General features: G+C 53.2%; 5 protein-coding genes across 30 annotated transcripts; 3 read left to right on the forward strand and 2 right to left on the reverse strand.

The window, feature by feature from the left end:
• The first annotated feature begins 226 nt into the window (after window positions 1-226).
• On the forward strand, window positions 227-45,192 carry MGRN1 (mahogunin ring finger 1). 7 transcript variants are annotated; one of them, XM_032461092.1, is made up of 18 exons: window positions 228-500; window positions 16,658-16,776; window positions 18,296-18,384; window positions 18,844-18,918; window positions 19,043-19,189; window positions 20,452-20,569; window positions 25,647-25,713; window positions 26,497-26,546; window positions 28,215-28,262; window positions 29,400-29,468; window positions 30,612-30,771; window positions 33,441-33,550; window positions 35,744-35,809; window positions 37,313-37,539; window positions 38,117-38,216; window positions 38,534-38,579; window positions 39,886-39,984; window positions 43,616-45,192. In XM_032461092.1, exons 1-18 carry the CDS (start codon window positions 413-415, stop codon window positions 43,726-43,728), a joined length of 1,791 nt encoding a protein of 596 aa, XP_032316983.1. In that variant the 5' UTR covers window positions 228-412; the 3' UTR covers window positions 43,729-45,192. The 7 variants fall into 7 exon arrangements, with proteins under 7 accessions (XP_032316990.1, XP_032316983.1, XP_032316988.1 ...); XM_032461098.1 differs by lacking the exon at window positions 18,844-18,918 and adding an exon at window positions 42,185-42,229 and having other exon boundaries at window positions 232-500; XM_032461099.1 differs by lacking the exons at window positions 18,844-18,918; window positions 35,744-35,809 and adding an exon at window positions 42,185-42,229 and having other exon boundaries at window positions 227-500.
• Window positions 45,193-47,248: 2,056 nt separating this feature from the next.
• Window positions 47,249-54,362, forward strand: NUDT16L1 (nudix hydrolase 16 like 1). 14 transcript variants are annotated; one of them, XR_004312851.1, is made up of 10 exons: window positions 47,253-47,455; window positions 47,534-47,794; window positions 48,537-48,767; window positions 49,634-49,806; window positions 50,169-51,228; window positions 51,616-51,946; window positions 52,196-52,299; window positions 52,996-53,058; window positions 53,564-53,703; window positions 53,804-54,362. XR_004312851.1 is itself a non-coding variant. In XM_032461147.1 (4 exons), exons 1-3 carry the CDS (start codon window positions 47,258-47,260, stop codon window positions 48,756-48,758), a joined length of 561 nt encoding a protein of 186 aa, XP_032317038.1. In that variant the 5' UTR covers window positions 47,249-47,257; the 3' UTR covers window position 48,759; window positions 49,634-49,934. The 14 variants fall into 14 exon arrangements, 4 of the variants coding, with proteins under 4 accessions (XP_032317038.1, XP_032317037.1, XP_032317036.1 ...); XR_004312854.1 differs by lacking the exon at window positions 53,564-53,703 and having other exon boundaries at window positions 52,701-53,058; XR_004312853.1 differs by lacking the exon at window positions 53,564-53,703.
• Window positions 50,138-76,537, reverse strand: ANKS3 (ankyrin repeat and sterile alpha motif domain containing 3). Of its 3 annotated transcripts, XM_032461085.1 has the most exons (18): window positions 76,399-76,537; window positions 73,416-73,806; window positions 71,037-71,235; window positions 70,719-70,840; window positions 69,575-69,656; window positions 60,775-60,910; window positions 57,479-57,637; window positions 56,222-56,368; window positions 55,541-55,678; window positions 54,929-55,038; window positions 54,416-54,583; window positions 52,976-53,100; window positions 52,364-52,505; window positions 51,753-51,925; window positions 51,368-51,453; window positions 50,844-50,927; window positions 50,589-50,680; window positions 50,138-50,494 (listed from the first exon to the last, which is right to left on the reverse strand). In XM_032461085.1, the coding sequence occupies exons 2-17, from the start codon at window positions 73,583-73,585 to the stop codon at window positions 50,601-50,603; spliced, it is 2,121 nt and encodes a 706-aa protein (XP_032316976.1). In that variant the 5' UTR covers window positions 73,586-73,806; window positions 76,399-76,537; the 3' UTR covers window positions 50,138-50,494; window positions 50,589-50,600. The 3 variants fall into 3 exon arrangements, with proteins under 3 accessions (XP_032316976.1, XP_032316978.1, XP_032316977.1); XM_032461087.1 differs by lacking the exon at window positions 56,222-56,368; XM_032461086.1 differs by lacking the exon at window positions 50,844-50,927.
• A 415-nt stretch (window positions 76,538-76,952) lies between these two features.
• Window positions 76,953-91,025, forward strand: C18H16orf71 (chromosome 18 C16orf71 homolog). Of its 5 annotated transcripts, XM_032461102.1 has the most exons (11): window positions 76,953-77,593; window positions 78,410-78,567; window positions 79,043-79,171; window positions 81,488-81,904; window positions 83,584-83,701; window positions 85,245-85,386; window positions 86,268-86,411; window positions 86,841-86,957; window positions 87,773-87,852; window positions 88,924-89,101; window positions 90,792-90,921. In XM_032461102.1, exons 1-10 carry the CDS (start codon window positions 77,548-77,550, stop codon window positions 89,067-89,069), a joined length of 1,497 nt encoding a protein of 498 aa, XP_032316993.1. In that variant the 5' UTR covers window positions 76,953-77,547; the 3' UTR covers window positions 89,070-89,101; window positions 90,792-90,921. The 5 variants fall into 5 exon arrangements, with proteins under 5 accessions (XP_032316993.1, XP_032316994.1, XP_032316991.1 ...); XM_032461103.1 differs by lacking the exon at window positions 87,773-87,852 and having other exon boundaries at window positions 76,954-77,593; XM_032461100.1 differs by lacking the exon at window positions 88,924-89,101 and having other exon boundaries at window positions 76,957-77,593; window positions 90,792-91,025.
• ZNF500 (zinc finger protein 500) lies at window positions 89,994-98,794 on the reverse strand. Its single transcript, XM_032461060.1, is given in 8 exon segments — window positions 89,994-92,106; window positions 92,830-92,901; window positions 94,195-94,386; window positions 94,388-94,414; window positions 95,414-95,481; window positions 95,682-95,865; window positions 97,445-97,942; window positions 98,597-98,794. Coding segments are annotated over 7 exon segments (1,767 nt in total). The 5' UTR covers window positions 97,847-97,942; window positions 98,597-98,794; the 3' UTR covers window positions 89,994-91,284.
• Between the last annotated feature and the right edge of the window lie 11,478 nt (window positions 98,795-110,272).

Consider the following 110,272-nt stretch of genomic DNA (forward strand, 5'->3'; position numbering starts at 1 on the left):
GAAGAGTTATGATGTTAGTCTTGTGCTTGGAATGCATAAGGGAAGGATAATTTGCGGTGCGGTTGATGGTTCCTCCCCTCTGGATTCAGGTCCAGTTGGTTTGTCCCGGAGCGTTTGTCAACAACTTCAGCGAGCCTGGGCGAGCAGCATCCTGGGAAATGTAGTACTTGGCGGGATTCGTGAGCCTCTGTCCGGCACCCTCGGCGGCGAGGGGACTCCATTTCCCGAGGTGCCTAGGACTCGGGGGGCGGAGAGCCGCCGTGGCGTCGGGCCGGGAGCCGAACCGGCGGTGGGGGCTCGGGGGCCGAGCGCTCGCGGCCGTGGGCGAGTGTCGGCGCTGCCTGGTCCGGGCCATGTCCTGGTGAGGACGCCGCCGCCCCCTTCCTAGCCTCGGCCCGGCTCGCTGCGCACCATGGGCTCCATCCTAAGCCGCCGCATCGCGGGCGTGGAGGATATCGACATCCAGGCAAACTCGGCCTATCGCTATCCCCCGAAATCTGGTGAGTGGCCGCCCTGGCGCCGGTCCTAGCTTCCGGCGCGGACAGCGAGGCGCGGGCTGGAGCGCTGGGCGGGCGGCGGGGCTGGGGCGCCGGCCTCTAGGCGGAGGGTGGGCTGGGGGCCCTGCTCTGCCCGCGGCCCTTCCTGCAGCTTCCCTACCCGGAGCTCTGCGCGCCCTCCACCCGGACCCCGGGGCGTGGGTCGGGCAGAGGGCTGACTGCTTTGTCCCGGCTGGGTGACCTTGGGTCAGTTCGAGTCGCCCCTGCGTGCCTCGGCTTTCTTGGCTGCACAATGGGGAAAACTCCATGGGAAACCCCCAGGGCCAGGGTGAGGTTCTGGGGCGCGACGCTGGCGAGGGCATAGCACGGTGCCTGCGCTTCTCTTGTGCTTACAAAGTGGTCGTTGTTATAAGGATTGTCATCACGCCATGGCCGGTTTTCGCTTTCTTTGGTGGCTTCGTTTGAAGACCCAGCTGGTGGTCCCATCTGGTCAGAGGCTTAGCTCTCCTGTGACCTGGCGCGCGTGTTTGGTGGGTGGGTTGGGGGAATGAGGCTGGGCCCAAGGAGGCATTACAGTCGTTGGGAGAGAAGCAGGGAGTTTTTGCTGGAGAACAGAAGAATGGTTGGAGGGGACCTACCAGGTTCTCTGGTCTTCTTTTCTGTGACTGAGAGGCCTGGGCCACCAGGAAGGAAGTGACTTTCCCAAGGTCTGAGAGGTGGATGGAAGCACACATGGGAGCAGGACCAGGAGTCAGACTCCCATACGCGTTGTACCCAGTTTCTACTGCCACTAATGATGAGGGTGGCCTGACCTGGAACTTTAGTTTGGGTTCCTCACTCTCCATCTCCTCCTCTGGTCATTTGCTGGGAAAAGAGAGAAGAAACAGGACAGGGGATTTGGACATAATGGAGACTTTCAGACTGGGGCCTCTGATCCTGGCTTCTGAAACATCTGATCTGCTGTGGTGGTCTTCTAGGCTTCACAGTTGACCTGTGGGCAGCCCCCAGGCCAGGTTTCCTGGGAGTGTGGTCCAGGACCACCTGCTCTCCCCCTTGGAGAAGGTTGTTTAACATGTGTTTCCCAGGCCATGCCTCAGACCTGCTGTGGCCTACGAACCTGCATTTAAAACATTCTCCAGGTGAGTCTGATGTCCACTCAAGTTAACTGCTCTGCCCTCATTTTGGAAAGTGAAGGAAGGCAAGTGTCTGGGACCACTGGCAATAAAGAGGGTGGAGACCAGCACAGTTTGGGGCAGTCGGAAGGTAATGCTAGACAGAGGGCACTCTTTCCTATCTAGCATGGGAGATGTCTGTGTCTGGTGTGGGGACCCCCTGGAGGCTCTGTGGGCTGACATCCCCAGATCTGATGAAGCAGTTGTTTGAAGTCATCCTCTTCCATCTCTGGTGTTCTTCCAGCCTGGTGATCTTAGGCAAGCTGCTTAGCTCCCAGGTCACGGTTTACTCATCTGTAAAGTGGGTTGATCCCTCTCCAGTGCCCAGAACAGTGCTTGGCACCTAAGAAGTCCTTGAAAAATGTTAGCTGCTGTAATGGCTTAAGAAGGAAATTAGGTGATCAACTCAGACTCTAATAGCAGTTAGTGGTGGGTTGGCAGAGGTATCAAAAAGTTTAAAAGGTGGTATCTCCTGTCACCTGGGATTAGAGCAACTTGGTGTCCCTTCACTTGGGCATTTGGACAAAATCACAAGTACAAGGCACTTACGGCATGGTTTTTGGACTCTGCATGGCAGACCTTGTCAATCAGTCAGGACCCCGTTTTCTGCCAAGCCTAGACACCCCAGTCAGCCACAACTGATCGACTGGGTGGGTGCCATGGGCCCCCTTGGTTCTGCTGTCAGCAACAGCAGTGCTCTCCTAGGCCTGTCTAGTCCAAAGGCTGTCCTTTCTGCTTCCTTGTCTCTTGGGCCACCTTGTTCCGGGAGGCAGTTGGGGACCTAAGCAGTGTTCTGAGAGGTAATGGGGGCCTAAGTATGTTTCCCCAAGGGTGCATTGGGGACTGAAGGAGGGTTTGAGATGATTTTAGGGGAGTCCCCCATGAACTGTTCAGTTGATTGTTAATCTTTCCAGGTCTCTGTCAATTTGTTGATTATGTTAAGGAGAAAGAATGATTGAGTGCTAGTGTTTTCTTTAACACCTCTGTAACACTGTCCATTTTTTCCCCAGCTTTTTTGCAATACAATTGACATACACATTGTGTGAGTAAAGGAGTAGAGTGTAATGATTTGGTATTTATGTATATCGGGAAATGATGACCACAAGTAAGGTTACTTAACACATCCATCACCTCACCATTACCTGTGTGTGTGGGGAGGATTTTTAAAATCTCCTGCCCATATTTTACTTTGAAACTTCCAGCAGGCACCACAGCAGCTTTAATAACGTTTGCTTTGTATTCATTGTATTTATTTATTTTACTCTTAACAGCTTTGTTGAGGTATAGTTTTTTTTTAAATTTATTTATTTTTTGGGGGGGTAACTAGGTTTGTTTATTTTTTTACTGGAGGTACTGGGGATTGAACCCAGGACTTTGTGCATGCCAAACACATGCTCTACCACTGAGCTGTACCCTCTCCCTGGGTCTTTATTGAAGTGTAAATTATGTGTGATACAGCTCATTCTTTGTAAACCTACGATCTGGCGATTTTTAGTAAACTTAGACAATTGTGCAGCCATCACCACCATCAGTTTTAGACACTTCTGTCACCCCTCAAAGTTTCCTGCCTTGTGCCCATTTGCAGGCAGTCTCTGTCCTCACCACCACTCCTACCTCATCACTGATCTGCTTTCTGTCTTTAAAATTTGTCCTTTCTGGACATTTCACATAAATGGACTCATTCAGCATGTAGTCTTCTTTGTGTCTAGCTTCTTGCACTTAGCAAATTTTTAAAAAATATATTTTCATTGAAGTACAGTTTACAATGTTGTGTCAATTTCTAGTGTACAGCACAATACTTTAGTCATACAGGAACATACAGACATTCGTTCTCATATTCCTCTTCTCCATAGGTTACTACAAGATATTGAATATGGTTCCCTGTGCTACCCAGTATAAACTTGCTGTTTATCTATTTTATATGTATTAGTCAGTATCTGCAAATCTCAAACTGCCAGTTTATCCCTTCCCACCCTCTTCCCGTCACCGGTAACCATAAGTTTGTTTTCTATGTCTGTGAGTCTGTTTCTGTTTTGTAAATAAGTTCGTTTCTCTCTTTCTCTTCTGTTTTTTGGATTCCACGTGTAAGTGATATCACGTGGTATTTTTCTTTCTCTTTCTGGCTTACTTTACTGAGGATGACAGTCTCCAGGTTAGCAAATGTTCTTGAGGTTCATCCGTGTTGTACTTTATTGTAGGGATCTAGTACATTTTGTTTATCTGTTCACCAGTTAATGAACATTTGGGGCGTTTCCACTTTGGGGCTGTTATGAATAATGCTGCTGTGAGCATTTGTGTGGTGTGTTCGGTTCTCTTTGGTGTATACCTACGAGTGGAATTGTTGGGTCACGTGGTAACCCTGTGTTTAACGTTTTGAGGGACTGCCAGGCTGTTTTCCATAACGGCTGCTCCATTTTGCATTTATTCCCATCGGCAGTGTGTAAGGGTTCCAGATTCTTGTCAACACTTATCATTGCCTACCTTTTTAATTATGGTTGTCCTGGTGGATGTGAAGTGGTATCTCACTGTGGTTTTGATTTACATTTCCCTGATGACTGGTAATGTTGAGCGGCTTTCTTGTGCTTATTGGCCATTGCATATGGTGTGTGTGTGTGTGTGTGTGTGTGAACGCGAGGAGGGGAGGGGAGGGGAGGGAGGGGATGGCTGTTTTAGTCTTGTTCATTTTTTAAAAATTGGATTGTTTTCTCATTGAATTGTAAGAGTTCTTTATGGATCCTGGATGCAGCGATGCAGTTCATTTATCAACTCTGTGATTTGCGGATATTTTCTCCCAGTCTGTGGTTTGTCTTTTCAGTTTCTTAGTGCTGTCTTTTGAGGAGCACAAGTTTTTTTTTTTTAAACATTTTTAATTTTTATTTTTTAATTTTTTTTAAACATTTTTTATTGAGCACAAGTTTTAAATTTTGGTGAATTCATTTATCGATTTTTTTAAATGGTTAATGCTTCTGGATTTATATCCATAAAATCTTTGCCTAGCTCAAAGTCATAAAGATTTTCTCCTATTGTTTTTCTTGAAGTTTTATAGTTTTAGCTCATACATTTAGGTTTGTGAGCTGTTTTGAATTAACTTTTTTCTTTTTTTTTTAAATTTTTGGGTTTTGGGGGGTAAATAGGTTTACTTATGTATTTTAAAAAATTATTATTATTATTATTTTAGTGGGGTTACTGGGGATTGAACCCAGGACCTTGTGCATGCTAAGCACACACTCTACCACTGAACTATATTCTCCCCGAAGTTAATTTTTTTCCATGTATGGTTTGGAGTGAAGATCTAAGATTTGAGGGGGAAGGTTTTGTAAATGGATTTTCACTTATTTCAACATCATTTGTTGCCAAGGCCATTCTTTTCTCATCCGTTGCCTTTGCACCTTCATCAGAAATCAGTTGACTGTAAATGTGAGGGTTTATTTCTGCAGTCACTTTTCCTGCAGTCACTTGCCCCTGTTACACAGCTGGCTGGTCCCCCAGCCGAGGGTCAAAGCGGGTGTTAGGACACTATGGCTGAGCTCTTTAACAGAAGGCTGGAGAGGAGAGCCCAGAGTGCAGCAGGGACCCACAGGAGTGCCTGGTCGTGGGCGGCTTCTGCCGTGGTTTGGTTATTCCTCCTCCCACATTATTATTGTTACTTGTGTGTCTCAAAGCGACGTGGGCTGCCTGCCCTGATGTTTGGGGACAGGTCACTCAACAGAAGTGTCAGGAGGGGTGATCAGCCCTGTGACCCACCAACCCTGGGAGTGGGGGTGAAATACTCCTCACACCTAAACCTCGTGTGTATCAGATGTGTGTACTTTCAGAGTGTTTTCGCCTCCTTTATCTCATTGGAGCTTTGCCATGTCCTTGTAACATTAGACTTTTGTCCTGTTTGGCAGAAGAACTAGAAATCAGACTGAGCCCTTTATCTCTCAGCACTTGAGCCTGCACACAGTAGGTGTTTAATTAAATGCTTGTGCCCCAGGCCTTACAGAAAGCGAACCCCCTCTCCCTAGTGTCCAAGCTGCTCAGACTGAGCGGCATCTTATACCCTGGAGCGTCAGGTGCGGTCCAAGGACTCCTGGGCCTGCCGCCACGTGATGGGGGACCTGAAGCATGTGCGGGAGACTTTGGGTGTGTCTTTTGTGTTGGTGGCCGTCTAGAAACGTCCTCTCGTGAACACTGCTGCCAGTGTTGGGTTTACCTTTTCTACAGTGAGGCCTTGCCGACTCTTGGTTTGTTTGGCATCTGGAGGGAAGAACCATGGCAGGCATTCTAGACGAGGGAGAACTTTTTGTGTCACCCAGGATATCCTTTGTCACTGGGGATGTTCTGGGCCCCTGGGTCCCATCGCTGTCCCGAGGCAGTGAGCTTGTGCTTTGAGCCCCATGGTCAGTGGCAGTGGGGCAGGGGATGGGGAGAAGGGGCTCCACCTGCACACGGGGGTTTCACCTTCCTGCTCGGATCCTGGCACCATCGTCACTGGGAGCCTGCCACCTGTGCTTCTGCTCATGTGAGCTCAGTTTGGATCCTGTCAGTGTGAGAGCTGTATAAAAAAGCTGTGTTTTCAGAGGTTCACGTGTTAGATTTTAGGTAAAAACAACAACGAAACAACACAAACAAAACCCCTGTCAGGTGGCCATGGAGGTGGGCATCTGGGGACCTGTTTCCCTGAAGGAGAAGCCATAGGTTGCTTGGGTTTAGAAGCCTGCCTGCCGGCACTTGGGCCCTGTGGCCACTGGGGCTGAGGTTTGCCCTCTCACCTGCCCTCAGGGTTTTGAGTGGCCTGGAGGTCCCCACATCCTTCACCCAGCTCCTGGGCTGAGATGCGCTCTCCTGTTGGCCAGCTGGCTGGTGGGCCTTTCCTCCTGTGCTGGGATGTTGGCCATGGCGCCGAGGGCCTGGCTGCCCAGGATCAAAGGGTTACATTTGTGCGTGTGTTTTCTTCCTTACAGTTGGGGTGGCTGTTACTGTGCTTACAGCATGCCCTTCCACAGACAGGTGCGCACAGCCGGAGCTCAGTTTAGCACCAGGAGAGCGAGCTCACCATGTGGGGTCCTTTGCCACCACCCTGCCTGGAGAGCTGCAGTGAGAGGAGCACCGGATTCTGAGTCCAGAGGCCCTATATTAGCGACTTGCCCTGTGGCCTTGAGCCGGTCATTTGCTTTCTGGCCCCAGTTTCCCGACTCCCTGAGGTTAAGTTAACCTGTGGTCCCCTGGCATCTTTCAGTTTTGATTCTGCGAGCCCATGGGAGCTGGGCAGGGGGCGGGGCCAAGCCCCCACCCAGCCGAGCCCCATGTTTTTCAGTTCCCTGGAAGTTTCCTGGGAACGTCCTGCTCTTCCTGGATGGCCCTGTGGGCGGTGACCACTGCTGCCTGCCTCACCTCCCAAACCCAGTGTGGGCGGGCAGGCTCTGGCATGGGGCCACATCCAGTGGGCACTTCCCATGTGTGCTTCCATCAAGGCCTCACATTTTCATGTTGTCCTGTAAAACGAAGTGCAGCCCCCGCCACCCCTGCAGTGTTGGAGTCAGGTTCAGTGAATAAGGGTGGGTTGTTCAGTTCTGCCAACTGCCCCTAGTCTGCCTGGCTCCCTGGAGCTGGGGAGCCAGGCTCAGTCCCTTCCTGTGCCCTGGGGCCCGCACCCCTGGTGTGGTCATCGGCCTGCAGCTCATAGCTGGGAGGGAGGTGAAGGCTTGGGAATGACTGACACGGGAGCATCTGTCACCCTGTGTCTGCAGTGGTTGGAAAGAACCCATTTCTCACCCTTTCATCCCACTCGGTGTTGACTCGGCCGGCCTCCTGAGAGGGGTGCTGGCTCTGTCCTGTCAGCCCTGGTGTCCACTGTTTTGATAACTGCCACTTTGTGTTACCTGGATCTCCTGCCCCTGTGGTAGCCCTGAGTGACCAGGCTCCGGCGGTGCCTTTAGGGGGAATCGAATGAAGGAACGGTACTCAGTTCAGTGCTTTAGAAAAGGTATGTACTATACACACGTGTATATTTACAATCAGAGCGTGCCATACTGAGGAAACGTACAGATAGTTAGCATTCTGCTTGATGAGCTGTCGCCAAGTGGGTGGGTTGGAGTAGAAAGTGGCAGCCCCTGGTGCCCCTGCCCAGTTTCTGTCCCCTCCACCCTGGGGAGCCCCCTCCTGACTCCACTGGAGGGGAGTTTTGCCTGTTTCTGAGCTTGGTGTGAATGGAACTGGACGGTCCTGGCTCCAGGCTGGGTGATGAGAGGCCCTGGTGCTGTTAGTGGGGCAGTGGGCGATTTCCTGTCGCTGCTGCCTGACACTCTAGTGTCTGCTGATGCACCGCGTGTTCATCCGCGAATTTGCGTGTAGGACACTGGGGGCGTTCCTGGTTTGGACTCTCATGAATGGTGCTGCCACGGACACTCCTGTACCCAGCTTTGGTGCCCACGACTCTGATTTCTTTGGGTGCATTTTTTTTCACTTTTAAAAAAAACTGTGGTAAAATACATATAACAGTTACCACCTTACCTGTTTTAAGTGTGCAGTTCAGAGGCATTAAGTACACTTAAACTGCTGTGTAGCTGTCACCACCATCATCTCTGTCATCCCCGTAACTCTTCGTCTTGTGAAAATGAAACTGTCCCCACTGAACACTAATTCCCTATCCCCTCCCTGGCAGCCACCACTCTGCTTTCTGTGTCTGGGTCTTGACAACTCTCAATGCCGGGCAGTGGGTGCTGGCCCCCTCGTGCACGTGGGCGGGGTCAGCAGCTTTTCCGGTTTTGTGGCGGGGCTGGGCCCCTCCCCCTGCCCCCCTGCGCAGAGTTGGGTCCCATGGCCGCTGTGTTCTTGCCAGCACCGGCTAGTGTCCTGTGTGCGTGTTCTGTTTTGCTGTTTCTTTTCCTTATTAGCCATGAATATCTTGCGGTAGTTTAAGTTTATTTTTCCCTGATGACCAATGAGGCTGGACACCTTTTTGTATGTAAATTGCCATTCATTTCTCTTCCACTTTTTGTGAGATCTTTTGTCTACTTAAAATTTTTATATTGGGTTGTCTCTCTTTTCTCACTTATTTGCAGGAATGCTTTTCCCAAGTGCCTTTTATTACATTTTGAGTTCTTTGGAGGTTGACTCTGTGGCATTTACACCAACTCGCTTAGGCAGGGATGGAATGCACTGGAGGCCTAGGGGTGGGGTCTCTGGGACCCAGGGAGGGGAACCAAGCATTGGAAATCGTGATAACCAGAACGCAGAGTCCTCTCTGGCCTCAACGTCTTGCTGCTGTGACAGGCATGAAGCCGACTTCACCCACTGGGGGCCCTCAAGGACCAAGTCCTGTGGTTCTGGGTCCAGTTCCATGGGGGGCAAGAATCTAGGGATGGCCCAGTACGGTCAGGTGTCCACTGAAGCCAACCAGCTGTGTCCAGGTGCTGGGAGCTGTGTGCTCTGGTGGAAGCTGGGGCCCAGCCCTATGGATTGTGAAGGCTATGTCCAGAAAAGAGATGAAAGCTGGGGAAGACCCCTCACCCCAAGATAGATGGCTACCACACCTTACAGGAACTCAGCAGACCAGAGTCTTTGCTTAGTCACAGCTGTTCTCAGCTCAGGTTCTTGCCTCCGTGCAGGGGCGAGCCTTTTATTTGCTATGTCTGCTGTGGTAAGGCTTTCACACTGCGGGGAGGTTGGGAAACACGTTTATCACATGTCTTTTCACCTGTGCAAAGCTCTTTCGAATATTCAGCTTCTGTAGCCTCTGGGCATCCCCAGCTGTCCTCTATCTGCAGTTTGCAGCCAGGGTGGTTCACTGAGGCCTCGTGTTACAGATGGGGATGCTGAGGCCCAGGGAAGTGGGGCTATTCTGTAGTCTCCCGCCCGAGTGTGGGGGGCAGAGACGCTATTCTGTGCGCACGCGTGACCTCGGCCGAGCGGGAGTGGCTGAGCAGGGACCAGGCTCACAGGCTAAGGGGCTGTCCCCCCCGGCAGGGTTGTCTCAGGGACCTGGAGATGCTTTCTGAGATCAGCACTCTGTGGACGGTGACATTCTGATCTCTGCTGGGCGGTGGGGCTTAGCAGCAGTGGACGTCAGGAAGCTGGTCATTGGGAATATCTGTCCTGATACAGAATGAGAATAATTTTAAGCGAGTGGAATCACTGAACTGTTTCCAGCCTTCTTGCCTTCCCGCTCGCCCTCCATCGAGTGGGAATGGCACTGGGGGTAGCTGAGCGAAATCCACGCCCAGTGTCCCAGGTCCCAGGGCCAGCTGTGTTTCTTAGGGGGCCCTAGGGTATCCTTATTCATGTCATGGTTTACCCGGCAGGATTATCGTGATTTATAATGAGAAATACATAATTTGGTCTTCATCCATTTCTGGCACAGAACTCCACAAACCCTTGGAATTTCCTCAGCAATGAGTGATAAAGTGAAATGGGTGTCTTCCTGATATTCTTAAGAAACCCCTTTCAACCACACCTGAGTTTGTATTAACGCGATGACTTTTGGAAGCACCTGAGGCGGGGGGCTGGTTGCCAGTGGAGCCAGCCATGAGCTTGGAGGGCTGGAGACTGAGGTGCTTACCTGTGGCCAGTGATTTAATGTCTTGCCTCCATAAAGACGCAGAGTGGCCAGGTTTGGAGAGTGTCTAGGTGGGTGAACACATGGAGATGCTGGGAGGGGGCACGCTCAGGGAGCTGGGGGTTTCTGCAGCCCTTCCCACACGCCGTGTCCTTTGCATCTCTTCCGTCTGATTGTCCCTGAGCCGTAGCCTTTTTAATAAGCTGGTCATCTAGTAAGTGAATTGTTTTCTTGAATTCTGTGAGTCACTCTAGCAAATTAATTGACCCTGAGGAGGGGGTCCTGGGAACCTCCTATTTATAGCTGGTGCGTCAGAAGCTCAGGTGGCCACCTGGAGTTGTGATTGGCATCTGAAGTGGAGGAGGGTGCAGTCATGTGGGACTGAGCCCTTCACCTGTGGGATCTGACTGCCGTCTCCAGGTAGTGTCAGGACTGAGCTAAATTTGTAGCCTCCCTTCCCCGGCAGTGTGCACTGAGAGCTGGACAGCTGCTTGGTGGTGTTGAAAACGCACATCAGGCTGGCGTAGTTGAGGACGCAGCTCTGGGTCAGCACAGCTTTTCAGTGAGGACGCCACCTTTTTCTGATAGTGTGGCCCCAAGCGATTACTTGACCTCTGTGTGAGAACGTGGGCATGGTGTCAGCCCCTCGGAGACCTGGGGGCCAGAGGCACAGCTGTATTGGATGGACGTGGAGGGAAGGTGGGCGGCTGCTGAAGGTTGAGGTAGGAGGCGAGGGGCGGCAGGCCTGGGAGCCACGCGCAGTATGGGTGGTGGTATGGGTGGGACTCTAGGGGGTCTGGGGATTGAGTGCAAACATCCCCCTTGCGTTTTAATTAGATCCTTCCAGGGACCACCCTGGCTGGCAGTCTGGTCTGAGGATTCTGAGGGTTTCCTGCCACAGGGGCTCTGCCTCTGGAGATGTCTCTTCACTCAGCTCTTGGGCGAAACTAGGAGTGAATGAAGCCATGAAGCTGCCCTGTGGCCCCGGTGGTAGCAGTGGCAGTGGCTGTCCCCTCAGGGATGCTGGGTGGCACCTGGCCTGCCTAGCTCCTTTCCATTGTGGGTGTTTCGGAGGTTGGCGGATTTGGGTGCGGATGCTTCTCCGGGGTTCAGATTTGGACTCTCTGACCCAGTGGGTCTGTCTTAGTCCATCTGGGCAGCTGTAACAGAACACCACACTCTGGGTGGCTTGTAAACAATAGACATTTATTTCTCATGGTTCTGGGGGCTGGGAAGTCCATGACAGGGTGCTGGCAGATTCTGTGTCTGGTGAGGGCCCTCTTCCTTGTCTGCAGACCACTGTCTTCTCTCTGTCCTCACACGGCGGAAGGGGTGAGGGGGCTCTGTGGGCACTAATCCCTTTCATCAGAGCCCATCCTCATGACCTGATCATCCCCCAGAGAGGCCCCCCTCCCAACACCATCACACTGGGGCTTAGGTTTCCACGTGTGAACGCTGGCAGGAACACAATCATTCACTCTATAGCAGGGTCCCAGACTCTGGTCTGCTGATAAACTTGGGTTTTAATAAAATTCTGGGTGCGTGCGTAGCTGATGTTTTGGTGGAGAACAGGTTTGAGCCATGGCCTTCATCACTAGCTTTGTGACCTCTGAGCTCAGTTTCTCGCATGGAAAGTGGGGCCGGATCTGTCCCCCCTCAGTGGGTTCAGTGGGGAAATTGGGCTGGGGCGCTGACTCGGGGGCGTGGAGGAAGACCCCTGGGGGCTGTGGGCTTGGTGTCTCCTCTCTTTCTGTCTCCTATCTTACTTTTTTGTCGTTGCCCCCCCCCCGCCGCCCCATTGTCTTGTCTTTCTGTTTCCCTTTTCTTTGTAGCCCGTCTTGGTCCAAGATTGTTCACACATATAGATGCACATATATGAGCACACACACCACCCACGTGCAAGACACACGTGCACACACAAGCACACGTGTGTGCAACACACCTACGGACACACCACACACACAGACCACACAGACGTACACATGCATACGCGTACTCATACACGTATACAGGCACACACCTGCGAGCTGCTCCAGTTCCTTGGATGCATGTGTTCTTCCTTTAGAAAAAACATACCAGGAGGCACAGAGAGTAATACAGGGAACGCCCTCCACCCAGCGTCCACGGTTAGCATTTTTCATATTGTGGATGTGGGCACATCCTTCCGCGTTTGTTTCTTCCTTCCCCACATGTGGGTGTCCCACCATCTGCGCTGCGGGGCTGCCTTGTGCTAAGTTCTCATGTCCTCCACGTCGGAGTCGTGTTCCTTCTGCGTCTGCTCCGCGCTGATGTGCAGAGACCCGGCCCACTCCTTTAACTGGCGTGTGGTCCCGTCTCGTCACTGCCACACTCTGTTTGTCCCTTTTCATCGAGGAGCATGTGAGGTGTTTCCATCTTTCTATGCTGGAAAGTCTTGTATTGATCCCCATATTGTGTGTCTGCAACCAAAATATATACATAAATTAAAATTAGAATCTTAAGAGTGAGAATTTTTCTTCTGGTTTGCGTGGCCATTACAAATACCCAGTTGGTCAAAACATCACAAATATTACAGTTTTCATAAGTGACAAACATAAATACTGAAAAACACTGAACGTATTATCTGACGTGAGTGGATGGGCTGCTTTCCCCGCAGTTAATTCATGTAGTCACAGCTGAATAGAGCCTGTTGCTGGAATGAGACAGGTCAGCATCTATTCTGGTTCCGTTTTTCATTTTAACTTGAGAAACTTTTTCACATGAATCAAGTAGATGAGAATTAACGTGTTTGATTTAGCAATAGCATCCAATTCCAAATTATTTGCCAAAAAAAAAATCACATAAAGATCTAATACCAGAAAAATATTATTGATGATTTACCAGCTAACAACTTACGTCCTTCCAGCTCCTAACAGCAGCTTTATTGAGACATAATTCACATACTGTAAAGTTTATCCTTTTAAAATGTACAATTCAGTGTTTTTTTTCCAAGAACATGGTTCCAGTTTTGTGATTACACAACCACTGCCCTAACACATTCTTGTCCCATGTGTTCAATCTTTTAAAAACAATTTTTCTTGTTTTAAAGTAATACACATTAATTTAGAAAATGTATAAAATACAGTTAAAGACAAAACAAATGAGAACATCTCATCCATTGCCTGTTAATCTAGAGGTTTTAGTTTGTAGCCTTTGTACCTCTGAAGTTATTAACGCTTCAGACTGCACTGAGACGTGGGGGCCTCCCGTGTATAGTTCACCGTCAGGTCGTGGAAGAGCTGTGGAGGAGAAGAAAGCAGAGAAGGGGGTCAGGGGAAGTTGGGGGAGGTTGCCAGTTTTAAAAAGTATGATCAGAAAAGGGATTGTTGAGATAGAAACGTGAGGTCAAAGGATCCAGGCAGACTTGGGGAAGAACTTCATTAAACAGACGAAACGGCATGTTAAAAGACCCTGGGGGCAAACAGGGTCTGCACTGTCTAGGGCCTCACAGGCCAGGGAGGAGTTTGGGACTCATTCTAGTGTGACTAGGAAGCCACCAGGAAACTGTGAGAATGGGATGTGGGAAACAGACTTTGGGGCTATGTTAGTGGGGAGACCCGGGGAGTGGATTGCAGTAATCCAGGCAGGAGATGGTGGTGGCATTGACTAGGGTGGTGGCCAGGAAAAAGTATTAGAATCAGGAGCCCTCGGAGGGTCACCCAGACTGGATTTCAAAGCCCATGGTGATAGTTACCTCTTGCCGAGTAACAAATTCAAAGTGTAGCCATTTATATTTGATGTTCATTATCTCATTGTTTCTGTGGCCCAGGAGCTTGTGAGTGGCTTAGTTGTGGGACTGCAGTCAGCTGGGGTCTGCTTCCCAGGTGGTTCCCTCATGGGGCCAGCAGGTCAGTGCTGGGTGGTGGCGAGGGGCCCCCGCTGGTCACTGCATGGACCCCTCCCTAGGGCTGCTTGAGCGTCCTCACCACATGGCAGCTGGCTTCCCCCAGTGCCTTGGAAGTCTCACTCCATCATTTCCAGAGTATCCTGCTGGTGACACCGGTTACTCCTATTCAGTGTGGGAAGTCTGCCGAGAGACACAAGTACCAGGAGGTGAGAATATGGGGGCCTTCTTGGAGGAGAGCTACCTCACCTACTTTCTACTGGTGGAGAAAACCCTGGGGATTTGTTGGCCTTAAAGGTCCCCCAGGAGGAGGTTAGGTCAGGATTTTCCAGGTCAAGGGCCTGTCTCCACACGGAAGGCCCTGCAGGGTCGGCCAAGCTGCCATGCCTGGTGCTGCCCTCTCCCGAGCCCTCCCTCCAGACCAGGGCCACAGCCTTTGGATCCACCTCAGAGTCTTGGAGCAGCGTGGAGGGCCTATCAGGGCTGAGGACCAGGCCCCACCACGAATGCTCAACATTTGGGACCTCACTGGCCAGTCTGAGCAGTCACTGGGCTTGCACGCACCCTCTCTCATGTGCCACTGCGGTCCGACTTGTTACCCAGTGCCTGGTGCGTGGGGCTTTCCCTGTCTGCCCTGCTGTATGTGCCGTGGTAACGATCTAGTCAATCTCGGCAGACAAGGTGGCTCTGAGCTGGGTTCCCCTTAAAGCTTCCTGCCGAGGCATCTCTCACCTACCTTGTGATTTGGGCTCGAGGTTGGGTGGACCAAGGGCCAACCAAGACTGCAGCTGGAGTCCAGAGACCACCAGTGCCCCAGGCCTGGTGCCTTGCTCCCACCCGCCTTCCAGGGCCAGTGTGGGAACGATCATCATATTAAAATGCACTGATGCTTTCAGTGTGGGCACTGGGACCATGGCAAATCTCAGGTGATTTTGGAAGAGTCCCAGAGCGTCCCTGTATCTCAGTCTTTTCATTAAGAGCACCACGATGGTTCCTGTTCAGTGAAAAGGTGTAACACGAACAGAACGTCTGGGCTCTGTCCCTGCCGCACCCGCTCCCGCTGGACTTCCTGGCAGCTTTCTGGGCGTGTCCTTTTGACCTGTTCTGTGTGTGCTCACAACTCGAGTTATGCGGTTAAGCGTGTGCTGTTGCCTTTCAAAAGAGGTTTTGGAATGCGCTCAACGATTGTTCTGTGATACTGGCTTTCAGGTCTGTTGACACTCTTTAGCAGCTATTGTGTGATGTTCCATGAAATCGGGTGTTATATTTACTTAACTAGTCACCACTTTATTCTCTTTTCTCTCACTGTGGTTGGCTGTGTCTGGTTCCTGGTCCACATGTGGGTTGGGGTTACGCCTAGCCTATTAGGTGCTGGCTGTGTTCCCTGCAGGCAGAGCCATCAGGCTGGACTCCTGGTTCTGGGCCTCCCAGCTTAGGCAGCCATGGCTGTGTCCTCCGTCACCAGAGCTGTGGTTCTCAGGAAGGACACACAGATCCATGCAGGGCACCCACTGTAGCTATAAGGGCCCAGAATTCCCTGTGGTCCACAAAATTCACAGGGTCCTGGTCCTGTGGACACCTGGCCTTTTTCTGGGTCCTCTGTGCCAGAGAGAAAGGGCGGACCGTGGGCAGGTGTCAGATCAGGAAGCTTGGGAGAGGTGGTCCTTCCACCGTTTCCCCAGCAAGGCTGTGAGCTCAGTTCTTTGAAGCTGAGCTGTGTCTGACGCCTTGTATCCATTTATTTCTATGAGAAGTGAGAATTCAGTACCTAAGTGTGCCGTGGACATACATCTTCAGTCTTCATGGAGGAGGGGATCAGATGTGAATGAAGTAAAAACTCATCCACATAGTTTTAAACTGTGGCATTGCTTGGGGCTCGGATGCGGGGGCTGATTTAGTCTGTGGGTCAGAGGAAGTGTATTCGTTTTCTGTGCTGTCATAACGGAGTGCCACAGACTGGATGATTTAAAATGGCAGAGTTTATTCTCACAGTTCTAGAGGCCAGAAGTCCAGAATCAAGGTATCGACAGAGTTGGTTCCCTCCAAAGCTTCTGTGGGGGTGGTTCTCTGCCTCTCCTTGCTTCTGGTGGCTCCAGGCGTTCCTGCCTTGGAGCTGTGTCCCTCCCGGCTCTGCCTCTGCCGGCACACGGCTTCCTTCCCTGTCTGTCTGTGTCCAAATCTCCCTCTTTTTCCTTGGAGACACTGGTCCCTGGATTTAGCACCCCCCCCAATCCAACCTGACCTCCTATTACCTTGATTACATCTCCGAAGACCCTGTTTCCAAATAAGGTCATGTGCACAGGTACCAGGGGTTAGGATGGGGCCATGTCCTTGTAGGGAGGCACAGTTCAACCTGCTGCAGATGGAGGTGATGTTGAAGGGGGGTGCTGGATGTGTCCAGCAGGAGGGAGGAGTGGCCCAGTAGAGGGGAGGTGGGGATGGGTGCAGAGGTGGGGTGGGCTGGGTGGAAAGGCTGAGGCTGGTGCCTGGAGCCGGCCTTTCTCAGGGCTGAGCTTCTCGGCTGTGAGACGCTCCCACTGGGCTGTGTTGAGCCCCGTCATCTACAGCTGTGTTTCCTTTTAACCAGGAAACTACTTCGCCTCGCACTTTTTCATGGGAGGTGAGAAATTTGACACTCCCCACCCTGAAGGTTATCTCTTTGGCGAGAACATGGATCTGAACTTCCTGGGCAGTCGCCCGGTCCAGGTGGGTCTCTGCGGGGCTGGGCATGTGGGCAGTAGTGACGAGGCCCCTGGCGGTGGTGACGAGGCCCCTGGCGGCGAGCAGGCCCCGAGAAACCCCAAATGAGGCAGAGGTGCCAGCCAGACGTGTGTGTGGGACGTGTGCCTGAGGTGTGCCCCTCTGAGAGGCCTGCCCCTGGCGCTGCCCCCCCTGGGAGGCTGGATGGCTGAGATGTGCACTTCGTACACTGCTGTCCATTCGTTCAGCACACATTTGGCACCTGCTGTGTGCCTAGGACTCTTTCAGGGACTGGGGACAGAGGACAGACTCTGCCCTGTTTAGTGTGAGGGGTTGCAGACAATAAAGAAGAGAACGGTAAATTAAAAAAAGCCATGGATGCCCCCCAAAATTAAATAAAAGTTTAAAAAAAAAGAAGGAAATGTTTGATGGATGGAGACTAGGGAAGGAGAGAAGTGAGGGCCCATCGGGGTTGCTGAGCAGGGATTGGGTTTTGTATCTTGAGGTGACGAGTGTGAGGTGTGATGAGGTGATGAGGTCCTCAGTGTGAGCAGGGGGCCAGGTGGGAGGCCCTCTCAGGAGACACTGGGCCCTGTCTGCTGAGGCTGCCGAGTCCTGGGGAGTCCCTGGGCCTGGTGGGGGATGGGTGGTCTCTAGGCTGTTTTAGCCATGGAGCAGCTGGTTGACATGAAGTTCTGATCCTTTAACCGATGGGAGGCGAGGGGCCCAGGGCCGAGTGCTGGCCGCTCCCACCCTTGGGGTCAGTGGGGCCTCCTCGTTGTGCTGAGCTGCCCACCCTCCCGAGTCCATGAGAGCAAGAGCAGAGCCTCGCCTTCCACGTCTTCGTAACCTCAGCTCCGGCCCAGTGCCTGGCTTGTGCAGGTCTCCTGTAAACCTGTCGTCTTGTGTAACTTTCACCTTGAGACCATCATAGAGTCTCCTGAAGTTGTAAGAAGTGATGCAGAGAGACTCCATGTGTGTGCCCTTTACCCGACTTCCCAGCGACAGCGGCTCGTGAGACTCAGTGTCTCAGTGCGTTGTCACAAGCAGGGGACTGACAATGCGCACATGCTTCGCACGTGCCACCAGCTTTACAGCACCTGTGTGTGTGCGTGTGCATGCTTGTGTCCCTTCCAGAATCTGTGCTGACCATCTTCCTTGTGTGGAGGGTCCACCTTGTTCAGAGCAGCAGTGGGACGGCAGGAACGCGGCCTGAGAGCCCGAACCCTAACCACTGCCGCCAGGGACCCTTGAGCCAGAGGACACTAGCGAGGGGTCCTTCCTGGAATTGGGGGACTGTGGCCACATGGCCGGAACCCTTTAGGGCACTTCTGGTCCCGGCTCCCCCACGTGCTGGCCGGGTTGCCTGTGGCTTCTTTGAGGTAGATGAGGATAGTGCCGTCCTGTGGTCAGTGTGAGGGCCCAGCAGTACCAGGCAGGGTTGTGACCGTTGTTCTGATTACGCCATGTGTTCTCTCCCCCGCCATGCCCTGGGGGTTACCTGGAGTTGCTGTTTATCTCCTAGTTTCCTTATGTCACCCCCGCCCCCCACGAGCCGGTGAAGACGCTGAGGAGCCTGGTGAACGTGCGCAAAGACTCCGTCCGGCTCGTCAGGTAACCCTTCACCCCACCCTGTGGGGCGCTATGCCCCAGGGCCGTGATGCTTGGGAGGAGAGGTGCTGAGTGGCCCCCACCCCCACCCCCTGTGTGTAGAGTCAGGACTCACCTCCCAGAGCTGCCCCTGCGTGAGGGTGGGAAAGGGAGGGGCCAGCAGGATTCGCCTGTGGAGGTCCAGCCCTTAAGCCAGGGTCTCAGCCAGGCACCTGTGCCCCAGGGCCATGGGCTGTATCTGGAGACAGTCTTGGTTTTCCCAGCTGGGGACTTGTGCCACTGGCATCTGGGGAGCAGAGACCAGGGGTGCTGCTGAGCACCCTGTACGGCACAGGACACCCCCACAGCCAAGAATGGTCCAGCCCTGAATGTCGGTGGGTTGGGAACTACTTTAAACTTGGAAGACGTGCAGCATCTGGGGCTGCCTCTAAACCGAGGACTCATCTCCTTTCCTGTGGGCAGGAGGCAAGGGAGGGAGGACCCTGCGTTGCTGAGCCTTATTGTCCAAACAGGAAACAGCCCTGCATTCCTAGAAAGGTGGGACACAGCCAGGAGTTGACTCTGGGGGCCCCTCGGCGGGGGTGGTGTGTGCGGTGCAGGATGGGGATGCCCTCGCAGGCGTGGCCCCTGACCTGCCCCTGTCCCTGTGCGTCCTCGGCAGGTACAAAGATGGTGCTGACAGCCCCACTGACGACAGCGAGAAGCCCCGAGTTCTCTACAGCCTGGAGTTCACCTTCGATGCCGATGCCCGGGTGGCCATCACCATCTACTGCCAGGCGGTGGAGGAGTTCCTGAATGGGACAGCTGTGTGAGTCCCCTGGGGCCTGGCAGAGTAGGGGTGGCAGGCTGGCCCAGCAGTTCTGCTTCTGTCTGTACATTGTGTTTGAGCTTTCAGGGATTTTATTTGAAATGAAGGCCCTGCTGGCCCCCAAAGTTGGAAGTCTGCAACTTCAGGAGGACTACAACAGGGCTGCCTCCAGGCTGCAAGGCCAGACCTGGGCAGGATGAGCAGAAATGTGCCCGCTTCCGTCCTGTTGGAGAAAACCCTTTGGAGGCCAGATTTGGTCTGGAGAGTGGGGCGGTGGCTGAGAACTTGGGCTTTTGAGTTCGTGTGCCAGCAGCCCCTCCCTTAGTGCCAGTCTCAGGCCAGACATGCCAGGGCCCTCGAGAGCATCCTTTGTCCCAGAGACTGAGGGAGGCCCCAAGGGTAGCAGGTGTGTGTAGGGTGGAGGGGGGCGGGTAAGGGTCATGTGTTGGATTCCGGCATAGGGAGATGCCAGAGTTTATCAGGATTAAACATTTGGGCGCTGCTGGACCCAGCCCTTCCTTTCCTGGGGATTTACCTTGGGGATATGCTTGCATGTGCGGACTAAGATGTGTGGAAGAGGGTTCTGGAAGCTTTGTTTGGAATAGCAAGATGTCGGGGACCACCAGGTGTCCACTGTTGGGGGCCTGACTGAATCACTCAGAGTAAAGCTGTGGGAGTCCACACAGTGTCCTAGAACATGGCACCTCATCTGCGGTGATTCTGGGACGGCTCTGGGTGCCGCGTAGTGAAGGGCAGAGTGTAGGTGGACTGCTGTTTGAATATTAAAGAAGAGACACCGGCGCACACAGGCATGGTTAGCCTTGGCTTCCCCGGCAGTGATGTGTGAGTTGCGGACAGCGCAGAGAAGCAGGTGGCTTGGAGCAGGCCTGAGGGCAGGGAGCGGGGGTCCCTTTACACTGTGTGCATTTTAGTGTCATATTTATTCAAAAAAGTCAACAAACCATAAAGACCAAAGGGAAAAGTGTAGCCAAATCTGGAAAGATAATAGCTGTTGGGCGGGTGTGGGCTCTGGAAGGCCCCGCTGGGTCAGAGCCGGTGCTGTGAGGGACACGTGGCCGTGCAGGCTGGCCTCTGCCCCACCAGAGAGGGGCTGGGGCTTGCGTGGTGGGGACCTGCCAGTCAGGTTTCTCCTGGGTCCCCAAGAGGCTAGTGGCTGCCAGCCAGTCTCAGTTCCTGTGCGCTGGGGGGGACGGGGTGAGACAGAGTGTTTGTCTCACTGTCCTTTCTTGCTGCTTCTTCAGCTACAGCACCAAGAGCCCAGCCCTGCAGTCCGAGACTGTCCACTACAAGCGGGGCGTGAGCCAACAGTTCTCCCTGCCCTCCTTCAAGATCGACTTCTCGGAATGGAAGGACGACGAGGTAGTGTCCTTGCTGGGCCCCATTCCCCCGGGCCCCCTGCCTGAATTCCTTCCCTTCAAGCGGGCGACACAGCGGGGCTTGTGCGCTCAGACCCCTCTCGTGGTTGGTGAGCGTCAGGGGCGGCTGCTGACCAGGGGTCTGCGTGCTCAGCCCAGCCGGGCGTGCCAGGATCGTGGAGCATGGTTTGGTCCAGGCCTTGGCTGGACTGGACGATTGCGGATGGCTGGAGCAGCGGCAGTTAGAGGCTCCTTACTGGGCTTTGGTGCAGTTGTCGGGGCCACGGGACTGCAGCGTGGCAGGATGCCTTCCATCTAGTGGTTCCGCATAGTTAAGGACGTGGAGGATGCTCATTGCAGCTCTGTCTGTAATACTAAAATTGGAAGCCAGCTACGTGTCCACCACGGGGGGGTTGGTTGGTTTACCGATGTTATGGGAACCACCTGTGTGCATAACACGGGCACCATAGCTCTTCCGTTCTGGGATGAAATGCAGCCCTAAAGCAGCTGATGGAGCTGTGTCTCCTGGGCTTGGAGCAGATCATGATGCAGACAAATACCACGAAATCTCATGTATGTGACGGCCACAGACACACACAAGCCGTCTCCGCAGGTACACATGTGTGTATGTAATCCTTGAGGAAAAGCCAGAGAAGATTCCCATCAAGCTGAAGACTGGCTGCCTCTGCAGAGGGTCGTGGTGTGAGGAGGAAACACACACACACACACACGCACGCACGCACGCACACACACAATACGTCTACAATGTGAGTGTTCATACTGTGTACACCTCTGACTTATAAAAAAAAAACCCAGATTATTAAAGTATAATTTATATACCATAAAACTCACCCATTTTCAGTGTGCAATTCAGTGATTTTTAGTAAACCTGTGATCACAGCCATCACCACAATCCAGTTATAGGACATTTCTCTCCTCCCTGCAGGATCGCTTGTGCCCAGTGATAGTTAATCCCTGCTCCCACCCCCGGCTCCTGGTTCTAGTCTGCTTTCTGTCACCATAGTTTTGACTGTTCCGGACGTTTCACGTGGATGGAATCAGGCAGTATGTGACCTTTCGTGTCTGGCTTCTTTCACCTGGCTGAATTCTCTCTTTTTTTTTTTTTTTAGTAAAAGGTAGTCGCGTATTATGTTACTAAAATACGCGAGGGGGAAGGATTGGAGGTAGCGGGGCATGGTGTAGTGTGGAAGGTTCTGGGTCACGGGGACATCAGCCGTGAAGGCCTCACCCTGGTGGTTGCTCCCGGCCGTGTGTGCTTGCTGGTTGAGCAACAGAAGCCACCTCTGTGTTACTTCGGTGAGAATGCTGGGTCTTAAGGGAGGGTGTGCGGTCGTTGGAGTCAGAGGCAGAGCTGTCGTTGGAGTCATTGCAGCTCTGTGCAGCAGCCTTGTGCCGTCAGGATGGTCCCATCCCTGTGGGCACCACCAGTTCAGATGCCCTGCAGGTGTATCTGGTCCCGCCCACCCTCCTGTGAATGGGGAGGGAGATGGGGGCTGGGAGGGCAGGGAAGTGAATGCTCCTGCCCCTGGTGATCTGTGGGGTGGCCGGGCTGAGGCTGCACCTCAGCTTGGTGACCTCTGTATAGTCCAGTCTCTTGGCATTTTGGCCCCGAAACAGACCCCCTGTACATTTGCAGAAGTACTGAGTCAAGCCAATGGTTTGGGTCCCTTGTCCTGGGGGCCTACCTGACTCGTAAGCCCATCTTGAGTGCTGCATAGGGGCACCCCCTTTCCTCCCTCAGTGCGTCAGGGAGCCCGCATCCCTGACTTGTCAGTGTGTGGTGCAGTGGGGCTGGCGGGCCGCCACCCTGGGCCTGTCCAGCCTTGTTATCCCAGGACCCTGTCCTCGTCTTTGCCCTCTCTGAGTATCACCTCAGCTAATGTGTTCTTGAAACCAGCTCAGTTTCTGTTACATGTGTCTTTTTACTGCAGTGGAACCACAGTGACATGCAGTGCACTCACAGTGTGTGACCACTGTGCCGTTCTAGCACATTCTCATCACCCAGAAGGAAGCCCTGCACCCACCCATTAAGCAGTCACTCCCCTTCCTCCCTCTATTGCGGGTATTTTTAAACGGAAACTTCATTAGTCATTCCTATAGCTGGGAAACTGCTAAGCTTTGCCATAAATAGAAGGTTCCAGAAATTAAGCTTACGGAGAGCAGACCGGTGCTGTTACGTCCTGGCATGACGTCATTGCCTGCTGAGGGCGTTGAAGAGGGTGTTGGCAGGTGGTTGAGACCTGGTGGACACTCTGGCTTCAAACCCAGGTTTCTCTTTATCCCAGGGTTTCTCAGGCTCGGTGCTCCTTTGGGTCCTGGTCATTCTTTGGTGGGGACCGTCCTGATGTCCGGGGAGAGCTGGGGTCATGGTGCCCCTGTCATCTCCACCTCTGTCTCTTGGCCCAGCACTGGGTCTACCAGTGTAGTCATCCACTGGGTTTGCAGAGTCAGCTGAACGAATGCCATGTGTAGGGTGCTGCCCTGGGCTCTGGGATGACACGTGGTCCACACTGTTCACGGGAGGCTCCTGGAAGGCTGCTGCAATAGAGCCTTCAAAGCAGCGTCTGTGTCAGGACCTTTCTGATTGCAAGTGACAGAAACACCTCAGTCTGGCTTAAGAAAACCAGGAATTTATTGGCATAGGTTCTGAAAAAGCTGGACGGCTTGTGGTTTCCTCCAGGGGCCTGTGTCTTCAGGACAGGTGTACTGCTTCTGAGCTGACCGCACGCTACTGCTGCCCTGCAGACCAGTGGAGTGATGGGTGTGGTCCTGGCCCGGGTCCCAGAGTGCTCAGGTGGACGGTCCCAGGCCCCGCTCAAGACAAGGCATACTGTCCCCCTGGCCAGGCCACATAGATCCAGGGTGGGAGAGGAGTTGTTCCCAAATTTCCCCAAGGAAAGTTGGGGTGCTGCCACCTAAGAAGGGCACTCGAATGCTGGGCAGGCAGACAACAGCCATTTGCGCTTTTTCAGTAGGGTTTGGACGGATCACGGCAGGAGGCCCGTGTTGGGTCAGGCTTGATGAGAACAGTCTGGAGGACTGAAGTACCAGGTGGCCTTTCCCAGGAGCTGAGAGAGCACAGGTGGGCGAGGCCTGGAGGCGACTCTGACTCTCACTGTGCATGAAGCATCGGGCAAGTTATGCCACCTCCTCGAGCCTGGCTTTCCCATCTGTCATCTGGAGGTGGAAACAGCCCCTTCTCTAGGCTGGCTGTCCAGGTCCACACGGCAGGGGTGTAGAGGGCTCAGCCCAGGCTCCCCGCTGTGAACCCTGCTGCCCAGGGGGCCGGAGAAGAGAGGCCGGGGTCACCACCTGCTGGTGGAGCCCCCATCACTCCTCCCCAGACCCACGTCTGTTACTCCCCCTGTCAGCTGGCGCTGAGGCCACACTCAGCGAACCCGGGAGAAAGAAAAGGCAAAGCACACGGCAGCTCTTCGGAGCAGGAGGCCGCCCACGTCCATGCTGATGGCCACGTTCCAGCAACCGGTGGAAGCGCAGGCGGCGGGGCTGCACAGCACGGGTCGCTGCTCCCCTTCCAGCTCTGTCACCCGGAAGGCCGCTCCTGGCCTCAGTTACAGCCTCTCAGGGCAGCGCCTGAGCGCTGCACCGGGTGTCACTGTCATTGTTACCATTGGGTGATGTTGGATTGGTCGTCGGCAGGATCACTCCATGTGCGCTGACGCAGGGTGGGGAGGGCAGAAACAGCGTGCAGGGGGCCCTGTCCCCAGGATAGTTCGTAGATGACATGTGACTCCTGTCTCAGGTGATTTCCCACAACCCTGTGGGTCACTGAAGAGCAAGGCAGGAGCACAGAAAGGGGGTCCCTTCCTCTCCCAAGCCCAGGCTTGTGTGGTGCTTGGATAGGCCTGAGCACGTCCCCTACCTCCCCGCATGCAACTGTATGCACACATGTCCCCACCAGGTCAAGGGCGCTGGAGGCCCTACCCTGAGTGGTCCTGCGAGGCCCTCCCCGGCCACCTCCCTCCTTGGCCACCCACCTCCTTGGCTGTCGCTGTCTGAACACACGCAGCATCGAGTGGCTGGTGCTCACTGCGTGCTCTCCCAGGCACCACACTCAGGGCCTTTGTGTAGGCATGACTTCTGTCCCTTTTATGTGGATTGGGTAACTGAGGCTCGAGTTGTAGAGCCAGACCCGAACCCAGCCGGCAGTGCTGAGTCTGCCCTGTCCCAGCACCTGGCCTCTCCAGGCCCTGCTGCCCGCTGACAGCTGGGGACCTACCTGGCACCTTCTCCACGGCGGGTGTGTTCGGCTGAGCACCTCTCCCCATGGGCTCTGTGTGACCTGCCCGTGGGCCCCGTGGTGAGCAGACGTGGAGGCTGTGCCCGAGGGGACACGTGGGTTGGGGAGGGGCCTGCAGCCGGCAGGGATCCCCGAGGGTTTTAAGCTGGAGGAGAAGGAAGAGGGAGAGGAGGTTTCTGGGTGAGCTCGGACGAACCATGTGGCCTTTTTCACTTTCCTTTCGTCATTGTTTGGGGTCGAGCCAGGTACCTTTCTTCACAAGGTTGAACACGGCATCTCTGTGGTACCCAGTACACCCATGCCCAGGGTACACCCAGCAGAGTCAAAAACGGGCTCAGGCCCAGGCAGCAACCCTCACCAGAGCCCAGGGGCAGCCCAGTGTCCGTGGGCGGGTGAATGGACGTGGTCAGGCCGGGCAGGGATGCTGCTCTGCCTGGAGGAGGACGCGGCTGTGACCTGGTGATGCTGAGTGAGAGAAGCCGGGCACAGATGATAGTACCGTGTGATCCCATTTCTCTGAACATCCCGTAGGGGCCAGTCCACACAGGAAGCAGGGTGGAGGCTCTGGGACTGGATGCTGGCTCCTGCTAGGGCTGCCGGAGATGTTCTGGGAACCGTGGTGCTGACGGTCACGTGACCTTAATGGATGTACCTCATGACACTGAATCTCAGATCACAGATGTGCCGTTTTCATCTGTTTTACCACAGAGAAGAAAAACGGCATCTGTCTCTCCTCAGCACTTTGTTACCACGACGCCTCCTGCTCACTTTGATCATTCTTGCCTGCTTTTCTCCTCAGTTGAACTTTGACCTGGACCGGGGCGTGTTTCCAGTGGTCATCCAGGCCGTGGTGGATGAGGGGGACGGTGAGTTGCCTTCCCCTCCGTTCTCCCTTCCAGGCACATGGACCCACGTGGAGGGGCCACTTCCCAAGTCCACTCTCACATCAGTCGGCCGGGGGCAGTTCACTCCAGAGACAGTGGAAGATGGCTCAGCCCGACAAGCAGGTGTGGGGCTGTGGGGCTAAGGCACCGAGCGCTCCATCCCCTCTGGGCAACGCTGCCCCTGAGCCCTCTCGGCTCCCCTTCCAGCTCCTCCTCCTGACTCAGGCACTCCCAGCCAGCCTGTCTCCTCCCGCTGTGGCAGAGCCACGCTGACAGCAGCTAGACAGGCCTCCGGTTCTGGGGTCCACCCCGCAGGGAAGTGATGAAGACAGTTAGCAGGGAGTGGCCGGGCCCTGTGCTCTGCTGCTGGCCTGTTGGATCCCTCCCCGCCCCTCCTCCTCCTGCCAGTCCTGCTGATCTCTCCCTTGCCACCACCACGGGCTTTGGGGGTCCCAGGCCAGGGCACAGATGCTGGAGCCCTGCCAGGCCCAGGCTTGTCCCCCAGCTCCTTGGCACCGCCAAGAAGTCCCTCCGTTTGCTGAGTGAGAGCTGGCCGTGGGCAGTCAGCAGTGGCAGCTCTGGGGGACAGTGAGGTGTGGGTCGGAGGGAGCCATAGGGCCCCCCAGGCAGAGGAAGGCGAGATGAGGATGAGCCCTCCAGCGGGTCTGGACTCTGCCTGCAGGGGAAGGAGAGATGCTGGAGAGAAGCAGCCCAGGGCGGGGGGCCAGGGGCCAGCTCTGACCCCTCTCCCCTCTCTCCTGGCAGTTGTGGAAGTGACTGGCCACGCCCACGTGCTCTTGGCCGCCTTTGAAAAGGTAAGTCCCCCCTGCCCCTTACTGTCCTGGTGATCCCTCATTTGTCATTGTATCCTGCATGCAGTAGGTGCCCCATGAATGCTGGTGGGGTGGACGAGTGTCTGCCATCTGCCTAGCACGGCCCTAGACATGCAGGCTCTCCTGAGGTCCCCAAGCTGGGGATGCCCTGCATGTAAAGAGGCCATTTACATCGAAGGCTTCACTTACAACTACCTTTATGGTTATGTGTGTTTGAACTTAGGATTTGCCCCTTTTTTCCACGTAGACGTGCATCCCCAGGCCCTTGGCTATTGACGTTTTGTGGCCATGTTTATGATGTGTGGTGGGGATGTTGTTGGTGAGGACGGTTAGCCTCACCGCTGGCTCTGCATTAGGGCACCTTGAGTTCTAGGGACAGCCCTTTCACTGACACTGTTGTTCCTGGGGGCCAGCCAGTTCCCTGTGTCTGTCCACACAGCGAGCGAGTGCCTGGCTGTATTGGGACAGGATCTCTGCTCGTCGAGAGCCCTGCTGGCCACAGTTGGGCGTGGCCCCTCTCTGAAAGTGCCACCCCCAGCCCCGCAGTGGTCCTTGACATTGGCCGGCGCTCTGCAGTTGTGAAGTATTTTCAGCACCAGCCTGTAGCCCAGGTGGACAAGGAGCAAGGACTCTGTGAGGAGACCAGGCTCAGACTTGTTCTGAACGTCCTGCCGACCCCTGGTCTCCTCGGCCTGGTGTGTATCTGCAGTCCTGAGAGCCTGAAGTACAGAGCCCAGCTCCTCCCTGTGATCCAGGTCTTTCTGGATCCCCCAGGGTATCAGTAGAGCCGGGCCTGGGCCCCCTCAGGTGAGGCTAGGTCTGTGCGCCCCCTGGTCTCCCAGGGCCGTGGTGACGCCAGTGCCCGGGTGGAGGTGGCCCTCTCCCTCTCTGGGCTAGCCAGCTGCAGGCGCCCCAGTTCGGCCTCGTCGGAGGCGACAGTCACTGTTTCCCCATCATTGTGTTCTGGCGAGGCATTGGACCATCACTGGCGGACGTTCCATTCTGTGCCTCTGGTATAGAGCTCAGTGAGAAACTGCCTTGTTTTTGGAGTGCAGCGCACTAGAAACTTCCGTCGGAACCATCAGCCTCACAGGAAACTCTGAGTGTTGTTCTTGATCAACTCAGAAGGGGTAGCTGGTGAGCGAGAGTGCAGATCTGGTGCCTTGGCTAACTGCGTGGCCTCGGAGCCGGGTGCCTCCCCAGATGCCCCCGGACCGGTCTGCTCTGTCGTGTCCCCGTGGCTCTTGGAGCCTCGGGCCTTCCTCTGTGCGTGGATGTGCGGCGTCCTTGTGCCGTGTTCACGTTAGCCCGGGGAGTTCTTGGAGGGCTAGAACTGTTGGCTTGCTCTGCTTCTTGCCTCTGGGGGAGCATCTGTCCATTGCCAGATTTTGGCTGATGGTGGTGAACTTGAGTGTACTTGGGAACTGCCTGGGAGAGCTGGATTTTTTAGGTCTGGGTAGGACCTAGGAGACGGTATCTTGGAAAGACTCTGGGTGGTTTTGAAGCCAGGTCGGGGCCACACCTTGAGAAACCCCGGCCTTGCTCTGAGTCTTCTTGTAGTCCCTCCTTTTTTTCAGCTGTGGGTGTGGGTTGACTGAGAAAAGGACGTCAGCACAGCCGAGTTAACCTCTGTGTCTTTCTCCCCTGCAGCACGTTGATGGAAGCTTCTCCGTGAAGCCTTTAAAGCAGAAGCAAATTGTAAGTCCTTCAGAAGAAACATTGTGAGCCCTTTTGATGTGAAAGGCACGCATGCACACATGACCCAGTAGTCTCTGTGGATTATTCTCCCTGGGCCACCTTGGCCGCTGTGGGCCCTGGGCTCCAAGAGTCAGGGTCAGGGTCACCTGCATACCCGCCATGTACCTGCATTGACTGTTGTGGCCCTGAGTCTTGTCCGCCTTGAACTTAGTGAGAGTTCAGTAAATGTTTGCTGAATGAACAAATGCCGGATGGAGGGAGGAAACAAGAAACAAACGCTGCAGCCTCCCCTCTTCCTATTCACAAGTTGCTGACGATACCTCCGTGTGGGGCAGACTTGGATTGACTTAGTCCATATTTGAGAGGAAGGATGGGATATCTTGGAAGCAACGGGAGCTGTAGACCAGTACAGCCTTTTTCTGGGGTCGGTGATCCCCACGGTCCAACACCAGGAAGAATTATCCCTAGTGGGCTCCCACTTACGTACCGTGAGGGCTTAGAGGATGGGGTCCCCTGAGCTGTACCTGTGGCCACAGTGGGGTCTGTGTCAAAAGCCGTGATTATTAGGTTGTCCTTGTGTGAAGCTGCTCAGGTGCGTTGGTGAGTTTTTTAAAAGAGGGGTCAAGAGAACTCTGGCAGATCCAGCCCTTGGGGGTGACAGGAGGGCCAGAGACCCCCGTGATAGCCAGGACCCTGGTGTCGGGAGAGCTGACCTGCAGGGCTGTGGCTGTCAGGACAGATGTCTGTGGTCTGTGAACTGTAAGAAATACAGTAGCTCAGACCACTTCTGAACACAGTCAGTGTGAGGCCCGGCTCTGGTCACTCTCGTGGGGCTGGTGACAGGTCCAAGGTGGTTTTCCTCTAGGCTTAGGCTGGGTAAGGTGGGTACGTAGGCTCCAGGCCCTCTGGGGTGCGCAGACGCCTGGCCCAGACCAGTGCCCGTGCTGCCTGTGGGCGGGGCAGGTGGCTCTTTTCCCCTCCTGTCGCCAGTGATACCTGCTCCCTGGGTTGCCAACCACGCCTGCCCCAGGACCTGAACCCGGCACCCAGGAGAGGTTGTCGGGCCAGGTGGGTGCATAGGAGCCTTTGGTGGGGGTAGGGGGTGGGCAAATGCCCAGACACCCCTCTGCTCTCCAGGTGGACCGGGTCAGCTACCTGCTGCAGGAGATCTATGGCATTGAGAATAAGAACAACCAGGAGACGAAGGTACGCACTCGTGGGGCTGCTGGATGCCGGGCTGAGCTCGCTCCCCAGTGCTCCTCCCACCTGTGAGGAAGCGCGCCCACGGAGTGACCTGTCCGGGGCCCGCAGATAAGCAGATGAACTGGTTTCCTGCCAAGCCTTCCCCTGGAGGCCCCAGACTCCAGCACTTTCCCTTAAGCGTTAAGAAGTTAAACCGAGTCTATGGGCCATTTTGTCCTTTTCCCAGCAAATTCACCGGCTTGTTACCCTCACTGGGTTGCTGGCTGTTAGGTGGGTCAGGGCGGCCTAGGAACGTGGGGCCCTCCTGCCTCAGGCATAGCCGGTGCCGCCTTGGCCTTTCCCTCCCTTTTCATTCACTGCACCCGCCAGCCGGCTCGACCTCTGACTCCTGTGACAGGAACCTGGTGGCCCACAGAGCCAGGGAGTCAACCTGTGCCTTTGTCATCATCTTAAGGCACGAGTGAAACTTCCGCCTCTTCTTAAGAATCTCTGGAGTCTCATGCCAGCTTCCACGACGGCTGGAACTGGCTGGAAGCCGGTGCTCTCTGCCCGGTTCGTGTGTCTGCACCAGAGGTCGGCCGACTTCCTAGAGGGCCGGGTCTTTGTCGTCCTCAGCCTCAGGCCCCGCAGCGTCTGTCACTCCTGCTCATCCACCCGGCACCACGGGTGTCACAAAGAAGCAGCCACAGACATACAGGAACCCGGGGGCAAGGCCGTGTTCCAGCAAAACTTTGTTTCAGAAACAGGTGGCAGGCTGGACTTGGCCAGTTCATTTTTAGGCTGTTGCTGTGTCTTGATCCAGAAGCTACTACTTTTATTTTCCAGAAACTGCCGTTATTTAAGGAAAACATTTCAACAACTTACACTTGCCTGATTTTTTTGTTTGTTTGTTTTGACCAAGTAAACGCGCCTCCTCGGAGGATTTCTGTCCAGTACCGTCCTCCCACGTTGCCTCCTTGGTTCAGAGTGACAGGAGACCTGGGTTCTCCCAATTTGGGGGCATGTTAGGGGAGGGGCTGCCCTGCTCCTCGGCCACCTTCTCTGCCCCATGGGCCTCCCTGTGCCACCACATCCCCCCCCGCACCCATCTGGCCCCTGCCTCTGGCCTCGGGAGCCACAGACCCTGGGGCTGGGGTGTTCCCACAGCCCTCGGACGAGGAGAACGGCGACAACAGCAGTGAGTGTGTGGTGTGCCTGTCGGACCTGCGGGACACGCTCATCCTGCCCTGCCGCCACCTGTGCCTGTGCAACTCGTGTGCCGACACGCTGCGCTACCAGGCCAGCAGCTGCCCCATCTGCCGGCTGCGTGAGTGGGGCTGCGGGTGCGGGGCGGCGGCAGGGAGCGCGAGGCACGGCGGTTGGCATGGGCGGGTGACACCCATGGCCACGGCGGTGGCACGTTCTGCCTCCCGGAAAGTTAGGCTCAGGCTGAGCGTCCAGGAGGGGCTCCTGGGCAGCGTGTGCCGTGAGCCGCACAGTCAATTAGTGAGTCAGATCTTTATTTTAAAGAGTTCGGTGAGAAATTACAGTGAAATGAAAAGTGTGCTGCGTGTAAATGATCAAGGAATTAAATTTGGTTTCCTCGAGCATCCAGACCCTCTCAGTCAAAAAGTCATCACGTCGGGACTAATTCAGATTAAATATTCCCTGATAGAGAGGATGTAATGGTTCTCCAGGTGTAAATCCTGCTGGTGAGGGGTTGGGTGTTGGGGGGAGAGCGCCCTCCTGTGGGATCTGAGGGACATTTTCTTTCCCGAGGCAAATGATGGCTTTTTTTTAAAGCAGAGATAAAGACTATCAGATTTAAGTCACTTTCAGAAATAATGGATTGGTAGATATGAAACTCTTAAATATAAAGTTATCTCTTTATGGCTACATTTAGTTCTTGGATTCATGACTGTTGACTATAAAACTTCTTTTTTAAAAACAGTTTACAGCTACAATAAAATACTTCAAAGCAATTAATCAGCAGACATGGCCTTAGGAAGCCCTGGAGGGAAAAAGGAAAGTGTTTTAAAAATAACAAAGCTTAGGTTGATTTTTTTTAATGCAAATTTGATCTTTATAACAAAGTGTTCTTTGCCCTATGAATATGTTTAGCATACTCAAAAACCTAACTTGGACTCAATAATTCTATATTGGTAACATATCATTTTACTTTGTCTCCCAATTTGATTTACTTTAGTTGTTTTTAGTGAATTACATTCCAGATTAAAGGTATTCTGTTGTTAGTATACACAGAGTAGACAAATGGAGGGCATTTTAAAGGCATTTGTTAAATCATATATATTTCATTAAAATTTTTTTTCTTCTAGTTTTATTGAGATATAATTGACTTACAGAACTGTATAAGTTTAAGATGTACAATGTAATGATTTGATTTACATACATCATGACATGATTATCAGTTTAATAAACATCTATCTTCTCATATAGATACAAAATTAAAGAAATAAAAAACCATTTTTTGTGATGAGAACTTTTAGGGTTTACTCCCTTAGCAGCTTTCATACGTACCATGCAGCAGGGATTGTACTTAGCATGTTGTACTGTTAGATCTCTGGTACTTATTTATCTTATAGCTGGATGTCTGTGCCTTTTGACCATCTTCGTCCAGTTCCCCCTCCCCGCACACCCACCTCTGGTAACCACAGATCTGACCTCTTTCTGTGTGGTTGGCTGGTTGGTTGGTTTTGGATTATAACCGACCTACAACACTGTTTAGTTCCTGTTAAACAACATAGTGATTTTTTTTCTTGTGCATTTGGAAACAATCACAATGAAGTCTAGTTACACTCTGTCACCATACAAAGATATTACATAGTTATGGATACATATTTACATATGACTGTATTTCCCACACTGTGTGGTTCAAACCTGTGACTCATTTATTTTGCAACTGGAAGTCTGCACCTCTTCATCTTACTCACCTATGTCTTTCCTCTCCCCACCTCTGTCTCACCTGGTAACCACGTGCTTGTTCTCAGTATCTGTAACTGCTTCTGTTTTGTTATGTTTGTTCATTTATTTTGTTTTTTAGATTCCACATGTAAGTGAAATCACAGAGTATTTGTCATTCTGCATCTGTCCTATGTCATTTAGCATAATAGCTTCTAGGTCCTTCCGTGTTGTTGCAAATGGCAAGATTGTATCTTTTTCTGGCTGAGTAATAGTCTATTACATGTAAATATGCCACATCTTCTTTATTCATTCATCTGTTGACAGGCTCTTAGGTTGCTTTCATATCTTGGCAATTGTGAATAGTGCTGCAAAGAACATGGGGTGCATGTATCTTTTCTAATTAGTATTTTTGTTTCTTTTGATAAATACCCAGGGGTGGAATTGCTGGGTCATATGGTAGTTCTGTTTTTTAACTTTTTAAGGAACCTCCATCCTGTTTTCTGTAGTGGCTGCCCCACCAACATGACATGAGGGCTCCCTTTTCTCCACTTCCTCCTCAGCACTTGTTACTTGTTATTTTTCTGACAGTAGTCATTCTGACAGGTGTGAGGTGTGGTTTTGATTTGCATTTCCCTGATGGTTAGTGATGCTGAACGTCTTTTCATGTGCCATATGGAAAAATGTCTATTCAGATCCTCTGTGCATTTTTTAATCGGGTTGTTTGTTTTGACGTTGAGTTGCCAGTGTCTGGGTCAGACTGTGTGCTTTTAGTTGGCTGACAGGTGTAACTTGCAGCTACATTCACTGTCTGGTGTACAGTCCAGGGTTTGGCAGGTGAGAGGCCGGCTGTGCCCTGCCTGCCACCCCTAGAAGCTCTACTGGAGCGGAAGCCACGCTGTCTGGGCCTCGCCTTTCTCCCTCCCTCCCTCCCGGGGCTGTTCTGCCTCTGCCTCGGAAATGTGGCTTGTCCTGGGAATGCTGGGGGGTGGGTGGGTGGGGGTCAGTGTCCCTGAAACTTGCGGGTCTCGGTGGTGCTGTCCCGTGCTTGACGTGAACCCCGTCATTCTGCCGCAGCTTTCCGGGCCCTTCTGCAGATCCGAGCGGTTAGGAAGAAGCCTGGAGCCCTGTCCCCCATCTCCTTCAGCCCTGTTCTGGCCCAGAACATGGACCACGACGAGCATTCTGTAAGTGCCTCTTCCTTCCCGCCTTGGAAGGTGTTGGGGTGGAGAGAAGAGGGGTCTGGAGGAAGCCCCTGGCCATCATGCAGGCCCCGCTTTCGTGTTAGGACAGTGTCTGGCTCCTGGTGGGGTGGGTTGGTCAGGAGGCCCTGGTGGTGTGGCCAGGATGGGGCTGTCCAGGCTGTGCCCTCAGGGCTGTGCCATGCCAGGACCCAGACTGTCTGGCCAGCTCCCCCGCTTGCCAGCTCTCTGGGCCTCTGGCTCATTTGTCCAGCAGGCCAGGTGTGGTCCCAGCAGGCAGCTGTCAGAGTGTTGGGGTGATGCAGGTCGGCCCAATGAGCCCTGGCTTCCGGGATGCTGCTGCTTCTGCCAGTAGCAGATCATGTGATGCAGGGGGCCTTCCTTGAGTTAGAGCCATGCTGTCTGTCACCTTCACTCCACCAAGCCGGGCAGCCAGGGAGACTCTGTGCTCTTGGGGAGTGAGGTGTCCTCCAAAGGGTGACTGTGACATCCTCTGCCCACTCCTGGCCCACCTGTCTCCTGCCTGGGTGCACAGGAGGGCACCCGGCAGCCATCCACTTGGCTTGCTTCCCAAGAAGCTGTGTGTTAGACCTCACTGCAGCAGCCGAGGAAGTCAGACTTGGGCCTCAGAGACCTCGAGAGCAAAATGGGCAGGGACACAGAGACAGGGAGGGAGAGAGACACAAATGCAGAGAGACATGGAGAGAGGACAGGAGACAGATGGGGGCGAGGTTAGGAAGGGAGAGCAGAGAGATGGTCCAACAGGGAGAAAGGAATGGAAAGAGACACACACAGACGGGCATGGGGGCTGCAAGGGTGGACACATGGGGGCAGAAGGACTGAGGACGGACGTGGGGCCGGCCCGGCTCGAGCTCCCGGGTCCCAGCTGGCTTTGAGCGTTGTCAGCCAGCAAGCCCGTTTTCTTGGCTCTTGATTGAGGTTGTTTGGATCTCGTGATTCTTAAAGGCCCTGCCAGCTGCCTGAAAAGGGAAGAGAAGCAAAGCCCTTGGGTTGGCACAGCCACAGACAGGCTCCTGCACTCGGCCAGCGGGGGTGGTGTGCTTGGCCCAGCGGTTCTGAACATGAGGTCTTTTAAAAGTCTGGGAATTTTGTCTAAGACAGATTTCTGGCTTTTCTCTCAAATCTGAAGGTGTGGTCTTGCCACTGGATGGGGCAAAGTTGCCCCTTGGGGTTGGGGTGCCCATTACCTCACTTCCCCCCTCCCCTGGGCCAGCCACACTGTTTAGCCTCCTGGGCCCCTGTTGACACCAGGCCCTCCAGCCATTTAACATTAGACTTGGTTTCGGAACAGAGCAGACTTTCTACAACAACACGTTTTTGGGGGAGAGGGGACTGGCACTGAGGTGTGATCTGCCCCTGAGGGAGGAGTCTCACTCTAGTTTGGAGGAATGGGCCTGGGTGGTGGGGTTTTATTGTTGCCTGTGTGCTCCTCTCCCGGTTTCTGCCCTGGCGTCTGAGGGTCAGGCAGGACCCTCCTGTGTCTGTCCCTCTTGTCCTGAAAGCCGAGGTGCCTCCCACAGTGCAGGGCAGCCTGGGGCGTGGATGGTAACCTCACACATGCCAGAGGGCCAGCGCCCCCTCTCTGGAGTCTACGATTCCAAGTAAATGGCCCTGTTCTCTGCCATGCTCCCTGCACGAGCAGCCTCCCCGAGGTCCCAGGGAGCCCAAAGGAAATGTTTTCTCTAGTGAGTCTGTTACGATCACTACAGGGTGGGGGTGATTGGGGGGTTTAGCTCCACTTTTAGGAGTTAGACTTGGTGATAAGTAGATGAGACTGTGCTGAGCCTCAAAGAGGTGTCCAGGGCCTCAGGGTCCCTTCTCTGTGTCCAGTGGAGCCCACATGTGGGGAGGACCTGGCCACTTCCATGCCCAGCCTGTCCAGGACCTGCTGCTTGGGGTGACCCAGACCAGGGTGGCCCCCAGGGATGGAGACCAACTCTTTTAAGAGCTGCTTGGATGTGCAGGCCCAGCCCACCCAGGCCCTGAGGCAGAACCAGTGCTTGGCCAGGTCCCCGTGATTCAATGTGTTGAATTTGCAAAGCGCTGGCTCACGGCATGCCCAGAGGCCAGCGACCAGGGAGACCCCATCCAGCCAGCACCAGCTCCAGCGCCGCAATGGGGTGGCAGCGGTAAAACCTATGATTTTTATCTTGACAGTGTCCCTTTAAAAAATCAAAGTCGCACCCTGCCTCACTGGCCAGCAAGAAACCTAAAAGGGAAACAGTAAGTGTGTTCGGCCCCATGGCTCCGTCTTTGCCCCGCGCCCTCATCACTGCACCAGTGACCAGTACGGGAAGTCACTCTCACCCCCAGCTCACGTGTTTGGTTAATTTAATCTGTCAAATCCACTCTCCCCATTCCCAGTGTCTCTGCCCAGGAAGGGAGTTTTGTGGAACAAGAAAAGCTCAAGGTCTGTCGGCAAAAAGCCAGTCTCGCAGCCCCGCCGGGCAGCAGCGCCGGCCCCGGGCACCCCTGCTCGCCAGCTCTGCTTCTGCCCATGGTCTCCTGAGCACCCTTGTTTCCCTTTTTCTTCTTGCTGGCAGTGGGGTGACGGTGGAGGTGGAACTCAGGCCGCCGCTCTTGTGCCCACAGCATCCCCGTGCTTCTTGTCCTGCATCCCTGCTCTGCGGGCCACACTCTTGGTTCTCTCCCACTTGCCCTCCATCCCAGGGAGCAGGCTGGGGCCAGGCAGGCCTCTGCCGAGCCCCAAGCCCCCTTGGTAGAACACAGAGGGTCAGGGTCACCGAGGGTCAGCTGAGAGAGGGGTCTTCTCCTTGTTTCGAGGGGCGGGAGCGGCTTTAGAGTAATTATTTGCCTTTAAACTGAAGGCCTTTGGGAGTGAATGCAGGGGACCCAGGGGGCGCTTGCTGGGGGCAGGAAGCTGCCCCCCACAGCCTCCCTGTTCCCCAGGGTCACTCTGTCACCTCCCCAAAAGGCCAGCTGGGCAGGTAGGAGCCCATGTAGAGAGCTGCCCTTCACCTTGTTAATGAAGAGTGAGGGCAGGTGGCCACCCTGCCCAGTCCCATGGTGCCCGAGGCCTGACTGACGTCTCCCTGATGTCTCCACTCCCCCTTTGCTTTAACCCTAAAGCAAGGCTCAGCCTATTGACTTGATCCACTCCCAGAGCGGGCAGAACTAGTTCTGAGCAGGGTGTCCATTAGATTCACCCGGAGTACGTGTCAGCCCTGCGGCTGCTTGTCCCAGGCCACGGGGCTCACAGCCCGGCCGGGCCCCTGTGCCAGGCAGGGCTCCGCAGGCAGGTCCTCTCCGGCCTGGATCACGCATTCCTACTGGTTTCTCCCACCTCTGCCATGGCTTCGCTCCCCTCCTGCTCCTGCCACTCCTCCCACTAACCCTCTCTCACTCTCTGCCCCAACCAGGCAGGAGCAGAAAGCCAGGTAGGGGCTGGGGTGGCCTTCTGAGTGCTCTCTTTCCTTCCGTCCTGGGCACCGACTGGGGCACTTGGGCGTCCAGGGCTGCATGCTGCAGCTGATGGCCGAGGGAGCCCTGAGCAGGGGTGTCTGATGCTGCTCTGGACTTCTTGGCACCCCTTGAGGGAGGGGGGTATGAGTCCCTAGAAGGCAGAGTGGACAGGAAGTGATCAGAGAGTAGTTCTGGGGAGTAGACCCTCCCTGGAACACAAGGTCAGTGTCTGGGGCTTTGTCACTGTGGGCAGTGGGCAGGGAGCCTGATCGGCCAGTCCCTCACCTGCGCTTGTCCCTGCAGAGCTCTGACAGCATCCCGCCCGGCTACGAGCCCATCTCCCTGCTCGAGGCGCTCAACGGCCTTCGGGCCGTCTCCCCGGCTATCCCCTCGGCCCCCCTTTATGAAGAGATCACCTACTCGGGCGTCTCGGATGGCCTGTCTCAGGCCAGTTGTCCACTCACTGGGATCGATCGGATCATGGAAAGCAGCCACCAGAAGGGCAAGCCCCGGAGCAAGTCCCCTGACAGGTGAGGCCAGGCCAGCATGCCCCCCAGGAAAGGTGTGTGGGACCCTCCAGGTACATATCACCCTTGTTTGTGACCCTGAGGTTGGGCCCACCTCGCTCGGTGATTACAGGGTCCTCATCACTGATCAGTGACCTTCAGGGCCACACAGTAAGGGTCAGTTGTGGTCCCTTGGACACTTGGAGGTACCTGTGACCAGCCCTGCTGTTTAGTCTTTCCTCACATGCGTGCTGGTTTTCTAGAAAAGTGTAAAGGAAGTACAGGTTCTATAAAACCAGCCACCGGCCCTGAGCCTTATACGTGTGGCAGAGACTCCGAAGATACAAAGGGAAACAGGAGGAAACATGGGGACCTCTCCTGCTGCTTCCCCAGCGCCCCCACCCCCAAGGCTCTACCCTTTCTCTGGAAACAGTGCCAGGTGCGGCCTGTGGGTGCAGGTGGCGGGCCTCCTGTTAACACACACACGGGGCAGGGGGTGCTGTTCCTCAGGACTGGCACACTTCCCTGGCTCCCCCAGGGCCTTGGCTTGGGTGGGGTTGGCGTGGCTCATCCACTTGTCCTCCGCTCTCTCTGTCCCCAGCACCCTGCGGTCCCCATCGTCCCCCATCCAGGAAGAGGACAACGCGGAGGCTCCGCCCCCGCCGAGTGGGGCTGGGCTGGCGCTGAGCAGCTCCCCCGAGGTGAGGCCCCCACCCACGCTCCTCCGTCCTGCCCTTGTTTCTTCTGTCCCCACTGCCCGCCTGCTGTCCTCCGGACCCTGGGCCCCGCCCTGCCACTCCCTCGCGAGTCTGCGCTGGCTGCTGTGACTTCTGCCAGCATCGGTGTCCTCGTCTGTGGGGCGGAGCCCTGCGGAGGCTGCAGGGGGCGCCGCGGGAAGCATAGGTGGTTGGTCCTGGCCAGCGTGTCCGGGACTGGACTCACCCTGCAGCCTTCCCCGGAAGCCCGATGCTGGGCTGTCAGCTCTGGGGCTCCAGGCACGTTCTCCTTTGTTTCCTAGAGCTTCACCACAGAGGAGGTTGACGAGACTTCGTCCCTAAAGCAAGGTAAGCCCTCTCCTCCTGGGGCTCTCGTGCCCCGGCCGGGGAAGAGGCGGGGCCTCCGGGGCTCTCTGCAGGCTCCTTCGAGCTGTGCTGGCCACCCTCCTGGGGTCACACACTTCAGTTCCTACACGATCTCACAGAGAACAGCCCCTGGCCACTCCTGGTTTTCCTTCCCTACCTGTCTGTTTAGTGGTAGCAGCTCTTCTGTTTCCCGCCAGGGGTGTCCTGCCCGTGCCCACACCCCACGCCCCGTGCACGTCCTCCTGGCTCGGCCGCCCAGCCTGGCACAGCCAGTGGCCAGGGCGAAGGGGTGCGGCTTAGCCGGGCCCCTCTCCTGCCCGTCCCCTGTGCAGAGGGCCTTGAGCCTCTCTCCTCAGCAGAGGGCTTAGCACATGACGGCCCCCCGGGGTCCAGTCCCAGCTGCTGCTGCTGTGCACTGGCTCTGAGGGGGGATGACCCCACCTCTGCATAGTGGGGCATGAGGTGCCTCCCAAGCCTTCCTCTGCCAGTTGGGGAGATACTGTTTCTCTGCTGTCACGGTCCCTCCTCCCTGTGCTGGGCTGTTGAGGAGGCTGAGGCTCAGGGTTGGTGTCAGCAGAAGCCGAAGGCCCCTTCCCTGAGAGTCAGAGCCAGGAGGTGGCCACAGTGTGGTCAAGGCCCCCAGAGCAACCTGCAGCTGCTCTGTGGCTGTGACCTTCTCCCTGCCAGTGGCCCCTGCGCTGCCTGCAGGTGTGGGCAGGACCTTGGGCCTGGGTGTGAGTGTGGGCACCCGGGGCAGGGTGCCCACCCAGGTTGGGGTCTGCTCTGGGAACACAGTGCTGTTGCTTCCTGCCCAGCATGCAGGGCAGGTCGCTCTGCCTCTCAAGCCTCAGCTCCTTCACCTGCAGCCAAAGCTCCTTCCCTCCTGCACGTAGTGCATACTGGGACCGAGGGTCTGGGCCCCTCTTCTGCCCAAGGGGATGCCCCACGAAGACAGTGCAGGTCCCGGCTGAGAACTGATGTGTGAGGGAGAGCAGCCGCACATGTCAGGCCCCCTGCTGCAGGCGTGGGGGCCAGAGGGCTGTGCACCCCACCTGCTCATCCAGGGAGAAGACAGTTAAATCTGTAACCGTTCCGTGTTGTCTTTTAAACGAGGGTATGTGACCTTTTTTTGTATAATAAAAACAAAACAGCCCCATGCTGAGAGGCAAGAGAGAAAGGAAAGAAGAAGAAAACAGAACATCTGTCTCTGGGTCCTGGGAGAGCAGAGGGGTGAAGGTGCAGTCCGGGCCCCAGTGGCTCAGGTCCCTGACTGCCCCCTCCTCTGCAGGGAGCCGAGTGCCGTCCATTGAGAACGTCCTGCAGGATGGCAGCCCTGAGCCCTGCAGCCGTGGCCAGCCGGGCGCACCTGCCGACATCTACCTGCCAGGTGACAGCATTGGCCCATGGTGTCGGGGGGGACGTGCGGTGGCTCAGCTGTCCCCATGGCATGGGGACCTGCTGTCTGCTTAGGGAGGGGCTGGCCCATGGGGAGCCCCCTCCGTCTCCCTGTCTCTGATCCTATGCTCCTTCTGTTGACCTGCAAAGCACGGCCAGGCCGGGGTTCCATAGTCACCTTGCAGCCCCTGACTCTTGGGGGCAGCACTGTTGGCTGAGACCCCTTTTCACCCCGAAACCAGCTCAGCCTTGGGAAGGCGGAAGAGGCTTCTTGTTTAAAGCCAGGCAGGCAGATCTGGTCCCACTGCATCGCTACCTTTCTTCACCTGTGGGCTGTGCCCGGTACCCCAGCAGCAGGGCCCCTGCCACAGGCAGCTGCAGACAGAAACCTGCCTGCCCGCCCCAGGTTTGACAAGGGCCACTATCCTCCACCACTGGCTGGGGGAGCTGACAGGCTTCATGGTCCCCGGGGAAGGCAGCACGTCCGGGCCAGGGTGCAGGACACAGGCCAGGGCACGAGGTGTGAGCAAGGCTCAGGGGCATGCAGGGCCCGCTCTTCCAAGGCCTCTGCTCAGGGCCCTGTGGCCTCAGCTCTGCTCTCTGTTCCTCTGGGTCAAGATCCTCAGTTTCAGGGCCTGGGCCCCAAAGACGGGGGACAGGCACTGGGGGCTCTCAGACATTTGTGCCCGGCACCTGCTGTAACATCCCATGAGGTTCTGTAATCAAGATAAAAAGCCACGTTGCCCTCAGAGAGCCTGGCTCCTGCCTTGTGACTGGGAGACCCCTTCTCACCCCTGATCGGCCCCAGGAGCCACCATTGCCTGGTCCCCTGGTCTGGGCTTGAGAGGCTGTGACATGCTTTGGTCTGAAAGGGCCTCTTGTCCCTGGGCTTCTGGATGAGCAGTGGCCTGTGCAGACAGAGGGTCCAGTCAGAGGACAGGGGGTTACCAGGTGTGAGAAGGGAGGGCAGAGATTGGGTCACTGACATACAAGAGCCTATCCAAAGGAACCTATGGTGAAAGCTGTGTCTGGGACCTTAGATAAACACAGAATTCCAGCAAGTTCTTTCAGACGACTTAGTATTGCATTATGATGAAAACCTGGGTGGGAGCAGAGGGTCAGAAGAAGGACTCAGCTTCCTGGAGCCACAGGTGTGAGCCCTGCTCCTGCAGGGCGGCCCCTGGGTGCGGCAAGGGGCACCCTGACCCCACACGGCACCCCTCAGCCCTCTAGTGGCCCGCGGAGCATTCAGGTGTCAGCAGGTCAGGACAGGCCACAACCAACTGGCCCAGCCCACAGGTGAGACCAGCACCTCTGGCTCTGCCCCCAGGCAGGTGTCTCGGGCTTCCTTTAGCGCCGCACTGGGAGCCGAGACAGTTGGCTGTGGAGGTGGTAGAGGAGAGGTCGCAGGGGCCGAAGGCCGGCCGTGGGGCCTGATGGGGCGGCAAGGTCGGGTGCCAGTCACGGCTCCTGGGCTCGGCGCCGGCTCAGCGCGCTGCCCGCTCTGCAGGGTGGTGCTCATTCTTGATGTCAGAGCAGAGAGGAGGCTGTGCCGTTCCATCCTGCATCCGCTCCCCGCGAGCACAGCTGCTCAGCACCTGGGGCCGGGCAGGGGTCCTCGTGGTCGCGCTCACCTCTTGAGTCACCCACGCCCACACTGGCGCCCTCTGTTCTCCTGCATTTCTCCCTTAGCGGGAACCCTGCGCATCTCCACATCTGTGTGTGTGTGTTTCAGAATAGGGGGACACACTCGGTCTCCACAATTGCACAGCGCCCCCTGGTGGATGGAGCGTAATTAGTAAAGCTAGTGTCCCCTGTGGATGGGAAAAAAGGAGGTGGGAGGAAATCCATAGAACGGTGAAATCCTTAGATGCGTGGCATCCCAGCAGCCTTGAGGGTGGTGGCCCTTCCCGGACCTCACCCTCCCCCGGGTTCTGCCGGCCCCTACACGTCCCACCCTGGGCTGAGTTCCTCTGCACAGCACTGAGCCCAGTGCTGTTTCTCAGCACTGTTTTCGGCGTGTCTTTTTTTCCGTGTCAGCACATCTGTTTGTGCGGGCGTTTGTTTCCACTGTGTCCTGCCCACCCCCAGCCCAGCACTTTGTCCTAAAGCCGGTGCCTCTGCCCTGGAATGTGCTGGCCCCTTCGAGCGCTTTGCTAACCGAGCTTCCGTCTCTCTCCTCCTCTGCACAGCCCTGGGGCCCGGCTCCTGCTCTGGTGGTTTAGAGGAGTAAGCTGGTACGTGATGCCTTCACACAAGTGGCGGGGGCTCTGCGGGCGGCCTCTGCAGGATGCCAGAGAGAGGACCCCAGCCTGCCCTCCCTCTCCTGCTCCTGCTGGGGTTTCCTTCCCATTTTCCGGGCTCCTTCCACATCCATGTCTTCTCCAGGCCCTGGATTCTGAATTCAGAGCTCTCCAGACACCGCTGCGGAGGTCCCCTGAGAGGTGGTCCTGGGGGTCTGATGTAGGCTTTTAGACCCAGAGGATACTCCATCTGAACCAGGTGACCCAGTCAGGCTCTTGCAGCCTCGAGGGTCCCCAGGATCAGTGATTCAGCCCCCAGCTGAGACCCTGCTGTGGTTGACAACTAACCTGTCCCTCCACCTACCTCTGGAACCTTCTGGAACCCCAGCACACTCTGATGTCTGTGAGGTGGTCTTATGAGGTGGTCTCCCCACCTGACAGGGAGGTGCCCTCTCCCCAGGCAACCCAAACACGTTTTTACAGGAGGCAGTCCCGAGAGTACCACCAGAATAGGCAGATGTGTCGGGGACCCCCGCCCCTCCTTCAGGTGACGTCAGCCCCTCCAGGAAGTCTGGTGATGAGAACCTGGTGCCTTGGTGGCCGCACAGGCCTTGTCTTACTTGAACCTTTCTTGTGACGAAGCTAACCCTCTACTGAAGTAGGACCCAGCACTGTTACAAGGGTGGTCCCAGCCTCAGCCACGGGAGATGCTGAGTGTTGCCATTTATGTAAAACTTCCAGAAATAGGAAGCAGGTCTGACTCAGCCACCGAGAACTGCATGGCAGAGCTGGCTTCCAGTGAAGAGACCCTTCACAGAGTCGCCAAGTGTCCGTCACAGGCTGTGGGGGGCTGCTTGGTTTGCCATTTGAAGCTGCCCTGGAGCCCTGCGTGCAGGTGGTGGGCGGCCCTGGAGGTGTGCCGCCCCCCCTGCTCCCTCCCCGCTCCACCAGGGACTGGCTCCTCCCAGCATCCTGTGAGCGCTGCATGGAGTTGACAGGAAAGGCCTCTGAGGAGGGCAGGCTGGGGCCCCTGCTGGGTGCACCCAGGTCCCAGCCACTCCCCTCTGCCTGCGTTGGCTGAGTTCCAGCCCCTATTCCAGGGGTAAAATCGCCACAGAACCGCAGCTGGTCAGAGCCCAGGAGCATGAGTGGGTGGGGAACCCAGGGGCCAGCAGCCCCAGGCACCCCATTGCCTTCAGTTCCAGGGCTGCGGTTCTGTTGCTGGCACCCAGGGGTGATCTGCTCTAAGACGGACAGGCTGGCTCACTCTGGCCACATGGCAGGGCTGCTGGTGGGAACCCAGAGCCTGGCGGTAAAGGGAGCAGTGAGGCCAGACAGTTAAGCCAAACACGACCCTCCTCTCTCTCTCTCCCATTGCAGGATGGTCCACCTCCATGGAGACGCCCTGCAGCCTCCACGCCACCGGGCCCCCTCGGCCTCCACTTGGTGGCCCCAGTCCTGACGCCGGGGCCACTGAGCTGACCCCACTCTGAGAGCCTGGCCAGGCTGGCAGCATGGAGCCCTCAGCTCCTCAGACTTTGCCAAGAGGTTGCCCGGACTCCAGGGTGAACTCTGGCCTCTCCTGTCTGCACGCCCTCATGGTCACTGGCTCCAAGGGGCCACGTGACCCTTGATTGAAGAGCACAGTTGACTGTCCCCTCTGACAACCCCCGTTTTTTACGGTTGACATGTTTGTAAATGGTACAAGATGAAGGACAGTGGTTTCCTGTGCTGGGAGCTGAGCGCGCCAGGATCTCTCCCCAAATGTCCTCCCCACATGCAGCCTGGATGGGCCTCACCCAGCCCAGGGGGTAGATGCTCAAGAACTCAGCAAACCCGAGAGTTTATTGGCAGGTGAAGTGCTATCTTCCCAGGCAGTGCCAGGGGGGCCTTGTGGGAGGGAAGGAAGTGCGGTCTGAGTCTCACTCAGTCAATGAAGGAAATAGTGCCTGTCCCCTCCCCATGTGCTCAGACTCCCTCCCTCTCCCCCTCTCCCAGCCCAGCACCCTGCCAGGCCAAGAGGCAGTGAGGCAGGTGGGGTCTGGCTGTTGTCAGCAGTTGTGTCCAGGGGCCCCTCTCTGAGCCCCACACCTTCTCAGAGGCAGCTTTGCCCACATCGGACCCTTGGGGTGGGGGGCCCCGCTCGGCGCTGCTGTCCACCTGCCCACCTGCCTCAGGAGGGCCTGAGCGGCTCTCAGCTCCCTCTCTAATGGCACTTCACATTTTTCTCTGATGTGTTCTGTTTGGGGTTTCTGCATTCTGACCTGCCTGGGGGCAAGGGTCCCATCCGTGTTTTGTTTTTTTTTTAAGATAAACCTTCTGGGCAACAGAAGGGCAGAGGGGACACTTGGCCCTGATGCCCCCAGGCGAGAGTGGCCCCAGCAGGACCTTGAGCCCGGTGGGTGGGTCTGCAGCTCCTGGGGTGCGACCGCTTTCCTGGCAGGAGGGAGACGGGCCCACTTCCCAAGGAGCTGCCCTGGGCAGGACGGTTCTGGGGTGGCCGGCAGCACAGCCGGAGGCCTGTTGAGTGGGAGACTCGGGGGTAGACAACTCCTCTTCTCTCCAGTTGAGCCTGTGAGCAGAGGCCACACTCGGGGCAGCCTGCCCTGGCTGCTGGCTCCCTGCCTCCCCTCCCTTCCCACCCACCATGTGCCCCTGGGTGCACGGATGCCAGTACACGCACACGTACAGCAACACACACACACACACACACTCTCTCCCTCTCTCTCCCTCCCCCCCCCCTCCCTCCCCACACTGACCACTTCCCTCTCCTCACACCTCCTCAGCAGCCAGTGCCCTGGCCTCTCACTAACGGTATTGGTGCCAGTAACTCTGAAGGACGGGACGCAGACTGCCCTGTCTTGGACTTACATGTGCTATCATTTGATGTACTCTGATTGGCTAGTTTTTGTTCGTTTTTAACTGTATATTTATAGTAATAAAATCATGCAGCAATACCCTGTCCAATCCTTCGTCCGTGCATAGCACCACAAGACCGAGGCTGCTTCTTGGTTGGGAGGCAGGACAGCTGAGTTGTGGCGGCTCTGACACCCTCATGGCAGTGCACACGCCCCCTTGTGGCTGCAGCCTCCGTTACCTCGCATGTAAGATGTCGGTGACCCACGACTTCCAGGAAGGCGTGAGGACTGCTGGTTATTACTCTTGTGGTCATTGTCATGATGTTCATTGTTGGGTTGGAGCAAAAGGGAGGCACCCTTGGGACTTGACTGTGTGTCCTGAGCAGGTGGGAGAGCCCAGGGCCTCCAGGTGTGTGAGTCGCTGCAGCCACACCGCCTGCATCCCACTGCTGTAAACTGAGTGCCTGCTGTGCCTGCAGAAGGCAAAACGGGCAAGGCGCCTGGGTGTCCTGGTCAGTGAGACACCACACAGGTAATCCAAGTCTCCCCAGGTCTTGTTACTGTTAAGAAGAGTCAGCAGGTAATGAGACGAAGTTAATTTAACCTGTGGTTGGGGAGGGCTTCTCTGAGACTTTTCGGCTGAGCCCTGAAGGATGCTAAGGAGCTGGCCCAGAAGAGCACCCCAGGCAGCCGGCCCAGCAAGTGCAAAGGCCCAGAAGCAGGAGTGGGCCTAGTGTGTCCACCAAGTAGCTGAAGCATCAAGAGTCGGGGGCGGTGGGGTGGAGACACCCTGTGGGGGCAGGCAGAGTTTTAGTCTAGGAACAATCACAGGTTTCCAAGCAAAGGAGCAACTTTCTCCAGCTGTCACGTGAGGAACGGATTGGCAGGACAGGACAGGTTTGGCTGCCAGGATGCTGGAGCCCAGCCGGGGCCCTCTGCTTGGCCTGAGCTCCCCTGCCTGGTGAGCAGGGAAAGGCTGGCGCCCAGAATGCCCACTGCAGCACTGTTCGAACCACTGCTGGCCAGCGGGGTCCCTAGCTCTGTTGTAGACATCGTTTCAAGCAGCCTCCTTTGGTTCCCCCAATGCAGGCACTTAAGGGTGGAACCAGTGTTCTAAGCCGACTTGTCCTACGTCAGGGAAGGCCTGCCATCCTTGCTGGTGCCTGGGTCTGGCATGTCCTGGTGTGGGAGAAGGGCGTTTAGTGCCACATGGGTTCTTGCATGGGCTACACTGGCTCTCCCTCCTCACTGTCCCCAAATGACCCAGCTCCTTTATTAATAATGTCTATGAGCTGGAGGCAGGGTCCTTTCTGAATGAGCCCTTCCCCTTGCTGACCTCCCCGGAATCTGGCTTCCCCTGCCAGCTGTGGTTGCCCCAACTGAGCCCTGACCCCTGGCAGAGAGCCACGGTGGGGGAAAGGCTCCCTCTGGGTCCTTACTCCCCGTGGACAGAACATTGACTCTCCTGACAGAGCACCACCTTGGACCCATAAGTGAGCTTCTGGCAGATCCTGCCAACCCTTGCCTGCCTTCTGCCCCTCTCGCCTCCTGCTCGGTCCCACTTAGGGCAGCCTTCCCTGTGCCACAGAGCTTACTCTCACTGCACCACTCTCCCAAGGGGCTGGTGCATGAGGGGCACCAGAGCAGGATTCAGGGAGCAGCCGCACTACTCTCCCTCGGACAGTTTCTGATGCTTTCAGAGCCCCACAACTTCATTCCGCAGTTCAGAAGCCGGGTAAGTACCTCATGCCCCCTTCCCTGGAAGCTTCGAGGCTTTCTGCTGCGGACATTGGGTAGGAGATGGTGGGACTCTAGGGTGGGATCCTGGTTCTCACGAACTGCTGGATGCCCTCAGGCAAGTCCTGTTCGTCTCAGTGCCGAGTCCGCACTTGGCTCCCGCCAAGTGGGCTGTCGCATTGCATCCTGGCTCCTGTAGTTTTAGGGAAGTGGTGGGCGGGGCCCGCTCGAGGCGCGCGGCTATTGGGTGGACGGCTGGGGCACGCACCGCCCTTTCCCTTTGCGCACGCACATTCCGCCTTGCAACGACGCGTCGGAGAGCTGCGTTAAGCTGTGCCCTGATACACGCCAGCGATTGGTGGGGAGGCGGGGCTCTGGTGCGCAGCTGCCCGCGGATTGGCCAGGCGCGGCGGAGGCGGGCCCGCGCATGCACTTAAGAGGCAGCGCTGGGGCAGCACTGGGTACTGGCAAGATGTCGACGGCAGTGGTCCCTGAGTTGAAGCAGATCAGCAGAGTGGAGGCGATGCGCCTGGGGCCAGGCTGGAGCCACTCGTGCCACGCCATGCTGTATGCTGCAAACCCCGGGCAGCTCTTTGGCCGCATCCCCATGCGCTTCTCGGTGCTGGTGAGGACATAGGCAGGCGGGCGGGCGGGGACCGGGCGCCACTCGGACCCGCGTCCGTGACCCGGAGCTCCCTTGCAGATGCAGATGCGTTTCGACGGGCTGCTGGGCTTCCCCGGGGGATTCGTGGACCGACGCTTCTGGTCGCTGGAGGACGGACTGAACCGAGTTCTGGGCCTGGGCCTGGGCTGCCTGCGCCTCACAGAGGCCGACTATTTGAGCTCGCACCTGACCGAGGGCCCGCACCGCGTCGTGGCGCACCTGTACGCGCGGCAGCTGACCCTGGAACAGCTGCACGCCGTGGAGATCAGTGCGGTGCACTCGCGCGACCACGGCCTGGAGGTGGGGCCGCCGCCCGTGCCCCCGCCCCCCACCCTGGGGTTTGGCTCTGGCCCCGCGGAAGGCACCGATGGGTAACACGCCCCCCTGAGGGTCCACCAACCGGGCTGGGAGGGGTGTCGCTGTCTCCAGCATCGGGTTGGGGAGAGGGGCTAGGGATCCGGGTTGGGTGGGAGGCAGGGGTCGGGTCAAGGGCTCCCTCGGGGCTGTGTTCCATCTGCCTTGCTGCCTGCCATTGCCAATCCTGGGAGTGGGGAGTGGGATCAGAGGGAGGATGGAAAGGGGCGGTGCCTGCTCGGGAGGTGGGACACTTAAGAGCAAAAAGAGGATCTTGCAGGTCTGGGTTCATGAACCAGGTCCTACGGTGAGGGAGGTGAAGGCTTTTTGCCTGGGGGTTTTAGTCTGGAAGGGCTAGGAGTGACACTTGGGGTGTTTAGGATTACCAGGTGTAAGAGGGAGCATGGGGTGTGGACTGGGGGGCTTCCTGCCAGCAGATGGGGACTGGGACTAGAGGGTGGGATGGAGGTGCATGGGGGTGGCCTTGAAAGTTGCTTGGGGAGAAGTGGGGCTGTACTGCTCTGAGAGAGCTGGCTGGCTTCTGCCTCATCTGACCCTGCCCGGGTGTCCCATTTTGTCCTTGAGAACCTGGCTCTTTCCCCTGGCCTAGCAGCTCAAAAGCCTCCCCTCCTGCCAGGGTCATGTTATCCTGGGGCCTGGCCCCAACCCTGGTCTCCTCTCCATGCAGGTGCTGGGGCTCGTGCGGGTCCCACTGTACACCCAGAAGGACCGAGTCGGTGGCTTTCCCAACTTCCTGAGTAATGCTTTCATCAGCACAGCCAAGTACCAGCTCCTCTTTGCCCTCAAGGTGCTCAACATGATGCCCGAGGAGAAGCTGGCTGAGGCCTTGGCTGCGGCCACGGAGAAGCAGAAGAAAGCCCTAGAGAAGCTGCTCCCATCTTCCTCCTGAGGTTGCGCTGTGCGTCCTGTCGTCCTCCCTCTGCTTGTTCCCAAGGGCTGAGGCTGGGCCCTCACTTCCAGTGGGAGTGTATCTTCCATCATGTTTCTGTGTTTGCCCCATTCTGTGTGGGGGAGTGCGCATCCTGTCACCTCCACTGACCTGAGCAGTTACTGGGTGGTGGCCTGGGTGCGCCCACTCAAACTCTCCTTTCATCATGGGCTGTGGAGCCCCGGGTATGGCCCGATTGCCCAAGGGGGTAAGTGCACAGGCACTTGGACCCTGGAGAAGCTGGTCTGTTTTCACAGTAGACTTGGTTCTAGCAGAGGGCAGCTCTGGGTTGACTCCTTCCTGCATCCTGCCCCAAGTCAGCCCCAGGGCCTGGAGAAGAGCCGGCCTCGGGTAGGATGTTACACTGTGATTTTTTTTTTTTTCACACACTGTGAATTTTGGTTGTTAGCTTCACTTGCAGCAAAACTTTAAAGCAGTTTTACTCCCTTGGGTTTGATCCCTGAGGAAGTCGGGACCCAGCTGGAGCTGGAGCTGCTGGAGTCGATCTTTGGCTGCTCTGTGTGTTCTTTGGTCCTGGCTGCAGGCTGAGGGCTGAGTGCAGGAGGGTGTCCCCTTCCCCACTACCCAGTGATCTGCAGGCAGAGGCTGGGCCCAAGACTGGGGCTTGGACACCATTCAGAGTGGCGCTAAGGCAGGCCTGTCCCAGGTGGGGGTGCTGGACACCTCCCTGTGTTTACTGTGGCGCTACCAGCCATGAGTCTCTCTGGGACTGACCATGCAAGGCCCCTCTCCTGATCCCAGTAGCTCTGGTGGTACCTGGGCTGAGCCCGCTGCTCCTTCCTTTGCTTTGAAAGCCTCCCTTTTTCCATCTTCAGCACAGTCTGCAGGCAGCTCTGGGAGGTAGTCTGGCAGCACTGGCCGAGTGTGTGGAATGACAGCATAAGAGCCACGTGGGACAGGAAGGTCACCACTGGCAGTCTCCTACAGCCTTATGTCTGGAAAGACTCCTCAGTGAAGCTACCAGTTTCCACAGTGCCAACCTGGCCTGGTAAGGAAAGCAATGCTCTCAGCCCCACCCGGGCATCTGTCCCACCTTAGAGTCTTGATGAAGCGGCCGGCACTTGTGGGCAAAAACACTTCGCTCTGTAAATAAAACATCTGTACCTTTCGCCTATACTTTCTGAGGCATGCTTTGCTCTCTGGGTAGCTCTGTAGAATTTTGGGGTGCTCTGAGCTGCAGGGGATGGACGTGTGGGGCAGTAAGGGTCCCCAGTTGGTCCTGCTGTCAGTGTTCTAGGGTGAGGGCCCTGGCACGGGTCTCCTTGCAGTGGTCTATCAATCAGCCAGTACTGGAGGCCACGTGACCAGAAATGAACCTCTCACCAGCCAATCTTAAATTTTATTTTCCAGCAAATGGCATATGCTGCCCAGGTGCCCGTCCCCATCCGTCAGGGCAAACTCAGTGTGGTGCCTGTGGTGTGTGGGGCTGCGTTCTCCCCAAGGCCCTCCCTGCTCCGGGCCTTAATCCTAGGTTCTGGACAGGAGACCCTCGTCCTGCCTCAGAGCAGGCCTCGCTGCCCTCACACCAGCCACAGCCCCGTCCTGCCTCTGTCTGCTGGCTGCTCCTGGGGCCCGATCCTCTGGCCCTGCTGGGGGCCCAGCTGCTGCGGCCGCCGCTCACTGCCCTCCTGTCTCCGGGCACAGCTTCAGGGTGGATCCGTCACCCCACGTCAGCTCTGAGAAGGGAAAGGGAAGACTCCAGTGGGCACTCGCTCAGCTGCACGGCAGGCCCTCCTCTCCTGGCCTGGGTCCTGGGCTGACGACACTCACCGTCCCTCCCGGCTAAGGTTCCCGCCAGTTCTCCTTCCCGTTGAGCACCTGCAGCTTCTCCAGGCTCTGGGTCACCGAGCACAGCACTCGCCCTGAGGATGGGAGCAGACAGTGACTGCTTTGCAAGTCTGGGGGGCGAGCAGGGCACAGGAATGGGTGGCTGGGGATGCTGGGGGGCTGTGGCAGGCTCTCCCTGTTCACCGCATCTGGCCCTGAGTGCGGGCAGGAGCCACGAGCTGCTGCCCAGAGACTCACCCATCTCCCGGACTCGATCCTCCAGTGCTCCTGACAGCTCAGGGAGGCTCAGGGCCTGCAAGGAGGCCTGCCAGCCTTTGGCGTCTGTGGGGCAGAGGGCTGGGTGGGCCCTGGGGTCTGTGCATCTCTTCGTCCTGAGCCACCTTGACCAGGGGACCCACCCAGCCGTCAGTGCCGGCACCACCCCCTTGTTCCATCACAGCTTGTTCTCCCACTTGTTGACCAAAGTGCCAACTGCCAGTCAGGGCCTGGCATGGGGAGTGAGAGTGTGAGGGTCCCTGCCTACTGCTAGGCTATGCCTCAGGATGGCCCCAGTGTAGGGCTGCAGGTGTCACTTGAAGTCTTGGACGTGAAGGACCTCTGCCTCCCACCGTCAGGAGGGACGGTGAGGACATGGGCTTGGGTGTGTGAGGGGACCTGGGGGTGTGAGTGTGATAATGGTGCTGGGACAAGGGGTAAAGCCTGGCTTGGAGAGGCGTCTTGCCCTCCACATGCCTGTACCAGGGCCAGGATGCTGCTCTTACCAGCTGTGGGGAGGGCTGGGCCCAGGGTGGCCCCAAGCGGGTACTGGTCCTGCCTCACTCGGGCTGACAGCTCGGCTTGACAGGCTCTGTGGGAGATGAGAGCAGGTGCGGGTGAGGGGAGAGGCCTCGCAGGGCCAACACCCACCTCCTCCCTGTATGAAGCTGGGCTCTCGCCTGCCGGTGAGGCCCAGGCAGAGAAGGACCCACTTGGGGTGTGCAGGTTCTCAGGGCCCCTCTGCTGCCTGCAGGGAGGAACAGCCAGAATGAAATGGGTGGTGGTGGTAACCCCAGAAGGCCCTGAAAATGACCCCTTGATTGAAGAATCTGGAGGAAACGATGACTCAGCCTGGCCCTGGCCCAGGGGGCAGCTCAGATGCCCACTCACCGCAGCTGGTCCAGGATAAGAGCAGCGTCCCGGGCGAGGGCCCAGGTCTCCTGCAGCTGTGCGTGGACGTTCTTGCGGGCGCCGTCCTGCTCCAGCAGGCAGCTCTCCACCACGGCCCGCAGCTCCTGCTCCTGCGACACCTGGCCCCGCATGGCCTCCACCTCCTCACAGCGCTGCGGCGGACAAGGTGGCAGGTGGGGCAGGCAAACGGGCTGGGGCACTTGGGGACACCAGGCCATGACCACTCAGGCTGCCCACACCCCTGCCCCCAGATTCCATCTCCACCGTCTGAGTGCCTCATTTCTCCTGGCCTGGAGGGGCCTGTCTCCTCAGTGTCCCTACTCTGGGTCCCTGCCTGCGAGCCCCACGGTGTCCCCGCTGGCTGCTGTGCCCCGCCTTCACCCTCTCCCCTCCCAAGTGCCCATCTGTGCGTCTCCCTTCAGCACGTGAGCTGCCCTGCTCCCTGCCTTCACTGTCCTGTCTCCCACCCTGGCTGCTGCTCGTGGACTCTGGGCGTCTGTCTCCACGGCTGCGTCCTTCACTGCAGGTGTGTGTCAGCAGACGCCCCTCTTGGCATTTCTGCACATCCCTTGCCCCGGCTCCCCACTCACTTTGTGCAGCTGGATGGCGAGCTCCTGCATCTCAGCTTCCAGCCGGTCAGCATAGGCCAGCTCCAGGGCATCACTGGGGGGGCGGGCACTGCTGTGCCAGCGAGCAATGGCAGAGGTCATCTTCCTCTTGGGCCCGAACAACCTGCGGCGGGGGGGTGAGAGAAGGATGCGGGTGGGCTGCCTTGTGTGTGGAGGCTCCATGGGCCGTCCTACCAAGACCGTCCCCTAGAAAAGGCCCAGCTTTGAAGGGGGAGAGTAGCTCCCCGGGATCCTGGAACAGAGGACACAAAGTAACATAAGGAGTTGTGAATTGTGACAAGCCTCCCCGCTCTGGTAGGGTGGCCTCCCTGGCTGCTGCTTTCCCTGGACAGGGACCTGTGGATGACTGTCTGCCAACTCTGAACACTCAAAAGTGAACAGCAGAAAACATCTGGGTGCCCTGAACACAGAAGTGTCCACTGGGCCTGCACAGGACGTCAGCCAGGAGTGGCAGACAGCTAACCGCAGGGAAAGAGCCGGCCTCTGGACAGGGCGGCCCTCCACCCGAACGCTAGGAGCTGCAACCCCAGCCGGTCCCAGGGCGCTTTGGCCACGGAGGCCCCGTGGACTCACGTGATGCCGATTTCCTTCAGGTCACTCTCGGTGAGGGTCAGGAAGATGCGGAGGTCCACGTCCTGCTCCTCGAACACCTGCAGGTACTTTAGACAGCCGATCTGCTCCAGCAGCGTGGCCAGGTCCTAGGGGGCAAGGAGCCAGCGTGGTCAGAGGGCAGGTCAGAACACAGGTGGGCCCTGGAGGCAGGGGCACAAGACAAGGCACACCCCGAGGCAGGTCCGCAGCAGTGACTCCCCAGCCTCTGCAGACCCTCAACCAGCTTCATCTCCCCTTCACCTGGGGGAGTTTTTGCTTTTGCTGATGTGGCATTCTTGGCTGAGTTTTCTTTCACTTCTTTGAACACGTCATCCCCTCTGATGAGAAATGTCCTGTTAATTTTCTGGAAATGCCCTTGGATGTGCTGAGTCACTTGTCACAAGATTCTGTGTCTTCTGATGGTCTGTGATGTGTCCAGATGTGGCTCTGAGTTTGACCGACTTAAAGCTCATTCAGCTTCATAGATGCGCAGATCCATTTCTTGATCAAATCTGGGAAAACCTGGCTATTTTAAAACATTTTCCCTGCTTTTCTCTCTCTCCTCCCTAGGAGCACCACTGTGGTCTCACAGGTGTTGGGTCCTTTTCTCCATTCTTCTTCATCTCTCAGATCGGAAGACCTCAGTTGAGCTACGGGAAGTTTTCTGATTCTCTCTTCTGCGTATTCAAATCTGCTGTCGAGCCCTTCTAGTAAAATTTTCACTTCAGTTACTATATTTTCAACTCCAGAATTTCTATTTGGTTATTTTTATTTCTATCACTTTCAATATTTAGAGATGGTTTCTTTTAGGTCTTGGAATATATTTTAAAGAGCTGATTTAAAGTCTCCAGTCAACATGTGCTTAAGGCCTCGAGAGGCCAGCTGGTCACCGGGCCGGGAACACAAACCCTGGGGAGAGCTCCCTGGGGGCTGCGAGGAGAAATCAGCAAAACCACAGGCTTTAGGCGAAGAGCAGAGCTGTGACTTGAAGTGATAAATAGCAAATACTTGAAACACGTGAGACAGTTGAGCTGCTGATGCACCTGTAACCAAGTAACTGCAGAGCCAGCGCAGCCACGATGACAAGAAGCAGAAACCACAGTTCTCGCTGAGCGCTGGCTGCCACCTGTCACTGCTTCATGTGCATCTTGTCACTGTTGCCAAAAAGCAGCTCCACGACATCGGTCCTGTGCTGCTCCTCCCCGGACTCGGGAAGGCTGGGCTGAGCGTGGAAACCAAGGGGACGGACAGAAACCCTGCCAGCTGGCCCCTCTCGCCATTAAGCATCCTCTCCGCCCGAGCAGCTCTATTGGTCACTTGGGGAAGAACCACCCCACTCTCGTCTCTCAAATAAATGCCTCACAGATCACAAAAGCCCCGTCCTTTTAACAGCGTACCCACCAGCTTCACAAGTGGTCTTACCTGGGGTCCTGAATACGGGGACCTCTCAGTCTGGGGGACAGATCCCGGGGAACAGGAAGTCCCGGTGCCAGGAGGCCACTGGCTGTCACTACTGCTGTGACGGCTCTTAGTCTTCACAAAACTTTTAGTTTGTTTGCGAACTGAGCTTTTACGCGCATGATCCGAATCCTGTAGTGAGAGATTTGTTTAAAGTAACTCCGAAGGGCTCACAGCTAATGTGGCTGTGTCCAAACTCTGCTTTCCGCCCCACAGCTCTAGCGTCTGCGTCGCCATCTGTGCCACTTCCCTCACGGGCTGGGTCAGGTTTGAAACCCTTCATGAAACCCCCCCGCCTGCCACACAGAGGCCTCCCTGGTGACTGCCTCTAGGGTCCCTGGGGCACAAACCCAGCGATGCTCCAGGTACGTCCAGGCACAGCGTGGACGCAGTAAATCCTTGTAGCAGACCCGCTCACCTCAGCTGACGCCAGGAAAGGGGAGGGAGGTGGGAGAGCAAGAGGGGGGAGAAGGTCACCTCATTGCTCTCCAGGGAGGCCTCGCTGCTGAGTCCCGGGGCCCTCGCCAGGGCCTCGCTGCTGCTGCTGCTCCGCGCGGCCCCGAGGTTGGCACAGAAGGCGTGCTCTTCTGACAATGGCGAAGACGAGGACGCCTGACCACAGGCCTCGCCCGTGGTGACTCCCCCGAGCCCTGCACCAAGCTGTTTCCTCCGCAGCTCTCAGTAGCTACTGTTTATTCTGTTCATGCTGACTGCCTGGCCAAGCCCACCCTCTACACTTGGCCAGGTTGTGTCTGCTCTGGTCACTGATAAATCCAAGCATCTGGAACAGTGCTTGGCACAGAGGGCACTCACTAAACAGCTGGTGAAGGGACCATACGTGTAGCATACAAGGACATTTCCTGAGGGCTTACCAGTCAGCAGGCTAAACCTCTGTCTGGAGTGACCCCCCCATCCTGTCCGGAGACGCCCTGGGCGAGAATTCTCCTCACCTGTCCCCCTGCTAGATTCTCTGACTCTCCTCACGAGAGCCAGAGCCTTCTCTAACTTGCCCCCTCCTCTGCTGGATGGACTCATCACAGTGCCACGGCCCTGCTGGACGGGTGTGTGTGTTGGGGGGCTGGCGCATACCCCGGCTGCTGCTGCTGCTGCTCTCCACGTCCCGCTCGTTGATGGGGGAGGTGACGTCCCTGTAGCAGAGGCCCCCCTCTTCCAGGGGGTTCTCATCGCTGCTGTTGAAGGTGACATAGCCCCGGGGAGGCACCTGCTCTGTGGACAGAATGGGGCACGTGAATCTACACACACACAAAAAGCAAGACAAGATCTTCCTTCCAAATGCAACCGCCGCTTTAGAGGAATCTTGGCCGGTGGGGGAACCCAGGACGCAGGCCGGCAGGCAGCTCGTAGTGACCAGCTTCTCTACTCGCCCCAGTGGCCTGGACATAACTGTGCAGTCTGCAGGGGAGGACACGGGCTCCGAGAGGTGAGGGGCCAGTTTGTGCCCGACAGCGAGTGCACAGTGGAGCACGGCCCGGCCCAGGCTGGTGCTCTCAGCATCACCGTGGCTTTTCCAAGAGAAAAAAGGAGATTCCTGAGCCAGAGTAAAACTATCCCATGAGGGGTTCCTTTCTGCTGGGTACATCTACCCTCACACACACACCGCGGCCACGCCCCTGTGACCTTCCAGCACAGGGCGCTCCACCTCAGGTCAGTCAGCCCAGCCACAAGGAGGACTGGCTGAGTAGGAAGGTAAGAGGCCCTGGGCTAAACATGACCAGCAGCAACACCAAATGCCGTCACCTTTGAGCGCACCTGTCTGCGAGGAAACAAGAAGCAGCAGAACACACACCAGAGAGTTTAAGTGCAATCTTGCTCCTGTCCCTTCCCCACGGAAACTGCATTTGCATGAAAGCCCGGCTGGTGGGATCACAGGTGATGTGTTTTCTTCTTTATACCCTTCTATAATTAAGAGATTTTTCACAATCAGCACATGCTCTTTATCATTCAAGTGTTTTTTACCTGTTGGCAAAGAGGACATATACACTTGCTGGAAAATTTAAATATCACAAAGTGTAAGAGGAAATACAAAATCTCCTGAGATGCCACAACTGAGACACAGCTCCGGCTGTCACTCTGGTGACCACCAGCTCCTCTGTGGTGCATAAACAAGAGCTGTACGGATGGACGTCACCATAGACTTTTGGTAACTTGAAGGAATTTTCTATTTAAAAAGCCTTGGTGGTGGGTCTTTCCTACGCCCCACCCGACCTCAGGCAGGACAGGGGTGTGGGCTGCTCAGAACAGACTCTGCTCCAGCACTGTGCTCCCACTCTGCCCCGCCAGGACGACGGGAGAAGGGAGAAGGTGGGCCCAGAGTTCCCAACCAGCACCAGGGCCCCTTCCAAGGGTCTGAGAAGGGAATCAAGTTCTCACATAGTCTTGACTGAAACACACACACCAGCCTGACTGGGAGTCGGGTCCTCCACGCCCAGCGGCAGACGCCCACTTGCTAGACCAGCGGCCTGGCCACTGACGAGTAACCCACACGTAAGTCTGCTCATTCAGTCAGGCCTGCGGCAAGAGAGCATCAAACCCAACTCACGCCAAGAACCACTGGCGCCCGAGCTCCCCACAAGCATCGCACTCAACAGTCAGGAGATCTGGAAACTCGGGTCTAGGGCTCCGGCCCCCCGGGGGTGTGTGCCATCCGACAGCTCTCAAACCCATCACTTTGAGGAAAGCGCGCAGGGGCAGAGTCCTCCCCAGGGGATGTGGCATTTCCCCCTCTGACTGAGCCACCCACGTGATAAATGGGTCTGACCTCAGCTACATTTCTGCTCCATGAGAGAATGTTCTATTTTTAATTTTAACCAATGAAAAGGAAAATCAAAGGATGAACCAAAACCCAAGAGTGAGCCAATAACTGACGTGTCGCCATCCCTATGATCAGTCCTGAGTCCCTGCGCTGCCGCTGCTGCTCCCACCTGGCAGCCCACACGTCAGGAGCCTGAATCAGGACAGAATCCCGGACTCCAGTGTCAAGGCCACCAGGGGCCGTGGGCCGCTCACCATAGCGAGGCTGCTGTGTCCTCCCCCCGAGCCCGATGGCGGTGATCCTGGCCAAGGCTCGCGGCCCCTCGTGGATGCTGAGGCCCTTCTTCCGGCAGGGCCTCTGTCTCTGAGGAACCGGGCAGGATTCATCCGAAGAGCTCAGATCTTCAAATTTTTCTGTGGGTCAAACACCAAAATTAAGACAGTTTATTCAGTGATGGACTAATCTAGTAATCCTCATAACGAACTAGAAGAAAGTCATTGTACTTGGTTTTCTTAAATTGAGAAGAAGAAAAGTATTTCCCAGGATGTCACCTGTGAGAAATGCCCCAAGGCCGGCCCACCAGGATGCCTGGGGGGTGGCAAGCTTGCTGAGTATGATGAGGGGTTCTGTTCTCATCCCTCTCTCCGTCTGGGTTTCCAGAATTTCTTACAAGCCTGTATTACGTTTACAGTCAGAAATAAATTCTGTTCTAGGCTGAAGTGGCAAGTAAGCCCCACCTGTTCATAAACATACAACAACAGCAGTCACAACTTCCTAAGCAATTTTATGTTCCCAACATGAATAACTTCTTTTAATTTTTTAAAATTTTTTGCGGGGAGGCAATTAGATTTATTTTTATGTATTTACTTACTGAATGGAGGTACTGGGGATTGAACCCAGGACCTCATGCATGCTAAGCACACACTCTACCACTGAGCCTGAACAACTCCCTCCCTGAACAACTTCTTGGGAAATAAGCACCACCTGACGGCTCTGTTTGCTGCTTCATGAAATATTTCAAATCACCACCCATATGAGCTTACGAGCTCAGTGTGCGCACAGCCGTTAGCATTTTATAGCTTTTCTCCATTTTCCATATCTCATCACACCTAGAAAGCAAATTTCGGGGGTGGGGGGTGTTGATCTGTAGAAAGCTCCCATTGGTAAGATCTCATTTTGGAGTTGGTGAACTGGGGTGGAGACACACCGAGGAGTCCCTGTTAGCGCCGCACCCCTGTCCTCACATGCTGGTGTTTGTTACAGAACAGTCTTGTGGCCAGGAAGGGAGCAGGTCGCTCAGGTGTGAGCTGAAGCCTCAGCCCAGCCACTGTCGGGAGAGTGAGGGGTCCCTGGCCCGTTTCCAAAGCCGGCCAGTGACCCTAAGTGGTCCAGTCAGTCCCTCCCACGCCAGGATGGCCACCGCCAGGGGGAGCCTGGGTCCGTCCAAGCAGAAGCTGAGGGAGTCACAGAAGATAAAGGTACAGGGAGGTAACTGAGGAAAAGGCAGCTCCCTCAGCCTGAACCTCCCGACACGTCCTCTCGAGCCTGCACAGTCAGCAGAACGGACAGACCCACACGCACCCCAACTCCAACAGGGCCCAGGCGGCGGGGACCCCGCCAACATCAGCATGCCTCCCTCCAGTGAGGAGGACACGGACTCGCACTCCAGCAGAGGCTCCTTGTCGCTCACCTCACTCTCTGCACAGAGACGAGCGGGTCTAGGAAAACGCCACACAGAGAGGCGAGGGCAAAGACCGGCCCAGGTGGATTCACAGGAGAAGCCCCCACAGACCACACGGGACCAACGCCACAGAAATCGTTCCAGAGCACAAGAGGAAGGGGCCCTTCCTAGTTCTTTTTATGCAGCAAGTATAATATTGAGACCTATACCAGATAAAGGCAGAACAGCAAAAACTACAGACCGATGTCACTTGTGATTAAAATAATAAATAAAATGTTAGCAAATGGAATCCAAAACCACATTAAGTAATGCACCAAGTGGGATTTATGCCAAGAATGTAAAATTGGTTTATTATTAGGAAACTCATTAATGCAATATATTGTATTATATTTTTTGTGAGAAAATTCACAATCATCTCTATAGATGTTGACAAAGCCTTTGACAAAATTCAACACTTATTCCTCTAAGAAACATTCAAGAATATAGGAAATGACAGACACTTTCTTAAAATGCTAACACATATGCAAACCTTACTCTGAAAGCCAGCATCTTACTTAACGTGGCATTTCCTCTAAGATCGGACAACAGTGAATGCCCGCTTCCTCCACCATATTCATCAGGGCACTAGGGGCTTCAGCAAGCACAACGAAACCAAAGGAATGAGAGGTATAAAGATCTGAAAAAAAGTAGTAAGTCTGTCTCTATCTGCAGGTTTTATGGTAGCGTACCTGGAAAAAACTAGGGAATCAATGAATAAAACTAACTCAGACAATGAAAGAACTCAGTCAGGCAGCAGAACATAAAACTGGTGGACAGACATCAACCGCCGACCTCTTCACAGGCGACAGGCAGTGAGGGCTGGGGTGGCAGCCTCGAGGTATAACACGTTTACAGCAGCAACGAGGAAAATCAGACACACAGGAATAAACTGAAGTTGTATGCAAAACGTGCATGAGGGAAATTTAAAATTGTCCTGCAGGACATAAAAGTACACTTGAACAAAAGGACAACTTAACAGCATGAAGAGGTCGTTAATTTACAGATTTTCCACAATCTCAAAAATATCAACACACTGTCTTTAAGGAGCTAGACAGGAGGATGCTCAAGTTCATACCAAAAATTAAGTGAGCGGGAGCCAGGAAATGTAGGGAAAGGGAAGCTGCGAGAAGGCCAGCCCTAGCAGGTGGTCAAACATGTCAGAAAATGCCCCTGTCGTTTATAGACGTGTGTACAGGGTCCGGTGGAACAGAACAGGAAATCCAGAGACAAACCCGGACACAAAGGGAAATTCAGACTATATGATAAAGATGGCCCCTCAGACCACTGGGTAGAAATGGACTTCTAAACAGATGATGGATGCTAGGACAACGGGGCAGCCAGCTGAAAAACCCCACCTCCCTCCACACGTGAAAATAAAGTGAATGATCGGTGGTCTGCATGTAGAAAATGAAACCAGACAAGAACCAGAGGAAGACGGGCGAATTCCTGTACAACCAGGGCACAGGGAAAGACTTCCTGTGACTTAAAACCCAGAGGAAATAAAAGACTGATGAATCTGACTACTTAAAATTAAAACATTTTACATGGCGACACCTATGAGCAAAGTCAGGAAAGGAAACCCAGAGCGAGCCCCTCTGTGAGCTGCCCTCTGTCCTGCCCACTCGCAGCCTGGCCATCCCGCTCTGCTCTCCGCACCCCTCCCCTCAGCCCAGCGGGCCCCCACCTTGCTGATGAGATAGAGTCATGGGGTGGGGGGCATTGAGAAGGTCTCGGGCAAAGCTCCAAGGAGCAGTGGGAGCCCGGGAAGGAGAAGCCTCCTCTCTCTCGGTGACAGGATGACAGCAGAGGCCTGGCCGCAGATGCTGGTACCTGGGCTCCGGTAGACGCTCTGGGGCAGAGACGGTGAGTGGGCGTCAATCAGCCCCACGATCTTCATGTGTCCGTACTGCCTGGCCAGCATCCGGGCTGTGGCTCCACTGTGGTCTCTCGTGTCCACTCTGACTCCCTGTGAAAGTTCGGGAAAGAAGAGTTAGGACCCTACCCTGCAAAGCACCCTGGCTTCACTTAGGGGCTGTGGACCCTGGAGATGGCCAGCTTCTTCCCCTACGACCCCAGAGCCCTACAAGGAAGAGGCCAAGGCCCTAGCAAGCTCCCTTCTAAATAACACCTTTGGCTTCTGACGCACACTCAGCGGGGAGGGAGGGCGGGCAGGCTGCAGGCTGCTGGGCCGGGGAGCCCAACCTTCACCCTCTGCACCTGGCATGTGGCCCACTCGCTCCATCTCTCCCCACAGAGAAAACTGGGGACAACAGATTCACCAGGGGGGCAGCCTTTAAAAACCACAATCGGATCGGGAACACCACCCTTCTGAAACAGAATTTGGTAACTTTTATCCAAAGTCCTAAAAAGTACTTATAGTCTTCAGCACAACGTATTTGCAGTAATAAAAACCTGGAGATGACTTCCATGCTCTGGGGGAGTAGAGAGTCAGCTGTGTTACTGCCATAAATGCGGGTATTTACAAATAAGTAAGTTATAACCAACTTTTTAAAAGGACCATGATACAAAACTGCCTACACATTATAGCTGCAGCAAAACCAGAGACAAACCCAAAACGTGTACAGAAAGTAATACTGGAAAGAAATATGCCCCAACTGTTGGCGCTATTTTAAGCAGTAAGATAACGGGGATTTTTTCACACCTTCCTCATCTTCTGTATTTTCTAGTTACTAGGAGCATGTTTACTTCTGAAACGGGAAAAGCCCAGAAGCTTCCCACTTTTAAGAGCTCCAGCCGTGCGGTCTTACAGCTGAGGCAGAGCTACCAGAGCCCATGCTCCAAGGGCAGCCCAGCAGGAGGCAGCTGGGGCTGGAAGCGTGCGTGGTACTCTGCCCAGCCGTTCCACAGGGAACTCCGCCTCGGGAAGTGATGAAGGACGCACACTAACATGCAGGATCTTCCCTGCAGCACTGAAGTGCAGTGAGGACTGCAAGGAACGCATTCACAAGGGGATTAGTGAAATAAGTGAGAACACACCTACAAAAGGGAACACCGCCCCCCCATTTATGAGACAGGTCCAAGTGTATGCAGGAACACGGGCAGGTGTGCGTGAGACATCGTTAAGAGAATTAAAGCCTATTATAACTTTTTGTATACTGGAACTCCTATTTTGACTTAAAACATGTATCTACAAAAAACGAGGATACTAGACAATGTGCTATATCTCTGGGTGATGGGATTATGAGTGATTTTTGCTTTCTGTTTGCTTAACTGTACTTTTTTAAATTGAAGTACAGTCAGTTTACAATGTTGTGTCAGTTTCTGGTGTACAGCACAATACTTCAGTCATATAGGAACATACATATATTCATTTTCATATTCTTTTTCACCATACGTTACTACAAGATATTGAATACAGTTCCCTGTGCTATGCAGTATAAACTTGTTTATCTATTTTCGTAACTGCAAATCTAGAACTCCCAATTTATCGCTTCCCATCCCCTTCCCCCTCTGGTAACCATAAGTTTGTTTTCTATGTCTGTGAGTCTGTTTCTGTTTCACAAATAAGTTCGTATCATTTTTTTTTAGATTCCACATGTAAGCGGTATCATATGGTATTTTTCTTTCTCTTTCTGGCTTACTTCACTCAGATAACAATCTCCAGGTTCATCCATGTTGCTCCAAATGGCATTATTTTATTCTTTTTTATGGCTGAGTAGTATTCCATTGTATAAATATACCACTACTTCTTTATCCAGTCATCTGTTGATGGGATGATGGACATTAGGTTGTTTCCATGTCTTGGCTATTTAAACAGCTGTTTGCTTAACTGTACTTTTTAATTCTTTTTATAGCAAGTATATATCACTTGTATAATAAGTATTTATATATGTGTACTCTTTTCCCCTAATCTGGAAAACTATGATCAACTGACTTGATTGATCTTGGTTGAGCCAGTACAGAAGGTGATTATCATACTTCCCTCTGGTAGGAAAAAGCTGCATTTTTACAACAGCCTAACTGAGCTTTACTTTCTATAATCCCCCACTTGCCAGAGCTCTAGTTAGAAAACTTCAGCCTTAAAAGATCATTTCTAGGTAGGGTAGGAGGAGAGGAGGCTGGACGAAGGTGGTCAAGAGGAACAATCTTCCTAGGGGGAGGGACAAGACAGGGGTAGGAGATTAAGAGTTACAAACTATTACATATAAAATAAATAAGCTATGGGGGGAGGGTATAGCTCCGTGGTAGAGCACATGCCTAGCATGCCTGAGGTTCTGGGTTCACTCCTCAGTACTGCCATTTTAAAAAATAATAAATAAATAAACCTGATTACCTCCCCCCACCAAAAAATGTTACAAGGATAAATTATGTACAACACAGAGAATACAGCCAAAATTTTATAATAACTATAAATGGAGTATAACCTTTAAAAATTGTGAATCACTATGTTGTACACCTATAATGTAAAATATTATACATCAATTATACCTCCAAAAAAATTTTTTTAAGTACAAACTTCCAGTTGAAAGGTAAGTAGAAAATAGGATGTAATGTACAACATGATGACTATAGTTAACACTGATGTGTGTCATCTAGGAAAGTTATTAAGAGTAAATCCAAAGAGTTCTCATCACAAGGAAATACATATAGAGTTTTTAAAACTGAAGTACAGTTTGATTTACAGTGTATGGTGTATATCATAGTGATTCAGTTATACATATATATATATATATTCTTTTTCATTGTAGGTTACTACAAGCCATTGAATATATAGGAGGACCTTGTTTATTTTATATACAGTAGTGTGTATCTGCAAATCCCTAACTCCCATTTTATCCCTTCCCATCTCCTTTCCCTGGTATTGGTTCTGTGCTGTAGATGAGTTCATAGTGTCCTTTTTTTCCTTTTTTTTTTTGGATTCCACATATAAGTGATACATGGTATTTTCCTTTCTCTTTCTGGCTTCACTTAGTATGATAATCTCTAGGTCCATCCATGTTGCTGCAAATGGCATTACTTCATTCTTTTTTGTGGCTGAGCAGTATATATATACCACATCTTCTTTATTCAATCATCTGTCAATGAACACTTAGGTTGCTTCCATATCTCAGCTATTGTAAACAGTGCTGCTGTGAACACTCGGGTGCATGTATGTTTTCAAATTAGTTTTCTCTGGGTATATGCCTGGAGTGGGATTGCTGGATCATATGGTAACTCTGCATTTAGTTTTTTAAGGAATCTCCATGCTGGTTTCCATAAAGGCTGCACCAAAATACATTCCCACCAGCAGTGTAGGAGGGTTCCTTTTTCACCACACCTTCTCCAGCATTTATTGCTTGTGGACTTTTTCATGACAGCCATTCTAACTGCTGTGAGCTGATACCTCATTGTAGTTTTGATTTGCCTTTCTCTGATAATTAGCGGTATTGAGTATTTTTTCATGTGCTTATTGGCCATTTGTATGTCTTCACTGAAGAATTGTTTGCTTAGGTCTTCTGCCCATTTTTCACTGGGTTGTTTGCTTTTTGTTACCGAGTTATATGAGCTGTTTCTGTATTCTGGAAATTAAGCCCTTGTCAGTCGCATGGTTTGCAAATATTTTCTCCTAGTCCGTAGGTTATCTTTTCATTTTGTTTATAGTTTCCTTTGCTGTGCAAAGGCTTATAAGTTTAATTAGGTCCCATTTGTTTACTTTTGCTTTTATTTCTACTGCTTGGGTCGACTGCCCTAGGAGAACACTGCTACACTTTGTATCAGAGCATGTTTTGCCGATGTTCTCTTCTGGGGGGTTTATGGTGTCTTGTCTTATGTTTAAGTCTTTAAGCTATTTTGAGTTTATTTTTGTGTATGGTGTGAGGGAGTGTTCTAGCTTCATTTATGTGTATGTGGCTGTCCAGTTTTTCCAACACCACCTGCTGAAGAGACTGTCTTTTCTCCATTGTATATTCTTGCTTCCTTTGTTGAAGATTAAATGACCATAGGTGTGTGGGTTTCTTTCTGGGCTCTCTATTCTGTTCCATTGATCCATGTGTCTGTTTTTGTGCCAATATCACTCTGTATTCATTGCTGTAGCTCTGTAGTAGTCTCTGAAGTCTGTATATATAGAGATTTATATCTGTATGAGACGATGGAGGTAAACTCAACTTACTGTGGCAAGCATTTCACAATATACTTAGGTCAAATAATTATGCTGTACACACCAAACTTAAACAGTGATGTATGTCAATCTTATCTCAATAAAACTGGAAAAAAAAAAGATAATTTCTAGTTTCAGTTTGATAGAAGGACCCAAAGGTTTCAGCCAGAACAAACAAAACCATCTTTACTGAAGGATTTTAAGTAGTATTTATTTTTAAGCCTGGAAGACTTCAACTTAAGATGATACTGGGGGGGGGGGGGGGCAGTAAACACGATTCCTTAGTAAGAAATGAGGGAGAAAACAGAACTGACGACAAGAAGGTCCCTGAGGAAGGAAATATTAGCATTTCTGTCTATTTATCCTTTAATTTTTTTTCTATTTTTCTTCCCATTTTATAAGGTATATCATTTATTACTAGAGAAGAACATGATGAGAATTCATTTTAACTGACAGGAAAGTGGGACACAGAGGTGTGAGACCATGGACCAGCGCGGCGGGGGCGCACTCCCCGTGAGGAGGCCACAGCTCCCTTCTAGGAGAGTTTCAGCCCACCCTGCCCCAACTGAGCTTGGGGCCTGGTCCCCCTGGGACGAGGGAGACGGGGTGTGCAGGAAGCAGCCACAGCCCTTTCCTCCCCTGGGAAGAGCATGGGCGTCCGGCCTTATCCAGTTCTCTACCTCACACGTGGAGCCTGGCTCTGGGGCTGGGTCAGGGACCCACCCCACCCCTCTGGCTCCCTGGGGTCCACCCACGACTGAGCACAGGAAATCTGCAGGGAATGAGGAGCACCCACACTGGGCTAGCCAGGCGGCCTCCCAGAACTGAACACCTTGGCCCATTAGCCACACGCTCCAAGCCGTGCCCGTCGGCCCCTCAGCCTGAAAGCGACCCCCTAGAACTGACCAACACCTCCACTCCTGATGAGTGTGCTGGAGTAAGGGCTCACTGTTGATTCCCTGAGTTTGATACTGTATGTGATGATGAAAGAGGAAATCCTTGTTTTAAGAAACACATACTAAAGTATTTAGGGGGAAAAGGGCATTATGTCAGCAACTCACTTTCAAATGGTTCTAAAAACATAATATGTATGTAAGTAGAGACTAAGAAAGAAAATGAAGTGTAATGCTAACATCTGGGAAATCTAGTGAAGGTACACACATTCTTTGTACTATTTTGTAACATTTAAGTCTGGACTTATTTCAAAATTTTAAATTCAGAAAATTTTCCAAAAGAAATCCAGTATGACTTGTTTTCCCTCCATACAAGGTGCCCACACACCATCTCAGACCGCTCGGGGAGTAAAGGCACCAAATGAGGATGTAACCTGTATGGGAGACCAATGCTGTGAAGGCTCTGATTTTCTAATACTCTAGTAGTTTTTAAAAGGAGAGTGTAACTGTCCTTCTGATGTCCAGTTCTACCTAGAGGTTATGCTTTCACAGTCTGGGCTCCTACCCATCGACCTTGACCTTGTGCCATGTCTCAAGGAGGCTGAGTATGTGTGAGTGAAATTACTTTCAAAGAAAATTATTTTCAGAAAAGGAAGTCCAGATGGCCAATAAATACATGAAAAGATGCTCAACCTCACCAGAAATCAAGGAAAGGTAAAAATCAACAGGAGACCACTCATCTGACACCACGTTCCAGGGGTTTGGAGAGTACAGGAAATGAGTGCTATGTAAAATACCATCGGAAGAGTATGAGCTGGGACACCTATGGAGGAGAGCAAGGTGCACACTCTAGTGAAGATGCACCCACCCTACACACCCACAATTCTGTGCTGAAGAACACAACCTGACCTCCTGAAGAAATGCCTTCACGTGTGCTCTGGAGGACAGATAAAAAATGCCAACTGCAGCACTGTTAGGAATGGTAAAGTGGACACAACTCAAGTGTCTGCTGAAAGAAAAATGGAAAATATACTGTATTCCTACATTCAATAAATACAGAGCTGATAAATGAGTGAACTCATCTATAGGTACTGCACTTTACTGAATGACACGTACAGTCATTATATAAATATATCACTTATGTAAATCTTGAAGATATATAAAACAAGTCTATGTATTGTTTAAGGACACACAGCATGCGATGAAAGTATAAAGTGAGGATAAATCTTAGCAAGTTTCTCCTAGGGCAGTCTACCCAGGCAATAGAAATAAGAACAAAAATAAACAAATGGAACCTAGTTAAACTCATAAGCTTTTGCACAGCAAAGGAAACTATAAGCAAAACAAAATGACAACCTATGGAATGGAGAAAATATTTGCAAATGATGCGACTGACAAAGGCTTGATTTCCAGAATATATAAACAGCTCATACAACTTAATAACAACCCAATCAAAAAATAGGCAGAAGACCTAAACAAGCAATTCTCTAATGAAGACATACAAATGGCCAATAAGCAAATGAAAAAATGCTCAGTATCACTAATTATCAGAGAAATGCAAATCAAAACTATAATGAAGTATCACCTCACACCAGTCAGAATGGCCATCATTCAGAAGTCCATTAATGATAAATGCTGGAGATGGTGTGAAGCAAAGGGAACCTTCCTACACTGCTGGTGGAAATGTAGTTCGGTGCAGCCATTCTGGAAAATAGTATGGAGATTCCTCAAAAAATTAAAAATAGACTTACCATATGATCCAGCAACCCCACTCCTGGGCATATATCCAGAGGGAACTCTAATTTGAAAAGATACATGCACCCCAATGTTCACAGCAGCACTATTTACAATAGCCAAGATATGGAAGCAATTTAAATGTCCACTGACAGATGACTGGATAAAGAAGTTGTGGTATAGTTATACCACAGAATACTACTCAGCCATAAAAAGAATACAATAATGCCATTTGCAGCATGGATGGACCCAGAGATTGTCATTCTAAGTGAAGTAAGCCAGAAAGAGAAAGAAAAATACCATATGAGATCACTCATATGTGGAATTAAAAATAAATAAATAAAAGGCAAAAAAGGACACTATGAACTCACCTACAGAACAGAAACAGACTTGCAAATATAGCAAACAATTTTATGGTTACCAGGGAAAGGAGGTGGGAAGGGATAAATTTGGTAGCTTGAGATTTACAAATGTTAGTCACTATATATAAAAATAGATTTAAAAAAATTTCTTCTGTATAGCATAGGGAACTATGTTCAATATCTTGTAATAAGCTTGAATGAAAAAGAATATGAAAATGAATATATGTACGTATGTGCATGACTGGGACATTGAGCTGTACATCAGAAATTGACACATTGTAATTGACTATACTTCAATTGAAAAAGAAAAAGAAAGTAAAAAGTCAGGGAAAGGAAAGGTACAGACCAGCATCTGGATAGTGGTTACCTCTGGATTCATGTGGGTTACTTGTACTAGCATTATCTTCTGTACTATTCCAGGTATTTATAGTACTTCATAATTTCAGAGTCATAATTCTATTGCTGTGGACAAAGTTCAAGTTGGTACAAGTTGCTCTTTGTTTTTTGTCGGGGGAGTTATTTTTGGCTTGCAAACAACAGAAATTTATTTCTCAGAGTTCTGGAGGTTAGAAGTCTGAGATCAGGGTGCCAGCATGGTCAGGTTCTGGTGAGAACCATCTTTCAGGCCGATTTCTCATTGTGTCTTCATATGGTGGACAGAGGGCAAGAGAGCTCTCTGGGGTCCCTTTTAGAAGAGCACTAATCCCTTTTATAAGGACCCTCCAACTTACTCTTTGGATGGCAATTTGGCAACATCCATGTTAAAGCTATATTTAGGCTACATCCAAAATTCCCACCTTTAGTACCAAACTGTATAGACGTGGCCATACTTGTGTGGAGATGTTTGTGCACAGATACTCCGCACAGCACCGTGCATGATGGCAAACATGACCTGAGTCTATCTGCAGACCACTATGAAACAAACTGACTCATCCCTACAAGGGAACTGACTGGATTAACTATGGCATGGACTATACATGGAATACCGTACAAGGGTAAGATGTCTAGGGCATATTAAGTGATTTCTCAGAAGCTGCAGGGCAAATACACAGTAGAACCCCACTCTGTTCAAAACAAAAAGCCATGTGTTTACAGGTATATACAGAAATACTTTCTAAGTAGAAAACCCCCGAGTGTCTCTTTATCAACCAAGGGGGCATGTTGGGGAGGAACAGGGGTGGCTGGGGAAGGAAGGAAGAGTTCTGCCTTCTTATTCTACATACATTTTTTTAAGTGATGGATGATGAGTGCTATGTACTTTTTAAAAATATTTTTCCATACCTTTCAAATAATTGTATTTTCAAAATTCAAAAAAAAAATTTTCAAAAAGGAATAGATATCTATATTTACTCACCTCTGTACCCCTAATGCCTAAGCACCATTCACTACTTGGCATCAATAGATACTCAAGGAAATATACTGAATAAATGGATGAAGAGCAGTTATTTCCATGCAGGAGCAAATTCTGTTATAGTTTATACTTCAGTGATATGATTCCTCACTTGCTTTGACTAAATTATAAGGTAATAAACAGGGTCACTTACATGATTCAGAAAATACTGCACAATTATCTCATGTCCAGCGGCAGCTGCTTCCATCAAAGGGGTAAATCCATTTATCGGCTCCCTGCAAGATCGAGACTACAGTCATATCGGTGGCAGAGAGTTCTTCCAGGCAGAAGTAATCTGTCTCCCATCCTTGCGCCTTCTAAGCTGTCTCCACCTGCTACTGCCTGAATCTCCACTTAATCACAAGCAAAAAGCAGCTGTCACCCTTCCTGGCTCACAGACAGCTAGTGCCTCCTATCCACCTATCCAGAGTTCAACACCCTCTAGGAACTCTCCCCAAGGCTCCAGGGCTGACAAGCCACCCTGCCCTTACTACACCTAGTGTCTGAGGCTTGTTTTTTGTGCTTGGTTACAGTTAACTCAGCCCTGTCTTCAGAGTGCCTCCCAGTCTTCACTTGCTTCAGATCCAGAAGACAAGAATCAAGCTAACTACTGTTTTTATCTGTTCTAAGACCCACAGTTTTCACATTTTGGCATCGCTGAAGTCAGAACGTCAAAAAACGACTGGCACTTTAATCAGCAGCATTTTTTTCTTTCTTAGGGGCACGTGGCCCTACAGTGTGGTACAACAGATGACACCAGCTAGGGCAGTGGCAGGTGGATGCTGTGTTGGTACGTGCTTTGTTTGCTGAAAGAGGATTATTCATCAAGACATGCTTCAGACAAAAATGCTATTTCCAGCTTATAAAACTCATGACCGTTTTCAAAGTATTGCCTCATCTGAGACACACAGAAGGCAAGAAAGAGAAAGGATTTAGCACTTAACACATGTCAATTCAGTGTCACTTGCTAAGTCAGGCCCCTGGCACACAACAGGACATGTGATCCTTCTGACAGCTCTCTGACACAGGTACTTATGTACCTGTTTTCAGATAAAGAAATGAGGCACAGAGAGCTTCATGGGCTGCACCCCGTGTCACCTGACAGGTGCATGGAAAAGCCAGGACGATCCCTGTGCCTCCACGTCCGGGTGGGACTGTCGCCTCCGCCCCTTTGTCCTGATCTGTCAAACCGAGGTAGGGGCACCCTGCACTCTGGGCTTAGCTGCCTTGTCAATTGCCCTCCTCAGAGTCAGACGTGATTGCCCCCCTCCTCAGGCCACTTAAGACCTGGTAATCACCTCACATTGGCGTTCGCTCCACTGTCCAAAAGGAACTTGACCATCTGCTGGTGCCCAGCGCTGGTGCAATGGAAGAGGGCCGTCCAGCCCTGAATGTCCTTCATTTCTAGCTCAGCACCTTGCTTCAAGAGAACACAGAATGCTCGTTACGGCAGTGTCTCCTCTGGGTGGGGCAGGCGCCCTCCAGGCCGTCACGCTGGAAGAATGGAAGTGAGTATATGCGCACACGCATGCACACACTGTGGCCTACAGTGGTTCACGTCTCTGCAGAGCGGCCGGGGGCCCTCGGGTTTCTGGCCTGAGCCTCTTGTAGCTCACCTGGAGGAGGAAATAGGCGATGCTCTCGTTGCCACAGCTAGAAGCCAGCATCAGCGGAGTCTGCCCTTCCGGGGTCGGCACATTCACACTCACCCCTGCCTCGAGCAGCAGGTGCACGATGGTATCGTGTCCAATGTAGGAGGCATACATCAGCGGGGTCCAGCCACCACCATTCTTCTTATTCAAATCTAACTCTCTCCTAAACAAACGCAAGACATGCTAGACCTGCCAGCCATCTCACACGGGAGGTGTACCCAAGCCGGTGGCGAGGCCAGGCCGGGAGAAAGAGCTGGAAGGGCAGACAGGAAGCAGCACCCACCAGCCCAGGTGTCACGGGGGAGAGGAGATGGCTACATTTGCTGTGCAACTGCCTCTGCAAACACCTTTGAGTGTGTCTGCCTCCTCTGACTGCTGGTTCCCATCTGTGCCCTCCTCCTATCCCAAGGCTGCAATTCTCTTCTTTCTTCCCACCAGCTACATATATAGTTCCCAGCCAGGGGCGATTTTGCCCTCCAGGGGACAGTTGGCAGGGCCTGGAGACATTTTTGGTTGTCACAACTGGGAAGGAAAAGTGACTGGCATCTAGTGGGTGGAGGCCAGGGGTGGGCTCAACACCCCACAGTGCAAAGGATGGCCCCAGAACACAGAATGACCTGGCTCGGGCTGTCAGGAGTGCTGAGGCTGAGAAACGCTGACCTGGAGACTTGACTACCTTCCACCAACAGACCAGAGTCTGTGAGTCCGGTGCAAAGGGGAGAGGAAAGAGGAAGGGACTCAGATAACGGACAAGTCCCACTGAAAATGATTTCTCCTTTGCCCTCCACCATACAGAAACATTCTTGGAAAATCCATGACCAAAGAATCCTACCTTCCTCACTGATTTCCATTACAATTCAGGAAAAAAAAATGTGGGTTCCCCAACTAAGAGTCTGGGATCAGGGTACAGAAATAGCAACCCTCTCCAGAAGAATCCTGCCTGGTTCAGGCCCCAGCCTTTCCCCTTCCACAGTCCTCACCTCCAGCGGAGTTACCAAGTGACAACTGACCCCCACAGTTCAGGCCTGTTCCAGGTACGCACACTAAGCGACATCAGACGTTTATTTTCCATCTGTTAGCATGTTCTACACTGCTGCTGGCACTGGCCCACACAACCATTCTACAGGGCCTGACTCCACGCTGCAGAGGCCGCCACTGGCTGGGAGAGCCGTGTGGAGACCAGTTCATCCTCACTGCACCAACTCCACTGGTGGGACACAATTCCATGTGAACACAGAGAAGCCCACCCCTTGGCAGAGCACCTCTAGGGCTCTTACATGCCCCCTTCAGCTGAATCCTCCCTTCTGATGTGTCCAGCCCCTCCCCAGGTCCCAAGTGTGTGCTCACTGTGCACCAGCGTCCACAACCACAATCAGAACACAAACGCTGCCCCTCACCTTTGCAGAGCCATTCTGGACTGTGGGTTTTACTGCACACCCAAAGGCTTAACTGCCTGAGAATGCCAAAGGAGCAGGGCTACAGGTGATGACCCTGTCAGTGGGATGGGCTGCCTGCACATCCACTTGGTACAGGGGTACCAAGTGCACCTCTACTCAACTGGCCAGATATTTGTAAGTGATGGCTATGACCTAGGAACCAGAAACGGGGCTTCTACGAGGCTGTGCTTTGGCTCCCCAGACTGGAACTAGAAAAGGCCCAGGTAGGTATGAATGTAGGTTGTTTCTCCAAGTTACTAATGAGATGGTAATAGTGAGCACAAAGCGTGGTGGACAAAAGTGGGTGGAGATGAGAAGGCTGATCCCTTTTCAAAAATTACACTGAGCATCAAAAGTGTACTCTGAATAAGAAGGAGCTAAGGGCCACAGCCGAGGGCCTCTGCCATTGTATCAGGACATAACATGCACGTAAGAGCTGTAAAAACGGTTTATGGGTGGTTAGTGCAGTCCTCCAGGGGAGAGAAACCCCACCTCCTCTTCCACGGCAGAAGTCGGGGGGGGGGAGGTGTGAGGGATTAAAATGACCCCTCTGGGTAAAGAAGACTGGAGGGCATTGCTTTCCATCTTTATTTTTGTTTTCTTTCTCTGAGCATTTCTGTATTTAGGGAAAACCATAAAACTACCCTGGTTAAAGTTAAGCCTGAAATGAAAAGTTTCTAGCCTAAACGAAAAAAAGTTTAAGGCATCTTTTTCTTCCTAGGAATCAAAACAGCCTTCCTCATTGGCGTCTGGCATAAATTGTCATTGACAACTGGCCAAGAGGGGCAGCCATTATTCTAACCACGTGTTAAGAGGCCCCACTGGCTCTGACTGGTGGCTCTACCTGGGATCTGAACCACGGGGCTCAAAAATCCAAGAAGGAGGAACGTTTGCCGAGATCTCTTACCGCTGCACGCATTCTTTCACCACCTCATACTGGCCGATGGAAGCCGCCGTGTGAAGATCCAGAGGGACAGCCAGCTCCTCCCGGCTGACCTGCACCCCCCGCCCGTGCCACATGGACAGGCTGTGGTTCAGGAGCTCTGGCTCGCTGGCTTCGTCGCTGAGCTCCGACATCGCTATAGAGGGAGGCGCAGGGGTTGGGTAGGTCTCTCCCTCCTGGCTGTCCGGGGAGTGAAACAGGATGGTCACACTCCTGACTGTAGCGGGCGGCTACGTCACTGCCCTAGTGGGGCTGCCCAACGTAGCCAACTCCTGGAGCTGACGAGACCGCTTCCTTTCGTTAGATACTTTACGGTTGGGGCAGCTCCATCATGCTAAAACTGGTGAGCTTGTCACTAAGCAGAAAAAGAAGAACGCATATCATGAGTCATAAACTGTGGCGTATAGTTTCCTTCATCAATCCCCAGGACCGGTGTTCTAGAAAGGGAATCCTCCAGGAACTCAAGGAGCCTCACAACCTCTTGGATGGGCAGTAAAGAAAAGGTATTTTGGTCAGTGGACTAAATCAGCTCTTAGGTGTGGTGGGAAAGAATCCTGGATTTGGAATTAGATCAAAATTTAGCATCTCCAACCTAGATCCTCACTGTCTAATGGGGACATAGTATCTCAAAGGGCTGCTATTAAAAACATGGGAGATAATAACCTATAATGAAAAAAAAAATATATATATATGTACATGAGAGACTAACACAACATTGTATATCAACTATACTTCAATAAAAACATTTTTTAATTAAAAAAAATGGAAGAATGTATAAACAAACAGTGGCACATTCATACAAGGGAATGCTACTCAGCCATGAGCAGAAGGAATGAACAGCTGATACACACAACACATGAATGAATTTCAAACGCACTGTGCGAAGTGGAAGAAGCCAGACTCAAATGCTACCTTCTGTATGATTCCATTTATAGGACTTTCTAGAAAAAATAGAACTAAAGGGTGGAGGACAGATCAGTGATAGTAGGGGCTCAGGGTGGGGGAACCACAATGGTATAAGAGGCAGTTTGGGGGTGATGGACTTGTTCAATGGACTTCTTCAATCTCATTTGGTGGATACAGGACTCTACCTATTTATCAAAATTCATAGACCTGAACATCAAAATGAGTTACTTCTATTGTACATATATTTTAAAAACAAATTTTGAAAAAAATGAAAACAACAGCATAGAAACCAGGATGTTCAGTGAAGGTTAATTGACTAGGAATCCACCTATGACCCCCTTGAAAGTGGGGGGGATGGGGGAATGAGACAGACTGGTAAATTTGTGGGGTGACACTTTCCTTGAGATGGAACAACAAGCACTAGGATGAAGAGCACTTCATTCTGGGAATACTAAGCAATCAAGCCCAAGTCATCAGCTGCCTAGTAGAACCCTTAGTCCAGAATGTGACACATTTATCTGACACATTTTGGACATCTGTCTCCTATTCTACTCTGGGTGGGAAAGAACAAGGATGCAAGGGCAGAAAAGGAAGAGAAGGAGAAAACAAAGAAAGCCACATCCAGTTCAGACAGCCTGAAGGTTCTAGAGTGACTCACAGGTGCTATCAGCACCTCAGTCTCTCCTAAAGAAGGCTTCCAAGCCCCAGGTGACAGCCAAGATGGCCAAACAACAAACAAGCCACCAATCAGTGGGATAAAGAATCTGTTCTATTACTACATGTAAAACAGATAAACAACAAGGACCTACTGCACAGCACACGGAACTATATTCAATTTCTTGTAATGAGCTGTAATGGAAAAGAAATTGAAAAAATATATATGTATGTATATGTATAACTGAATGGCTTTGCTGTACACCTGAAACATTGTAAATCAACTACATTTCAATGAAAAAATAAGAATTACAAAAAAAAAAAAAAAAAAGAAAATGTGTTAGCCCTTGCCCAGAATATGTGTATATGTGAGGGATCCTGTAGTTCAGCGCCAAAGCTCTGCTTCCTGAAACCACCTCCCACACTGGCAGGGCCTGAGATCAACCAGCTTTCTCACTTTGCAGGGGGGAACCTCTAACCTGAACAGTCCTGGTGGGCACAGAGCCTTGACAGGAATCCAAACAAGCTGAGTGTCAGTTCAGCTCCCCTTTTAATACACCCCTCAAGTCTTCTTTGGGTGTATCTCTTCTACTCCGAATTCCTCCTCCATGATGGGGCCCATGTTATCTCTCCTTTCATTGGAGGCTCACTTGTCTGACACTCTGCAGAGCTATGAGGGGCAATCAGAACCAGACTCCCACTCAAGGGGCCCATGGAGGGAGAACGCAGATGCCAAGGACCCAGGAAGCTATTACTTCCTTTATCACGTGCCACGTGCCAGACGCTCTTCAATGATGGGTATTCGTTATGAACAAAATGATAATGTTCACTCACACACTCACGCACATATCACGGTATACTTGTAGAAAATGTCTTTTGCTTATCGCTACAGGACTTATCTTCAGGAAGAGGCACTAGGAATTCGATCTTTTAATTTCCATTCTACCTTTGTGTTCTGACCGTTCTATAAAATGCAAATTATCCGTTACTTTTAAAATAAACAAAAAAATTAAACTTAAAAATAAAAATGATATCGGTGGTCGACAGTCACGCCCCCAGGGAGGAGTTCTGTAAAAGCCCGAGGGCACCCCGTCCCGCCCCTGGGCGTGGGCCTTCCCCGGGGACCGGAGTATTTTCCCAACCTCGTTCTCAGGCTCCGGGGAGGGTAACCTAGGGAACCACCCGAGCACCTACGGCACTGACGTCCGTTGGCGCCTCCTCCCAGTAATCCTACACTGCACGTGGCTTTCTGCTCCCAGCTCCTCAGCCGCAAAGCGGAAGCTCGGAGTCGTAAATTCACGCGGCGAGCCAGCCGCACGGCTGGGACGCCCCGGGGGCGGGCAGCAGGTGCCGGCACCAAGCGGGGCCGGGCCGCCGCGGAGCCTACCTGCGCTGGGCCTCAGGCCCCAGGCCGCCCTGGGGCCGCCGCCAACGCCGCCAGGCCGTGGCCGCTTGCCGCTGGGCTCCCTCAGCCGTGTCCGCCCGGGCTCCCTCCGCGCGGGCCGTCGCCACAGCGCGCGACCCCGCGGCCCCGCTCCCGCCCCGGAAGTGGTTGCGGGAGGCGCGGAGCACGCCGGGACGCTCGCAGGTCCCCGGGGCTGCTCCCGGCGCTGTGGAATTAGTTTGTCCCGCACCCGGACCTTCCGGTCAGCTCGCCCGGCTCGCTGTGTGATGTCCGCGGCAGCCAATGAGCAGGGAGAATTCACCCTGCCCCGCCCCTCCACTGGCCAGAGAACCAGTCCTGTTTCAGGAGAGGCAGGACGCGCCAAGTCCCGAAAGAGGAGCAGGGGGAGCGGTGGTGGAAATCAGTTGGCAGTTCAGTAACGTAAGAGTCTGCTGAGCGGGGATCCGAAGGCGGCAACAGCCTCAGTAATTGCGGAGGCTGTTTATAGCCCTGTCGGGACCGCGCGGGGAGGGGAGGCTGAGGCCGGAGGTGAGTGGCCTCGGGCCTGCCGCAGCTGCAGAGATAAACGTTGGGAATTGGACGGGGCAGCAGAGAAACGGGCTGGGGGTCGGTGGGAGGACTCGCGATGAGCTTTCGTGTTTCCGAGCTTTAGAATTTAAAAGCCTGACCCGGGAGGAAGTTGGCGTCTAGTTGTTATAACAACCCGGCGGTAGGCGGGGCCAGGGCGGGGCTAACGGTCTGCAGCCCAGAAACGGACGTGGAGGCGGAGTCAGGATTCGGAGGGACTGGGGCTGCCCTTTGGCTGGGTGAGCGGAGCTCCTCAACCTGGCAGGATGTACCCCTTGTCTGCTGGGTGAAGGAGCTCCTGAGGACCCTTCACGGCCTGGTCCGTTGGCACCGCATATTCCAACAACTGAAATCTTCTCCAAACATACTGGGCAATTTTCACTCCTCTGAGTTCTTAGATGATCTTCCCGCAGCCTGTAATGCCTTTTCCTCCCTTATTGCATTGTCCTCCTGAAGAATTTATCAGTCTCTGGCAGTCCACTTCATCCGAGTGATTTTGTTGCCCTCTGATCTGCCCTGCAGCCAGAGAACACCCCTGATATATATACCAGATGTGTCCACATCATGCCGTTCCCAGGTCATGGTGAACCAAGCTCCTGCCCCTGCTCCTGTAAGCACAGAAAAAACAAGAAACCCCCACTCACTTCTCCTGCTGCTTCCCTGGTAGGGGCCAGGCTGGGGTAGGAGTGTTCTTTTCTCATTTTATTGTTACAGAGTCCTCTCAGGCTACAAGTGCTCTGAAGCACCATCACCCCACATTTCTAAGCCCCCTTGACCCCTGAGGGACTGGCCTTTCTCCTGTTAGACTCTGGGATTAAAGGTGGGGGGTGTTGGTTAAGTGCCTGGGTATAACGGGTTAATCTGAGTGTTAACGCCAAAAAAGTTTCCTGGGGACTCCAAATGTCTCTAGTCTTTTCCTTTTGTAAGGGGGCAGTAGAGGGTAGTCGGGCTTGAAATCCCCTCTGACTTTGATACAAATTCTGTCTTTACCTTTACTAATGGTATAACCTCTCTGAGCCTATAAAATGTAGATAATAATAGTATCTATGTTTTATGGGATATATATATACAGTTTGTAGGTATCTGTATATATCATATATGTGTATCATTCTATGTATCATATATATATACCTACATATCAAGTACATATATCATTATATATCAGTACATGCATCTATATATTAATATATCATTATATACATACATCTGCAGGCTCCATACTGCACTACACACACACACACACACACACACAAAATGCATGGCACTTCCTGGCACTCAGTAACAGGAACCTGCAGACCAGAAGGAAAATGGAATGGGAGGTCTGCCAATCTGTTTTCATTCCCCAAGGGGTGGTATATGCTTTGAAAAGGCAGCCCCCTGAGTTCTTGAGTGAGGGGAGCCCCACTCATTCCATATCCTCTGCAAGGCTCCTTGGATGATGGTGCGCTGAGAAGCATCCCTTCAGCCCCAACCCCCATGACATCCCAAGACAAAGATGTGGGGCCGTCACTGTCCTTTCCCTGGGACGCCATCATGGAGGCCATTAGGGAGCAGCTCCCAACCCTGGACTCGGATTCTTCCTTGGTAAGCAAGTGCTTTCTTCTGACATCTTCCTGGACCCCCAGTGCACTTTCCTCCCATGACAAACATGATGCTGACCAAGAACAACTTTAGCACTTATCAGGTCAGTGTCACGTAAGTGAAGTACCATGGCTCCCTGTCACAGAGGAGTGGAGGACCACACTCTGCTCTTTCAGCTGCCACCTCACTGCCCTGTTCATTCAGTTCCAGGCGTATGCAAGGTCTTAGGGGTGGCAGGTACTTGTAGAACCAGGAGTCCTGGATTTCACCTCCACCAGGTGGTGCTGCAAGCCCACTTCTAAGTCAGCAACAGGGACCACCATGGCAAGGCCCTTTGGGAGAGAACTGATCTCCACAGACGGCTCCCCAGAGAAACAGCAGGACTGGATGGGGTGGGGCAGGGTTAGGACAGGTGGAAGCTGAGGCCCTCCTGCCTGCCTGCTGCTGTATAATCCACAGCCCTCTCATTTGTCCACAGTCAGACTGTGAGGAAGAGGAGCTGTTCATCTTCCAGAGAAATCAAACTGCTCTGATTCCAGATTTGTCAGAGGAACTGGCTGAAGACTCTGCAGGGGCCTTGGTCACTACCTCAGGGTCTCCTCCTGAGGTCTGTAGGATGCCAGCTGTGGGGATCCACGAAGCTGGGACCCTTCCAGCAGAATAGGGTGTGGGTGTGGGTGTCCATGGCCCTCACTGGACTCTAACAGCAATGTGGGTCTAAGGTTAAAGGCCCTGGTCTAGCGTCTCTACACGCCCGGGCCTTTCTCCAAGTACAGCCAAGGAGTTCAGCCACCAAACATCTAACAGCTTTGTGTACATCACACCCCCAGGAGCCCAGCATACTTAGGACTGGGGGTGGGACTTTATTTTCTATCTGATTTTGCCCCCTGCTCTTCCCCTCAACCCCTCAACACACATACACCCACCTCCCAGCCGACCCATTTTCTACCTGAGCTATCTGAACCATTGTCACAATTTACTGTCATAAATGCCTCCCTTAACCCAGCTGGCTTCAGCGTCATCTGGCACCTCACAAAATCCTGCGCTCCCTAAACATTTGTTGATTGAATAAGGGCAACAGAGGGGATTCAGAGGTAAGAGGTACCCCTGGCTGGGGAGGTGAGATGAACACAGGAAACTAAAAAATGCCACAGCACGCTCTGTAATTAAGTATCGTAGCTGCAACCGTTGCCAAATGTCAGAGCGAATTTTCTATCTTGTCTCCCTCTTTCCCAGGGCCCCAGGTAAGACCAAGAACTCCTGCTGAAAATTTATGGCTTAATGCTTAAAATTAACTGCTGCCTTGATGAATAGGATCCATCAATGGGCTTTTATCACTGGGCAGGCCCCCAACCCATCAGGCCTGTCCAGGGGAGCCTAGCTCAGTTATAACTGTTAGGACTAGCTATCACTCAGTGACCAGGGGAATGGGCGGCAGGGCTGCCAAAGATACATAGGCTGACGTTAGTTAAAGTGGTGGAAGGAGATTTTATTCTGTAACTACTGACAGCAGGAAAACAGCTGAGCTCCAACTGATCTGTGCAGAGGCAACTGGGTGTTTCCAAGGGAGAATGAGGGAGGGAGCTCGGAAGAGTCAGAAAAGTGAAAAATCACAAAGAGCTGGGCAGTGAAGAGGCGATTAGACCAGGTGTGTCTGCTGGCTGGCAGGTGTGGAAGTCAGGAGCCTATCCTCCCACGGAGAACGGAGACAGAGGCCTTGTCCTTCCTGATTTGTACATTTCTAGAGAATGACTCTCAGGTCCGTGAGAGATACTTCTGGGTTGTAAGAGACATATATTCACAGTTATAAGCCCTTTTTAGTAAATGCTCCAAGAGAGGGAGGTCAGGGACCTAGCATCAGGTATTGGCTAGAAGAAATAGTAAATCCTCCTGGCAGCACTGAGTACATCCCCAGGCAGGCATTTTAATGGGGGGCTGGGGTCATCCTAGCCTTATGCTGGTAGAAGCCATGCTAGAGTTTGGAGTTTGGACAGAGTGGGTATAGGTGGAGATTCTCCAGTTCTGAGCACAAGCACTGACACATGGTCATCTTACAAAGCCAGGGTGTGTCCCCTTCCAGCACCATAACAGAAGTCACCCACTCCCTCAGCCATGCCTAGAAACATATCTGAAATAACCCCAAACAATTTCCAGGACTGCCAAGACCCCTGGTTAGTTCAGTTGGAACCATGTCCACGTCACTTTATTTTGTGTTTTCTTCATTTCCACAATTACCTTGATAACTCTTCTGGACGATTGTTTTTTATCTTGGGATGGGAAAGTCTGTATCAGCTCACAGGAGTTGAGGCCGTGGGCTCGCTCTGGAGACAAAAGGCCTGAGGTCATCTTGCCCACCTCTAACAGCTGTGTACCTGTTCACAACAGCCAAAAGGCAGGAACAACCCAAGTGTCCATCAACAGACAAAATGGATAAACAGAATGAGGTCCAACCATACAACACAATATTATTCACCCATGAAAAGGAACGAAGTTCTGATACATCCTGCAATGTGGGTGACTTAGAAACATTAAGCTAAGTGAAGGACACAGAAGGACAAATATTGTGCGACTCCATTCCAGTGAAATATTTAGAACAGGAAAGTCTATAAAGACAAAAAGTAGATGAGAGTTTACCAGGGGCTGGGGGAGGGTTTCCATTTAGGGGGATGAAAAAACTTTGGAAATAGTGGTGATGGTTGCAAAACTCAATGAATGTACTTAATACTTCTGAACTATACATTTAAAAATGATTGGGGGGAGGGTGTAGCTCGGTGGTAGAGCACATGGTTAACATGCATGAGGTCCAAAAAAAGGAAATGGTTAACATGGCAGATTTTTATGTTCTATACATTTTCTATCGCCACGACGACTCCCTGTGGTATGTTTTGAGGCTGCTAACAGAGAATGCCTGTTTTCTCCCTAGCCAGCTGTGTGGCCTGTGGGACCCACCCCAGATGCCTGGAGGGAGTGGACCACAGGGACCCAGGATTCAGCCTCCCTGGAAGGAAGGGCCTGTGTTGGGCCTTTGCACTCTCTTCTCAGGATGCCTGCGGAGACCCACGGATTGCAGAATCCCTGGTGGCCACAGGGAAAGTCCACCCTCTCTACCCAGGAAGCAGGCCTGCAGATGGAGCCCCTAGGCGCTGCCTCACTGGCCCAGGAAGGCTCCGACTCTGACAGCCGCAGAGCCCTCCGGAGGGAGAGAAGGAAGATGATGGAGAAAGACATACTTCACAAAGTCACCTGGGATGCCTGGGACCCAGCCTGCTGTGACCTGACTCAAGTGAAGGAGATGCCACCAGAGCAGCCCCGGGAGGGACTGCCGGTGCTCTCCCTCCAGGTAGGCGTCCCCTCAGCCCAGGCTTCCTTGGGGCGTGGGTCCTCCCCGGGCCAACTTGAGGGCCAGCCCACTGTGCCTGTCAGTTTCCTTGGGCTGCAATAACACAATCTCATAGACTGGGGGCTTAAACAACAAAAGTTCATTTCTTACAGTCTGGAGACTGGAAGTCCAAAATCAAGGCTCCATCCCATTCGATGTCTGGTGAGAGCATGCTCCCTGATTCATCTGGAAGCAGTGAGGGAGCTCCCTGGGGTCTCTTTGTAAGGGCACTAATCCCATTCCTGAGGTCTCCACCCTCATGACCTAATCACCTCCCAATGACCCCAACTCCAAACACCATCACATTGAGGATTAGGATCTCAACACATGAATGTTGGAGGGACACAGACATTCAGTCTATAGCAATGACCTGGGCCTGTGGCACTGGATCCACCATTAGGCAGGCAGTGCTACCAGTCTCAGGGGTGTGTTGTCCCAGCAGACAGACCATCCTCAAGTAGAGTGAAAGAGAATGAGTAAGAGCAAGGAGACCCCAGCCTTCTTTAAAAACAGAAAACAAACAAACAATAAAACCGAATCCCAAGCCTGATCATAAAGACACGTGAAATAGACAACAGACTTTGACAAAGCATAGTTTTCCAAACATTCAAGTTCTCATTCTCATACAAATCGTGAACCCCTGTGAACGTTGTATATACTTAGCTCATTAACAAGAGAACCAGCAGGATGACAAAGCTGATTTAAAGAGATTAGAGAAGCTGGGATTTTGTAAAATGGGTCAGGGGGAGTAGAGGAAAGGAATGCAGAAATTAAATTGCTCCGCTAAGTACAAATCAGTCATAGCCTCCAGGGCAACTGAACTGGTGCCTTTGGGGTTATCTGCTCTACTGGATGGAAAAGAAAGCTGTCACACTTGTCAGTTGTACAAAATTGTAAACTAAGTGAGCCCCAGTCCACCACGCAAACCAGCCTTTCCCTAGAAGATGCTCCTGCATGACGTTGGAATGTCACAAAATTCTCTTTTTGGCCTTATTTATAAATCTTGACAATTCTTTTAACCACTTAGAGAAAACTGACATCAAGGTGGACGTGGAGATCATTTTCACCAATTCCATTCTATCAACTCCATTTTTTTCCTGAACCCTTTTATTTTCCCACCCCTGTGGGCTACAAAGAGCTGCAAGGCCACACAGAAGACACATTAATTCCTGTTTGACGTCCTCCCCGTCTCATCACACCACTGCCCCCCAGCACCCTCTTCCAAGGCCTCCAGCCCAGCACCTACCTGCCTTGAACCATCTGTTTCTTCAAAAAGCAAAACATTTTAACCTCCCAATGTTTTAAACCTGTATGAACCTAAATAGTTTTAAAATGACACTGGGTTTCATCCAAGTCAAACAATGCCTTTGTGCGAGAAAGAAAAGTATTGCCCAAAAAAGGCATAGGAAGTGGGGGGCGAGAAAAGTAAGACCTGCCTGCCCTGAAGGAGGGCGAGGGGGTTCTCTGCAACCCTTGGGGTTGGGGTGAGTGAGCCGGTCACCTGCTCTCAGCCCTGGTCTCTGCCCAGGACACCCCAAGATGGCTTCCGGGGGCCGTGGGGGTCACAGCAGCTGTGAAATCAGGTGCTCATTCCCCCGGAGCCCTGCGGCAGCCTCTAATCACCACCTTACTTATTTCAGCAACTTGAAGAGTGGGATTTGGATCAGGTCCTTCAGAGTCTGACAGGGCGAGAGGACGACCAGGGAGACGGTGCACCTGGAGCCGCGTGGTGGGCAGCCAACCACTGCCAGGGCCAAGGTCTGACCTTGAACGCTGGGGGCCCAAGTGCATCCCCCACAGCAACTCCTTCTAGAGCATCCTAATAAAATCAGGTTGTGGGCTGGGCACGGGCGGCCCTGCCGCTCGCCATGTCCTTTCAGCTGCTGGGCCCTCACTGCCCTGCACACCCAGTTGCCAGTGCTTCCAAGACTTCATTAATTCATTCACTCACTCAGCCATCCATTCACTCACTCACCCATCCATTAAACACATGACTGCCTGCTCCATCCCAGGATGGGCCGGGCCTTGGGGATATGAGAGGCCTTTCAGACACAGTCCCTGCCCTCAACCCAGGGCACTTCCCCCCTCCCCACCTCCTCAGACCTTCCTCTTTCTCTCTGGAAGCAGAGTGACCCTGAATTCTGCGCCCCTTCAGCCAGATCCTAAACACAATCCTACTTCCACTGCCTCCTCATTTACCAGAGGAAGACAGGGATGGGATTCCACACTGCACGTGTGGCCTTCCTGGCTCTGAGCAGTTTTGTAAAATAAAGTTCCCAGTCCCCTCCCAGCCCTCTGGCCCACAAAAGGCAAGTGGAGGCAGGTCTGAGGCAAAGGAAATGTAGGGGTTCTGGCCTCCAGTTCCAGAGCAAAGGCTCCTTTGTGGCTGACAGCCCCTGGTGCTGTTTTAATTTAAAAAATTGTTTTTATTTTTGGGGGGAGGTAATTAGGTTTACTTATTTATTTATTTATTTAGAGGAGGTACTGGGGGTTGAATTCAGGACCTCATGCATGCTAAGCATATGCTCTACCATTTGAGCTATACCCAAACCCCTAAATGGGGTTTTGTTTGTAATCTAACCCTTGAGAGCAGGATATTGAGAAACTCACCCTCCTGCAAGGTGGGGCAGGTCTGGGGGACTGGAGTCGGCACCCCTTTTTTGGCAGGAAATGTGGCAGATCTGTTCTCCACTTAAAGGCACATAATAAGCCTTCGATCAGATTTGAAAAGGCTGTCCTAAACACACCCTCACCCAAGTGGGTCAAGGATGTTGACTGCAGCACTGTTTATAACTGTGAAAAAGTAGAAACAGCCCGAATGCAGGATTCAACAGGAGTCTAGCTAATCAGTCACCCACAATTCTCTGCAGCTCAGTGAGGCGAACCTATCCATCCATCTAGTCTATATATCTCAACACAGAAAGATGTAAAATATACTTGGTGAAAAAAAATCTATAGATGATCCTATTGCATTTTTTAAGAAGCAAACACACAGGACTATTAATGATGCTTCCCTCTGACACGTGGGACCGCAGAGGGGAAGTGGGCTACACTGTTAACAGGAGGTGCCTCCTCCTTCCCAGGGTTCACACCCAGCTCCCTGCTCGTGAAGACACTGCGCCCCTCGCCCTGCGGGGCTCACAAAGGCTATGAGCAGCTGAGGGTTGGGTGGGCCTAGGGCTGCCCCCCGGCACTTCTTCGTGCATAAGCCCGGCTCATCCGTGAGGGCTCCTGAAGCTCAGGCTGTTGTGAGTCAAAGGGGGGCTGTGTCCCCACTAAGCAGCGTCTTCCCTCCCCACAGACCACACCGAGCCGAGCACCCAGGACAGGCTCATGGAACAGCTCGGCCTCCTGTGTGCCACGCAGTCCAGAGCCTCTTCCTCTGCCCGGAGGGCGCCTGCTGATACGCCCCAGGACAGCAAGCAGGAGGAGGCTGGAAGCAGGTGGGACTTCTTGCCAGCCACAGCCCCTGTCCTCTCTAGAACTGGCTTCTCTCAGCATTTACTGGGCTGACTGTGGGCGGGGCACTTGGTGTGTGTTTCTTTCATCTCAAGAATGTGATCAGGTAGGTTCTCCTTTTACCCCCATTTTATAGATGGGGAAACTGAGACTCAGAGAAGTTGACTTGCCTAGGACATAATTGGCAGAGCTGGGACTCAAGCCCCAAAGCACCTGCTCTTTCCCCACCCCATGGGAACCCTCCCTTCACCATCCACACAGCCTCCCCGGAGTAGGGCCCTGCCTCTCCAGCCACCACTGATCGGGCCAGCTCTGAGCATCCGACCCCAGCCAGGCCTTCTATGGTGAGAAAGGCTGAAGCTGGGGGGCAGGAAGGGCAGAGGTGGGGACAGGGCCCTGGGGTCCCTTAAGGCCCAGCTATACGCCTGCTCTTCTCACACTCTGGATGTCCCACTCTTTTGAGGAATCTGAAAGCCAGTAAGCCCCTTGCCTGAGCTAGTTGGAGCAGGCTTCTGTCCCTGACAATCCAAGTGTCCAGTACAAAGGCCTAGGCCTGCACTGTCTGGTCAGCAGCCACTGGCCACATGTGGCTGGTACAGCTGACAAACTAAATTTCTAAGTTAACTTTAATTAGCTGAAATGTAAATGTAAATGGCTACTTATGGCAAGTGTCTACCATACTGCAAAGTGCAGATACAGAACGTCTGATCATCATGAAAGTTCTACTGGGCAGTCCTGGCCCTAAACCTCAGGACCTGCCTCAGAGTCCTGCACAGGGGCGCCCAGCCAGTGGCAGCCATGCCCAGCACAGGTCACAGGGTGATCACTGGCAAGTGACTTCTGCCCCCTGTTCCTCTCATCCCAGAAGTGCTTCTAAGGGGCTGGGCATCCACGCTGATTTGGGCCCGAGGCTGGCGGAAGACATGCGGCTAAGGAGCCCAGCAGAGCCTCCCACCGTCTTCATGGATCTGCGGCTGACGAAGCCATCAGCCCAGGGGTCCTCGGGAAGGTAGGAGCACAAAGGCTGTGAGCGGTGACAGCCTCGCAGCAAACCCGCTGCTTCGCATTGCCATGTTGGCAGGCAGGTCCTGGGAGCACTGCCCACTTGAGAAGTGTCTTTAGCTGGGAACTGAGCCTGGCCCACAGTCCCACTGGGTTGCAGCAGCAGGCCCTCCCCACAGCGAGGGAGGAGCTGGAACAAAGGGAAATTATTCCAGGCAGAGCCCTAAGCAGACATAACCTAGGCTGGGGTCCTTGGCCCTGGCTGTGCCCCTCCACCACCTGCAGGAAGCCCAGTGGCCCTTTGGTTTCAGCTGTCTGGGCTTTGGTTTGCCTGCCTGGCCCATCTTCCTGCCTTGGGTCACCAGGGAGGCCTGGGCACTCCAAGTCTGGGGGTGGCCTGGGGCATGTCCAGGCAACCCCCTTTTCTCTCCCTCAGCTCCAGCTCCCACTCCAGCTGCAGCTCCAGCTGCATCTCCAGCTCCTCTGACAGTGAGGAGGAGGGAGAAGAGGAGACAGCAGCTCTGAGAGACCAGCGGGGCCCGGCCAGGCTACGGTAAACACAAGGGGGCTCCCGCCGCCTGGGGATGCTCCCCTCTGCCTCAGCAGCAAGCACCCGCCTGGCACAGCTAATTCTGGTGCTTTCAGCTCTGTGTCCTGCACCCAAAGGGCCAGCACAGGAGGGGGTGTGGGGGCGGGGGGGGGCTCTGGGCGGTGGGGAGGGTAGCCCAGCATCGTCTGGCCTGGCTTGCTGTCCTCCAGACAGCCCCAGGGATGCCTTAGCTCACTCTCGAGAAGGGATAACTGCATTTTCTTCCTGAAAAACTGCTCTCAAATTGATTTGCCCCCTACTAGCGATGGGAATGGAAGTGGAGAGAAAGTACAGGGGTGGAACAAGCGATGCTTGTTAGCCAGAAACGAAAGGCCTGGGTCAATTAAGTGAAACGTCCAGTTCAGGGAAGGCTCAAGTCCTTCATGGCCACGCCGCGGTCACGGGGTGAATCTGTGTCGTGTGTTCTGCAGTCTCTGTCATTTTTGGAACCGCAGAGCCCATGGATCACAGCCTTTGGGAACATTCAGAGTCTAATGCATCTTTTCTCCAATGTGATATGTGACCAGGCATTACAGGAATAAGGAGGGTAGAAAACTTTGGGTTGAGAACAGTCACACGGGTTTCTTCCCAGAAGCCTAGAACACGCTGACGTGCTCTGTGACTCGGCAAGGACTGGGAGCCACAGTCCTTACTCTGAGCATCTTCAGGAGCAGTGGACACACTCTGGCTTTCCCCTGCTCATGTCCCGTTTCTGTGGCAACGCATTAGGAGGTCGGCTCCACGTGGTGTTGATGGACGTTGCTTCTCTTGTGCCACAGGGACTGTACCAGGAAGAGTCAGCTTCTCCAGCAGCTCAGGGCATTTCGGAAGGCAACGGCTCAGCCCGAGCTGCCTGCCGGTGAGGGTCCCAGCAGCCAGAAGGCTCAGGCCCCTGGGGATACAGCCGAATTCAGGTGTGGGGGGAAGCAACATGTAACACTCCGGGCAGAGAGGCAGAGCGCCCAAGCCAGACCCCCAGGAGGAAGTCCTGGGGCCCTGGGGGAACCTCTTGGGTCAGGGACAGTCATGGAGGCCCTGGCGCGTCCCCTGGGCCAACTGTAGATGCCTCCAGTAATGGATGTGAGAAGGTGAGCAGACGATCTAATTTTCCATCGACACCCGAGGCCCTGGTGGCCCCCTCGCTCTCCCATTTCCATTGGAACGTACCTTTGCAGCACAGGGACCTTCCAACTGTGGATCTGTCTGCAGCCCTGTGAGAATTCAGTCAGAACATTTTCATGCACTGAGAGCAAAGATGCCAGTACAGATGTGTACACACAGCATGATAACCCCAGTGGCCCCAACCCTCTGAAAAGGGACCAGAAGGAAACACCACGAAGACAGTGCTTTTGTGCTGATACTGGGACTACAAGGCTTTTTCACCTTTTTCCATTTCTGCATTTTTTCCTGTTTAATATGCATCTATTACTTCCAACATACAAGTTTTTTTTTTTAAACTGTAAAACATAGTTAGCAAATTTCAGGTCTTGAAAGAGACCTTAGCTTGATTTTCTGGGTCCTGGATGTTTGCTGTTTTGTGTTCCTAAATTAATACCACAAACACACGCATGCACACACAGAGACCAAGTGGACTTTCTGATAAAGGGGTCCACTGAAATTTGCTTTTGTTTAACCAAGACACAAAGGCACATATATGTTTCAGGTCCTTCCAAAGTAAAGGCGGATTGACGTTCAGTTGTAGGAAGAATGTGTATGTTCTAACAGCTGAGCCTGTCCCTGTGGACAGCGGAGCAGCGTCTACCCTTGTGGATAAGTAGCAAGAGCTGGGAGCCATAGAAGGCTTTGCTGTCTTGCTCAACATTACTAGTATTACCCCCAAGGCCCTCAATTTTCTGTAACTGCTGTTCTCAGCCCAGCTGCTCTCAACAGGCTGGAGCCCTGATCTGTGGCACCTCTGTTCTCTCTCTAGCTTGTTTCCAGTATCTCAGAGCCTCAGCCCTCCTTGGCCCCACCTGCTCTGTGGGAAGAGCAGAGCCATCATCTCAGGCCCCCCAGGCCATGGGATCAGGCAGCCTGCAGGGTCATTGGCATCTGGGCACGTGTTCCAGAGTTTAGCTGGAGTCACCGCCAGCTCCCATGCACTAAGGGTGGGTAAGGACCTCTTCCCATCCAGCCTCTGCCCAGCCTCAGCCACCGGCAGCCAAGTTGGGACCACAGACTCCACTTGATCTGGCCAAGGGGCCTCACCAGCAGCCCCCCTCCCAAAGGCATTTACATTGTAAGTCAGATGTGAGACGACTTTCACTAAGGCCACAAGAGGCTGGGGGGGATGGGAGGGGCCTCTCCTGCAGGGGCCAGGGCCAGACTACCATCACCTGGGGGCCCCAGGCCGCCTCCCACCTGCAGAGGCGCCCCCCCCCACCCCCACTCCAGGGCACATACAGCACTGGCAGGGCTCAGGTGCTGGGCAGAGCAGCCTAAACGTGGCACACAGCCTCCACGGCAGCCGCCAGCTGTTAGGGGCAAAGGCTATTTTATAAAATTTCCATATCCCCCCATCTCTACCCCTTTTAATGGCAGTAAGTTCATTCACGAAGTTTCCCCAACAGTGACAGGAAGAAGCCTTTGTTCCAAGTTCAACTCTCTGAATTACTGTCTGTCAAGGCAAGCTGGGACGATGAGGTGGCAGGAGGTCAGACCTGGGCTGAAAGCTGGTTCTGCCACCTGGACAGGGTTCTTCAAGTTCTCAGGGCCTCAGTTTCCATCCATGAAAAGAGAATCATGAAGGACCATGAGAGAGAATCAGGGAACAGGCATGGGATGGGCCCAGTTCTCAGGCCAGGCAAAGGGCAGCCACCTCCAGCATCAGCCTGGACATGAGAGAAGTGAGCCTGTGAGGGGGAGATGGGCGGTCGGTGACGCTGCCCTGGCTGGTTCTGGCTGGGTACTATGTACCCCACGAGCTACCCCAGAAGAAAAAATCCACCCCTAAACGAGGTGACTCCATTCTCCAGGGAACACACAAGACAGAGCTCAGGGGCCAGAATAACTGATGTCATTTATTAAGAGAACAGAAAAGAGCAAGTCACACACCCTGGAACCTGGGTTGTGTGAAAAGCTAAAAATACAGTGATTGGATGAACAGTCCCTGGATGGAATATTAAGGAACTCAGTGATTTCAGAGCTGCCCCACAACTTCACTAATGACCCAACCAAACAAGGACCCTAACCGCTCCCCTCGGCCACTCACAAGACTAGGGATGTGAACAGGTCAGAGAGGGACATCCACCTCAGAAAGACAAAGTGGGGCAACCCAGGCCAGCCTCTGCCCTGGAACATGGCCACTTGGGCTGGAACAAAGGCAGCCCTAGTGCCCTAAAGTGGTGAGGCCACAACCCTGGGCTTCCTGGCGGGCTGGGAGAGGCTGGAAGGTGGGAACTCAGGGAAGCATCCCCACACCAGCCAGCCATCCTGCAGAACAGCCTGGATCTGTGAAGGTGACCCACAACTCACCCATCTCCTTACTAACACCACTGTGATACCAGAAAACCCACCCTGGCTACATTTTGAAAGTGTGGCAAGCTTGTGGGGGAAGGTGGGAGATGGCCCAGGGAAGGCTGGGGTCCATAAAGCTGCAAGCAACTGCAGCCACTAAGCCTTCCCCCAAGGGGGCTGAAGGGTGTCCCCCTAAATCATGTCCAGAACCTCAGAAGGTGACCTTAGTTGGAAACAAGGGTGTCTCCCTAAATCATGTCCAGAACCTCAGAAGGTGACCTTAGTTGGAAACAAGGTCTTTGTAGATGTAATTAGTTACAGTAAGGTCATTCTGGATTAAAGGTGCCCTAAATCCAATGACTGTCCTTGTGAGAGGAGACGAACGCGGAGGCGCACATGGAAGAGGCCATGGGAGACAGAAGCAGGGCTGGAGTGATGTGCCACAAGTCCAGGAGCACCAAGGATGGCTGGCACCTCCAGGAGCCAGGAGAGGTGTGGGACAAATCCTCCATCAGAGCCTCCAGAAGAAGCCAGCCCTGCAGACACCTTGATTTAAGACTCTGGCCTCCCAAACCATGAGAGAATAAATTCCCGGTGGTGTAAGCCACCCAGAGAGTGGTCCTCTGGCCGCCCAGACGCGAACACACCTGTGGTGTCCAGCTTCCTCCCTTGGCCTGGGCACCCCAAATGCCCCACTGAGTGTCCTCACGCTGGCCCATGGGAACAAACGGAGTCTGAGATGCCGGCTCCGGGACAGAAACGACTCTGGTAGCTTCCTGAGACAGCAGGCCCTGGTCCCGGGGAGGGGCGGGGGGCTGTCCTGGAGACCCGGGGTTCAGGGCGGGGGCTGCTCCCGGCAGTGTGTGCGCTGGTGCTTGCGCAGGTCGGTGCCCCGGCGGAAGCCCTTGCCGCAGACCAGGCACGCGTGGGGCTTCTCGCCCGTGTGCGTCCTGCGGTGCGCGCTGAAGTGCGAGCTGTTGTTGAAGCGCTTCCCACACTCGGCGCAGGCATACGGCCGCTCCCCGGTGTGCGTCCGGCGGTGGATGACCAGGCTGGAGCTCTGGCTGAAGCGCTTACCGCACTCGGTGCAGGCATAGGGCTTCTCGCCCGTGTGCACCCTCTGGTGCGTGCTGCAGTTGGAGCGGTCGCCGAAGCGCTTCCCGCACACCTGGCACTGGTAGGGCCGCTCCCCCGTGTGCGTGCGCTGGTGCTTGGTCAGGTGGGACGTCTTACTGAAGGCCTTGCCGCACTCGGGACACGTGTGCGGCTTCAGGACCCCGCGGGGCCCCGCTCTGTCCAAAGCCTGTTGGGGTCTGGTCAGGCTGGGCCCCAAACCCCGACCATGACCCGGGAGCGCTTGGCCCCAGCCCATTCTCATCGGCGTGTCCTCCCCGGCGTCCTCTCCGATCTCCACTCGCACCGCAAGCTCTGAGACAGAGAAAGCACAGTCACTGAGAGTTCCACAGGGAGGCGGAAGGGAAAGGGATGCTTCTGCTAAGAAGGAAGGCATGGGCCATGGAGGGCGATGCACAGCGATGCCTTCAAACTCCCCCAGCAGGGAGGTGTCAGTCAGAGCCTGATTTGAGGAACTAAAACCATGGCCAGACACTTGCGAACATACAACTTGGCTAATCCTCACATGGCCTGTGAGGTGGTGCTGTCACTGTCCATTCACACATAAGGACGCTGAGGCACACTGACTACACAGGAGGGCCCACACTGACTCCCCCAGCACGGGGAAGTGTCCCTGCTGAGACACTGGCCACCCGACATCCGGCGCGGGCCCTCCTGGTCTCCCCTCCTGTCTCCACACTCACTCTTACAGGAAGCCAAGCCTGGGCTTGAGCTCACGTTCACCTCGTCTGTACAGCAGAGATGATGATGGAACCAGCGCACTGGCCTTTGGTAAGAAGTTTTAAAAAGGAAGCCTGAGTCTGGCAGTTCCTCAGAAGGACTGAGCGACTCCACACCCCTCCCAACCCCGTGAAGACCCAGGAGAGTGAGCGCTGCTGGCTGGGCAACCCTTGGGGGCATCGGCCTCGGCCCCTACCTGGCCTGGGCTCCCCTCGCAGCCTTCCTTTGGGACTAGGTCCCCTGTTGTGCCTGCATGCAGGGTGCCGTCCCAGCCCGATATGGAGCGACTCTTGCTTTCTATACTGAGGGCTTTCTGGCCGAGCCCCAAGCTTTTCTTAAAGTCTCCCATCTCCCCTCACCTTTTCTTCAGGCAGGGTTAGCCTTTATAAACGAAAGTTCACGCCCACCCGATACGCCCCACGTGAGTATGTTCGTATCGCCCGCGTCGCTTTCATGCCAGGACGGAAGAGCTGAGGAGTCTAGACAGAGACCACATGGTCCATAACTCCTGAACTACTTACACTACCTGGCCCCCTTCAGAGAAAGTCTGCTGGCCCTTGCCCTCGAGCTTGAACTCCACGAACACAATCAGTGAAATCTAAACTCAGGAGAGGGAGAGTCTAACCTGGACTTCCGCCTCCTCCTTGCAGACCCCCTCACCTGAGCCGGCGCTGCCTGAGACTCCCCTCGGCCCCAGGGCTGCACAAGCCGGGTCCTGCTGGCCTTCCCCTCGCCCCTGCTGGGCAATCAGACAGGGCCTGGGAGCGAGGAGTCCTGCTCACGGGAAAAGAGGAGAGAGGACGTGAGTGTGGCTGGGACAGAATGCAGACTGCAAAGGTCCTCTCATGAGGGAAAAGGGGCATCAGGAGGACCCATGGGAAAGCTCGATGCCCCGAAAGAGAGGTGGAAGACGCTCTGCTTCTGTGCAGACTCTGTTCCCTCTGAGGGAGAAAAAGTGAGGAAACAGGGCCCAAGGCTCTCCCTGGTTCTGGGAGGGAAATCCCAATGCCCTGAGGGGTCTAGAGTTTCATCACCAAAGAGATGAAGTGGCCAAGAGTTACAACACATAGGAGGCGACAGACAGACAGAAGGCCCCAGAGGTCCAGCAACAGTGAGGATAGCAAACCAGTATTTGAGGCAGTAAGAAGGTTTCATCTTCATTCATTCCATTTTAGTTTGAAAAAAATGAGGATGTAAAAGAAAGTGTGTGATGGTTAATTTTCTGAGCCAACTTGGCCAAGCTATGGTGTCACTGGTCAGCCACCACTCTAGAGGCTGCTGTGCAGGTTATCTTGCAGATGCGATTAACATCTAGAATTAGCTGACTGTAAGTAGAACAAACTACCCTCCATATCGGGGTGGGCCTCACCAAATCAGTTGAAGGTCTTAAGAGTGAAACTTGGTTTCCTGGAGAAGAAATTCTGCCTCGAGATGGCAGCCTAGAAATCCTGCCACCTGGCTTCCCGTATGGATTTCAGAAGTGCCAGCCTCCACAATTATGAGAGCCAATTCCTGAAAATAAACCTCTCTTCACACACACAACTGGTTCTGTTTCTCTGGAAAACACCAACTGATACAAAGCAGGGTCTCGATTCCTTCAGAAAATGTTTCGGGGAGTGAATGGGGGTCAAGAGTGATAGGATGAGCTGAGAAGGGACAGGATGAGGCAAGGCCATGGGCAGACAGGGGGGCCTAGTGGCCGAGCAGGCTGCCTAGAAGACCTGCCAGGGAACACCCCAAGCCCACTGAACCATCCCCTGGGTGCAGGGCCCATGAATTCCTATTTTTAACATGCTCCCAGGTGATTCCTCAGGCCACTAAAGTTTGAGAACCAGCTCCTGTAGGTGGGGGAAGGTGCTGAGCAGGGAGATGGCCTGGGCCTCGAATCTTAAAGACCAACAAACACCCACAGCCAGCCCAAGGGAAGCAGCCCCCCTCCCTGAACCAGGCCCATGCCAGAGACACAGCACGGTGTGTGACGACGGTCTCCCCGCACATTACCCTCACACTCTGGCAGCACGCTGCAGCTGTAGTCCTGCTGAGTCAGGTCCAGGCACCCCGACTCCTCCTGGGACAGGTACACTGGCCATGTCCTCCATAGTCACCGGCACCTGCTGGAACGCTGCCCATTCAGTCTCACGCCACTGCCCCTTCAGGGTGGGCCAGACTGGTGGGCTCCCCGGGCCCCTCCACTCGTGTCATGGCAGGTTCTCCTTACCTCACGCAACATCCTTCCCTAACCACCCTCTCCTTTCCATGTGCTGTTACCCCACCCCCTCCTCCCAAGCTCAGCTCAGACATGGCTGGATCCTGCTCTTCAGGAGGACACTGTGGCGACCAAGCTCTGACCCACTGCTACAGGGCAGGGGTCGTGTGGACAGATGTGCTGCATGGAGCAGCTGGATCCACTGCGATCTCAGCCACCGGGGCCCATGCTCCTTGGGGATATGAGTTAGCAGGCCCTGCCTCAGCTCAAGCCAACCTTGGGACCCAAATGGGGTGACATGTGCACTTCGTGATGCCTCTAGGCCAGAGGTTCCCAAATTTAGCACCAGACTGGTCTGGGATCACGATTAACACCCAAGCAAACAGCATTAAGAAGAGGCAAATCCACAGAGACGGTGGGTGCCAGGGGGCTGAGCAGGGGGAATGGGGAGTGACTGCTAACAGGCGTGGGGTATTTTGGTGACGTGATGAAAATGTTCTAAAATTGACTATACTGATTACCGCAGAACTCTGTAACCAGACTAAACGCTGTACACTTTAAATGGATGAACTGTATGGTATGTGAATTATACCTCAATAAAGCTATCATTGAAATAAACAAGCAAAGGAGGCTGATTCCAGGCTAGGGCTGCTGGAAAAATCTAGTTTAACCCAGATACCAGGAGATTCTAACATATATCTGGGTTTGAAGGGACTGCCCTAGCTCACTGTTGGGACCCCAGAATCCTCCAGAATACACCTAATACTCAGGTGGCTTCTGAGAGAAAGTGAGACTTCCGAGGAGGTGAAGGTCCACCTTGGAAACCCAGGCCACTAAATATAAGTGTCCTTGTATCAAAGGCGTGGGACGCACGAGGATGCTGCAGGTCGGAATGCCCGCTCACCTGGGACCAGGCTGAGAGGAAAGACGTGGCCAGTGCTGCTGTCTCCTGATGCCGGGAGGTCACTGGGCCTGGGGAAAGAGCAGAGTTGCCCACCCATGCGCATGACAGTGAGGGCTGGACGGGTCCAGCTGCTCTCCACCTACACCCAGCCCCACCTGGGAGCCTGCCCACCCCCATAGGCATGCAGGCCAGACCCTCTGCCAAACTCCCAAGCCTTCCCCTTCCCCAGTGCAGGGCTTCTCTTCCCTCGAGATGGGTGACTACTCACCCCTATTTGGCCAGAGCTGGGGGCCTCTTTTTGGTCCATGGCTCAGCTGTGCTGGGAGCTGCTGGCTGAAGTACTGAGCCCCTTTCTCCAGGGATAGCTCCTCTGGCTGGGCCTCTGCCTGGCATTTCAAGAACCAATCCCCTGTCCCATGGGGCAGTATATCATCAGGGAGCACCTCCAGATCCTGCGCACAGACACAGATCTGCCCAACTGCTCCCAGGAAGGGGGGAAGCCCACAGGGTTCCCAATCCCTCCTGTCTCAAGCACCCAGGCCATCCTGTTCCCAGGCTGTCCCTCACCACCTGGGCTGCCTTGTCGTGTTTAATGGCCCCTGCAGCCCTCCATACGTCTCCATCCATCCAGCCTCCAGGGAGAAGGCATGTGACCTGGGAAAGGGTCAGGCTTCCAACCTGGGGGAAGGGAGGCCTGCTCCACTCCCGAGACTCAGCAGTCTCTCTGCACTCTCTCCCCGTCATTCTCTTTCAGTGTCAGTGTCACACTCTCACCCTTCCTTCCTTGGTGCTCCCAAAAGACCGGAGCTAGAAGGGTCCCAAATCAGGTCTTGTTTTGGAAATTCAAGTTATTGTACTTACTACGTTTTCTGAAATCGTCTACAGGCCCTCTGGAGTTATCTGTTTCCTAATTCCAGAGAAGGTAAACGAGATGTGCTTGGATCTGAGTTTACTGAGCTCTGCAATAGTTCTTTGTACAAGACACATCCCCAGGGAGCCATAAGGTGAAGGCCAGGGACCCTATCTCAGGCTCAATGTTCTACATCTCTGAGAGGAGACAGTCCCCAGAGGTTATGGGGTGCACAGTGACAGAGGGAAGTCATGTCAGGAACCCCAAATGCCAAGGCTGGAGGGGCTGAGCAGAGCTCCCAGGTTCTTGTTGGCCATCATGACAGCAGGATTTGCTTATTGCACTCAACTCACCTTGTGGTCCAGTTTTGGGAGGGGGGTGTAGGGGGCTCTGTCTGTCCTGCCAGATGCAAAAAGACAGCAGTGTGTGGCCACAGATGCAAAACGACAGCAGTGTGTGGCCACCTGCAGGATTTGCCAAGTATCTAATTAGGAGGAATTACTCTATCCCAAGCAGAAGAAATTTGTAAGGGACTTCCCACTCCCCAAATGTGACTAGAAGAAGTTGGAGCATGCTCTAGAGTGGTGGAAGTGCCCCTTATCTGCCCTGTCCTTGTCCAGCACAGTAGCCATTAAGCATGTGTGATGACTGAGCCCTTAGAATGTAGTCAGTTCGATATACAAATTATATTTTTAATTGTATTTAATTTTAATTTAAAAAGCCATACATGGCTGGTAGCTACTGTATTGTATGACACAGCTCTGGAGAGACCGGGAAACATCTGGGGACTCTAACCAGGGCACCCGCTAGCCCCTGGTCTTTCTTCCCAGTGATCCTCCCTCCGTGGGGATCTCTTCAACTCCCAAGGCCTGCCTTGGAAGGTGTCCAGTCTCCCATCAAATCTTATGGCTGGCTGTGTTGGGATCGTGTTAATGAACCAATCCACATAGCTCAGAAAGGGCTAATGAGGCTACAGTAATTAATCAACAGATGGACACCCACTGGCCAAGACTGAAAACACTCTGCAGTTGCCTTGTTCAATTCACAGTGCCCAGGCAGCCCCAGGTCCTCCCAATAACCAAGGCTGGCCACGGCTCCAGAGCCCAAGGAATATACAAATGTGGACCTCAGCAGCAGGGCCCCATTTCCTCACCTCAGGGCCAAAATGCCCCCCACCTCACCCGCTGCCTTTGTTTCCTGGGCTCCCGCTGCAGCCCTTCCACGAGGACCACGGCCTCCTCACCGCTCTCTGGCTGCTGCTCCCGCACCCGGGCCTGGATCTCCCCTGGCAGCACCGTCAGGAACTGCTCCAGCACCAGCAGCTCCAGGATCTGCTCCTTGGTGCGCAGCTCAGGCCGCAGCCAACGGCAGCAGAGCTCCCAGAGGCGGCTCAGGGCCTCCCGAGGTCCCGCCACCTCCTGGTAGCAGAAAAGCCGGAAAAGCTGGCGGAAGGTCTCGGGGCTAGGGTCTTCTTCCTCTAGGGAGGGCTCCTCTTCCCAGCAGTAGTCCTCCTCCACCTTCACAATCAGGATCTCGTCCTGCTCCAGGGATGGCGGGTGCTGGAGGCCGGGAGAGGTCGCCATTGCTCCTGCTGGGCCTTGCTCCTTCTCTGGCCTGGGAATTAAACCTGTCTCTCCCTAAACCTCTGGCCAGACACTGGGAGAGATGTTTCCAGGGCTCTGTGGAAAGACAACAAATTCATCTAGGGTGAAGCACTGGGGCTGGATAAGCATCTATACCCACAAGCCCCTGCCCTGGCCCCAAGGCCAACTTGCCCTCATTGGCAAAAGGAAAGGATTTAAGTGGGTCAACCTTGCTACTAACTCCTTAATTCTCAGGAAAGGTAATCAATCTCTCCGGCTCTCAGTTTCTTATCTGAAAAGAAGAGATGGTAACACCACCTACACATAGGCTGCTGAAAGGACTAAACGGGATTTTTGGAAAGAGCTTGTTTAGCACAGTGCCTGGAACACGGTCAGAGTTGGAGAAATGCTGAGTTTTCAATATCAAACATTTTTGGACAAGGTCCCTGGGGAAATATGGTGAGAACCAGGGGCCCTTTTGCCCAGAAGGACGCAGATTCTGTCCCAGTCTGACCCCTGATTGTGGGCTCGGCGAGCCTGAAGCCCCTCCGAACCCCACTGAATGGTCACTAAAGATCCTCCAACTCCAAGGTCTTGGGAGGGTTAGGACTCCCTGGCCGGGCTGCTTTTCCGTCTGGTCTCTTCTCTATGAACAGTGAGCAGTGACCCAGGCCGAGCATAAACCGGGCTTTGGCGCGGGCAGCGGGATGTAAGCTCGAGCCGGGACCCCGCGCCCTCCCTCGCACTCACCCGCAGCGCTGCGACCCTTAGGGGCTCAGGGCGCGCCCGAGGCGGCAGGCCAGGACGGGAGCGTAACAGCAGACGAGGTGGGCTTGGCGGGCCACAAACGAAGACCACAACCCGCAAAACAGAGACCCAGGACGGTCGCCGGGGCCACTGGCTGAACCGCCCTGAAGCTTGAGAACCAGGCCGCGTGGGCGTCCCAAGGCAAGCATTGTGGGTAATGTAGTCCTCGCACCTTTGAGTCAGCTGTGGCGAATGGGAAAAATGGGAAGGCGCCTTGGAGGCGGGTCCACGGGAGGCCCTATGGGTAGCATAGTCCTCGTACGATTGGTTGAACTGACTGTCAGTCTTAAAAACGAGGTACGTAGCTGACCCACGAGATGCGTTGTGGGTAACGTAGTTCTCCCCCTTGCTGAGCCGCTTCCCGGGGTAGGTGGGTGCTGGGAAGCTTTGTAGGCGGCAATGGTACCCCCCGCACATTCAGTGAGCATGCGCGAGCGCTTGGAGGGTCCGCAGCTTTTGGGACATGTTCTCTACTTCCCTTCCATTCTCCCTCCCCAGCTTGAGAAAGTCCCGGTGGAGGGGACCCTGAACTTTTTTACTTACATAGTACTACGTATGTGCTTTGCAATTATTAAATCAATTCATCTTTGAAACAACCCTAGGAGGGAGGTACTATTCTCTCCATTTTACAGATGAAGAAACTGAGGCACAGAAAGTTTCAATAACTTGCCCAAGGTCACTCACACCCAGTAAGTGCACAGCTAGGGTGCCATTGGAACCCAGGTGTCTTAGCCCAACTCCTTGATTTTAGAGACTGGAAAATGAAGACCCACAAAGTTACTTTGCTTGGTGCAACTTGGTTATTTATTGCTTAGTTCTTTCATGTGTTTACTTGATCAACAAATATGTATTTATTAGGCTCTGCTTTGTGCCAAGCAGGCCCAGTGAAGAACAGGAGGTGAACTGGACAGTCGGTCCTTGGTGTTCCTGTGGAGCTTGGGGGAGGGAGCCGGGAGGGTCATGGTGAGGGTCGTGTGCTGGAGCTGAGTGGTGAGAGCTCCATAGACATCATCACTGACATAACAGCCAGGCCATCCCGGAGCCCTTCAGCCCTGGCATCCCCAGGCTAGCGCTTTGCCCAACCCTCCCACTGGCATCTCTCTTTTCTTCCAATGCTGGTCTCCATCCTCTCTAACATTCCATTATTTCCCCCTGCATCCAATATCCAGGTTTTCTTGTGAGCACACAGGCAGAACAGGACACTGGGCTGCCTTCCACTGATATCTGGAGACCATCCCTCCCTAGTGGGAGGCATCTTTAAGGGCAGATGCCAGATTTCAGGATAGTCTTATGGTGGGGCTTGAGGGAAGGCAGGACCACATATGCCTCCTTTTCTCCTTACAACATGAGGCTGCTGGGCAGGGAAGCTGGGATCTTAGAGGGAACCAAGACTAAGTGTGGAGCTGTTCAGAGCACTGGCGCTCAAGCCCAGCACGAGAGGCCTGCCATTCCACTGGCTTCAGGGGCAGGGTGTGGAAAGGGCTAATTTGAACACGTCACAGGTGGGTATGTGGCAGGGGAGGAAGAGAGCATAGACCAAGGTGGCAGAGGGAAAAGGAGGAAAACAGAAGAAGGCAATGGAGAATCTGAGGGAGAATCAGCAGGCTCTATAGAACTGAACAACAGTCTGGTTGCAGGACACCCTGGGCTCCATCTGGAGGGACAGACAGGTGCCAGGACACCAGCATTTTCAAAGCTGCCCCACACCTTCCTGTTTCTAACTGCCTTCTGGTTAGTTGTGGGGCCCTGGATTTCTGTCTCTTCATCTCTTTGGAGCCAGATGTACACAAGTTAGCAAGTTTGTGTAATGACCAAGGCCTGACTAACGTGGTCCTGGCCCTCTCCTCTCTGGGAAGTTTTTGTTGACTACAACCAACAGAGATTTAAAGGATAAATTTCTACTTTGCCTAGGATTTCTGTCTTAATTCTCTTTCAAGGGAGACACGAACATTCAGTCCATAACCAAAGTAAACCAGGATGAATTTGGGCCTACACTGATGGACTCCCAAACCAGTGTTTTGAATCCTGCCTCGACCACTTATTCACTGGATAAGCCTTACCTTTGCCTCATATGTAAAATGGGGATTGTCATAGCTCCAATTTCTGAGAGCTGACAGGCAAGATTTGAGGAGACAGTGTTTGTAAAGGACGGATGACGATGTCCAGCGCTTAATAGACGCTCCATGAACATTAGTTCATGATTGGCAACCACACTGGGATGGAGTCTGCAGGCTTCAACCTGTGGATCTTGGCTGCTCGGGGCCATGGAGTTCCTGTAAGAGGTCCACAAACCATTCAGGCCCCAAGCATCATTTACACTCTGAATGAAAAGTATGTATAATTATTATAAGTATATCTATAATTATATATGGCTATTTATGTTTATACATGTAGCTTGTTCTCATCGTGTTTATGTTGTTTACAAAAAACAGTTTGAGTTAAAATGGCAGCCTCACACTCACGGAAGTTGGCAAACAACTGGGAGGCACACATATATCCTCCTCTGAAGCCAGAGAGGATGATCATCTTCAGACTGATGGCTCGTAAGGTTCATAATCCACAACCACATACTGGGCATTGGTTCAGCTCAGGCTTGCTCTTATGACTTAATTATGGCTGGGAAAAGATGCTTTGTGATCAAGGACTTTGAAGGTTTGAGTCATCTTTGGTAGCAATTCCCCAAAGTCCAAATGACTGAGAACCAACAATTCAGTGCAAGTCAAATAGTTTAGCTAAATTATCTAGGAGAGTCACAAGAGAGCTACAGTTTTCAAAAACTGATATGTAATGGGTCAGTTTTTTTTTTTTAACACTTTCTCTAAGTCCTCTCTGAGCTAATGATAAAGGCTCATGTTTTTAAAGCACTTCCTAAGTCCACGGATCTTGTGTTTTGACTGTGCTACTTAAATCCTCAGTGACTCTTGTATCATGGTGACCCTCAATTTAGATGAGTAAACTAAGGCTCAGAGAGGTGCAGCGCCCTGCCCAAGGTCACACAGCTAGGAAAGTGGAAGAGCCGAGGCAAACTTGGGAAAGTCTGCTGAAGAGCCTGCTGTGCAGACCGCTGCTCTGACAGCGAACTTGAACGGCAGCCGGGTAATTTAATCAGAACCCTGCCTAGGAGTAAATATACTGTTTCTCAGAAGACTCGGGTTCTGTCCTAAGGTTCTCTTTTGAGGTGACCAACTAGGGCCCCTGTGGTCTTCTGACACACCAGGCAGATCTTCTTGGCACATAATAGACGCTCAGTAAATATTTGCCGAATGACTGAATAAATAAGTGGGTGGGATTTGTTCTTCAGACACTCACTAGAATTAAATGACACAGCACGTTAAAATACTCTGCTTTAGGGCGAAACACAGGCGCACTTGGTAGACAATAGTTCTTTGTTATTATATCCATTAACAGAAAGGATGAGGGATAAGAGTGCTTGCCGGGCAATGCTGTGAAATCTCTCCTGGGAGTCTGGCTGTTTGTGGTCCATTATGACATTTTAGACAGACGAGAAGATACACCGATGAACAGGGAGGCAGGAGAGGTCAACCGTGCACACCTCAGTCCACTCAGCGTTGGAAACTGTCTTTTCCCTGCAGCCAGTAAGTCAAGTGAGAAGCAGGTGGGTAAGAACAGGCATGCAAAGCATGAGGATTCCTTTGAGGGAGAGCTGCTCCCAGAATGAAGGCATCACGGAGGAGGGCTGCGGTATGGAGGAGGAAGGGCCATCAGGCATGCTCGGAAATCCTCACCAGCGGGGATGACGTCTGCTAAGCTCTCCTGCTTGCGGTCGGCCCAGATGAGGCTCAGAATGGGGTGAAGGTGCACACACTTCTCCTGGGAAAAACACAGGGTCATAGTCTGCTCGGGCTGCCACAGACTGGGGGCTTAACCAACAGACGTTTGTTTCTCACAGTTCTGGAGGAAGGAAGTTCAAGACTAAGGTGCCAGCAAATTCGGGTGCTGGTGAAGACTCTCTTCCTGGCTGGTGGATGGTGCCGTCTCTGTGTCCTCACTTGGTGGAAAGAGCAAGCGATGTGTTTGTTCCTTTAACCTGAATTACCTCCTTAGCCTCTGTCTCCAGATATAGTCATTCTGGGGGTTAGGGCTTCAACAAGTGAGTTTGCTATAGTGGGGAGGCAATTCAGTCCATAGCACACAGCCAGATCCACACACACCAGTCCCTGGAATGCAAAAGATTCTCCTCAGACCACCACCCACTCCAGACCTGGGGTCACCTGCTCAAACACCCACAAGGGCCAGGGAGGGAAGGCAAGACTGAACTTTTGACACAGACACACTTTGCACACCAGACATTCGGGAATATTCTTGCTTTCCATAAAGACACGTGCACGCTCCCATTTTTCTTCAAACATGTGTCCCTCTTGGTCTTTCTTCTGTGGTACCATGTGAGAGCCACATGAGTGTGGGGAACATCTCTGGACAAGAAACACAGCAGCGCGGGCTTGACGGATGGAGCAGATGCAAAGCCTCAGTGTCAGGGCCAGAGGGAGTTGTGGGGGATGCAGGCCCTGGGCTGCCAGTCAGTCTGATTGCTCCCCAGAAGCCAGACTTCTGGGTGTTTAGGTGAAAACTCCCAATTTGGAATGTAGATTCAAAATGGGTTTAAATCCTCTGTGAGATCAATAAAACACACCAACCCATTCCTGGGCTCTGTCTGGTACAAACAAGGCTACACAGGCAGACCTTGTTTATTGCACTTCACTTTATTGTGTTTTGCAGATATTGCATTTTTTTACAAATTGAAGGTTTGTGGCAATGCTGCATTGTTAGACGATGGTTAGCATTTTTTAGCAATATTTTAAAATTAAGGTATGTACTTTTTAGACATTATGCTATTGCACACTTTATGACAGACTACAGTATAATGTAAACATAACTTTTATATGCACTGGGAAACCAAAAATTCACGTGACTCGCTTTATGATATTCTGTTTGTTGCAGTGGTCTAAAACAGACCTGCAACATCTCCAAAGTATGCCTGGTTACACAAAGAATGACGCAGGTGGTGATAGTGCTATGAAGAAAAACACACCAGGGGGAGGAGAAAGAGCGGCACAGTTGCTCTTTCAGGTAGAGAATATTTAGAAGAAAGGACCATTCCTTCATCTGGGCTCCACCTAAGGGAAGCCAGCATCTCCTTGGCTTCAATACTTTCTCCAAAGTCTTTCTTAGAAAGGACAGAAGACCAGAATTTAGAGAACTAGTCAGAGGTAAAATGTCCATCTTCCTCCCCAAAAATCTGCTGTGGGCTGAAGCCAACCAAGCAGAGGAGAGCCAGCCTGTGAGAGAGACAGAGACAGACAGACAGATGGACAGAGTGAGAGAGACAGACAGACAGACAGATGGACAGAGTGAGAGAGGCATAGTGGAGGAATGGGCTTCTTGAAGCACTGCTAAAGAAAAAAATTATCCATGTCACTTGTTAGGAACCACCGTAGTGGGATTTTATAGTGGAGAGAGATCACATTCAACTCCAAACACAACAAGGAAAGGGAAGGGATTTATAGCCAAGGTGCAGGGCTGGCGAGGGGGCGCATAGATGGAAAATTAGTGAGAGGAAACATCAGGGGTAAGACAAGATTCTTGCTGAAGGCAGGCCAGAGTGATCAGAAATCACCTGGGTTGGGGGTGCTGGAGGATGAGGAGCCCAATGAGGGGCAGAGGTGGGGTGGAGTTCTGACTCAGCAGGATTCTTGCTAAAAATGGACAACGCAGAAAGGAACGTGGAAGCCCGAAAGTCAGGGCCGACTTGAGAAGGCAGTTCAGAGGAGCCTGAGCAGTTTGGTCAGGAAGAGAATCTTTGCCACCACTTCCTGGGTAACCCAGATCCCCACCCCTGACAGAGAAGACAGCTCTGGAGAAGCAGAAGTGCCCTTTGGGGTTCTCCTTTCCAAAGGGAGAAGTTGTTCACGGTAAGACTGCAAGAGACATGTCAAGTTCCTTTGCCTACCCTCTGCCTGGGAGATAAAGGCCTCCCAGGTCATGGCACAACCCTTCCTCAAAACCCCAATGACTTTCAACCCCAATTTCTCATCCTGCCTGCTTCTTTCTGATTCAGTGATAATAATGGCCACCCATTCCTGAGCAGTAGGCAATATGCTTTTGCACTTCTTTTGCTCTTTATTTAGTAAGACCACAGGTACTGTATCTCTACTTTACAGGTTAAAAAAAAAATCTCTGAAGCTCTGAGAGTTTTTAAGTATTGAACCCAGGGAGGGTCCCATGGCTAGGAAGTGACAGCAATGGGATTGAGATTCACATTGTTCATTCCAGAACTCCAGGTCTAAGTACCAGGCTGATCCACTCCAGCTGGTAGTGTGAAGGAAAAGCCCGGCTGGGCTAACAAGCTAAATCACAAATCTAAGTGTAACAAGTGTCGGATTACTGATCTGAGTTCTGCTGGGCTAACTCTTAAATCTAAGTTAATAAGTGTCGGTTTGCTGATTCCCTGTTCATGTTTTTGCTAGCCAGCTGGATTTTCAAAGAGACATATCTGACCTTGAAATGTTGGTTTGCTGCCTCACTGCCTCTACTTTTGTGATAATGATGTTGCTAAAGCTGTTCCATGCCTATTGGCCGAATACCCCAAGCTTGTACTTAACCCTATAAAACCTCATGCGCACGTCTTGGAGGTGCTCAGAGCTTAGGAGCAGAAGCCCCTCTGAGCCCGCCGGCATAATAAATCTGAGTACTCCAACCCTCCGAGTGGTGCTTGTTTCTTGGCTGGCCTGTCATTTCCGTAACAGTAGTAACATTGCAGAGGTCCTAAAGCCTGACTCAGCCGACCACCTGACTCTCGTCTTGTGCTCTTTGTTGACATCGTTCTGCGGTGCACCCAGGACCCCGCTGCCGCTGCCAAGAGAGGCCAGGAAAGGGAGGCAGTCCAGGTTCAAGCCCCACCTCTGCCTGGGTGGCTGCGACCTCGCGCTAGTCAACCGCCCCGCTGGACTTTCCGGGGAGAGCACACCGGGGAGAGCGCACACCGGGGAGAGCGCCCCAGCGCACACCTAAGGGGAGAAGCGGCGCTCCGCACACAGTGAGAGCGCAACCGAGGACGGTGTCAGCTGCGGGAGGCGGGAGAGGGATCCGAGGAGGTGGGCTGCCCCAACTGAAAGAATGCTCAAGGAGCCGACATGGAGCAAAACAGTGCTTTATTGCAGCACAAGGGGTTGTGCGTGCCTCAGGTGTACACTGGTCCTTACATAAGGCCTGCACATGCGTGTTGTACATAGTTACCCCATGCTTACTCATGCTTATATAGTATCAGCGCATGCATGTATTTACTTCTTACACCATGCACATGCAAGTTGTTGTGAGCGCTGAAGTGGGTCCCATGGCCTACTTACTCAGGACTGCTGACATTCTACCCGCTAGATCATGGGGACCCCGGTCCACAGAGCAGAGCTCTGCACCCAGAGACCACAACAACAATATAGGGAACAACATCCTATCACTAGACAGGCAGCTACGATGGCCAGGACAGTTAGACCCATCTCCAAGAGGAGGTTAGGGATGACCACAGTCGTTAAGGGGGCCTTGAGTTACACGGTCTATGTGATTTAGCTCCTGATCTATTTCTCGTAGCGCCTCAGCTACTTCCTTCTGATGATCTGGTATGTAAATACAGCATTCAGTATGTAACATAGCGCGTGTGCCACCTTGGCTTGCAGTGAGAATGTCCAGCGCCATCCTGTTTTGTAATACCACCTTCCGCATTTGGGTGGTCTCATCTAAAACTCACCTACGGCCTTCCTCGTGATATTTACTGCAGCTGACAAGTGCTGAGCTAGGGCCTCCACCTGCAACTCTACACTGATGGTTCCGGCACCAGGCAGGACTAGTCCCAGGGAATAAAACCACCAAGCTGCACACTTTTCACGGTGCCACCGGGTGTGAAACGGATACCAGTTCGCGGGGTGCTCCATTAAGGTGGGCCGGATGTGCCCGGGCATGTAAGCTTTACCCCAAGTACAGCACCCTGTCTACCTAGCCAGGAGAGAAGACCATCCGTGGGTGCCACATGCCCACAGATACCCTGGCGGCAGGAAATTGGTGGGTTTCGTGACAATCAAACGCTACCCATCCCACCGCGTGGAGGCATTTACATTGTGAGTGATGTTGGCACACAGCCTTTTGGGGAGCCACCCTACGGTGCGGTTTGGGGCCTCAAGTTCAAACCGCTGCTCGATACAGAAGGGGCTTAGACTTGTTAATTTTATATGAACACTATTCATCCACCCCTACCCATTCCATACTGCCTTTCCAATTAGGGGAGTCGTTGCCCCACTCACGACAGAGCGTATCTTCAGTGGTCCACTGCTGCAAGTCTCAGGGTGATCTTGTTGTCCTGTTGGTGTTTCATTAGGTCAATGCGCTCCAATTAGTTTCGGACATGGGGTGGAGGTGCCACAGCAGTCCATCCCCTGCGTCTATGGAAAGTTCAGTACAGAGCCAACAATGAGACGTTGTGGACTCGCACAAATGTGTGTGCCCAGGAAAATATGGTATTCCTCGTCACCCTGGACGAAAGGATAAAGCAGAGGTGGACACCATAACTGGCAAGTCTCTCCCTTCCAGGAGGATGCAGGCTACTTTACCGTCCTGGGAGAGTACAGTGGCAGGAAGGGCTGTCCGCCCTTGGCGCTGGTACCACACCAATCCTCCGGTACTGGGTTGGTTACACTTTGGAAGTGCTTTGGAGGCTATCAGCAGAATTGCCTAGAGTCGCAGGGCCTCTGCTCCCTTAAGAAGGGACACCCCCGTCCTTCCTAGGGTGACCTGTACATCAAAAGGCCATTCACAGGTTACCTGCAGGGCTTTCTTTAGCCTGTCACCCCTCATGGTTCTAAAAGGGCTAACCCGGGCCTTCAGCCTGAATCTGGCCCTTCCATGTCCATGTGTCCTGCTACCCCGAATTTAAGACCCTGGGGGCAGGTGATATTAACACGCACCCTACTATTGATATATTGGAGGCGTCCTTTACAGGCCCAATCTTGAGCCTCCTAATGGTCCCCTGTAATAACTTATCTAGTGGGCTCATACCTGTACGGCAGGGTTGTTCATTTAAAAGATGTACCGCCTGTGACAGTACAATGTTCCAGCCTCGTCCTTGTGGTTAAAGGGCCCTTAATTTATCCTATAGTAGGCTGTTGTATCGCTCAATCATTCCTGCTGCTTGGGGGGCAGTAAGGCACACGCAGTGTCCATTTAATATCATTTTCCTTGGCCTATTCCTGGGTCTGTTGGGCAGTAAAGGGGGCCCCCTATCACTTTGTATTTCTAAGGGAGTCCTGTAAAGGTTTGTAAAAGTTCCAGTGCTGCGATGGGAGAGTCCTGCATAGCTTGGGGCACATGGTCAGCGAAACCCAGGCCAGTAGTGGTGTCTACTGCCGTCAGCAGGTACGGCAAGCCTGTGCTAGGAGAAATGGGCCTATGTAGTCTACTTGCTACACCTGCAATGGCTGGACCCCCTGTGCAATCATCCCCGCCTGCTGGGGCCATCGCTGCCGGTCTGGGTGGCGATTAGCACACCATGGGCATGGCTGCACGGCATTCTTGGCTTCAACTTGGCTCAACTTGCAGTCCCCGCAGTCGGCTGCCTGCCTCATTGTGTATGGGCCTACATGGCCAAGTTTCTTATGGAGCCAGGGACCTATGTTGGGTCCCAGAGACATGGCCTGTACAGAACGAAGATGGGCTAGCGTGTCAGCGGCATCGTTGCCCGGTGCCAAGGCTGGGCGGTGCCCTGGCACCTGGTAAATTGTGTACTGACTTTCTTGGCCTTTGTCCCACAATTCTTTCCACATATGCTGTCTCCATAGAGTTCAGTGCCCAATCATCTAGTCCTGCGTGGCCCATGGGGCAGCCATAGTGTGAGGCCTCGGTATACAGCCCAGCTTTCCGTGCAGAGCTGCAAAGGGCTGGATTCATACATTAACACCATCCATACTGCCAGTAGCTCAGCCCATTGGCTGGACTGGCCCTCTCGTCTCTCACACCAGAAGGCTTCGGTGGCAGGGTGCAATGCCATTGCAACCCAAGTGGGCAGACTGTCATTGCAAGAACCATCCATGTACCAAGGGTTCCCCGGGGGTGGTCCCTTTCCTTCGAGGAAGGGACCAGGTGTGGGGTCCACCCCCTGATGTGGGAGCGTCTGCAAAGCAGGTGCAACAAATCTCACAGGCCCTAACCCCTGCTGCAGCTCTGCAGCCAAGGGGCTGGTGGTGTAGTGGGCTCTCTGTTCTAAGTAAGCACCCCACTTAGTCAGGGTTGGGGTCTGCCCAGTCGTCAGTTGGGGTTGCTTTGCCCACATATGTATCTATCCTGCAGTGGGGTATGTGGTTCGTACCATCCGGGGCTCAGTGGCTACTGAGGATGCATAAGTTGCTGACAATTGTTTCTTAATTAAGAAATAATGATATTCAGCCTGTTTCCACGGCTGAGACCAGGACCCTATGGGCACTTTCCGTTGCCCATGCTTTTGCCATAAGCCCCAACAATACACATCATCATCCACGCGGACTGTTAGCCAGAAGGGGAGGGAGGGATCGATGGTGCGCAGCGCCTGCACTTGGGCTACCGCCCTCTTAGTTTCTAAGAATGCATGTTCGGCTTCATCTGTCCAGTCCCAGACTTTTCCCTTCTTAATCAATTTATAGAGGGTTTATCTACTTGGGCCAGATGAGGGATAAACACCTGCCAATATCCCAGAAGGCCCAAGTAAGTCTGTAACTGTTTAACCGTGTCGGGGCGGGAATATGCCTGGATCTTGTCTATCACCACTTCAGGCAGCATTTTGGTCTTACCTGACCAGACAACACCCAAAAACTTGACAGAACATCCAGGTCCTTGCACTTTGTCCTCATTCACAGCCCACCCCCAGCCCGCCAGGGCTTCTTGCAGCACTGTGACACTGGTTTCTAAATCTGAAAGGGAGTCAGAGGTTAGCATTATGTCATCTATATAATGGAACAAACGAATAGTGTCGGGTTTGCTCCATGTGGCCAGGTCTTAGGCCACCAGGCTGTGGCACAGTGTGGGGCTGCACAGATATCCCTGCGATCATACAACAAAAGTCCATTGTCTTCCTTCCCAGGTAAACACAGACTGTCCCTGGCTCTCAGGGGCTGTGTCTGTAGAGAACGCATTGGCCAGGTCAACCACGTAGTGGCAAGTACCCAGTTCATGGGACAGCCGGTCCATCAAATCTGTTATGTTTGTCACAGCCGCATGCATGGGGGTGACTTTGTTCAGTTCTCGACAGTCCACTATCATCTTCCAGGAGCCGTCTGGCTTCCACACAGGCCACACTGGAGAGTTACATGGCTATGCGTTGGCTGAATAATACCGGCTTCCTCAAGTTTTAAGATAGTCCGTCCTATCTCACCGTGGCCCCCGGCAACTGATATTGCCTGATGTTCACCACTCGAGTGGCCTGTTGCAGAACCAGAAGTGCACGATGGGGGTGCCCCCGTGTAACTGTTTTCACCATGCGAACTCTCAGGTGAAATTCCCCTTGAGTCATCTGTATTTGCAATCCCTGTAAAATGTCTATGCCCAAAATATATTCAGCTATTTGAGGATACATGTACTTCATATGCA

The sequence above is a fragment of the Camelus ferus genome, chromosome 18, assembly GCF_009834535.1.
Source record: "Camelus ferus isolate YT-003-E chromosome 18, BCGSAC_Cfer_1.0, whole genome shotgun sequence".
In the NCBI taxonomy this organism is placed as follows: Eukaryota; Metazoa; Chordata; class Mammalia; order Artiodactyla; family Camelidae; genus Camelus; species Camelus ferus.

What these genes read in the sequence shown, in the direction of transcription:
- MGRN1 (XM_032461092.1), top strand. Translation starts at nt 413, where the DNA reads ATGGGCTCCATCCTAAGCCGCCGCATCGCGGGCGTGGAGGATATCGAC. An exon ending in CGTGGTGGATGAGGGGGACG is followed by an intron (nt 25,714 to 26,496) that starts GTGAGTTGCCTT and finishes CTCTCCTGGCAG; the next exon opens with TTGTGGAAGTGACTGGCCAC. An exon ending in CTTTAAAGCAGAAGCAAATT is followed by an intron (nt 28,263 to 29,399) that starts GTAAGTCCTTCA and finishes TCTGCTCTCCAG; the next exon opens with GTGGACCGGGTCAGCTACCT.
- NUDT16L1 (XM_032461145.1), top strand. Translation starts at nt 47,258, where the DNA reads ATGCACTTAAGAGGCAGCGCTGGGGCAGCACTGGGTACTGGCAAGATG. An exon ending in CCATGCGCTTCTCGGTGCTG is followed by an intron (nt 47,456 to 47,533) that starts GTGAGGACATAG and finishes GCTCCCTTGCAG; the next exon opens with ATGCAGATGCGTTTCGACGG. An exon ending in CGCGCGACCACGGCCTGGAG is followed by an intron (nt 47,795 to 48,536) that starts GTGGGGCCGCCG and finishes CTCTCCATGCAG; the next exon opens with GTGCTGGGGCTCGTGCGGGT.
- ANKS3 (XM_032461085.1), bottom strand. Translation starts at nt 73,585, where the DNA reads ATGTCGGAGCTCAGCGACGAAGCCAGCGAGCCAGAGCTCCTGAACCAC. An exon ending in TCTTGTTTCCTCGCAGACAG is followed by an intron (nt 55,679 to 56,221) that starts GTGCGCTCAAAG and finishes TTCTGTCCACAG; the next exon opens with AGCAGGTGCCTCCCCGGGGC. An exon ending in CCCAGCCCTCCCCACAGCTG is followed by an intron (nt 50,928 to 51,367) that starts GTAAGAGCAGCA and finishes TCTGCCCCACAG; the next exon opens with ACGCCAAAGGCTGGCAGGCC.
- C18H16orf71 (XM_032461100.1), top strand. Translation starts at nt 77,548, where the DNA reads ATGCCGTTCCCAGGTCATGGTGAACCAAGCTCCTGCCCCTGCTCCT. An exon ending in TGCCGGTGCTCTCCCTCCAG is followed by an intron (nt 81,905 to 83,583) that starts GTAGGCGTCCCC and finishes TACTTATTTCAG; the next exon opens with CAACTTGAAGAGTGGGATTT. An exon ending in CAGGAGGAGGCTGGAAGCAG is followed by an intron (nt 85,387 to 86,267) that starts GTGGGACTTCTT and finishes CTCTCATCCCAG; the next exon opens with AAGTGCTTCTAAGGGGCTGG.